The sequence below is a fragment of the Hordeum vulgare genome, chromosome 4H (genome assembly GCF_904849725.1).
Source record: "Hordeum vulgare subsp. vulgare chromosome 4H, MorexV3_pseudomolecules_assembly, whole genome shotgun sequence".
In the NCBI taxonomy this organism is placed as follows: Eukaryota; Viridiplantae; Streptophyta; class Magnoliopsida; order Poales; family Poaceae; genus Hordeum; species Hordeum vulgare.
This window is the reverse complement of record NC_058521.1, coordinates 169,807,180-169,951,358: the sequence shown is the minus strand read 5'-3', so window position 1 is coordinate 169,951,358 and position 144,179 is coordinate 169,807,180. Positions and strand designations below refer to the sequence as shown.

Below are 144,179 nucleotides of genomic sequence, written 5' to 3'. Positions count from 1 at the left end.
ATTGGGGCCTAGCCCAACCACAGGTGCCCGTGCCCGAGCCGCCAGTCGAGTACCAGACGCCCGTTTATCAGTGGGAGCGAGAGCAGCTCACACAGCAGTGGCATCCTCAGTCCACTCTGGAGTACCCCGGAGCTGGTTATTTCCCTCCTTGGGAGTAGATCAAGTTAGGCCAAAAGCCTAAGCTTGGGGGAGTACGTGTTCTCACCGACTTTACATTCTTGCCTATGCTTTCACTTTGTTAGCCGGTGTTCACACTTTGCCAATGTATCATCCATGCTAGTTTATTTTCTTTTTCTCGTTTTCTTTTCGTGTGTCTCTCTAGTTTGAGAAAACCCAAAAAGATTTTACTTTTCTTCTTTTGCTTGTTGGGAGCTTTCCCGTGTATATAGTTTTCTTTTTCTTTGGGTCAAGGTAGAAGATATTGGTTACAATGTTTAGTGGCTCTTGCATGCATACCTGTTTAGCTTTCATAGAGCCATATTACTTTGTCTTCTCCTTTGTGTTTGCATGCAGATTCCAGCTTTAGTCCAATACACGAGCAATCTTATTATTGTTCACATCGTTCAGTCGTGCAAGTGAAAGGCAATAATGACGATATATGATGAAGTGACTGAGCTTGGAAAAGCTGGTATGAACTCGATCTTTTTTTTGTAAATATGACTAGCTCATCATGCCTGATTCAGCTTTGTTGTGAGAGAAACATGTTTGCAATGACAACTTAGAGATCATAGTTGCTTATGCCATGCTTATTTAACTAGGAGCTTATAATGGTTTGTCTTGGATGCCCACATGAATGTTGAGATGACTATGATGTAGTATGATAGGATGGTATCCTCGTTTGAATATTTCAAGTGGCTTGACTTAGCTCATGTTTACGCATGTAGTTGAAACAAAATCAACATAGCCTCTATGATGTTCATGTTCATGGTGATTTATGTCCTACTCATGCTTGCACCCAATGTTAGTTAATGTCAATGCATTTTGATGACTGTTGTCGCTCTCTAATTGGTCGCTTCCCAGTCTTTTGCTAGCCTTCACTTGTACTAAGTGGGAATACTGTTCGTGCATCCACTTCCATAAACCCAAAGTTGTGCCATATGTGTCCACCATACCTACGTATGTGCGGTATCTACCTGTCATTCCAAGTAAATTTGCATGTGCCACTCTCTAAACCTTCAAGAAACAATCTGTTTTGCATGCCCGAACCGCTCATGTCGTGACAGGGGGCTATTGGTATCTTCCATGCTAGGCGTGTTATCCTCGATATGTGTTTATTCACTATCATTCATGAGAAAGGGGCCGGTAATTGGAATTCCCAGTTCCATGCTCAAATCGAAAAGATAATTGCAAACAAAACTCCCACAGGATTGAATGTTGGTATGGACGGTACCCGAGGATTCGGCTAGCCATGGAGTGTGATTGATTGGTGGTGGGGGAGTCAAAAATTTACTTTTCTGTTTGGGAACTGCCTATAGCATGTGTAGTGTGGAAGATGTTGAGAACTCTTAGTCATTGCGTTGACAATGAAAGCATGCCACCCAAAATTATTATCTCTGTTTTCAAAGCTTGAGCTCTGGCACCTGTGCAAATCAAGGCTTCCCTCTGCGAAGGGCTTGTCTATTTATGTTCCTGTTGAGTCATCCTCCTCTTACAAAAGCACCAATTAGAGAGCACCTCTGTCATTTTTATGCTTTGCTTTTAACTGTGTTGAGTGTGACTATGACTGGATCTTCATTGCCTTGAATTACAATGTTTAGTCAGCCCTTGATCTTTGAAGGTTGTCGGGACCCCGATCCTAAGCCATAGGAATCCAGCCTGTAACACATCGCATCCCTTTGCGGTCTCACGCATGGTTAACTCCACGGCTGCAGCCTTACCTTAGCCGGGACCGTTTGCGTCTTTTGACTCACGTATGCGATAGTGTCGCTAGCAATCCAATGTCAAAGAACCCGGATCGACATGTCTAGTCATAAACCAAAGTGGCAGTACCGCACAAAGACAATCATACATGACCCAACAAAGCAGGTGTCGGTCATCAGCGAATGTAGATGAGTCGTAGCAAGCTACAAGGACTCCATTACATCGCGTGCATTTCCCCACAGGGGACAGACACAGCAACTAAGAAGGACACATGCCGGTCAACCAATGTGTCCGGAGCAGTAGCGAACTACCAAGGCTCGTTGGATCACAAAGGGGCATTTCCTTGTAAGGAGTGCTACTAAAGTTCACGACTAGGTAATCGAACCCCATACATATCAAGTACGACACACGTACGCATGGCATACCGATATGTATAGATATATCGATGGCATCACAACATAACCATAAACATACAAGCTTTATTTAAGAGGCTCGGAAGAGCCACACACATAATATTACACATTAAGGGTCTCACGACCCATAATAGCAGTCATTCAGTTACAAGCCAGCGGAAGAGTTATAAACTGTCTGAGTACACACAGGGCAACTAGAAGGCACATGGCCTGACTATACTACAGATCCAACGTAGGGCCAGATCGTAGCTGGGACACCAACAACTCGTCGTCGTCGATGTCTACGAAGAACCCTCCATTAGGGTCATTAGCAACCTCTGCAACATTTATTAAGCAAACATGAGTACGAAGGTACTCAGCAAGACTTTAGGACAACTAACTACTCATGCAAGGTATCAAAAGGTATTGTGGGGTTTCATGCGGAAAGCTAGCATTTGACTCGTGGCTAGACACTTGCATTTTTAAATAATTTTGACAAATTGATTTCTCGCACACGAGTCCACTAACACCACAACAATACACTATCGTGGAATCATTCCGTCTCCCTACGGAAATGCCGTCCACGACACTCACGCTTATCTTGGCAATTTTATGAGTAGCCATTGAAGTTATCTATGAACAACATATGTCTCCAAGTAGTCCATATCCGCGGACGCGGCTATTAGAATAGATCGTAACCCTGCAGGGGTGTACTTCGTCACACACGCTGTCGCCACTTGTCACCATGTGCACGTCATGCACCACGGCAACTTCAAGCGGAAGCCCAGCGAGGGAGTCGGCCACGACCGTTAACCACACTAGTGCCTAGTCCAGGTTTATCGCCTATCTGAGAGTAACCCGTACGGAAGTCCGGCCGAGGTTTCCGCCACGGCCTCAAACGATGTGCGCAGGGTTCCCAAGCCCACCATCCGGGTGCCACTTGGTACACCGTGCCACTGCCTACCGCATCACGGGCCACCTCTCAGGTCAGCACCATGCACGGCCTCCAGCATTACTATAAACACCAGAAACTACTTGCAACTCCTGGACCGAGTACTACACGATTAATAGGCCGAGCGGGGTCATATTTCAGGGCCCAGCATGTGGTAGTATCTAGTCTTGGATTACATACACAAAACTCAGTTCCTATGGACGGTTCCAATGAAACAACCCGCCATGTACTCCTACACAGCCTTTCACTGGTACCTTTACCAAATAAGTTCAACACACAACCTTTGCTCACCGAACACATTCCCACAATTCTGTTCATCTCCCAGATGACAGACCATACACAACTCTAAGCATAGCATGCATAGCAGGATAAGGCACATCATAGATCAGGCAACTACCAGGTATGCTAGGTTGCAAGGTTCGGCTATTTACTGTGACAAGGTTAGGTCATGCAAAGGAAGTGGGTTCAACTAACGTGGCAAAAGCAGTGGAAGCATTTGATCCTAATGCAATAATTAAGAGCAGGAGCAAGAACATGGGAATTATCAGGATGATCAAAGGGGTTGCTTGCCTTGTTGCTTAGAGGAGGAACGATATCCGTCAGACGGATATTAGGTGGAATCCGGGGGTGCGGAGCCTACCGAAATGAATGGCAACATTCAATAACAATCATATGCACTCAAAATGATGCATGAGCATGGCATGAGAATGCAAGGTGATAAGTTATTATTTTCAACATGTATTAGGTTTAGAGTTGATTTGAATCACATTCGAATATCAATTCAAACGGGGTATTCGGATACCGTTTTAATTGATTCGACCTGATGCTCAGATCAACTTGATGTTAGCATGCATGAAGTGTCATGTTGTGGTACTGATTTGTAATTAGGACAGTGTGTGATCATGGCATTCATAAGACAGGTGATCCCGACGGCATGCAGCTGGTGTGGCAGTACGATGAGGAGAACGACCGCCTGTACATGAACTATCCAGAAGACTGAGGCGTGGTCATGATCGTGGGCAAGCATGCAGGGTAGCATAGCATTTCTCATGTTTTGTAGTCCTTAGCGTAACTACCTTGTTTGAATGCGTGATGTAAACTCTGATATTATGTATGAGATGGCAGTTGAATCCCTAATTGCCATTCTATTATTATGTATGTGCTATGTTACCGTTCTCGCGAAACGCTTAGACGCTTCTTTCCAATTCGAGGCCTCATTCCCTAAATCGGAAAGGACCGCATCTTAGTCGTTACACAAGGTGTCTAGTGATATCATCGCTAATCCTCCGGTGATGGTGCCCGGTACATATCCTGGTGATTACTTGGGGATGATGTAATTTTTCAACGGCTGAGGTAACAAAAGAACAATATAAATACGTGCACGGGAAGCCTCTCGTCCCCCTGATCATCCTCCTCTAACAACAATGATGCATAAATTGCATGAGTGGTACATGAAAACTTGCAGGGAGTCTGGGAGAGACACTATGTATGTGACAGTTAAACCAGAGCACAAATTCGTTGGACTTCCCGTTATGCCTATTGAATTTGTGGAGTTATTTCAGTTATACAATCAACTGGCCCTTGACAGACAACTCATGACTTCCTACTGTCTGTAAGTATTACTTCTATAATTAAGTCTCTAGCTCAGCTCATTCATTGCATGTATATATAATTATCCTCGCTATATTATGCAGATTGAAGATCGTGGAATTCAAAAAAGCAGGAATCTTCGACGTTGGGTTCATTAGCCCAGATGCCGTAAATGAATGGACGGTACAACACTCAACCAAAGAGACCGAGGAGAACTTGCTAAAGTCATTACTTCTACATCAAAACAAAAAGGAAATACTCCTTCCTTACAACTTCAAGTGAGTGTTAATGTCTTCTCTTTATACTCTGTTTCGCTTACTCGAGGTTAAGTAATGTAAATAATGAGTTATATATGCGTGCATAGTTTTCACTTTATCCTGCTATCGATTAAGCTTGACGCGGCATTAGTAACTGTCTTAGACTCGAGACATAAAAATCCCGAGGATTATGCGGACATGACTGGAATGCTCAAGAAGTAAGTTTAGTCAATACCGGGACCATATTGGCATGCAACTTTCGTTAATTTCCTGATATCAAGTAATCATTTTGTTTACGTGGCAGGGTTTGGAAGAAGTTCACCAAAAAGGCTCCCGGTCTAAACAAAGAGTTGCGATTTACGCACCCCAACGTAAGTAGTACTAGCTAGTTCCGCGCATCTCTAATTGATTCAAATTTTCATCAATATATCATTATCATGTTTGCTTATCAATTTGACTGAACTCTATTCTCGTAAAGTGCATGTACCAGAAAGAATGAACTGTTTTATGTGCATACTACGTATGTGAGTTCATTCGCCTCTCGACCTCTGAGCGGGGCTTCTCCGAGAAACAATTTCAAGTACGTAAATAATATTCACAATTTTATTTTATATATTACCATCAATTGTGTTGAGTTTTATTCATATATATGCATGTATTGACCCCCTTTTTAAATTAGATCTGGCAGATGCGGGATGAACTCCTACCACATGATCACATACGAGCAATTCAAGAGGAATTGGCGGGATTCTTTCTTGACCACGTCATACCTAAAGACGAAGAATACCATGTGGATTTGTGATTGGATCTTAGGTAGATGATGTTAAGGGATTGTAAAAGATGTTATATTGTATATATGTAGTAGCGTCGGATAGATATACGAAAACTTGTTGTTCGACCAAGCACGGAGAAAGAGATGTCACTTCTCTCTATAAGCATAGTAGCTAGCATCCACCAAGCACGGAGAAAGAGAGGACACTTCTCTTTATTAGCTAGCTAACACAATATGAAACCCCTAAATTAACCCTCCAAAACCCCCCAATTCCCCCTTAAAAAAAATAAAACCCCAGCTCCTACCAGATGCTGACGCGTGGATGCCTTTTGGTCGCGGTTGGTGTTACCAACCGGGACTAAAGGCCCTCCTGCCTGGGCTCTCCGTAGAGGCCACGTGGAGACTCTGCTATCCCGGTTGGTAAGCGAATCGGGACTAAAGGTTTTGGGTTTTAGTCCCGACTCTTTAGTTTCGGTTCCAGAACCGGGGCTAATGAGTCTCGGAAACCGGAACAAATCGACAATTTTCTACTAGTGGAGGGCGGCACCGACGAGGCCGAGCAGGCGAGGCGGGGGCAGGCCGATCGGACGAGTGGCGGCTGGGCGAGACGGGGGCGAGCGGCGAGCGGCGGACTTATATTTAGATTTCCACCAAGAGTTAGAATCACATACTCGCTCCGTCCCAAAATAACTGTCTCAAGCTTAGTACACCTTTGTACTAGAGCTAGTACAAAGTTAAGGCACTTATTTTGGGACGGAGGGAGTACAACATAAATATTGCTAACCATGTGGAAGAAACATCAGATAAACCTTTTTAGTGTAGATGAAAGATACTAAACGATCAACAATCATGTACGGCATGTCACTTTTGCTAGTAACAGAAGTCACATCGCTGTTCTGTAAACCACCAATTGACCTATGGTGAATTCCTACAGTTTTACATCAACGTTCTCGAAGACAAACACCGGAGGAAAGTAGTAAACCTGAGCGACAACGACGTCAGACACCTTGGTCTTGTTTTTCTCTTGTCGAGGAAAGTCGGCAGAGATCCGATCGAGGCCCTCATAAATCAGGTTGGATCCCATCGATGTCTGCTCTGCCATGATCTCTCTCCGTCTAGCAGTTGCTTCAAGCTTAGCTGTCTCACAACAAAGACCTGCAGCGAAGACCACCATGATGGCGAACTTCAGCTGCCGTGCCGCACAGACCAAGAGGCTCGCTAGGCCACTTTTGGTTGGAGCAATCTGCTTCGCCCTTCCTCCACTCCAGCGGCAAGATGTCCGCCTCCGCCTTGTCGTCCTGGCCGAAAAACCGTAGGTTCAGTCGATGCCCGCCATCGCTGCCAAGACCCCCACCGATCCGTCGACGGAGGAGAGGCAACGGCAGGGCCGTGTTGTTCCGGCGGGACCTTGGATCGAGGGGCGTCAAGGGGTGGCGGGTATCGTCGTGGACGGCGTTGGCGGTGGCGCGTGCAAGGAGGGCGGAGAGGATTGAGGGCCGGGTGGCCGGATGGACGACGTGCGAGGAGGGAGAAGGTCTTGTCCTCTTTTTTTGACAAATTCAAATGATGCGGACACTGACTAAATTGGAAATAATAGGACATGACAAAGCTCTTGAAGATTGCGGAGCTGAAGAAAACATGATCTAGACACGTTAAAAGATGTAGGTAGGAAAAGATAATTACTAAATCATATCAGATCATATAAACATTTAGTTTCCACCAATATTTATAAAGATAAAAAATTCTACAAATTATATTGTGCATAATACGGGTTAAAAAATAGTGAAATTAAACAACTGTGAACAAACATGAATAATGAACAGCCTCATTTAACCAAACAGCTCATAGGTCGTTAATTCAGTGTAGCAACAATACTTATTAAAGAATTTGTGCATTAGGTGAAGCTTTGCTTTGTATTTTGGTCTGTTCTCTAGCTTGCTCTATATATTCAACAAAAGGAGGTCTGATTTTCCTGCTGAGCTCGTCCCTGTTGTTGCTGCTTGTCGTTGCTAGCCCAGCTATGCTACTCTGTTCCTGCACAATTTTTAGAATAATCCAATCGTTATCAGCCAACTGAAAGTTGTCAACGTAGAGTGGCAAAAGCAAACGGCGGCAGAGAGGTCATCTGAAGTCGGAGTTCTTTGGAGATGAAGATGGAGAGGAATCATCCCTCCAAGACTCCAACAACAAGGTTTCCACTGAGTGAGCTGACCACCGTGAGGTGCCCGAAGAGGTTCCCCTCGGTTGTGCCCCCCTCGAGCAGTGTTGGCGCCTGTTTCTTCTACCCAAAGTTCTGCCAACGCTGCGAGTGAAGCTGCCGAGACGTCGTAAGGCTCGTTCGACGACCATCCTTTGCCGACACAATTTCAGCGGTTCATGGTCATGTGGGTTAGGATGCCTCAGCTGCATACATCACTGTAAGAATTTTTCCAATCGAATCAGCCATATTCACCTCGAACAAATTATCTAAGAAATAATAACATGAAACTATGAGTGCTGAGCACCGGCTGCATCTCTAATGGTAATCCCCTCTTAGCACCAGCAGGTTGAGCAACTGGACGCAAGCGTGTGTCAGGGTTTCCTAGTTAATTTGGTGATCTACTCAATTTCAAAAGGGGATTTGACTTACGGGAGTAGTTGGGTGACCTTCAAGCATACAGTACAGTACCTTGTTCGTGCTTGGTGCTGAAGGAGGAGGCCGACACAAGCTTCGGGAGGCTGTCGGCAGCAGGAGCTCGAGGAGGCCAGAAGCCCCAAGTGAGGGCGAATTAAATGCATACCTCCCCGAGGGAAGAGGCAAGAGGTGGTTTGCGGCAGCACTGGAGGCACACTCCGAGTGGGACATCAAGGGGCGTGGCACATCTAGCGCGGGAGTAGGAGGGATGTGTTTCCCACGACCAGATCTCACCGGATTCGAGCACGAATGAGTTGTGCTGTGATACATTCATTTTGCATCAATGCTTTTATGTTGATATTTATCGCTTTATGGACTGTTATTACAGTTCACGGTACAATACTTATGCCTTTTCTCTCTTATTTTACAAGGTTTACATGAAGAGAGAGAATGCCGGCAGCTGGAATTTTGGCCTGAAAAAGGAGCAAGTTTGAGATACCTATTCTGCGCAACTTCAAAAGCCGTGAAAATCAACGAGGAATTATTTTGGAATTTATAAAAAATAATGGGCGGAAGAAGTACCAGAGGGGAGCCACCAGGAGGCCACAAGCCTACTAGGCGCGACCAACCCCCGTGATCGCGCCTAGGGGGCTTGTGGGTTCCCTGTTGGCCTTCTGGCTCCCATCTTTTGCTATAAGTAGGGTTTCGTTCCATAAAAAATCAAGGGGAGACTTTCGGGAGGAATCGCCGCCGCCACGAGGCGGAACTTGAGCAGAACCAATCTAGAGCTCCGGCACGGCCGTCCTGCCGGGGAAACTTCCCTCCCGGAGGGGAAATCGTCGCCATCGTCATCACCAACACTCCTCTCATCGGAGGGGATTCATCACCATCAACATCTTCATCAGCACCATCTCATCTCCAAACCCTAGTTCATCTCTTGTAACCAATCTCCGTCTCGCGACTCCGATTGGTACTTGTAAGGTTGCTAGTAGTGTTAATTACTCTTTGTAGTTGATGCTAGTTGGATTACTCGGTGGAAGATTATATGTTCAGATCCTTGATGCTATTCAATACCACTCTAGTCATGAATATAATTATGCTTTGTGAGTAGTCACTTTTGTTCCTGAGGACATGGGATAAGTCATGCTATAAGTAGTAATGTGAAGTTGGTATTCGTTCGTTATTTTGGTGCGTTGTATGTTGTTTTTCCTCTAGTAGTGTTATGTGAACGTCAACAACATAACACTTCACCATTATTTGGGCCTAGAGGAAGGCATTGGGAAGTAATAAGTAGATGATGGGTTGCTAGAGTGACACAATCTTAAACCCTAGTTTATGTGTTGCTTCGTAAGGGGCTGATTTGGATCCACTAGTTTAATGCTATGGTTAGACTTAGTCTTAATTCTTCTTTCGTAGTTGTGGATGCTTGCGAGAGGGGTTAATCATAAGCGAGGTGTTTGTCCAAGTAAGGGCAGCACCCAAGCACCGGTTCACCCACATATCAAACTATCAAAGTAGCGACCGTGAATCATATAAACATGATAAAAACTAGCTTGACAGAAATTCCCATGTGTCCTCGGGAGCGCTTTACCTCCTATAAGAGTTTGTCCAGGCTTGTCCCTTGCTACAAAAGGGATTGGACCACTTTGCTGCACCTTTGTTACTATTGTTACTTGCTACTTGCTACGAATCATCTTACCACACAACTATCTGTTACCGATAATTTCATTGCTTGCAGACAATACCTTGCTGAAAACCACTTGTCAGATCCTTCTGCTCCTCATTGGTTCGACAGTCTTAGTTATCGAAAGGACTACAATAGATCCCCTACACTTGTGGGTCATCAAGACTCTTTTGTGGCGCCGTTGCCGGGGAGTGAAGCGCGTTTGGTAAGGAAACATTTATATAGTGTGCTGAAATTTATTGTTACTTGTCACTATGGAAACTAATCCTTTGAGGAGCTTGTTCGGGGTATCTTCATCTCGAACGGAAGCACAAGGAGTTGCTCCTCAACCTGCTGCACCTACTGAAAAATATTTGTTATGAAATTCCTTCGGGTATGCTAGAGAACCCGTTGGCTAATCCTTTTACAGGAGATGGAACATCACATCCCGACTTGCATCTAATCTATGTAGATGAAGTTTGTGGTTTATTTAAGCTTGTAGGTTTGCCCGAGGATGAGGTCAAGAAGAAGGTCTTTTCCTTATCTTTGGGGGATAAAGCATTGACATGGTATAGGCTATGTGATGATACTGGATCATGGAACTACAACCGATTGAAATTGGAATTTCATCAAAAGTTTTATCCTATGCATTTGGTACATCGTGATCGGAATTATATCTATATTTTTTGGCCTCGTGACAGAGAAAGTATCGCTCAAGCTTGGGGGAGTCTTAAGTCAATGTTATATTCATGCCCCAACCATGAGCTCTCGAGTGAAATTATTATTCAGAACTTTTATGCTCGGCTTTCTCATGATAATCGCACCATGCTTGACACTTCTTGTATCGGTTCTTTTATGAAGAGAGATATTGACTTCAGATGGAATTTATTGGAAAGAATTAAACGCAACTCTGAAGATTGGGAGTTTGATGAAGGTAAGGATTCAGGTATGAATCTTAAGTTCGATTGCGTTAAATCCTTTGTTGAAACAAATACTTTTTGTGATTTTAGCGCTAAATATGGACTTGACTCTGAGATAGTAGCTTCATTGTGTGAATCATTTCCTGCTCATATTGATCTCCCTAAAGAGAAGTGGTTTAAATATCATCCTTCCTTAGAAGTCAATGTAGTTAAACCCAATCCAGTTGAAGAGAAAGTCATTGCTTATAATGATCCCATTGTTCCTAGTGCTTACATTGAGAAACCACCTTTCCCTGTTAGAATAAGGATCATTCTAAAGCTTCAACTTTGATACGTAGGGGCTACATTAGAACACCTACACCCCCTGAGAAAATTAGAGTTGAACCTAGCATTGCTATTATCAAAGATCTCCTGTCCGACAATGTTGATGGACATGACATTCACTTATGTGAAGATGCTGCTAGAATTGCTAAACCTCATGCTAGAGACAAACATAGGCCTGTTGTTGGCACGCCTGTTGTTTCTGTTAAGATAGGAGATCATTGTTATCATGGTTTATGTGACGTGGGTGCTAGTGTTAGTGCAATACCTCAATCTTTATATGACGAAATTAAAGGCGAGATTGCACGTGTCGAGATGGAACCTATTGATGTCACTATTCAGCTTGCCAATAGAGATACTATCCGCCCTTTGGGAATTGTTAGAGATGTTGAAGTCTTGTGTGGTAAAACTAAGTATCCTGTTGATTTTCTCGTTCTTTCTACCACACAAGATAGCTTTTGTCCCATCATATTTGGCAGACCTTTCCTCAATACTGTCAATGCTCATATTGTCTGTGAGAAGCAAACTGTCACTGTTGGCTTTGAAGGTGTGTCACATGAGTTCAATTTCTCCAAGTTTGGTAGACAACCTCATGAAAAAGAGTTGTCTAGTAAGGATGAAATTATTGCTCTAGCTTCTATTGTTGTGCTTCCTACTGATCCTTTAGAGCAATGCTTGCTTGAGCATGAAAATATATATAGATAGAGTTATCTTTGAACAACATCCTATCCTTAAGAATAATTTGCCTGTTGAACTGCTTGGAGATCCAACCCCACCAAAGGGTGATCCTGTGTTCGAGCTTAAACAGTTACCTGATACTCTAAAGTATGCTTATCTTGTTGAAAAAGAGATATATCCTGTTATTATTAGTTCTAGCCTCTCAGAGCATGAAGAAAAGAAATTATGGAAAAATCTGAGGAAGCATAGTGCTGCTATTGGATATACTCTTGATAAGCTTAAGGGCATTAGTCCCACTCTATGCCAGCACAAAATTAAAACTGATCCTGATTCCAAACCAGTTGCCGATCATCAACGAAGATTAAATCCTAAGATGAAAGAGGTAGTAAGAAAAGAAATACTAAAGCTCCTGGAAGGAGGTATTATCTATCTTGTTGCTCATAGTGATTGGGTAAGTCCGGTGCATTGCGTCCCTAAGAAGGGAGGTATTACTGTTGTCCCTAATGATAAGGATGAATTGATCCCATAGAGAATTATTACTAGCTACAGGATGGTGATTGATTTCACGAAATTGAATAAGGCCACTAGGAAATATCATTACCTTTGCGTTTTATTGACCAAATGCTAGAAAGATAGTCTAAACACACACTTCTGCTTTCTAGATGGTTATTCTGGTTTCTCCCAAATACCTGTTGCACAATCTGATCAGGAGAAAACCACTTTCACCTGCCCTTTCGGTACCTTTGCTTACAGACGTATGCCTTTTGGCTTATGTAATGCACCTGCTACCTTTCAAAGATGTGTGATGGCTATATTCTCTGACTTTTGTGAAAAGATTGTTGAGGTTTTCATGGATGACTTCTCCATTTACGTGTCTTCTTTTTATGATTTCCTTAGCAACCTTGATCGAGTTTTGCAGAGATGTAAAGATACCAACCTTGTCTTGAATTGGGATAAGTGCCACTTTATGATTAATGAAGGCATCGTCTTAGGAGATAAAATTTCTGAAAGAGGTACTGAAGTCGATAAGGCTAAGGTTGATGCGATCGAGAAAATTCCATCCCTACAGATATCAAAGGTATAAGAAGTTTCCTTTGTCATGCTGGTTTCTATAGAAGGTTCATTAAGGACTTTTCTAAGATTTCTAGGCCTCTTACCAATCTCTTGCAAAAGGATATTCCTTTTGTTTTTGACGATGATTGTGAGGAAGCCTTCGAAATACTTAAAAAGGCCTTGATAATTGCACCTATTGTTCAACCACGTGATTGGAACTTACCTTTTGAAATTATGTGTGATGCTAGTGATTATGCTGTGGGTGCTGTCCTAGGACAAAGAGTTGATAAGAAGTTGAATGTTATTCATTATGCTAGTAAAACTCTAGACAGTGCGCAAAGAAACTATGCTACTTCGGAAAAGGAATTTTTAGCAGTCGTGTTTGCATGTGAAAAGTTGAGATCTTACATTGTAGATTGCAATGTTACTATTCACACTGATCATGCTGCTATTAAGTACCTCAAGGAAAAGAAAGGTGCTAAACCTAGACTTATTAGATGGGTTCTCCTGCTACAAGAATTTGATTTGCATGTTGTTGAAGGAAGGGTGCTGAGAACCCCGTAGCAGATAACTTGTCTAGGTTGGAGAATGTTCTTGATGACCCACGACCTATTGATGATAGCTTTCCTGATGAGCAATTGAATGCCATCAATGCTTCATGTAGTACACCGTGGTATGCTGATTATGCAAATTATATCGTTGCCAAATATATACCACCTAGTTTCACATACTAGCAAAAGAAGAAATTCTTCTTTGATTTGAGACATTACTTTTGGGATGATGCTCACCTTTATAAAGAATGAGTAGATGGTGTTATTAGACATTGTGTACCTGAGCATGAACAGGGACAGATCCTACAGAAGTGTCACTCCGAGGCTTACGGAGGACACCATGCGGGAGATAGAACTGCACACAAGGTATTGCAATCAGGTTTGTATTGGCCCACTCTCTTCAAGGATGCTCGTAAGTTTGTCTTGTCTTGTGACGAATGTCAAAGAATAGGTAATATCAGTAAACGTCAGTAAATGCCTATGAATTATTCACTTGTCATTGAACCATTTTATGTTTGGAGTTTTATTTATATGGGACCTTTTCCAAAATCCAACGGGTATACTCATATCCTAGTTGCTGTTGATTACGTTACTAAGTGGGTAGAAGCTATCCCAACTAGTAGTGCTGATCACAACACCTCTATCAGGATGCTTAAAGAAGTTATTTTCCCTAGATTTTGAGTCCCTGGATATCTAATGACTGATGGTGGTTCACATTTTATTCATGGTGCTTTCCGTAAAACGCTTGCTAAGTATGATGTCAACCATAGAGTTTCATCTCCCTATAATCCTCAGTCCAGTGGTCAAGTAGAGCTAAGTAATAGAGAGATTAAACTAATTCTGCAAAAGACTGTCAATAGGTCTAGAAAGAATTGGTCTAAGAAGCTTGATGATGCACTGTGGGCTTATAGAATTGCTTATAAGAATCTCATGGGCATGTCTCCGTACAAAATGGTTTACGGTAAAGCATGTCATTGACCTCTTGAGCTAGAGCATAAGGCTTATTGGGAAATCAAAGAGCTCAACTTTGATTTCAAACTTGCTGGTGAGAAGAGGTTATTTGATATTAGCTCACTTGATGAATGGAGAGCATAGGCATATGAAAATGCCAAGTTGTTCAAAGAAAAGGTTAAGAGGTGGCATGATAAAAGGATACAAAAATGTGAGTTCAATGTAGGTGATTATGTCTTGTTATATAATTCTCGTTTAAGATTTTTTGCAGGCAAGCTTCTCTCTAAATGGGAAGGTCCTTACATTGTTGAGGAAGTATATCGTTTCAGTGCCATCAAGATCAAAAACACGGAAGGTAATTTCTCGAGAGTGGTAAATGGGCAAAGAATCAAGCATTATATCTCAGGTACTCCCATAAATGTTAAGAGCAATATTAGCAATACCATAACTCCGGAGGAGTACATAAGGGATATTTATCAGCCTGTTTCAGACTCCGAAAACGAAGAGGTATGTGATTCGGTAAGTAAAGCGACTCCAAAAAAATTCCAGTAGGAACTTTTCTCTGTTTTCGAATTTTTGGAAAAATAGAAAAATTTAAAGTAGTCCGGAAAGCGCACGAGGAGGCGACAAGCCTGCTAGGCGCGGCCTATCCCCCTGGCCACGCCTAGGGGGCTTGTGGGCACCTCTTGTGCCTCCCGGACTCCGTTTTCTGGCGGAGTAGTCCTTCTGGTCGGGAAAAATTCATTATATATTCTCCCAAAAGGTCTGACCCTCGTATCACACAAATATCTTCTGTTTTCGTTTTGAGCCTGTTTCTGCCGCAGGTTTAGGGCAAGGATGTCGCCTCTGGAATATGTCGGGGAGAACGATGTCACTCAAGTCTATGAAGAAGTAAATGTTGATCTGAAAAGAATGGAGGTCATGGAGGCCAAGGAAAGGCTGCTTGAAGAAACTAAGGGCAAAATTAAGGAGGAGAATCCGGCGTTGGACGAAGGGCAATCTGTGTTCAACAAGGAAGGAGCTGAGGAAGAGGATTTTCTTCAACCATATCTGCACCTTTTACCTCCATCCTTGATCGAACTCTTGAGGTTATGTGAAATAACTCGTGTTCGTAATACTTATCTCACCCGTGAAGTTGTTTTGCTCGAGAAACATATTACAGAACTCCAAGGTATAAATCAAAGATTGATGGCCCTCTTGGAATCAAAAGACAGGACAACTCCACCACCATACCTTCGAAGGAAGACAACTAAGCATGGGTATGGGCAATCCCCTTGGCTTGTGCCAAGCTTGGAGGAGTTGCCCCGGTATCGTATCACCATCACATCTTTTGCCTTTACCTTTTTTTTAGTTCGTCCCTTTTTGGTTTTATCTTTCTCTAGTAGAATAAAGTTCTTAGTGTTCTAGGCTTGAGTTTTGCTTTGTGTCACCCCCAATGTATTTGAGCTCGTGAGTCATATAATAAAGAGTGTTTTAGTTAAGGGCCTTGCTTCATGCCATGATCTACAGAAAAGAATGATAAAAGAACAAAAGCATGAAAGATCATGTAATGATCTTATGGGAAGTGATGGCTTCACATATAAAAAGAATGTTGATTGAAACTTGTTGTGGGTGGACAAACGTAGACCTTGGTCATTGTTGCAATTAATAGTAAGTACTAAAGAAGGAGAGGTTCAAATATAAATATATCATCTTTGACACCATCTATGATTGTCAACACTCATTAAACTATTACATGCTTAGAAGTAGATGTTGGACAAGGAAGACAACATAATGAATTATGTTTGCTCGGTTCCGAACAATGTTATATGACTAGAGATCCCTTAGCATGTGACGCTTGCTTCCACCTCATATCAGCCAAAACTTCCGCACTAAGTAGAGATACTACTTGTGCATCCATAAACCTTTAACCCAGTTTTGCCATGAGAGTCCACCATACCTACCTATGGATGGAAGAAGATCCCTTAAGTAAGTTGTCATCGGTGCAAGCAATAAAAAATTCTCCCTAAATATGTATGATCTATTAGTTTGTGGAAAGTAAGCTTTGTACGAACCTGTGATGAGGAAGACATAAAAGCGACAGAATGCATAATAAAGTTCTTTATCACAGGAAGCAATATAAAGTGACGTTCCTTCACACTAAGAGGTCATACATCCAAACCCCAAAAGCGCATGACAACCTCTTCTTCCCTCTACGAAGGGCCTATCTTGTACCTTTACTTTTTGTCCTTAAAAGTGTCATGGTGATTGACACCAATTCCTTATTTCGCCTTTATCTTGGCTAACGTCATGTGCTAGGGAAAGATCTATATTCATATGTCAACTTGGAAGTAAGTATTCATGAATTATTATTGTTGACATTACCCTTGAGGTAAATAGTAGGGAGGCGAAACTATAAGCCCCTATCTTTCTCTGTGTCCGACTGAAACTCTGATCTCATGAGTACCACGTGAGTTGTAGCAATTGTAGAAGACGAAAGGATGATTGAGTATGTGGTTTTGCTTTACAAGCTCTTACTTGACTCTTTCCGACGTTATGATAAATTGCAATTGCTTCAATGACTAAAGGCTATTGGTTGTTAATTCTCAATAAGGTTCTTGATCCATACTTTACTTTGTGAAGGAATTATCACTTTAGCATAAGAGATTATATGATGATATTGTTGTTGAAATTATGATCTTGTTTTGTCGACACCTCTATCTCTAAACATGTGGGCATATTTATTGATCTCGGTTTCCGCTTGAGGACAAGCGAAGTCTAAGCTTGGGGGAGTTGATACATCCATTTTGCATCATGCTTTTATGTTGATATTTATCGCTTTATGGGCTGTTATTACACTTCACGGTACAATACTTATGCCTTTTCTCTCTTATTTTACAAGGTTTACATGAAGAGGGTGAATGCCGACAGCTGGAATTCTGGCCGGAAAAAGGAGCAAGTTTGAGATACCTATTCTGCACAACTCCAAAAGCAATGAAAATCAACGAGGGATTATTTTGGAATTTATAAAAAATACTGGGCGGAAGAAGTACGAGAGGGGAGCCACTAGGAGGCCACAAGCCTGCTAGGCGCGGCCTACCCCCTCGCCGCGCCTAGTGGGCTTGTGGGCTCTCCGTTGGCCCTCTGGCTCCCATCTTTTGCTATAAGGAGGGTTTAGTTCCAGAAAAAAAATCAAGGGGAGGCTTTCGGGAGGAATCGCCGCCGCCACGAGGCGGAACTTGAGCAGAACCAATCTAGAGCTCTGGCGGGGCCGTCCTACTTGGGAAACTTCCCTCCCGGAGGGGAAAATCGTTGCCATCGTCATCACCAACACTCCTCTCATCGACGGGGACTCATCACCATCAGCATCTTCATCAGCACCATCTCATCTCCAAACCCTAGTGCATCTCTTGTAACTAATCTCCATCTCGCGACTCCGATTGGTACTTGTAAGGTTGCTAGTAGTGTTAATTACTCTTTGTAGTTGATGCTAGTTGGATTACTCGGTGCAAGATTATATGTTCAGATCCTTGATGCTATTCAATACCTCTCTTGTCATGAATATAATTATTCTTTGTGAGTTGTCACTTTTGTTCCTGAGGACATGGAATAAGTCATGCTATAAGTAGTCATGTGAAGTTGGTATTCGTTCGATATTTTGATGCCTTGTATGTTGTTTTTCCTCTAGTGGTGTTATGTGAACGTCGACTACAGAACACTTCACCATTATTTGGGCCTAGAGGAAGGCATTGGGAAGTAATAAGTAGATGATGGGTTGCTAGAGTGACAATAGCTTAAACCCTAGTTTATGCGTTGCTTCGTAAGGGGCTGATTTGGATCCACCAGTTTAATGCTATGGTTAGACTTAGTCTTAATTCTTCTTTCATAGTTGCGGATGCTTGCGAGAGGGGTTGATCATAAGTGGAATGTTTGTCCAAGTAAGGGAAGCACCCAAGCACCGGTTCACCCACATATCAAACTATCAAAGTAGCGAACGCGAATCATATAAACATGATGAAAACTAGCTTGACAGAAATTCCCATGTGTCCTCAGGAGCGCTTTACCTCCTATAAGAGTTTGTCCAGGCTTGTCCCTTGCTACAAAAGGGATTGGTCCACTTTGCTGCACCTTTGTTACTATTGTTACTTGCTACTTGCTATGAATCATCTTACCACACAACTATCTGTTACCGATAATTTCAGTGCTTGCAGAGAATACCTTGCTGAAAACCACTTGTTAGATCCTTCTACTCCTCGTCGGATTAGACACTCTTACTTATCGAAAGGACTATGATAGATCCCCTATACTTGTGGGCCATCATGGTGGCGGGTGTGGACATCTTGGCGTCCTGAAGAGAGGGAGTTATGAGGAAGAGAAAAGAAAAAGGGAGAGAAAGATACGCTGCTCATCTGCTCGTCCGGCGAGGGTCTGGTCACCGGCGGCACCACGAGATTGAGGAGGTCCGGCCGACGCGGTCGGGAGCACGAGGGAGCTTAAGGGGGACCTCAGGGAACTAGCGGCAAGCGCGGTTTTGGCTGGCTCGGTCCGAGATGCGTTTCGCACGGCCCCATCTAGGTCTCGGCGGGCCGTGGACTCGCCCTGAAACAACAACGCGAAACATTTTTTAACTTATTTACTGGACTACGGGTTCAATTATCGAAAAGCATAAGTAATTTTTTGCAAAATCAACGCGACGATGAGCGGGAAGAAGTGATAGCCGCTTTATTATTTGGTAAAGATTGATAACGTCATTAGACGCTCCAGATTTATAGTTGAATCTGTCCTCTTTTCTTTTTTAGTGGTAGTAGATAACTGAGTCTCATCAAGTGACATTATATATATATATATATATATATATATATATATATATATATATAAACTCTATTCATCACCCAGGGTGCAGAATAGGTTATTCTTTACCCGAGGTAATCTTACGAGCTTTTCATAAATAAATTACATTTACAATACAAATTGTTACATTCGTATTGACCCACTACATAAAATTTGGCATAAAAAAATTAAAAATATAGGCTGTAAGACAAGAAAATATGCATTTTATGTATATTTTATACTATGTTTTTACGTTTGTAATTTTACGTAAGAAAAATAGTTTTTACGGTTATTATATATTTTCTTACGGTCTCTTTTTACGTACGGAATAAGAAAAAAAAATTACGTAACGTAAAATTACGATGCATTGATCTTAAAATAGAAGGGGTGAACAATAACTATTCCTCACCCAGGGTGACGAATAGCGCAATCCTATATATATATATATATATATATATATATATATATATATATATATATATATATATATATATATTGTTGGGGAACGTCGCATGGGAAACAAAAAATTTCCTACGCGCACGAAGACCTATCATGGTGATGTCCATCTACGAGAGGGGATGAGTTATCTACATACCCTTGTAGACCGTACAGCAGAAGCGTTAGTGAACGCGGTTGATGTAGTGGAACGTCCTCACGTCCCTCGATCCGCCCCGCAAACAGTCCTGCGATCAGTCCCACGATCTAGTGCCGAACGGACGGCACCTCCGCGTTCAGCACACGTACAGCTCGACGATGATCTCGACCTTCTTGATCCAGCAAGAGAGACGGAGAGGTAGAGGAGTTCTCCGGCAGCGTGACGGCGCTCCGGAGGTTGGTGATGATCTTGTCTCAGCAGGGCTCCGCCCGAGCTCCGCAGAAACGCGATCTAGAGGAAAAACCGTGGAGGTATGTGGTCGGGCTGCCGTGGAAAAGTCGTCTCAAATCAGCCCTAAAACCTCCGTATATATAGGTGGGAGAGGGGGAGCCTTGCCTTGGGGCTCAAGGAGCCCCAAGGGGGTCGGACGAGCCAAAGGGGGGGAAGGACTCCCCCCAAACCGAGTCCTACTTGGTTTGGTGGGTGGAGTCCCTCTTTCCTTTCCCACCTCCTCCTTTTTTTTCTTTTCTCTTTGATTTTTCTTCCAATGCGCATAGGGCCCTTTTGGGCTGTCCCACCAGCCCACTAAGGGCTGGTGTGCCACCCTCAAGGCCTATGGGCTTCCCCGGGGTGGGCTGCCCCCCCGGTGAACTCTCGGAACCCATTCGTCATTCCCGGTACATTCCCGGTAACTCCGAAAACCTTCCGGTAATCAAATGAGGTCATCCTATATATCAATCTTTGTTTCCGGACCATTCCGGAAACCCTCGTGACGTCCGTGATCTCATCCGGGACTCCGAACAACATTCGGTAACCAACCATATAACTCAAATACGCATAAAACAATGTCGAACCTTAAGTGTGCAGACCCTGCGGGTTCGAGAACTATGTAGACATGACCCGAGAGACTCCTCGGTCAATATCCAATAGCGGGACCTGGATGCCCATATTGGATCCTACATATTCTACGAAGATCTTATCGTTTGAACCTCAGTGCCAAGGATTCATATAATCCCGTATGTCATTCCCTTTGTCCTTCGGTATGTTACTTGCCCGAGATTCGATCGTCAGTATCCGCATACCTATTTCAATCTCGTTTACCGGCAAGTCTCTTTACTCGTTCCGTAATACAAGATCCCGTAAATTACACTACGTCACATTTCTTGCAAGGCTTGTGTGTGATGTTGTATTACCGAGTGGGCCCCGAGATACCTCTCCGTCACACGGAGTGACAAATCCCAGTCTTGATCCATACTAACTCAACGAACACCTTCGGAGATACCTGTAGAGCATCTTTATAGTCACCCAGTTACGTTGCGATGTTTGATATACATAAAGTATTCCTCCGGTGTTAGTGAGTTATATGATCGCATGGTCATAGGAACAAATACTTGACACGCAGAAAACAGTAGCAACAAAATGACACGATCAACATGCTACGTCTATTAGTTTGGGTCTGGTCCATCACGTGATTCTCCTAATGACGTGATCCAGTTATCAAGCAACAACACCTTGTTCATAATCAGAAGACACTGACTATCTTTGATCAACTGGCTAGCCAACTAGAGGCTTGCTAGGGACAGTGTTTTGTCTATGTATCCACACATGTAAATGAGTCTTCATTCAATACAATTATAGCATGGATAATAAACGATTATCTTGATACATGAATTATAATAATAACTATATTTATTATTTCCTCTAGGGCATAATTCCAACAGTCTCCCACTTGCACTAGAGTCAATAATCTAGCCCTCACATCATCATGCGAATTACATTGTAATAAATCTAACACCCATACAGTTCTGGTGTTGATCATGCTTTGGCCGTGGAAGAGGTTTAGTCAGCGGGTCTGCTATATTCAGATCCGTGTGCACTTTGCATATATTTACGTCCTCCCCTTCGACGTAGTCGCAGATGAGGTTGAAGCGTCGTTTGATGTGTTTGGACTTCTTGTGAAACCGTGGTTCCTTTGCTAAGGCAATGGCACCCGTGTTGTCACAGAACAAGGTTATTGGATTCAGTGCGCTTGGCACCACTCCAAGATCCGTCATGAACTGCTTCATCCAGACACCCTCTTTAGCCGCCTCCGAGGCAGCCATGTACTGTGCTTCACATGTAGAGTCTGCTACGACGCTTTGCTTGGAACTGCACCAGCTTACCGCACCCCCATTAAGAATAAATACGTATCCGGTTTGCGACTTAGAGTCGTCCGGATCTGTGTCAAAGCTTGCATCGATGCAACCTTTTCGGCGAGCTCTTCGTCACCTCCATACACGAGAAACATCTCCTTAGTCCTTTTCAGGTACTTCAGGATATTCTTGACCGCTGTCCAGTGATCCACTCCTTGATTACTCTGGAACCTACCTGCCATACTTATGGCCAGGCTAACGTCCGGTCTAGTGCACAACATTGCATACATGATAGAGCCTATGGCTGAAGCATAGGGGACGGAGCGCATATGCTCTCTATCCTCATCAGTTGCTGGGCACTGAGTCTTACTCAATCGCGTACCTTGTAAAACTGGCAAGAACCCTTTCTTGGACTATTCCATTTTTAACCTCTTCAAAACTTTATCAAGGTATGTGCTTTGTGAAAGTCCTATCGGGCGTTTTGATCTATCCCTATAGATCTTAATGCCTAGAATGTAAGCAGCTTCTCCTAGATCCTTCATAGAGAAACTTTTATTCAAGTAATCCTTTATGCTCTCCAAAAACTCCACGTTGTTTCCAATCAACAATATGTCATCCACATATAATATTAGAAACGCCACAGAGCTCCCACTCACTTTCTTGTAAATACAAGATTCTCCAACCACTTGTATAAACCCAAATGCTTCGATCACCTCATCAAAGCGTTTGTTCCAACTCCGAGATGCTTGCACCAGTCCATAAATGGATCGCTGGAGCTTGCACACCTTGTTAGCATTCTTAGGATCGACAAAACCTTCGGGTTGCATCATATACAATTCTTCCTTAAGGAAACCGTTAAGGAACGCCGTTTTGACATCCATCTGCCAGATTTCATAATCGAAAAATGCAGCTATTGCTAACATGATTCTAACGGACTTAAGCATCGCCACGGGTGAGAATGTCTCATCGTAGTCAACTCCTTGAACTTGTGAAAAAACCCTTTGCCACAAGTCGAGCTTTATAAATGGTCACATTGTCGTCAGCATCCGTCTTCCTCTTAAAGATCCATTTTTGTTCTGAATAGCCTTGCGGCCCTCAGGCAGTACCTCCAAAGTCCACACTTTGTTCTCATACATGGATCCTATCTCGGACTTCATGGCTTCTAGCCATTTGTTGGAATCTGGGCCCACCATTGCTTCTTCATAATTTGCAGGTTCATTGTTGTCCAACAACATGATTGATAAGATGGGATTACCGTACCACTCTGGAGCAGCACGTGGTCTCGTCGACCTGCGTGGTTCGACAGAAACTTGAACCGGAGTTTCATGATCGTCATCATTAACTTCCTCCTCAACCGGCGTCGCAATGACAGAGGTTTCCCCTTGCCCTGCGCTACCATCCAGAGGGATGATAGGTTCGACAACCTTGTCAAGTTCTATCTTCCTCCCACTCAATTCTCTCGAGAGAAACTCCTTCTCGAGAAAAGCTCTGTTTTTAGCAACAAACACTTTGCCCTCGGATTTGAGATAGAAGGTGTACCCAATTGTCTCTTTTGGGTAACCTATGAAGACGCACTTTTCCGCTTTGGGTTCCAACTTTTCAGGCTGAAGCTTTTTGACATAAGAATCACATCCGCAAACTTTAAGAAACGACAACTTTGGCCTTTTGCCATACCACAGTTTGTATGGTGTTGTCTCAACGGATTTTGATGGTGCCCTATTCAAAGTGAATGCAGCTGTTTCTAATGCATAACCCCAAAACGATAACGGAAAATCGATAAGAGACATCATAGATCGCACCATCTCTAATAAAGTACGATTACGACGTTCGGACACACCATTACGCTGTGGTGTTCCAGGCGGTGTCAACTGTGAAACAATTCCAACATTGTCTTAAGTGAGCACCAAACTCGAAACTCAGATATTCACCCCCACGATCAGACCGTAGGAACTTGATCTTCTTGTTACGATGGTTTTCAACTTCACTCTGAAATTGTTTGAACTTTTCAAATGTTTCAGACTTGTGCTTCATTAAGTAGACATAACCATATCTACTCAAATCGTCAGTGAAGGTGAGAAAATAACGATAACCGCCGCACGCCTCTACGCTCATCGGACCACACACATCGGTATATATGATTTCCAACAAGTCACTTGCACGCTCCATTGTTCCGGAGAACGGAGTTTTAGTCATCTTGCCCATGAGGCATGGTTCGCACGTGTCAAGTGAATAAAGTCCAGTGACTCCAAAAGTCTATCGACATGGAGTTTCTTCATGCGCTTTACACCAATATGACCTAAGCAGCAGTGCCACAAAAATATGGCGCTATCATTGTTAACTCTAACTCTTTTGGTCTCAATGTTATGTATGTGTGTATCGCTATCAAGATTCAATATGAACAATCCTCTCACATTGGGTGCACGACCATAAAAGATGTTACTCATAGAAATAGAACAAACATTATTCTCTGACTTAAAAGAGTAACCGTCTCGCAATAAACAAGATCCAGATATAATGTTCATGCTCAACGCAGGCACTAAATAACAATGATTCAAGTTCATAACTAATCCTGATGGTAACTGAAGTGAAACTGTGCCGACGGCAATTGCATCAACCTTGGAACCATTTCCTACGCGCATCGTCACTTCATCTTTCTCTAGCCTTCGTCTATTCCACAGTTCCTGTTTCGAGTTGCAAATATGAGCAACAGAACCGGTATCGAATACCCAGGCACTACTATGAGAGCCGGTTAAGTACACATCAATAACATGTATATCAAATATACCTAATTTTTCTTTGGCCGCCTTCTTATCTGCCAGATACTTGGGGCAATTGCGCTTCCAGTGACCCATACCCTTGCAATAGTAACATTCTGTTTCAGGCTTAGGTCCAGCTTTGGGTTTCTTCGTCAGATTGGCAACAGGCTTGCCGCTCTTCTTTGAATTACCCTTCTTGCCTTTGCCGTTTCTTTTGAAACTAGTGGTCTTATTCACCATCTGCACTTGATGCTCTTTACGGAGTTCAGACTCTGCGACTTTCAGCATCGCAAACAACTCGCCGGGTGACTTGTTCATCCCTTGCATGTTGTAGTTCAACACAAAGCCTTTATAGCTTGGCGGCAGTGATTGAAGGATTCTGTCAGTGATAGCTTCTTGCGGGAGTTCAATCCCGAGCTCAGCTAGACGGTTTGAGTACCCAGACATTTTGAGCACATGTTCACTGAGAGACTAGTTCTCCTCCATCTTGCAAGCATAGAATTTATCGGAGGTCTCATACCTCTCGATCCGGGCGTTCTTCTGAAAGATAAACTTCAACTCCTGGAACATCTCAAATACTCCATGACGCTCAAAGCAACGTTGAAGTCCCGGTTCTAAGCCATACAAGACTGCACATTGAACTACTGAGTAGTCCTCCTTATGTGCTAACCAAGCGTTCTTAACATCCTGATCAGCCATAGCGGGTGGTTCATCTCCTAGCGCAGCATTAAGGACACAATCCTTGTTCCCAGCTTGTAAGATTAGCTTAAGATTACGAGCCTAGTCTACAAAGTTGCTTCCATCATCTTTCAACTTAGCTTTCTCTAGGAACGTATTAAAATTCAGGGTGACTGTCGCGTGAGCCATGATCTACAACACAAATATATTCAAAGTGGACTTAGACTATGTTCAAGATAATTTTGAGTTTAACTTAATCAAATTATACGCTAAACTCCCACTCAAAAAGTACATCTCTCTAGTCATTTGAGTGGTTCATGATCCACTTACACTAGCTCAAGTCCGATCATCACGTGAGTTGAGTATAGTTTCAGTGGTAAGCATCCCTATGCTAATCATATCATCTATATGATTCATGATCGACCTTTCGGTCTCATGTGTTCCGAGGCCACGTCTGCACATGCTAGGCTCGTCAAGCTTAACCCGAGTGTTCCGCGTGCGCAACTGTTTTGCACCCGTTGTATGTGAACGTTGAGTCTATCACACCCGATCATCACGTGGTGTCTCGAAACGACGAACTGTAGCAACGGTGCACAGTCGGGGAGAACACAATTTCGTCTTGAAATTTTAGTGAGAGATCACCTCATAATGCTACCGTCGTTCTAAGCAAAATAAGGTGCATAAAAGGATTAACATCACATGCAATTCATAAGTGACATGATATGGCCATCATCACGTGCTCCTTGATCTCCATCACCAAAGCACCGGCACGATCTTCTTGTCACCAGCGCCACACCATGATCTCCATCAACGTGTCACCATCGGGGTTGTCGTGCTACTCATGCTATTACTACTAAAGCTACATCCTAGCAAAATAGTAAACGCATCTGCAAGCACAAACGTTAGTATAAAGACAACCCTATGGCTCCTGCCGGTTGCCGTACCATCGACGTGCAAGTCGATATTATCTATTACAACATGATCATCTCATACATCCAATATATCACATCACATCGTTGGCCATATCACTTCACAAGCATACCCTGCAAAAACAAGTTAGACGTCCTCTAATTTTGTTGTTGCATGTTTTACGTGGTGACCATGGGTATCTAGTAGGGTCGCATCTTACTTACGCAAACACCACAACGGAGATATATGAGTTGCTATTTAACCTCATCCAAGGACCTCCTCGGTCAAATCCGATTCAACTAAAGTTGGAGAAACTGACACCCGCCAGTCATCTTTGAGCAACGGAGTTACTTGTAGCGATGAAACCAGTCTCTCGTAAGCGTACGAGTAATGTCGGTCCGAGCCGGTTCGATCCAACAATACCGCGGAAACAAGAAAAGACTAAGGAGGGCAGCAAAACGCACATCACCGCCCACAAAAACTTTTGTGTTCTACTCGAGAAGACATCTACGCATGACCTAGCTCATGATGCCACTGTTGGGGAACGTCGCATGGGAAACAAAAATTTTCCTACGCGCACGAAGACCTATCATGGTGATGTCCATCTATGAGAGGGGATGAGTGATCTACATACCCTTGTAGACCGTACAGCAGAAGCGTTAGTGAACGCGGTTGATGTATTGGAACGTCCTCACGTCCCTCGATCCGCCCCGCTAACAGTCCTGCGATCAGTCCCACGATCTAGTGCCGAACGGACGGCACCTCCGCGTTCAGCACACGTACAGCTCGACGATGATCTCGGCCTTCTTGATCCAGCAAGAGAGACGGAGAGGTAGAAGAGTTCTCCGGCAGCGTGACGACGCTCCGGAGGTTGGTGATGATCTTTTCTCAGCAGGGCTCCGCCCGAGCTCCGCAGAAACGCGATCTAGAGGAAAAACCGTGGAGGTATGTGGTCGGGCTGCCGTGGAAAAGTTGTCTCAAATCAGCCCTAAAACCTCCGTATATATAGGTGGGAGAGGGGGCGCCTTGCCTTGGGGCTCAAGGAGCCCCAAGGGGGTCGGCCGAGCCAAAGGGGGGGAAGGACTCCCCCCAAACCGAGTCCTACTTGGTTTGGTGGGTGGAGTCCCTCTTTCCTTTCCCACCTCCTCCTTTTTTTTCTCTTTGATTTTTCTTCCAATGAGCATAGGGCCCTTTTGGGCTGTCCCACCAGCCCACTAAGGGCTGGTCTGCCACCCTCAAGGCCTATGGGCTTCCCCGGGGTGGGTTGCACCCCCTAGTGAACTCCCGGAACCCATTCGTCATTCCCGGTACATTCCCGGTAACTCCGAAAACCTTCCAGTAATCAAATGAGGTCATCCTATATATCAATCTTTGTTCCGTACCATTCCGTAAACCCTCGTGACGTCCGTGATCTCATCCGGGACTCCGAACAACATTCGGTAACCAACCATATAACTCAAATACGCATAAAACAACGTCGAACCTTAAGTGTGCAGACCCTGCGGGTTCGAGAACTATGTAGACATGACCCGAGAGACTCCTCGGTCAATATCCAATAGAGGGACCTGGATGCCCATATTGGATCCTACATATTCTACGAAGATCTTATCGTTTGAACCTCAGTGCCAAGGATTCAGATAATCCCGTATGTCATTCCCTTTGTCCTTCGGTATGTTACTTGCACGAGATACGATCGTCAGTATCCGCATACCTATTTCAATCTCGTTTACCGGCAAGTCTCTTGACTCGTTCTGTAATACAAGATCCCGTAACTTACACTAAGTCACATTGCTTGCAAGGCTTGTGTGTGATGTTGTATTACCGAGTGGGCCCCGAGATACCTCTCCGTCACATGGAGTGACAAATCCCAGTCTTGATCCATACTAACTCAACGAACACCTTCGGAGATACCTGTAGAGCATCTTTATAGTCACCCAGTTACGTTGCGACATTTGATACACACAAAGTATTCCTCCGGTGTTAGTGAGTTATATGATCTCATGGTCATAGGAACAAATACTTGACACGCAGAAAACAGTAGCAACAAAATGACACGATCAACATGATACGTCTATTAGTTTGGGTCTGGTCCATCACGTGATTCTCCTAATGACGTGATCCAGTTATCAAGCAACAACACCTTGTTCATAATCAGAAGACACTGACTATCTTTGATCAACTGGCTAGCCAACTAGAGGCTTGCTAGGGACAGTGTTTTGTCTATGTATCCACACATGTAAATGAGTCTTCATTCAATACAATTATAGCATGGATAATAAACGATTATCTTGATACATGAATTATAATAATAACTATATTTATTATTTCCTCTAGGGCATAATTCCAACAGTCTCCCACTTGCACTAGAGTCAATAATCTAGCCCTCACATCATCATGCGAATTACATTGTAATAAATCTAACACCCATACAGTTCTGGTGTTGATCATGCTTTGGCCGTGGAAGAGGTTTAGTCAGCGGGTCTGCTATATTCAGATCCGTGTGCACTTTGCATATATTTACGTCCTCCCCTTCGACGTAGTCGCAGATGAGGTTGAAGCGTCGTTTGATGTGTTTGGACTTCTTGTGAAACCGTGGTTCCTTTGCTAAGGCAATGGCACCCGTGTTGTCACAGAACAAGGTTATTGGATTCAGTGCGCTTGGCACCACTCCAAGATCCGTCATGAACTGCTTCATCCAGACACCCTCTTTAGCCGCCTCCGAGGCAGCCATGTACTGTGCTTCACATGTAGAGTCTGCTACGACGCTTTGCTTGGAACTGCACCAGCTTACCGCACCCCCATTAAGAATAAATACGTATCCGGTTTGCGACTTAGAGTCGTCCGGATCTGTGTCAAAGCTTGCATCGATGCAACCTTTTCGGCGAGCTCTTCGTCACCTCCATACACGAGAAACATCTCCTTAGTCCTTTTCAGGTACTTCAGGATATTCTTGACCGCTGTCCAGTGATCCACTCCTTGATTACTCTGGAACCTACCTGCCATACTTATGGCCAGGCTAACGTCCGGTCTAGTGCACAACATTGCATACATGATAGAGCCTATGGCTGAAGCATAGGGGACGGAGCGCATATGCTCTCTATCCTCATCAGTTGCTGGGCACTGAGTCTTACTCAATCGCGTACCTTGTAAAACTGGCAAGAACCCTTTCTTGGACTATTCCATTTTTAACCTCTTCAAAACTTTATCAAGGTATGTGCTTTGTGAAAGTCCTATCGGGCGTTTTGATCTATCCCTATAGATCTTAATGCCTAGAATGTAAGCAGCTTCTCCTAGATCCTTCATAGAGAAACTTTTATTCAAGTAATCCTTTATGCTCTCCAAAAACTCCACGTTGTTTCCAATCAACAATATGTCATCCACATATAATATTAGAAACGCCACAGAGCTCCCACTCACTTTCTTGTAAATACAAGATTCTCCAACCACTTGTATAAACCCAAATGCTTCGATCACCTCATCAAAGCGTTTGTTCCAACTCCGAGATGCTTGCACCAGTCCATAAATGGATCGCTGGAGCTTGCACACCTTGTTAGCATTCTTAGGATCGACAAAACCTTCGGGTTGCATCATATACAATTCTTCCTTAAGGAAACCGTTAAGGAACGCCGTTTTGACATCCATCTGCCAGATTTCATAATCGAAAAATGCAGCTATTGCTAACATGATTCTAACGGACTTAAGCATCGCCACGGGTGAGAATGTCTCATCGTAGTCAACTCCTTGAACTTGTGAAAAAACCCTTTGCCACAAGTCGAGCTTTATAAATGGTCACATTGTCGTCAGCATCCGTCTTCCTCTTAAAGATCCATTTTTGTTCTGAATAGCCTTGCGGCCCTCAGGCAGTACCTCCAAAGTCCACACTTTGTTCTCATACATGGATCCTATCTCGGACTTCATGGCTTCTAGCCATTTGTTGGGACAGTGTTTTGTCTATGTATCCACACATGTAAATGAGTCTTCATTCAATACAATTATAGCATGGATAATAAACGATTATCTTGATACATGAATTATAATAATAACTATATTTATTATTGCCTCTAGGTCATAATTCCAACATATATATATATATATATATGTATGTATATATATAAAGAAATATCTACTTTGTAGCGTGCACACCATGTTATCCTGTGCGGCACCTCACCTAGGCGTCGGATCTATTTAGTACGGACATGATCTTTCGGCTTAATAAGCGTTATTTTTGTCCATCCTCACTACAACATGACTGTACAGTGGGCTACAGCATTATCTACTTCTTTCAGGCTAGGCTATAAAGCTCACACACATGCAAGTTTCCAAGCGTTGCTATAGTCTTTTTTGGAGGTAATAGCACCACAAGTCCTAAAACTTGTGTAGGATGTGATGATTTGGTCCTAGAACTTGCAAAGTGATCCTATCCAGTCCCAGAACATGCAGCTGCAGGTGCTGCCCGCAATGTCAATACCTATGGGTAGAAGGAAGAGGTGGAATTCGACAACAACGGCCCGCCATCATGGCCACGAGCCGGTGTTCCGCACGTCAAGAGTTATGTGGAGGGTAAAAAACATTGGAGGGGGTATTAGAAAGAATCGTTATACTGCAGGTTAATTATGCATAAATGCAGGGGTTCTTTGCAAATACACATGAGTGGAATTATACGTCTCCAATGTATATATTTTTCCAAACTCTTTTGCCCGTGTTTTGGACTATAATTTCCACGATTTGAATGGAACTAACCTGGACTGACGCTGTTTTCTGCAGAATTGCCTTGGTGTTATTTTTGCGGAGAAATAAAAGTTATCGGACTGACGTGAAAATTTACGGAGAATATTTTTGGAATTAATAAAAACTATTGGCGAAATAATCAACTCGAGAGGGGCCACCACCTAGCCACAAGCAAAAATGCAGGGCGCGCCCCCTATCTTGTGTGGACCCTGTGGCTCCTCCGACCTCGTTTCGACTGCTATATATTCCTATTCGGGGAGGAAAAAATAAAGAAGCAGAGTTCATCGCGTTTTACGATACGGAGCCGCCACCACCTCATGTTCTTCCTCGGGAGGCCAGATCTGGAGTCTAATTTGGGCTCCGGAGAGGGGAAATCGATGTTGTCGCCATCACCAACCATCCTTCATCACCAATTTCATGACGCTCTCCGCTATTCATGAGTAATTCCATCGTAGGCTTGCTGGAGGGTGCTGGGTTGGATGAGATTCACCATGTAATCGAGTTGATTTTGTTAGCGTTTGATTCCTAATATCCACTATGTTCTTAGATTGATGTTGCTATGACTTTGCTATGCTTAATGCTTGTCACTAGGGCGTGAGTGCCATGATTTCAGATCTGGACCTATTATGTTTTCATGAATATACATGTGTTCTTGATTCTATCTTTCAAGTTGTAGACACCTATTACGAGTTATGATCCACATCCCCCAGGGTGACAAGAACTGGGATTCTTTCCGGTGATTACCGTAGTTTGAGGAGTTTATGTATTCACTAAGTGCTAATGTATTGGTTGGGTTCTCTATTAAAAGGAGGCCTTAATATGCCTTAGTTTTCATTTGGACCCCGCTGCCACAGGAGGGTAGGACAAAAGATGTCATGCAAGTTATTTTCCATAAGCATGTATGACTATATACGAAATACATGCCTACATTACATTGATGAATCACAGCTAGTTCGGTATCACCCTATGTTATGAATGTTGCATGATGAATGCCATCCGACATAATTATCCATCACTGATCCATTGCCAACGAGCTTTCCATATATTGATCTTTGCTAAGTTACTTTTCCGTTGCTATTGTTACAAGAACGACAAAACTACTACTGTTACGTTTGCCACCGTTACTATTACTTCCATACTACTTTGTTACTAAATACTTTGCTGCACATATTAAGTCTTTCAGATATGGTTGAATTGACAACTCAACGGCTGATACTCGAGAGTACTCTTTGGCTCCCCTTGAGTCGAATCAATAAATTTGGGTTGAATACTCTACCCTAAAAAACTGTTGCGATCCCCTATACTTGTGGGTTATCAAGACCTTTTTCTGGCGCCGTTACCGGGGAGCATTGCTCTATTCTCTGAGTCACTTGGAATTTACAAATGTGAGAGTACTGCCAGCAGCAGCAAAATTTCGGCCTGTACATAATGAGATGATAATCAACTTCTCGCGCACAACACATATAGATGAGATAGAAGATAAAGAAGATATTCCAAAGCATGGTTTTAATTTTTCAAGCATGGAGGTACTCTCTAAAAGAGTAGGTATTGGCACTTATCTCTGAGGTATGACAACAGTATATTTTTCATATATACTATGCCATATTATTTTTCCGGTCATGTATAATACGCCATCTAAATTGATGTTCTAACAGATATTATTGGAGTTGCGACACACATTGGACAAGTTGAAGAAACTAAAACATACCTTGGGCTCTCTAGAATCCCTGATATTGTACTTCTAACCGAGTACGCAAAAAAAGAATATGTCATGCTTGCAACTGAGGTGCTCTGTTATGTCTTCACAATTATCTTGCTTTTTGCTCACAGAGATCAAGTAGTCAAAGTTAGATTATGGGGTGACAAAGCTGATCTCGTTGATGTCGAGTAAGTAGGCAATATCATTATAATTACATCTACAACAGTCATGAAATTTGGTAGTATGTCTTCTTTCAGACTCAGTATTCCTTTTTTATCTCCCTCCTTGGTTTTACATATAAAAAATGGTTATTTGAACCACTATACAGGATATTCTCTATCGTGAAATAGTGCAACTCAAGTTTTCATAAATTTAACTATTCCCGAGTATATAGATGTGCAAAACAGGTAAGCAAAATTCCTACACATATTACCCTTTCTATAAGAATACTCCCTACCGTGGTTCATATTTTTCTGTCACCAAATAGCATTTGTTCCAACGAAAAAATTATCAGAGAAGTACATGTTAAGGAGAGCCATCTAAAAGGGACACCGGAAGATCAAATGCGCTACAATAGAAAAACTTTAGAAGAGTTGAATGGCATTCTATTAACTCATCATATCAGGTTTGTAATCAAGTACTAATAGTTAATTACTTTTTTCGCACTCACAACATGCATATATTTACATTTTACTCTACATGGAAGGATATTTACCGTGGAAGCAGTAATTAATGATGTTAATACAAGATATGGTTGGTACTACATATCATGATGCGAAAATAATTGCAAGAAGCTACTTGAAAAGAGAACTGATCACTACTATTGCAACAAATGTGATAGGAGAGCGGAACCCAAACCGCAGTAAAGAGTTGAATAGATCACCATCTTAACAATTTTAATCTGAATATTTTTTATATTTATTCCTTCCATATTTTGCTGGTATAAGATTAAGCTTGAAATCAATGATCCAACAACATTTGCATCTTGCATTCTTTTTGAGAAACAAGCCCAACAGTTAATTCATGAGTCTGCAGAAAACATGGTTGCATCAATTTGTAATCAAAGTGACGAGCTTCCAAAACCAATCCAAGACATTTGTGGTCAGACAATAATTTTTCAGTTTAGACTGACAGACATCAATTTCAGCTGTTGTAGACCAGACTATAACGTCTCAAGACTATTCTTTCTTGACACCAATAATTCATCTATGAAGTCGGACACCAATGAAAGGGTATGATATTTACTAACCATTCTGTTATATTTCACAAAGTTAATATTCGTGTAAAGTTTTGTTGCAACAAGATGAACAGTAACATCATTCCAAATTATTTGGAGAATACACTACCTTATGTGTCACCTATTTCAAAATATACTACAATTTAGAAACAATATAACTGAATTGATCTTCTCTTGCTTTTGTATGGTAAGCCAGAGAATTTTTCAAAAGGTGTTGTTATTGAACATGATCCAGAAGAAACGATTCCATCGGCAGACAAAAATGATAAAAACAATGATGAAAGATGCAAAAAAGAAAAGCAACAGTAGCAGAAAGCTGAACCGCTGTGAAGATTCAGAAGATCATAGAAGAATTATGGCACTTCATACTCAAAAGGATGAGGTATTCAAAAGATATATGGATTTCCTCTTTCAAAAAACATATTTGAAGATAAGCAAATTGGATTAACTCCCTTATTATATGTAGGGTAACTTGAAGGAATTTCCAAAAGGCATCGTCATTAAAAAGGAACCAGATGAAGATATTGAAGATGATATCCACAAACACAGTGATATCGAAGAAAAAGAAGAAGAAGAAGAAGAATAAAAATACATAGTGATACGAAGGAGTAGAAGAATAAAGAGACAAGTTGTTCTAGAGGATGATGAAGACTCAGAAGAGCAATTCAACACCCAATACTTTGGAACATACATTCCTCAAATATGTGAAAACCCTTCCTTCCATAGTTCAAAAATAATTTATAAATATTCATTTTCCTATTCTGTTCAGAATAACAATTTGTGAAGGAAGTGCTATTTCTATTTATTTGATTACCCTTATATTTTTTGGGTACTCTTTCCTATCCAAATCATTGCCTCATGAAAACTTTCGGAACCATTTTCCTAGTAAATCTTTCTCAGCAAATTTCCAAAGTTTGTGTTCAGCTAACACCTTTGTGAAGGAAGTACTAGATAGGAATATCCTAATGAGTTGAATTTTTTTCCACATCTTCTATGTGCCCAAAACATAGCTCTCCACAAAATTTTAGCCTCATCTAACGATCCATGTGAGCTCATCATCCAATCTTTGTTTCTGGTAATATTTTTATTTTATGAAGCAACTACATTTTATATTGCTTTATAGTTGATGAAAATTTACCACAAGATGAAACTAACCATATAACCTCACTCCACAAAATTTTAGCTCATTTAATTGAGCCAGTTTCCCTCAATATTTTTCCTAATATTCTGTTCAGTAGAGAGCATTGTGAAGGAAGTACAATTTTTGTTTATCCAAATTTTATGAAAAAATTTCAGTGCCTTAATGTGCCCAAATTATCATCCTCCTCCAAATTTGAGCTCAATCCAATCATCTATGCCATGAATGTGGTCACTTATTAAAAATAATTACCATATTACATGATAGTTCATTTCTGAGAACACTTTAAAAAATAATTACCATATTACAAATTTATTATTTTTCCTCCTAACTTGGTCACATATAATGACACAATGCGAAGGTTTTCCAAATTGTTGATTTGTTTTTGGAATTTTCATGCCCGTTTCAAAATGCGGTCAAAACGATGGGCATGACCGTTCATAGCTAGTGGTTGAATACGATAAAAATTTTGGTGTTTCTCTGATTCAATAGATACCTATCTACCTAGAAATTATTTCTGAAAAACATCGTGAGCAAACTATGAGGGAGCTGCAGTTCAAATTTGACCCGCTTCCTGCTGAATAGACGAAAATTTGTGTAAATGACCAAAAATAGCTAGAAAGGTCGGAAATGCATACAATTAGGTGTGGTCTAAGTTGACTGAAAATTTCAGTGATGCCCTTTTGCACAATATTTTTTATAACTGGTTCACAAAATCTACTTATTTTTAGCACTTAGAAATGGATGCCGTTTTGCACAATATTTTTTATAGCTGGTTCACAAAATCTACTTATTTTTAGCACTTAGAAACTAGTATTTTAAATTGTAGATGTTTCCAACCAATGATAACTCTTCCCATGGATTACCCCACTATATCCAATCTGAGCCATCCATACTCGATGGAGGGCTCGGTGGAGGTCATCGTGATTTCTATTGTTGATCTCACATTAGTTCAAACGGTCCAAATTTGAATTTAAAAATAAAGTCAAACGATAATAGTTTTCTAATGACAAAATAAAATTTTTTGAGTGTGCCGGATATTACCTAGGAGAATTGTTCTTGAGGAACTATTAATTTTAAGGGGTTCTATTATGCTAAAATAAAATAAAACTAAAGCTATTAAATAGTGAAATAAAAATAGAAACAAATAAGAAAAAGGAGGAAAGAAACCCCCTTGGCCCAAACTGGGCCGGCCTCAGCCAGCCCACCTAACTGAGGGGTATTTAACCCCTCATCTAACCCTAAATCCACCCACAGCTTCGCTCCGAGTCCACCCCACGCCGCCACCCCATCCACGAGGGGAAAGCCCCCTCGTCCCCTGTCCCCATCGCCCTCTCCCCTCGCTCACCTCACCCCGCCACCGCGACCTCCTCCAGCTCCCTCCACTTCGCCTCTCCTCCTGATTCGCACACCTTCCCTATGCAATTGGGGTATGGCCATGGCGGGGATCCTGGCGTGGGCGGCCGACGTGGTCGGCGGCGCCGCCGACAGTGACGACGAGGCCGCCACCAAGCGCGAGCGCGCTGCGGCCATGACTCCGGACACGAACATTCCAGATCCACACATGCAAGGTTCGCCTCCCCCTCTCTCGATTTAATCTCCTCCCCTTGCATGCTTTAATCCATATCATGATCCTGGGCGGCGGCGGCCATGACCCTCCCACCCAGATCCGCCAGCGCCGTCGTCAAGGGTTCCCTCCCTCGACCTGGGCCTCGACGGAGGTCTCAAAATCGCACGCTCGCGCGCCGGGGTGGGACTTCTCGACCGACGACGCAATCGTCCGTACATGAGGAGACGGATGCCTGCTTCGTGCCAACCCACTCTTCCTCAGGTCCGCCACGGTCGCAAGAGAACTCGCGCTGTCGTCATATTTGTTGCTATCTATATGTCGCGGTAGTGACAGCGCCATCCCTGGAACACGTTTGGCTGGCTGCTTTTCCTGCTTCCCCGGTGGACTGTGTGATATGTGTTGTTAGGCCCCTGTCATGATATGTGTTGTTAGGCCCCTTTCATGATAACTAGAAGCACACCTCATATCTTTAGTGTCCGTTTGCATGTTGTCAATTCACTGGTTCCATTATTCTATTTGTCGAGTACTCTTAAAGATGGATTTCTAATTCCTCTTTATTGTAGGTTTGCCAATATCATTTATATATCCCTTCTTGTATTTCATGGTATGTGCACCTCCTCCTACAGGATTATTGCATCGACAACTTTCTGCACATAGTATTAGATTCATACTGTAACGAGGAAATTGGATGTATGGCTGTGTTATAGTATGTCCCTTTATCAATTGTACTATGTGTTAAAGTTTCGAGCATCAATGACATGAATATGATAGCTTCTGGTTAAAATCTACACAGGCAGCAATAAAAGTTTCGTCATTACCACCCGTATCTTATAATATATATGCAGGATCTAGTTTCTCTCTAAACTTGTTTAGGCATTGCATTTTTTTCATAATTAGTATTCATTAAATAAGTTTTGAAGTTTACTTACTTAGTTACTCCGTTATTTGATATATTTTCATGTCGTTAGCTAATTACCTATCTCTAGTCCGAAGTGTGTAGTTTGGTATGACAACAATTGCGTTTCCAACATTATTTTTCAGTGCACTTGTGCTGAAACTGATTATATGAAATAATAGCATGTTTTTTTTCATAACCATAGACAAATTTGGGTGCATTGAGTTTCCTCCATAGGGACGTGCATAGCTAAGAAGATTCTCACATGCTTTATCTGTCTCTACTGTATGCAGTTTACGAGGAAACAGCTGGGCTAACGGTCAATGATCCCGTGTTGAGAACAAAAAAGGTGAAATGCAACCTGATTTAACATGCTATATGCTACAACCGATGCTATACGTGTAAAGCTAGGTAATTTATGTGATAGCATGCTATACGTGTAAAGCTAGGTAATTTATGTGATAGCATGCTATATGTGTAAAGCTAGGTAGGCTTTATAGTAGGATTCTATCATTTTCATCAATTGTGTGGTCGGATACACCTCCTAGTTTTTTTGCATATTTCTTGAGCAAATGATGTAAGTGTGATTTAAATTAATAAATCAAACCGTGATGGCCTTCGTCTAAAATGAAAATCTTAACTAGGTAATTGTACATGCGTTGTAGCAGGGGCATATATATTTTTGTGGTTCAACACCGAGCATGGCGAATATATACCGCACACCCATCATATTTTAGATTTGGTAAGCTTGAATTTCATTTGAGTATTGATTGAGGAGGGCAAGTAATTAATATTTTGATTTAGTTGAGGTTATGGTTAGAATTGGTTTGATTAGGATATGGACATGAGAAGGCAAAAAAGATTTCATTTAGTTGAGATTTTGAGAAAAATTGATATGATTTGATTGAGTTAATGTAGAACATGGTTTTGAAAATAAATAAAAGAATTGCTTTCCTTTATAGTATTCCAAGTTATTGTATTTATGTGGGTGATTACTTTATGCGGCATCGGTTGAGACTACAAAAAAAAGTCAATAGAAAACCAAAGAGATCTGTGTGGAGGAAAAAACTGAGGGGTGAGGTGAGACGAACCTACCAACTCACACAGAACTAATTGTATACGTTTAATGCTATATGCTACAAAAGATAAGGACGATGTTAACATGCCTCTTCTAATTTTAGATAAAAGTCCTCTGCTAGGTAATTTGTCCATTTGAAGTCTACATTGAGCCTGCGTGCGTGCTTCTAGAAGCAAGCAAGAGAGGCAACGTGACTTTGTTTGCATGACCTGCCCTCGTCCATCCATGCTTAGCTTAGCTTAGCTTAAAAGAAGCAAGCATAGAGATAGATATCTGTTTTAGATAAAAGTCCTAGGCCTAGTAATACATTAAAGATGGAACTTCTGTGGTCTATTTTAGATAAAAGGGGACATATAATTTTCTCTATATAATGGCATGGTGCTGATTTAGCGCTGATATGACCTTACAACAGTATTGCATTGTAGTGTTTTTTGCATGGTTTCGTATTACTACTTTCATGTTGCCTTCACATTTGAGTCTATTACTTGTTTTTGTTTTTATCCTTGATTAGTATCAATTGTTGTATTGTAGACATAAAATTTTGTTGGTTCCTCTTTTACAGAAGTTGAAGTGTGAAGTGTGAACCCAAGTGTGAAGCTGTGAAGTCTTACTCAGTTTAGAGTAGCATATTGTAGCACATCTGTCTTGTAAAGATTGTAATAGATTTATTTAGTCGTATATTTGATCAACTTTATGTGTTCTTAGTTCTATTTGAAATTTATTATTGAATTGAAAGTGGTCAAAATGACAATATATTAGTATTAAATTTAGGTTGATTCTAAGTTTGTGTTGTCACCTGTATTAGATCATATATATTTGTGCCTTCATATTGCTACAGATCAAAATGTAAAAATGTTGAGGCCCAAAATTTGACAAAATTTTGAGATCAGCATGACATGTTGAACCACTACAAAAATAAAATGGCCAAAAAAGAAAATCAATAGAAAGTAAAATGCCACAAACCAAAATTCGACAAAAATAAAATTAAAAGTGGCTATAAATAGGCTAAGGCCCAAAAATAAGCCCAATAAGAAAAAGCCCAAAAATATAAAATCAGCCCATGTGATTAATTGAAATGGGTTGGGCTGATTTCAACCATGACGTTTTGATTTTGTCATAATTTTGCCACGTAGGACTACCACGTAGGACTGGGTTTGATTGCCAACGACGATTTAGGATCGTCGTAAAGGTTACAACAATCCAGGAATCGTCGTAGAAGTTACGACGATTTTGATCAAAACATCGCTGTTGTTCATTTGTGACGCTCCATTTTTGACGCTTGGTTTTTCGTCGTAAGATCGTCGTAAATTAAAAACCGTGACGATGTATCGATGAAAAAATAGCGTCGTGTATTAGCATATTCCTTGTAGTGAATCCATATGAGACAATATGGCAACTAGCTAGAGTTAAAATAACAAACACAACCAATTTTTTGTGGCAACTGGGATTTGGTAAGCACTGACAAGCTTTACGAGACAACATGACAACTGCGTGACCCACAAGTTGCTTCCCAATTAGGGAATTGTAAATATGCATGTGTTGCGGCCCTCGCGTATTGTGTTGTGTACTCTATATGTGTAATAATCATTTATAGTGACAAAAGCAGAATCAGACGCAGGGAGCACAACAAAGACACCAAACATTTAGAGAGCTATCATACTTTAGGCCCTTCTAATTTAGAGATGAACTTCTAAAACAAAAATCGAACATGAGTGGGATACATACCTATGAAAAAGTCGGAGGCATTGGAGTACTGGATGGATGATCTTCTATCTCCGGCCAAGTCTACACTTCTTTCTCTCGCGAAATCGGCGGATTCGTGAGTTTCACCGACAAACTCGATGACCACATTAGTTAAATCGATAATTGTGCTGATGAAGATTTTGGTCTAGGTGGTCTACTTCTTATAGCAGCTAACAAAAGATGAAAACTTATTCTGTGCTGGTCGTATTGTAAGCAATGTCTGCAGAGGAAGTGTCCATGTCATTCAAGCCAAGCTCCTCATTCAGCTCCCAACTCCTCTCATAGTCTTCAACTACCATTCATAGTGATAAATACATCGAATAAGCCATAATTGCAGTTAGTTATGTGCATTCTTTACTAATATACGAGCATTTATAGAGGGAGTAATTAGTATGACTCCAAAGAACTACAGTCACAAGCTTCATGGTTAATTGAAAAACTTCTACAAATCATTCATACTTATTAAAATGACAATGCATGAATGTCCCTTCATTGGTTCGAATAATACATGACGTTGCGTACAGTTCATTGATTAGGCTAACTTACATGATGATGCGTACAATTCATTGATTAGGCTAACTTACTGAGTAGCTGGATGTCATCTTCTATCAAATCTGTGGCTGGAGCGACAAACGAAGCCACTAACGCATCATCAATAATTAAGGTCCAAGGCTCTTATAAAGTCAGGAGCTGAAATTATACATTGTGTAAATGTTATTGAAATAGGTATAGAATATTAACTCACAATTAATTAGCCCAATCACGCCCATCCACTGAAAATAATCAGCAATTTTCTAACCAGACCTCCAATCAAGTTTAGCATGGACCAAGGTTAGGACAAAACAAAACAAAACAAGCAGGACGGACCCAATACATCATGAATAGGGAAGTTATCAAAAAAAATTCACTTCATGCTATAAAGAAAGAAACTCAAGACACTCAAGAACTGAGATGCTATGGTAGGAAAAGCATAGCCATAATCTTCTTCAGATTGGAGGTGAAGCAGTCCCTGCTAAAATAGATAGAACATTCCAGCTAAAAGAAACTCGTACCTTTGATAATCTTTGCTGAAAATCATCCCATTTCTTTTTCTTCCATTCATTTGTGCTATCACCCAATTGGAATCCATGAACCCGCTCCAGAGCTGCAGCCCCAAAATAGAACTTAGCATTTGAGTTTGAGAAGAATAACGATTACATGTATTCAGGTGTATTTCATATCGATATAAGTTGCATAAGCTATGTTGGACAAACAATTTTCCACATCATTGAAAAAAGTACTTCCGGTACAGAGCAGTTAGATGCATAAGCACCATGGTTTCCCCTGCTTGCGAGAGGTGATTTTGCAACCTATGAGCCGCAGTCATAAACGGACTGTATGCATGATACGTCCATTTTGCATCATGCTTTCATGTTGATATTTATTGCTTTTTGGGCTCTTATATTACTTGTGGTACCATATTTATGTATTTCTCTCTTATTTTGCAAGGTTTATTTGAAGAGGGAGAATTCAGGCAGCTGGAATTCTGGACTAGAAAAGGAGCAAATCATAGTCCACTATTCTGCACATCTCCAAATGCCCTGAAAAGTTATGTGGATTTTTTTGGGATTATATAAAAATTATTGGGCGAAAGAAGTATCGGAGGGGGCTGCTAGGGCGCCACAAGCCCTGACACCGCCACCCCCCTAGTGGCGGAGTGGGGGCTTGTGGGCTCCCTGACGGCCCACTAGCCCTCCTCTTTTGCTATATGAAGGGTTTTGGTCTGGAAAAAAAATCATTCGAGAGCTTTTTCGTGGTTTCGCCGCCGCCACGAGGCGGAACTTGAGCAGATCCAATCTAGAGCTCCGGCAGGACGATCCTGCCGGGGAAACTTCCCTCCCGGAGGGGGAAATCGTCGCCATCGTCATCACCAACAATCCTCTCGTCGGAGGGGAGGCATCTTCATCAACATCTTCATCAGCACCATCTCCTCTGCAATCCCTAGTTCATCTCTTGTAACCAATCTTCGTCTCGCAACTCCGATTGGTACTTGTAAGGTTGCTAGTAGTGTTGATTACTCTTTGTAGTTGATGCTAGTTGGATTACTTGGTGGAAGAGTTTATGTTCATATCCTTGGTGCTATTCGTTACACCTCTGATCATGATTATGATTATGTTTTGTGAGTAGTTACTTTTGTTCCTGAGGACTTAGGATAAGTCATGCTGTTAATAGTAATGTGAATTTGATATTCGTTCGGTATTTTGAAATGTTGTATGTTGTTTTTCCTCTAGTGGTGTTATGTGAACGTCGACTACATAACACTTCACCATATTTGGGCCTAGAGGAAGGCATTGGGGTGTAGTAAATACATGATGGGTTGCTAGAGTGACAGAAGCTTAAACCCCAGTCTATGCGTTGCTTCGTGAGGGGCTGATTTGGATCCACTAGTTTAATGCTATGGTTAGACATTGTCTTAATTCTTCTTTTGTAGTTGCGGATGCTTGCGAGAGAGATTAATCATAAGTGGGATTCTTGTCCAAGTAAGGGCAGTACCGAAACGTCGGTCCACCCACATATCAAACTATCAAAGTAACGAACGCGAATCATATGAACATGATGGAACTAGCATGACAGAAATTCCGGTGTGTCCTCGGGAGCGTTTTTCCTCCTTTAACACTTTGTTCAGGCTTGTCCCTTGCTGCAAAAGGGATTGGGCCACTTGCTGCACCATTGCTACTACTTGTTACTTGTTACTTTTCACTTGCTACGTTTCACCTCACTATACCATCACTTGTTACCGCTACTTTCAGTGCTTGCAGTTATTACCTTGCTGAAATCCGTTTATCACAGCCTTCTGCTCCTCGTTGGGTTCGACACTCTTACTTATCGAAAGGACTGCGATTGATCCCCTATACTTGTGGGTCGTCAATGCACCGCCTTGGAAAAACACCACCATGCCCAAGCCCAGATGCGACAGTGTGAAGAGATCGTCCTGCGCCCCCGCCTTACCTGCTCTGCCGTCGAAGAAGGTGAAGGCCAAGTCATCGGGTGTTGTCTCTGTGGCGACTGCTGGAATGGTGGTGCATCCTCCTCCTCTCCATTTGGCCCCGCCACCACCCATGGAGGAGGATCCGATATAACTCGTCAGAACCCGCACGAGACGAATCGAGACCTGTGGAGACGATGCCCTTCTTGAGGTCCACAACGAAGATCTCCTCGTCAACGCCCATCTTTTGTAACCAGATCGAAGCCCCGAGGGATTCCACAGGTAAAACGAGGGAGAGGGGGATGCCATACGTACCTTGGGCGAGATGTTGAGCTGGTAGACGAAGCCGACCTTGTTGGCGATCTCCTTCCCGACGTCGGTGGCGAGGTGGCATGCCGCTGTGTGGGACGAGGACGCGTCCCCTGAAGCCAGTCATCCCCCCCCCCCCCCGGATCTCCTCCAACCCGTGGCTCCGGCGGCTGGAAAGAGGATAAGATCAAACAAAGGATCTTGAATGGAAATTTTACAAATGCAGGGGCTTTCTTGCAAATATGAAACGTTTTTTCATATATCCACTGAATCAGGGATTGCGGGTTGAATCCTCAAAAATGGAGGGACTTTTTTTGATAAAACGCCACGACGGACGACAGAAGCCATCGGTGCTTTATTATTAGGGAAAGATTTCTCTAGATGACACTGTTTTTAGAAGTATTAAGTTCAATTATTTTTACTATAAACCTTCATTAGGTGCGAAGAAGACACACAAGTCATCATTGATAAGCACTAGCCATGGCCACCAAGTCGAATAATCATGTGCATGTGCAACAAAAGGGGGATAAAAACGACCAAAGGTAAAATAGATAATGTTGACCAAGGTCAAGCTATTTTAATCTCATATTTTAAATAAAGGGTTATGATAGTGCCTTGCAGGTTTAACATCTTGAGTTTATATTTTACCTCTTTCTAATAAGAGTACTTACCACATGCAGGGGTATCATCTTGGGAAAAAAGACAAATTACCTGACGAAAGCAAGGTAATAAATTTAGTACAACACTTCTATCCTATTCTCAATATTCCATGCATCCTTGAAAATATTAACCTGGCTATCCAAATCAAAATTTATCATATTTTCAGCAAATCGGAGTGGAGGGCAACAACCGGTATGTTATGACACAGTTTATTGCCTCTAGCACATCTAGAGTCTAACTAAGAAAGGAAAATAGATTATATTATAATGAAAATAATATATTAAAAATTTAACACATACAAGCTAGGACAAAGCAAAGCCAATCTCCAAACAAAAAAAAATAGCAAGCGTCCAAAGTTATTAAGCATGATGGGTAAACAGTGTGATATTCATGTCCAAGAAGACAACCTACACCATCAGAATGAAAGGTACTGCCTTGCATTCTGTATTCTTAGTTATTAATCAAAAATAAAGTAGATCAATACATGAACCCATACAAATAACTGATCATGAAATAAAAATATTACAGGCTATTCACATGCGTATATACATCCACCGACGGTGTAGCTTGCCAAAAGAGTAATCAGGTAATCACATATTTATGATCTCTTCAAATTATTTTAAGTGTGCTATGCAGATCAAGTTTAACTCCTTTTAATTTCAGGGAATACCCAATGATCATGTTGCAATAAACAAAGAGCAAGAAAGGTGCCCACTTTAATGATATCATCATGGATGTTAGTCCGTGCTTGGTATAGTGGACTAACAACTACAAAATATATTTGTTTCAGGATTTCACTGCGTCAAGATAAACAAAAACCAAGGAAGTGGAAACAAATAGTGCACGGAAACGAGAGCAACAAGCGTGCAATGTTGGTTAATAGAAAACAAAATTGTGACACTGAGTTTGCTTCAGGTACAACGGTTCATGAACACGTTGTAGAAGCATCAAATTTTGCAACAACATCTGCAGATACAGATTTGGTTACAAGAAAAGAAATAAGCAAGTTGAATCGAGCAAATAGGAAGAACTTGCAAGTGATGAAAAAAAGAGGAAAATCTCAGAGCTCTCAAAGTGAAGTTTCAAATTTCAGAAAACCAACATGCTTATGTCCATTCTGCAATGCTATAATGTGGCATCAAGAGAGAAACAAGCATAACACAAACAAATCAAAACCAACATTTGGACTTTGTTGCAAGGAAGGCAAAGTCAGATTGCCACCACGGAAAAAACCTCCAGCATACCTTCAGCAGCTACTAACATCTAATGAAAAGGGAGAATCGTCAAATTACAAAGACAATATCAGGAATTATAATTCAATGTTTCCATTTACTTCAATGGGTGGCCAGGTCGACTACGAGATAAACAAGAAAGGGGGTGCCCCCTATGTTTTTTGGTTGAATGGACAGAATTATCATCAAATTGGCACGTTGCTACCTAAATATAGTGGAGATAAAGCTCACAGGCCAAAGTTTGCTCAGTTGTACATTTATGACACAGAAAATGAGGTTAGAAACAGAATGCAGGCTTCAACCTCAAAGGAAAGGAAAACAAATCTAGATGAAGGCATAGTATCTGGGTTATTGGAGATGCTAGATGAGCACAATGAGTTGGTGAAATCATTCCATATGGCAAGGGATAGATACCAAGCGCCTGATCTCGAAAATGTTAGGTTGAGATTAATTGGTGCAAGATCCAATGATGGAAGACAATACAACCTACCAACCGCATCTGAAATAGCTGCCCTTATTGTTGGAGAACAGAGAGGAGTAAATGTTGAACGTGATATAATAGTAGAAAATAAGGACAAACAACTTCAGCGAATATCAGAATTACATCCCAGCTTTATGTCTATGCAATACCCGTTGTTATTCCCATATGGAGAAGACGTATTGAGACCAGAAATAGAATTAGAAAATATAAAGGGTGGCGAAGGAAAGAGAAAGCATGTTACCATGATGGAGTATTATGCATATCGCATCGAGCAGCGCCTGCACCAGTTAGTAGTCTTGCAAACGAGTGGCAAGCTGTTACTTCAGTTCGTTGTAGACGCAGCAACATGCATTGAGCAATGGAGGCTTAATTGGTATAGGATGCATCAAGGGACGCTTAGAATGGAACTATATAGCGGTCTGCAAGACGCAATTGATAATGGTGATACCAGAACTGATCAAGTAGGTAAAAGAATCATACTGCCTTCATTATATAATGGAAGTACTAGGAATAAACAATAGTACTACCAGGATGCTATGGCGATATGTCGGTGGGCTGGATATCCAGATCTGTTCATCACTTTCACATGCAACCCGAAGTGGCCAGAAATACACACTATGTTGGACTTCATACCAGGAAAAAAACCTGAATATCGTCCAGACATTGTCAATAGAGTGTTCCTTATAAAGCTGAATGAACTAATAGAAGACATATACAAAAAGAAGCGGTTTGGAGAAACAATAGCGAGTAAGTCCACCCAGTTTCAGCCAATTCCTACCTATCATCAGAACTAAGTTAATTATGTACACTATCTTCATATCTTGCCTCATTGTTTCTATATTTGAGCACATTACAAATTACTATGCAAACTTAGAACATGACAAACTGAAATATAATGTTGTTGCTTTTTTTAAATTATAATGCTTTTTTGCAGTTGTCTACACCATCGAGTTCGAGAAAAGAGGTCCACCTCATGCACATATACTACTATTTTTGGATCCATGTGACAGAGATCCTAGCCCCCAAAATATTAACCGGATCATAGCAGCAGAGGTGCCAAATAAGGATTTTGATCTTCAAGGTTACATGGCAGTTGAAAATTTCATGATGCATGGACCATGTGGACAAGCAAACTACAAGTCACCATGGATGATCAACGGGAAGTGCTCAAAACATTTCCCTAAGATGCTCTGTGAGGAAACAAGCATTGATGAAGAAGGATTGCCAATATAGAGAAGAAGAAATGATGACAGGACAGTAGAAAAAAATGAAGTACAGATAGTAGGTATGTTGTTCCATACAACAGAGACCTGATAGTCAACTACCAGGCCCACATAAACGTGGAGTGGTGTAATAAATCAAGATCCATAAAGTATTTGTTCAAGTACATCCACAAAGGAGAGGATAGAGCAACTATAGTTTTGGGTACTGGAAATAACTATGACGAGATACAAATGTACCTTGATGCAAGATACCTATCTGCAGGTGAAGCATCTTGGCGTATATTTGGATTTGAACTTCAGCATCGGCAACCTTCTGTACAGAGAATGCAATTCCACCTTCAAGATGAACAAATGGTCGTGTTCCCGGACTTAACTGATATTGAAAAAATTGTACATAGACCTGGCATAGAAGAAACAATTTTCACTGAATGGATTGTCAATTAAACCCTGCGCTGTTTTAGGATATTTTCAGTCCTGTGGAATAAACCCACGATCGTGTGAGCTTGTTCACCGCGTGGGGCGCAAGTTTTGTTTTCCTAGAGTTTAGGATCACCACCGAACCCGTCGTGGGATGGCGCGGCATCAGGGGTTGATGGCAATTTTGTAGGATCGCGGGAGAGAGTCGTTGGGATGGCAGCGGCCGTAGCTCGATCGTGGTCCGAGTCCGCAGCTAGCGCTCGGGGAGTTCGTTAGAAGCCCCGTGTATTCGCAGTACAAATAAGGTAACAGAAATAGAAAAGTAGTAAGTTGTTCGCTGCAAAACCTCTCTCTCTCTCTCTCTCGAGCTCGTTCTTGCGCATTGTGAGTGTTCTTGCGAGGATCAGGAACGAGCTGACAATTGGCATCAGATCCTTTGGCGATCCGGGAGGCCATGTCGAATGGATTGCAGCGCACGCCATCGATCCCTCCCAACGGAGGGGAAGGGAACGACGCACCAGCAGCGGCGCAAGGGGCACCGACACCGGCGCCTGCTACCCCGACGCATCCACGGGCGCGGAGCCGTGGACGTAGCATCGTCAGGAGGGGCGGCAATGAGGTGGTCGTCGACGAGCGCGTCGTGCAGGAGTGCACGAACTACGGCAGCACGATCGTCTACCCCACGCTCACCACCACGAACTACGTCGAATGGTCCCTGATAATGCGGATCAATCTGCGCGCCCAAGGCCTCTGGGAGGCCATGTCAGGCATGGGTGTACCCGGTGATCGCGAGGACATGGCAGCGCTTTCGGTGCTGCTATGGGCCGTCCCGCCGGAGATGATCCCTGTCCTCGCCGTCAAGGAAACCGCACAGGAGGCGTGGGAGGCCGTCAGGCTCATGCGCATGGGGGTGAGCCGCGTCCACGAGGCGACCGCACAACGCCTCCGCAGGGAGTTCGAGCAGATCACTTTCAAGGAAGGCGAAACCCTCGACGCGTTCGGACTGCGGATCACCGCCCTCGTCAACAACCTGCGCTCGCTCGGGGATACCATCGACGAGGTAAAGGTAGTCCAGAAGATCCTCAGGGAGGTGCCCAGCCAGTACGTTCAGATCGCATGCTCCATCGAGACACTGCTCCGGCGCCTACGATCGTCTGTCGAGCGGTGCTCCGGCGCCGCGCCGGACAGCGCCGGCGGGCAACTTCTGCTCATAGAGCAGGAGTGGCTGGCGCGTGGGAAATAGCGCGAGCAAGGACAGGGCTTAGGCGCGAACGGAGGAAAAGCCAAGCAGAAGGGCAAGCCGCAGGGATGGGGCCGCGACAACGATCGACGTGACTCCGGCGGCAAACGCGACATGTCGCAGGTAAAGTGTTACAACTGCAACAAATTCGCCGGGCACATCTCCAGGGACTGCCCGGAACCACGGCGCGAACGAAAGGGCCAGCAAGCGAACCTGGCCAAGGTGGAGGAAGACGAGCCGACCCTGCAACTTGCTAGGGCCTGCAGGTTCCACGAAGACGACGACCGGCCCGCGCTCCTCATGTCTGTGGCAACCCCTGACGGCGAGGGGAAGACACTGCAGGCGGGAGGTGCCGAGGCCACGCCCATGGCGACCAGCGCTCACAACAGCACCGTGGAGCTGGTCGAGGAACGCGTCTTCCTCACCAAGGAAGGCCAACCCGACGACATCTGGTTCCTGGATACAGGCCAAGAGAAAGATTAGGCTGCAGAAGATTGAACGCAGATGGGCGAAGGAATGGAAGGAGTACATGTTTGTGACTCCAAAATATGCGAAGAAATTCGCTTTGAAGCCTCCTGGCAGAAGGGCTCCACTTGAGGATCATCAAGAAGCACATCCCTCTAGTCTTATGACAATTGATGACTACCCAGATGAAAAAGAAAGGCATCTGGCCAAGCTCAAGAAGCAAGCAGAAGCTGCTGTGAAGAAATTCAATGAATCCTCAGCTGCTGCCTCCGGTGCTTCTCATTCCTCAGCAACAGAAACTTCAGGCTCAGAGATTCCTCAAAAGCAGTCTGCGCCAACAAAGCCAAAGGCTTCAAAGCCTCAAGAGAAGTCTGCACAGGCTTCTGTCACAAAACCCTCAGCTCCAAAACCCTCGTTTCCAAAACCGTCAACACCAAAACCATCAGCGCCAAAACCCTCAGCACCCATCTCATCTACACCAAAATCCTCAGCTCCACCTCCAAAGCCAGTACAGAAGAATGTCGTGAAGCCTACGACAACCAGCTCCACCTCCTCACTCCCAGCTGCAACAAGCTCGGAGACAAAGTCTTCAACACCACTTGTGAAGACTTTGGCAACTACTGAACGTGCACCTCTGCCCAGCCCCAGCAAAATCATCACAGTCCCGTCTGCATCAGAGGGAAGTGATGAGTATGATGATGAAACCCTGCAAGCCATCATCAGAAACAAGCAAGAACGGGTAGCACAAGCATCAGGCAGTGCTATTCCTCTGGCCATGGACCCCAAGGTCCTCCTCGACTTCATCAATGTATGGTATGAGGACCCAAACACACTCATTGATGATTTGAAACTTCCTCCTTGTATCAGCCACATGGTGGCCACCTTCATAAACAAAGCCAAGTGGAAGGAACAGAAGGCCAAGCAGGCAAAGATTGCAAAGGCCAAAAAGGAGAAATTCCTCAGGCAAAATCTCCTCAAGCTGACTCCTGAAGCACTGGTGTTAACCCAGGCACAGCTGCAAGTCTTGACTGACAAGTGTGACAAATTGTCAGAACGCAAAAGTATCAAGCGCAATTTCATCAAGCTAGCCACTAGTGTTGTTGATGACTACAACAAACGACACCCACCACCAGCACCAACTCCTCAGCCCCTGGTTGAGCAGCCAGAAGATGTATCTCCTGATGAGGAGGAAATTCCTCAAGCTGAGGAACAACACCAAGAGCGTCGTGCTGATGAGCCGGCCATTGAAGAAATCATCACCGAGACCGCTACTGATGAAATTGCAACTCCTGATGCAACTGCTCCTCATCCAGCTGCTTCATCAAAGCAGGCTGATGACTCTGTTCCAGCTGGTTCCTCACTACCAGCTGAAGAATCTGCAGAAAGAACACCTTCACCAAAAGCTTCAAAGGTGAAGAAGATAATCCCGTCTGCATCAGACGGAAGAAGACAAGAGCTGCTGAGAAGGAAGCAAAGAAGAGAAAAGCTTCTTCAGCAGAAGAAAAGATAGAGGCAAAGCGCCTCAAGGAAACTGAAGAATCTGCCCCTCTGGACCCGGTGCCTCTAAATGTTGCACCTTCATATGAAATGGTCGTCATTGGTGACCCAACTACAAGGGCAGATGAGGAAATGAAGGATGCTGCCTCTGAGGAGCATACTGTTGAGGAAATCCAGATTGATGACAGTCCTCAACCTCATCTTCCTCAGATAGAGAGTACTCAAGCTTCAGCTGCAGCAGCTGATGAATCTGCTTCTGCAACAAAGCCAGCTGAAGAAAAACAAGCTGAGGAAAATGCACAAACTGAGCAGACTCCTCATTCTGAACAGGCTGACCAAACTCCTCAAGCTGAGAAAGAAGCAGAAATTCCTCAGCCTGACGCTCAGCCAGAGCAAGAAATACCAGCTGATGAAATTCCTCAACCTGAGGAAACTGCTGAAGAAAATGTTCCCGCCCCTGACAATGACTTCACTGTGCTCAACCCAGAGACTGCCATGGTTGTTTCCCCTCCCATTCCTCAGTACAATATCAAGCCAGTTCAGCGCCAGCCCTTCTCCAAGCGTCCAAAGTTTCAGAAAGAAAATTTCTTTGAGGAACCCATATGACAAGCCTCAAATGAGGCATCTGAAGTTTTGGACAAGGACTCAGATGAACTACTATGCTTCTGTGCTCTGTGTTCGCAACAAGATATTACAGCACAGGCACATTCCTCATGATGAGCTTGAAGAAATTCCCTGCATGGAACCAGTCCTCAGTGTACTCCACGATGCAGGTTTGCTCCCTATGTGCTCAGATATATCAGACTGGAATAGTGAACTTATTCTTCAGTTCTATGCAACTCTGCACATCTCGGGCAACGCTGATGACATCAACACTTGGGTGTTCGACTGGATGACCCAAAACACTCACTACAAGGCTCCAGCGTCTGAACTCCTCAGAGAACTGCCCGTACCAATTCTTTCAGACGGGGCAGTGAAGTTTTATGATGAGCGTGAGCTACCAAACGGAATGATGGAAGTCCTCATGAAGCCTTTGGCTGCAGGCAAACCCTCAAGAACCACATTCCTCGTCCATGATCTCAAGTACACACCACGGTCTGTCTACCGCATTCTCTGCAGTGTGCTCGCGCCAATCAAAGGCCATGACGATGAAGAAGATGTCGTCGGCTTCATGAAGAATATCCTCTTCAACATCATTCACGGTATTCCTATGAATATCCAAGATTTCTTCTTGAGGACTTTGGCTGACAATGCAATGTGCCCCTATGATCACAAAATCTATGCACCATGGATCATGAGATTCCTCAGGACAAGGACAGGCATCAACTTCCACGCAGATTTCCAGAACCATGTTGGTTATATGCCTCCTATCCGTGTCAACAAGAAGACTTTCGAGCCCATTGAGGGAAAAGGAAAGTCTGTGATTGACGAAGGCAGCAGGCCGCTTGATGGCCAGTTTAAAGAACCAGATGTTTATTCTTCATGGGACGATACTGAGACTCGTCCACCCAGCCCTGTTCCTCCTCGCGTGTTAAACACCAGAGAGCTTCTCCTCAGTCTTCATCAGAAGGTGGATCACAACCACAAATGGGTCAAACGCTAGTTTGGTGCCATTTTGAAAACCCTAACTGAAACCCAAAACTCTGTGAAGATTAATCATCACTATCTGCATGAGGTTTTTGATCGCACCTCGGCTACACTTGCACATCTGAAGACCCAGACTGAGCTTGAAGAAATGAACTTTGACCAGGACTTTGACTGGTCATGGCCTCCCAAGAAGAAGTTCAAGCCCATTCCCGTGCCAGATCTTGAAGACAGCTCCTTCTCCTTATTCCGCACCGCTGAGTCTGATGAGGAACAACTCGACACCGCAACCGGCCCAAGGAAGAAGACTACACCCAAGAAGCGTCAAGGATCTTCATCAACCGCCAAGAAATGAAGTCTTCACGGGCGTTAGTCCTCAGTTTGTCCCTTTTTGTCACTTGATGACAAAGGGGGAGAAACTTGAGAGTTAGTCTTCAAACGGGATTTATGTTTGGGGCATATGAACTATATTTAAGTTACAAACTCTTGGCTCTTCTGAAGTTTTTATGTAATGAGTTGTAACTTAAGCCCGATGGTACTCTGACGCTTTTGAACGTTTTTCTTCGCATGCTTATTCCTCAAGTTTTAATGCATGCATGCTGGAATTTGTCAGATACCATTTGCCATCATGCATCTTCATTTTCTTCATATGATATGCTATATGTATGCATGATTTACAAGATTCAGGGGGAGATCTCCATGATATAAATCATCAACGTGCATCTGCTATAAAAGCAGAATCCTCAAGGTATGCACATCTTTAGGGGGAGTCTCTGTGAATCTTGTCTTCAAATTCCTCAATTGAGTATTTACACTCCACTTTTTTATTCCCTGTTGAAGACTTAACCTAATTGTCATCAACCACCAAAAAGGGGGATATTGTAAGTGCATCTAGTGCCCCTTAGTGATTTTGGTGGTTTGAAGACTTATAGGTTAAGTATCTAATGTGTTTATAAGTGTACACAGGATCTATAAGTCATTGAGGAGTTTGAGATATTTGAAGAATATCGATCCCTAAAAGTATATGTCTTCAGTTGAAGAAATTGGTCTGAAGCTGAAGAAATGAATCACGAGGAATCTGCGATGAAATTGATATTCCTCATGAAGATATTGATATTGAGAAGACCCGTGGTTCCTGAAGAAATTGAAGCGTGAAGATTTTCGTTTTCTGTTTTACTTTCTTCGCATTTGATGAATAGGAACACCGTATTGTTAAAGGGGGTCAAAGTAACACTATGGAATGAATTTCCTCATGATGCTCAACCCAAGCCAAATCCTACCAAAAGCCTCAAGTGAGGAATATGAGTGACATGAGGACTCTCACAGTTGAGGGTCCCGACCGTTTCGATAACCACGCCAAGTCACTAGTCTTATCCACTCCAACGGTCATATTATTTAAGGGCATTAGTGTCAAATCATGTCGAGATGCTCCCAGGCTATAAATAGCCGCCCCTCACAACCACTAGCTGGTTGGCTGCTCCGTTAGAAACTTACACTTGTCATAAGAGCAACCCAAATTTCTCAGAGCCTTCGAGAGTAAATCATCCGTGAGGAAATACACCACCCACCGAAACCACAAACCAAACCTAGTGATTGAGCATCACTGAAGAAGTTGTTCCGGTGTGGGACTGAGGCCTTTTACCTTTGAGGACTGTGCATCCTCCAGATGGTTAGGTTTCATGGTCTAGAGCAATCCAGCAGTCAATTGTGGATCGCCAGGTGACCGAGTTTGTGAGGGTTTGGAAGTCTGCCCTGAAGACTTACCACAAGTGTTGGGCGAGGACTGTGTGTCCTTAGCTCAAGGAGAATACGGTAGGGACTGTGTGTCCCGGGACTGGGTGTCCTTTGGTTTCAATACCAAGCCGCTCCAAACCAGATGTACAACTGTCACAGCAGTTGGAACTGGGTCATCAACAACAGTCTTCACCCAGAATCGGGTTCTAATTCCTCAAGTCTTTACTTTCTCTGTATTATGTGTTGATGACTTTCACTGTGACTGTTTGAAGAATTTGTTGAAGACTTTCTCTGAATTTCCTCAACCCCAAATTCTTCACTTAAGTTAATCATCATATGTATTCTGCGTGCCTGCTTACTGTGCAATCTGTTTTCACAACCTTCACTCTGTAATACTGCTGTTGTGAACGTTTGCACGTCTGATCCTTAACTGTTTCCGCTGTAAGTTAGTCATCAGTGAGGAATTTCCTCAAAAGGTATTTCCTAAGTGATGAAATTCTAAAAATCTCCTATTCACCCCCCTCTAGTCGATATAACGCACTTTCAATTGGTATCAGAGCAAGGTACTCCCTTGTTCTGTATGATTTTGGTTTAACCACCTGGAGTTTTAGTTATGTCGACTGCAGACATGTTTAAGGTGACTGCAGCATGTCCTACCTACGAAGGAAAGAACTTTCCCTTCTGGAAGAACAAAATGCAAATGCATTTACAAGCTATTGATAATGATCTATGGTATATTGTGGAAAATGGAGTCCCCATCATCTCTGCCAGTGTCACTGCAGCTGATGTGAAGAAATTCAAGCAACGCGATTCTCAAGTGAAGAACATCATCTGTGGTCATCTGAGCCCTGGCCAGTTTGGAAGAGTAAGTGCCTTGGGCTCTGCAACACTGATCTAGGAGAGACTGTGCAAGGTAAATGAAGGAGTATCAACCCAACGTGACTCTCGTGTTGATATTCTTCGCAATCTCTTCAATCGCTTCAAGAGAGATGACAATGAAAGCTGCCAAGACACCTTTGATCGCCTCACTGACATATCAAATGAACTGCAAGCACTGGGAGCTCGAGACATCACTGATCACGAAGTTGTGAAGAAACTACTGAGATCTTTGGATTCTTCATTTGACACTCTAGTTCTGATGATTCAAGAAAGACCGGACTACAAGATGCTAGATCCAGCTGATATCCTCGAAAGGCTAAATACTCATGAATTCCAGCTAGAAGAAAAGAGAGATCTATATGGACAAAGCTATTCCAGACCACGTGCACTGAAGGCAAGAGCAATTTCCTCATCTGAAGAAGAAGACACAGATGACAACAATTGTGACCCTGAAGAATTTGGTCAGGAGCTTGCAATGCTTGTGAGGAAATTCCAGAGATTTACACGACGAGGCCAGTTTGGTAAATCATCAAGAAGAGACATGAGGAAATCAGAATCTGCATCTGAGGACTACAAGAAACGGACCTGTCACAAGTGCAAGAAATCAGGTCATTACATTGCTGATTGTCCCCGCTGGAGAAAGGAATCAAAGAATAAGAAATACAAGGATGTCAGTTCTGATGACTCAAAGAAGAAGAAGAAGAAATCTTCAAAATCCTCATCTTCAAAGTCCTCCTCACACAAGAAGACTAGCTTCAGAAAGGCTCGGGCACTTATTGGCAAGGAAATGGATTCCGAGGCAGAATCAGAGGAATGTGATGAAGAACAAGGCTCTGGAGAAGAATCAGAATCCGGACAGGCTAGTCTTGCACTAGCAACCAATTTTGCCAGCAAGTCAATCTTCAATCTTGAAGAAAATGAATGCACCATCCATACTGATGACTATGCTGATGACTTCGCTCCAACCTATTGCTTCATGGCAAAAGGTTCAAAGGTATCAAATAATGCCTCCTCCTCTGATTCAAGTGACTCTGAACATGATGATTACAAAAAACCCAGTTACAATAAACTTGCCATCATTGCCACTAAACAACAAACTGCTCTGGAAAAGCTTCAAAAACTGCTAGACAAAAGTGATGATCTGTTGAATGATGAAATGAATCTTAATCAAATCTTCGCTGATGACATGAAAAATCTTCAGTCTAGATTTGATAATCTTCAGGATCGTCATGATACACTCCTCACTGATCATGAGAAGCTTTCCTACGAATTCCTTCAAAGAAATCTTGATCTTGAGAAGCTGAGGATGTCTCATGATGATCTTCGTATGGAAAATGATTCATTACTAGCTCAACAGATTAGCGCTAGTCAAGTTGAATTTATTCCTCCATATCTTAAATGCATTGAACGTGAAACTGCTAATTCCTCACCAGAAACATCAAATGCTACAAATTCTTCAACTGCACCTGCTGTGTATATTTCCTCACTTGAGGAAAACACAAATGTTACTGATGAAAATGCAGGGTTGAAGGAATTGTACGTGACAGGCATGTACAAAAGCCTCAAAGGACACCAAACCCTTTGTGATGTGCTCAAAAAGCAGATCTTGAACAGGAACCCGAGGAAAGAAGGAATTGCCTTTGAGAGGAAATTGAATGCTGATGGATCTTATTGGAAACCTGAGCAGTATCCCAAAACCTCATGGGTTGCTGCTACTGGGCCTCCTTTTGATCCATCTAATCTAACTGGCTTCTCATGTGAATTATCCTATTCCTCGGATGAGTCATTTGATTCCAACTATAAACTGTTCAAAAATCAATCTGGTGAAGTATTTGCTCGATATGTTGGAACTAACTGCAGGAATGGCCCTCCTCTGAGGAAAATCTGGGTTCCCAAAAGTTATCTTGAAAATCTTCAAGTGAATGTCCTCATGACATCACCTCTGAAGAATCTGAACCCCAGATCAAATTCCTCAGGAGGACCAAAGTCTTCAAGAGGATCAAAATCCTCAACTGGTCAAAACTATGCTCGTACCCGTGCTTATGCGTCTAACATGCAGGGAGACTACAAGGAATATGATTATGAGCGCTACTCCTCAAATCATTATGTTCATAAATCCCCAAACCAGTTCTCTGCATACTCATATGAGTACTTTAACCCCCCTACTGTTAAGAGAAGTGCATTGGCTTCAATGCCACCTTTCTCATATGGTGCTTGCAGGATGATGAACGCTTTGCCATCCCTTCAAATGTGGGTGGTGAAGAAATCAAACTAATCACTTCTGCAGGTCAGGTCTCCAGATGAAAATCATCATCTGAAGAATTTGCTGGAGACCTGAGAAACGCTTGATAGGACGCAAGCTAATGATTGATGAAATAGAAATATTTCACACGTCCTTACATTTCTGTTATGATGAAATCACTGAACTGATGAAATTAGTATCATATTCTTCAAATCTGAAGCATATGAGATGGTAAGCTGTACTAATTCATCTGCAGGATGACAAACCCAAAAATACTGAGTGGGTTCTCGATAGTGGCTTCACATATCACATGACTAGTGATAAAAGCCTACTGATGAATATGCCACTAACTCCATCACCTCTGAAGCAAATCACATATGATGACAAAGGTAAAAGCAAGGTATTGGGACTTGGCAAAGTAGCTATTTCCAAGGATAGGCATATGGACAAAGTGATGCTTGTTGAATCCCTAGGTTTTAATCTCATGTCAGTCTCGATGCTTTGTGATCTTGATATGATTGTTATCTTTGGTAGATATAGATGTGTAGTCATCATGGAATCTGACAGATCCAAAGTCTTCGAAGGTGTAAGAAGAGGGGATTTCTACATTGTTGATTTCTCTACAGGTCCTCAACCAGCCACTTGCTTACTAGCAAAAACCTCAGAAGGATGGCTGTGGCACCGAAGACCAGGTCATGCAGGCATGAGCAATTTGCACACGCTTGCAAAGAAGAAGCATGTCATCGGCATCGAATCAGTCAAATTCCTCAAGGACCATCTCTGTGGTACTTGTGAATCTGGGAAAATGACCAGATACAAGCATCCTTCTAAAACCATCATGACTACTACACGTCCATTCGAATTGCTTCATATGGATTTATTTGGACCTACTCACTATGCCACACTAACCAATGCAGCATCTCTATATGGCTTTGTCATAGTTGATGATTATTCCAGATACACTTGGGTGCATATTATAGTGTATAAAACTGAAGTGCAGGAAATCTTCAAACGGTTTTCTTCAAGGGCCTCAACGAACTTCGGCATCAAGATCAAACATAACAGGAGTGATAATGGAACCGAGTTCAAAAATACTGGTCTTGATGAACTTGGTATTACTCACGAATTGTCTGCTCCTTATACTCCTCAGCAGAATGGTGTCGTCGAAAGAAAGAACAGGACTCTGGTTGATATGGAAAGAACTATGCTTGAAGAATATCAGACTCCTCGTCGCTTCTGGCCTGAAGCAATCAACACTGCATGTCATATCATCAACAGGGTATATCTTCACAAATTCCTCAAGAAAACCTCATATGAACTCCTCACTGACAAGAAACCCAATGTAAGTTATTTCAAAGTCTTCGGTTCAAAATGCTGGATTAGAGATCCTCATCATAGCTCAAAATTTGCACCTAAGGCACATGAAGGTTTTATGCTCGGTTATGGAAAGGACTCGCACACCTACAGAGTCTTCAACAACTATCACAACAAAGTTGTTGAAACTGTAGATGTGCGGTTCGATGAAACTAATTGCTCGCAAAGAGAGCAATTGCCTTCTGATCCAGATAAGCTGTCTCCTGAGGAAGCAATAAAGCTTAAGCCTACTGAAGACATTGTCCCCACTAAGGAAATTGGTGAAGAAACGATCCCCATCGCTGATAAAAACCAAGAAGATGCTCCTGAGGAAATTGCAACAACACCACTTCCTCAGCCCAGACAAAATCCTCAACCAGCTCATCCGAGGATTGCAAATGAAGTAGAACTTGACAAAATCCTCAACGACATCAACGCGCCAGGTCCTCACACTCGCTCAAAAGCTTCACACTTAGTTAACTTTTGTGGGCATTTTTCCTTTGTATCCATCACAGAACCCTCAAAAGTAGCTGAGGCTTTTCTGGAACCGGAGTGGATCCAAGCCATGCAAGACGAACTTCTTCAATTCAAGCTGAATGACGTATGGGAGCTCGTCAAACGACCAGATCCTCGCAAGCATAACATCATCGGCACCAAGTGGATTTTCCGAAACAAGCAAGATGAGGACGGTCAAGTGGTGAGGAACAAGGCACGACTTGTAGCCCAAGGCTACACCCAGGTTGAAGGAATAGATTTCGATGAAACTTTTGCACATGTTGCTAGACTTGAAGCTATTCGAATTCTACTTGCTTATGCTAATCATCATAACATCACCTTATATCAAATGGATGTGAAAAGTGCATTCCTCAATGGTAAGCTTGAGGAAGAAGTATATGTTGCTCAGCCCCCAGGTTTTGAGGATCCAAAGAATCTAGACAAAGTCTTCAGACTCAAAAAGGCTCTGTATGGCCTCAAGCACGCCCCTCGGGCATGGTATGATACATTGAAGGAATTCCTCATGAAGAAAGGCTTCAAACCTGGTTCACTCGATCCAACTCTTTTCACAAAATCTTATGATAATGAGCTATTTGTATGTCAAATATATGTTGATGATATCATATTTGGCTGTACTGACAAAAGATACAGTGATGAATTTGCCTACATGATGAGTGAAGAATATCATATGTCCATGATGGGGGAGCTGAAATTCTTCTTAGGTCTTCAAATTCATCAACAAAGCAATGGAATCTTCATATCACAGGAGAAATACCTCAAGGATGTTCTGAGGAAATTCGACATGCACGAATGCAAAGGTGCCAAGACTCCGATGCCTACCAACGACCACCTCGGCACTGATGAAAATGGTAAAGACTTCGATCAACAGGTATATCGTTCTATGATTGGCTCCTTATTGTATCTATGTGCATCTAGGCCAGATATAATGCTTAGTGTTTGCATGTGTGCACGTTTTCAAGCAAAACCAAAGGAATCACACCATAAGGCTGTGAAACATATTCTTCGATACTTAGCTCACACGCCAACACTAGGATTATGGTATCCCAAGGGCTCCAATCTTAATCTGGTAGGGTATTCTGATTTAGACTATGTTGGTGACCGTGTGGATCGCAAGTCAACGTCTGGCACATGCCATTTCCTCGGAAGATCACTAGTTTGCTGGTCCTCAAAGAAGCAGAACTGCGTATCACTCTCCACTGCCGAAGCTGAGTACATTGCTGCTAGTTCTTGCTGTGGTCAATTACTATGGATGAAGCAAACCCTCAAGGACTACGGCATCAACATGAAGAATGTGCCTCTCTACTGTGACAATGAGAGTGCTATCAAGATTGCATATAACCCAGTACAACACTCGAAGACCAAGCACATCCAGATTCGTCATCATTTTCTTCGGGACCATGTCCTCAAGGGCAATATCCTCATCGACCATGTGAAGACTGATGATCAACTGGCTGATATCTTCACTAAGCCCTTGGATGAGAAAAGGTTTTGCAAGTTGCAGTGTGAGCTAAATATCTTAGAGTCTTCAAATGTTTTGTAAAAACATGCACACATCCTAACACTTATGCAAAGTTGATGACTTAGATGTGCAACACATGATGAAACGATTTTCTTCAACTAATGAAGAAAGTCACTCTGAATGTGAAGAAATTAACGAACAAATTGATTCTCACGGCCCTACGACAATTGTACGCGGCGTCTGTAATCAACATTCTTATATGGTGGGTAACGCCACCGCCCAATGTGAAATTCCTCAAGTTGATTTTCTTCAAATGATCAATTACCTCACAATGCATTTTTCTTCAAAATAGTTATTCTTCATTGTGATGATCTATTACAAATCTTCAAAAACACTTGATGACTTTCATTTGCCTAGGTAGACTGTGATTTCTAGTCCTCAACAGCATTCACTTATTGCTATCTCTTCGAGTTGATGTTTCTGCTAAGTGAATGTGATCGGACCCTATTTTCCCTCTATGTTATACTTATCCAGTCTATTCAATTCCTCATATGCGTTCTACTTGAAACTTTGTTCAAAATCCTCACTGCATCCTTGTCAGCTGATGATTTTGTAACGAAAATCCTCAAATCTTCAAAAATTGTTTTCTTCAAAGGAACAGTAACTGAACCCCCACTTCCCACGATCGGATAACCACGATCTCCACTATCTCCACCGCATCGTACGGGAGCGACACGTGTCATGAGGAGACGTAGAGGCAAGGGCTATTTGGTCCGAAACTTTCGCGCCAAACAGTAACTTTCGGGCTATAAATATGTCCTTATCCCCCTCAGTATCATCTTCTTCGCCTCATCGCTCTCCTGCCACAGCACACTCCACCGAACCTTAGCGCCACCGCTAGTAGTCTTGTCGCCGGTAAGGAAGAGCTTCACTGCCTCGACCTTTTCGTCGCCAGGATCACGCCGGAGTCGGAACATCTACGTCCGCCGCCGCCGTAGACGTCCTCTGCTACCAAGTTAGGGTGCATTGGACACTCGACCGAAGAGCCTCTCCAACACTACTTTCTGTGTTCTTCGTTCACACCTTCCAGGGTAAATATATCCCATTTCTATAGCAGATTAGATCTGAAATTTTACCCCTTCTATGAGAAATCTGTTTTTCCTCAAGATACGATGTGCACATGATTCCTCAAACACTACCTATCACCGCAATCACTGATGAACTAGCTAAGCATCTAAGATTTTCACGAGATTCCTCAATTGTGCAAATTTTTGGATCTGTACAACTCTGGAACCCAAGAACAGTATACTTAGGCAAATTCCTCAACCACTGGTTATATTCCTCAAACTGTCAAACTTTTTCATTTTCTTCAAATCTGAGAACGCATATGACCTCTCCAAATTCCTCGCAACTATACTCTGTTCACAGGCACACACATGTCAGCTGATGAATCTCTCGGTTCTCATCACATTAACTCATTTGCAGCGTTTCTGGAAGAAACTCTTCAAGGCTCATCAGAATCCTCAAGAGTTCAAAATCATCAGCAAATTCCTCATCTGAAGAAAATGGAGGAAGAAAGGAAACAGAAGGGAGGAAAGAAACTGGAGCAGAACACAGCTGCTGATATTCCTGAAGACGTATACGTGGACTATTGTACGCCTGAAGAAGAACCTTAGACAATGGCCAAGAGAAAGATTAGGCTGCAGAGGATTGAATGCAGATGGGCGAAGGAATGGAAGGAGTATAGGTTTGTGACTCCTAAATATGCGAAGAAATTCGCTTTGAAGCCTCCTGGCAGAAGGGATCCACTTGAGGATCATCAAGAAGCACATCCCTCTAGTCTTATGACAATTGATGACTACCCAGATGAAAAAGAAAGGCATCTGGCCAAGCTCAAGAAGCAAGCAGAAGCTGCTGTGAAGAAATTCAATGAATCCTCGGCTGCTGCCTCCGGTGCTGCTCATTCCTCAGCAGCAGAAACTTCAGGCTCAGAGATTCCTCAAAAGCAGTCTGCGCCAACAAAGCCAAAGGCTTCAAAGCCTCAAGAGAAGTCTGCACAGGCTTCTGTCACAAAACCCTCAGCTCCCAAACCCTCGGTTCCAAAACCGTCAACACCAAAACCATCAGCGCCAAAACCCTCGGCACCCATCTCATCTAAACCAAAATCCTCAGGTCCGCCTCCAAAGCCAGTATAGAAGAATGTTGTGAAGCCTACGACAACCAGCTCCAGCTCCTCACTCCCAGCTGCAACAAGCTCGGAGACAAAGTCTTCAACACCACTTGTGAAGACTTTGGCAACTAGCTGAACGTGCACCTCTGCCCAGCCCCAGCAAAATCATCACAGTCCCGTCTGCATCAGAGGGAAGTGATGAGTATGATGATGAAACCGTGCAAGCCATCATCAGAAACAAGCAAGAACGGGTAGCACAAGCATCAGGCAGTGCTATTCCTCTGGCCATGGACCCCAAGGTCCTCCTCGACTTCATCAATGTATGGTATGAGGACCCAAACACACCCATTGATGATTTGAAACTTCCTCCTGGCATCAGCCACATGGTGGCCACCTTCATAAATGAAGCCAAGTGGAAGGAACAGAAGGCCAAGCAGGCAAAGATTGCAAAGGCCAACAAGGAGAAATTCCTCAGGCAAAATCTCCTCAAGCTGACTCCTGAAGCACTGGTGTCAACCCAGGCACAGCTGCAAGTCTTGACTGACAAGTGTGACAAATTGTCAGACCGCAAAAGCATCAAGCGCAATTTCATCAAGCTAGCCACTAGTGCTGTTGATGACTACAACAAACGACACCCACCACCAGCACCAACTCCTCAGCCCCTGGTTGAGCAGCCAGAAGATGTATCTCCTGATGAGGAGGAAATTCCTCAAGCTGAGGAACAACACCAAGAGCGTCGTGCTGATGAGCCGACCATTGAAGAAATCATCACCGAGACCGCTACTGATGAAATTGCAACTCCTGATGCAACTGCTCCTCATCCAGCTGCTTCATCAAAGCAGGCTGATGACTCTGTTCCAGCTGGTTCCTCACTACCAGCTGAAGAATCTGCAGAAAGAACACCTTCACGAAAAGCTTCAAAGGTGAAGAAGATAATCCCGTCTGCATCAGACACGAAGAAGACAAGAGCTGCTGAGAAGGAAGCAAAGAAGAGAAAAGCTTCTTCAGCAGAAGAAAAGATAGAGGCAAAGCGCCTCAAGGAAACCTTCATATGAAATGGTCGTCATTGGTGACCCAACTACAAGGGCAGATGAGGAAATGAAGGATGCTGCCTCTGAGGAGCATACTGATGAGGAAATCCAGATTGATGACAGTCCTCAACCTCATCTTCCTCAGACAGAGACTACTCAAGCTTCAGCTGCAGCAGCTGATGAATCTGCTTCTGCAACAAAGCCAGCTGAAGAAAAACAAGCTGAGGAAAATGCACAAACTGAGCAGACTCCTCATTCTGAACAGGCTGACCAAACTCCTCAAGCTGAGAAAGAAGCAGAAATTCCTCAGCCTGACGCTCAGCCAGAGCAAGAAATACCAGCTGATGAAATTCCTCAACCTGAGGAAACTGCTGAAGAAAATGTTCCCGCCCCTGACAATGACTTCACTGTGCTCAACCCAGAGACTGCCATGGTTGTTTCCCCTCCCATTCCTCAGCACAATATCAAGCCAGTTCAGCGCCAGCCCTTCTCCAAGCGTCCAAAGTTTCAGAAAGAAAATTTCTTTGAGGAACGCATGTATTTCATCGAAGAAAACCCATATGACAAGCCTCAAATGAGGCATCTGAAGTTTTGGACAAGGACTCAGATGAACTAGTATGCTTCTGTGCTCTGTGTTCGCAACAAGATATTACAGCACAGGCACATTCCTCATGATGAGCTTGAAAAAATTCCCTGCATGGAACCAGTCCTCAGTGTACTCCACGATGCAGGTTTGCTCCCTATGTGCTCAGATATATCAGACTGGAATAGTGAACTTATTCTCCAGTTCTATGCAACTCTGCACATCTCGGGAAACGCTGATGACATCAACACTTGGGTGTTCGACTGGATGACCCAAAACACTCACTACAACGCTCCAGCGTCTGAACTCCTCAGAGAACTGCCCTTACCAATTCCTTCAGACGGGGCCGTGAAGCTTTATGGTGAGCGTGAGCTGCCAAACGAAATTATGGAAGTCCTCATGAAGCCTTTGTCTGCAGGCAAACCCTCAAGAACCACATTCCTCGTCCATGAGCTCAAGTAGACACCCCGGTCTGTCTACCGCATTCTCTGTAGTGTGCTCGCGCCAATCAAAGGCCATGACGATGAAGAAGATGTCGTCGGCTTCATGAAGAATATCCTCTTCAACATCATTCACGGTATTCCTATGAATATCCATGATTTCTTCTTGAGGACTTTGGCTGACAATGCAATGTGCCCCTATGATCAAAAAATCTATGCACCATGGATCATGAGATTCCTCAGGACAAGGACAGGCATCAACTTCCACGCAGATTTCCAGAACCATGTTGGTTATATGCCTCCTATCCGTGTCAACAAGAAGACTTTCGAGCCCATTGAGGGAAAAGGAAAGTCTGTGATTGACGAAGGCAGCAGGCCGCTTGATGGCCAGTTTAAAAAACCAGACGCTTATTCTTAATGGGACGATACTGAGACTCGTCCACCCAGCCATGTTCCTCCTCGCGTGCTAAACACCAGAGAGCTTCTCCTCAGTCTTCATCAGAAGGTGGATCACAACCACAAATGGGTCAAACGCCAGTTTGGTGCCATTTTGAAAACCCTCACTGAAACCCAGAACTCTGTGAAGATTAATCATCACTATCTGCATGAGGTTTTTGATCGCACCTGGGCTACACTTGCACATCTGAAGACCCAGACTGAGCTTGAAGAAATGAACTTTGAGCAGGACTTTGACTGGTCGTGGCCTCCCAAGAAGAAGTTCAGGCCCATTCCCGTGCCAGATCTTGAAGACATCTCCTTCTCCTCATTCCGCACTGCTGAGTCTGATGAGGAACAACTCGACACCGCAACCGGCCCAAGGAAGAAGACTAAACCCAAGAAGCGTCAAGGATCTTCATCAACTGCCAAGAAATGAAGTCTTCACGGGCGTTAGTCCTCAGTTTGTCCCTTTTTGTCACTTGATGACAAAGGGGGAGAAACTTGAGAGTTAGTCTTCAAACGGGATTTATTTTTGGGACATATGAACTATATTTAAGTTACAAACTCTTGGCTCTTCTGAAGTTTTTATGTAATGAGTTGTAACTTAAGCCCGATGGTACTCTGACGCTTTTGAACGTTTTTCTTCGCATGCTTATTCCTCAAATTTTAATGCACGCATGCTGGAATTCGTCAGATACCATTTGCCATCATGCATCTTCATTTTCTTCATATGATATGCTATATGTATGCATGATTTACAAGATTCAGGGGGAGATCTCCATGATATAAATCATCAACATGCATCTGCTATAAAAGCAGAATCCTCAAGGTATGCACATCTTCAGGGGGAGTCTCTGTGAATCTTGTCTTCAAATTCCTCAATTGAGTATTTACACTCCACTTTTTTATTCCCTGTTGAAGACTTAACCTAATTGTCATCAACCACCAAAAAGGGGGAGATTGTAAGTGCATCTAGTGCCCCTTACTGATTTTGGTGGTTTGAAGACTTATAGGTTAAGTATCTAATGTGTTTATAAGTGTACACAGGATCTATAAGTCATTGAGGAGTTTGAGATATTTGAAGAATATCGACCCGTAAAAATATATGTCTTCAGTTGAAGAAATTGGTCTGAAGCTGAAGAAATGAATCACGAGGAATCTGCGATGAAATTGATATTCCTCATGAAGATATTGATATTGAGAAGACCCGTGGTTCCTGAAGAAATTGAAGCGTGAAGATTTTCGTTTTCTGTTTTACTTTCTTCGCATTTGATGAATAGGAACACCGTACTGTTAAAGGAGGTCAAAGTAACACTATGGAATGAATTTCCTCATGATGCTCAACCCAAGCCAAATCCTACCAAAAGCCTCAAGTGAGGAATATGAGTGACATGAGGACTCTCACAGTTGAGGGTCCCGACCGTTTCGATAACCACGCCAAGTCACTAGTCTTATCCACTCCAACGGTCATATTATTTAAGGGCATTAGTGTCAAATCAAGTCGGGATGCTCCCAGGCTATAAATAGCCGCCCCCCACAACCACTAGCTGGTTGGCTGCTCCGTTAGAAACTGACACTTGTCATAAGAGCAACCCAAATTCCTCAGAGCCTTCAAGAGTAAATCATCAGTGAGGAAATACACCACCCACCGAAACCACAAACCAAACCTAGTGATTGAGCATCACTGAAGAAGTTGTTCCTGTGTGGGACTGAGGCCTTTTACCTTTGAGGACTGTGCATCCTCCAGACGGTTAGGCGTCATGGTCTAGAGCAATCCAGCTGTCAATTGTGGATCGCCGGGTGACCGAGTTTGTGAGGGTTTGGAAGTCTGCCCTGAAGACTTACCACGAGTGTTGGGCGAGGACTGTGTGTCCTTAGCTCAAGGAGAATACGGTAGGGACTGTGTGTCCCGGGACTGGGTGTCCTTTGGTTTCAATACCAAGCCCCTCCAAACCATATGTACAACTGTCACAGCAGTTGGAACTGGGTCATCAACAACAGTCTTCACCAAGAATCGGGTTCTAATTCCTCAACTCTTTACTTTCTCTGTATTATGTGTTGACGACTTTCACTGTGACTGTTTGAAGAATTTGTTGAAGACTTTCTCTGAATTTCCTCAACCCCAAATTCTTCACTTAAGTTAATCATCATCTGTATTCTGCGTGCCTGCTTACTGTGCAATCTGTTTTCACAACCTTCACTCTGTAATACTGCTGTTGTGAACGTTTGCACGTCTGATCCTTAACTGTTTCCGTTGTAAGTTAGTCATCAGTGAGGAATTTCCTCAAAAGGTATTTCCTCAGTGATGAAATTCTAAAAATCTCCTATTCACCCCCCTCTAGTCGATATAACGCAATTTCAAACGATTATGTTCTCGTGTCAAAACGGAGAGCACCGCGCGCTCACCAACGCCTACTACATCCCTTGTCTGCGCAGCAACATCGTCAGCCTCGGGAAGCTCGACGAGAGCGGTTGCAACGTCTTCATCCACGACGGCCTCTTCCACCTCCGGGATAGCCTCAACCGTCTACTGGCGCGAGTGCCGCGGGCGCGGAACCGGCTGTACGTGGTCACCCTCGAGATCGCACAGCCGGTGTGTCTCGCCGCACGCCACGAGGAGAACGCATGGAGGTGGCATGCCAGGTATGGCCATCTCAACTTCGACGCACTCCGCCGTCTAGCTAGTCGTGACATGGTGCGTGGCCTTCCAACGATCGAACACGTCGAGCAGCTGTGCGAAAGTTGCCTAGCAGGAAAGCAACGTCGAGCCCCCTTCTCGCAAGCCGCCAAGCACCGCGCCGAGGGCATCCTCGACCTCGTGCACGGGGACCTCTGCGGGCCGATCACGCCGGCGACCCCCGCCGGAAAGAGCTACTTCCTACTACTCGTCGACGACAAGAGCCGCTACATGTGTCTCACACTGCTACGGACGAAGGACGAAGCGGCAAACGCAGTCAAGCAGTTCAAGGCACACCCGGAGGTTGAGACGGGCGGCAAACTTCGCCTCCTCCGCACGGATCACGGAGGCGAGTGCAACTCCATAATCTTTGCCTCCTACTGCGCTGATGAGGGAGTGGGGCGCCAGCTGACTACGCCGTACTCCCCACAGCAAAACGGAGTGGTGGAGCGACGGAACCAGACCATCGTCACAACGGCGCGGAGCATCATGAAGGCGAGGGGCATGTCCGCGAGGTTCTGGGGCAAGGCGGTGAGCACGGCGGTGTTCCTGCTGAACCGCTCGCCTACGAAGAGCGTCGACGGCAAGACACCGTATGAGGTATGGCATGGACACAAACCAAACGTGAGCTATCTTCGTGTCTTTGGCTGTGTCGCGCATGTCAAGACGGTGAAACCACACCCGGCCAAGCTGGACGACCGGAGCACACCCATGGTGCTCTTCGGGTACGAACCCGGCTCGGCCGCATACCGGGTGTATGATCCATCACGGCAGCGCGTCCATGTCACCAGAGATGTGGTGTTCGACGAACATGCGAGCTGGAACTGGACGGAGCAGGGAGCAGTGACCACCACGCCCCCCTTCACCGTCGACTTCTACACGCATACGATGACGCGCACGCTGGCACGCGCGGCAAGCCCCGCTGAGACAGGCAGCGCATGCCAAAGCCCCACTGCACCACCGGAGCAAGCTCAAGACCCTGGACCGGCGGCTCCATCTCCTTCACCGCCGCCGGCTGCGTCACCTCCCCCACCTGAACCTCGGGCGGTGTCGCCAGAAGAAGCACCGACGCGTACGCAGCTCCAACACCCCATGACGACGCGGTCACGCAACGGCATCGTGCAGCCGAAGTCCTTCGAGGACTACATGAGGACGAGCTCGACCCCGACGCAGTTGAGGAGGAAGAACTCCACCTCGGGGTCATGGGTGAGCCACTCACGTTCTCCGAAGCCGAGCACGATGCAAACTCGACATGCGCCATGGACGAGGAGATGGCGTCGATCATCGACAACGAAACCTGGCACTTCACCGATGTACCTGCAGGGTTTCAGCCCATCGGACTCAAATGGGTCTACAAGCTCAAGCGGGACGGAAACGGAGATGTCCAGAAGCATAAGGGCAGGCTCGTCACGAAGGGATATGTCCATAGGCAGGGAGTGGACTTTGAGGAGGCGTTTGCCCCAGTGGCACGCCTCGAATTTGTCCGCTTACTGCTCGCTCTGGCAGCTCAAGAAGGGTGGCCCGTCCACCACATGGACGTCAAGAGCGCCTTCCTCAACGGAGATCTTCAGGAGGAAGTGTACGTAGCGCAGCCTCCCGGTTTCATCATCGCTGGAAAGGAGGGCAAGGTGTTGCGCCTCGACAAGGCACTCTACGGCCTACGACAGGCACCACGTGTGTGGTACTCCAAGCTAGACAGCTGCCTGGTTGAGCTGGGGTTCAGAAGAAGTGACTCCGAGCACGCCATCTACGGGCGCGGCGCCGGGACAGCGAGGCTCCTCGTCGGCGTCTACGTCGACGATCTCGTCATCACGGGCAACGACAAGCTGGAGATCACACGATTCAAAGAGGAGATGAAGAAGCTCTTTCGCATGAGCGATTTGGGGCTGCTCAGCTTCTATCTCGACATCGAGGTGAAGCAGGAGAAGAACTCCATCACGCTGAGCCAGGCCGCCTACACCACGAAGATCCTCTACAAGAGTGGCATGGTGGGGTGTAGACCCTGCCCAATGCCCATGCAGCCTCGGCCCAAGCTCAGCAAGGGGAGCACTGCGCCGGCGACCGATGCAACGGAGTACCGCAGCATCGTCGGGAGTCTGCGGTACTTAGTGCACACACGCCCCGACATAGCCTACTCAGTGGGCTATGTCAGCCGTTTCATGGAGTCCCCCACCACGGAGCACCTGGCAGCCGTCAAGCAAATCCTCCGGTACGTTTCCGGAACACTCCACTTCGGTTGCCGGTACAGGCACGGAGACAAACGCGCGACGCTGAACGGGTATAGCGATAACGATCACGCGGGTGACATAGACACCCGCAAGAGCACCACCAGCGTCTTGTTCTTTTTGGGGCCGAACCTCATCAGTTGGCAATCCCTGAAACAGAAGGTGGTTGCGCTCTCCTCGTGCGAGGCAGAGTACATCGCCGCAACGATGGCGGCGTGCCAGGGCATCTGGCTGGCTCGGCTTCTCGGAGAACTACAGAACAAGAAGGCCGAGAGGATCAAGCTGAAGGTGGACAACAAGTCCGCGATCTCCCTCTGCAAAACCCCGTTTTTCATGACCGAAGCAAGCACATCGAGTTCATCAGGGAGTGCGTGGAAGACGGACGCGTGGAGGTCGAGTTCATCGGCACTGACGAACAACTTGCGGACCTACTGACAAAGGCACTAGGGCGTGTCAAGCTTCAGGAGCTGCGAGCTGTAATCGGCGTCGCTGGGATCAAGTAAATAGCACAGGGGTTAGGGAGTGATTGTCAGTTAAACCCTGCGTTGTTTGAGGATAGTTTCAGTCGAGTGGAATAAACCCACGATCGTGTGAGCTTGTTCACCACGTGGGGCGCAAGTTTTGTTTTCCTAGAGTTTAGGATCACCACTGAACCGGTCGTGGTATGGCGCGGCATCAGGGGTTCATGGCGATTTTGTAGAATCACGGGAGAGAGTCGTTGGGATGGCAGCGGCCGTAGCTCGATCGTGCTCCGAGTCCGTAGCTAGCGCTCGGGGAGTTAGTTAGAAGCCCCGTGTATTCGCAGTACAAATAAGGTAACAGAAATAGAAAAGCAGTAAGTTGTTCGCTGCAAAATCTCTCTCTCTCGAGCTCGTTCTTGCGTACTGTGAGTGTTTTTGCGAGGATCAGGAACGAGCTGACATGGATCACCGCTAATCAATTGTATGAGGAGGCCCATGATTTGACATATGCGGAATTCCCAACTAAGTGGACGTGGCACGCAAAGAAGAAGAAATGGAAACCAAGGAAAGGTGGGAAACGATCTATAGGGAGGATCTACTATGCCCATCCAGCAAGTGGTCAGAAATATTACCTAAGAATACTTATGAATACTGTCAAAGGTTGTAAATCATATGAGGACATCAGAAAAGTAAATGGTATTGTATATCCCACTTATAAATCAGCCTGTTATGCCCTTGGATTACTCAATGATGACAAAGAGTGGGATGATTGTATTAAGGAGGCATCGCATTAGGCTTCGGCACAAGAAATGCGCCAACTTTACTACACAGTACTCATTTTTTGCGAAGTCACAGATCTAGGGAAATTATGGGAATCTACTTGGGAATTAATCTCGGACGACATACAACGACGTCAGAGGAAAATCCTGAACTTTGATGAACTTTAGCTTCAACCTGAACAAATAAAAAATCTCACACTTATAGAGATATAGATGTTGCTAAGGAGAGGTGGAAAGTCATTAAAAGATTATGAAGGAATTCCATTACCAGATAGCAACTCCCTACAAGGTCTACAAAACAGGTTGGTAAGTGAAGAGCTTAACTATGACACGGATTCTCTTCAAGTAGAGAAAGTGATATTACTTGGAGAGTTGAATCCAGAACACAGACAAGTTGTTGATGCAATACTACAATCTGTAAATAGCAAACTTGGCACATTAATATTTGTTAATGGATATGGTGGGACAGGAAAAACATTTCTTTGGAAGGCAATCACAACATCACTATGATGTGAAGGAAAGATAGTTTTAGTGGTAGCATCCAGTGCAATAGCAGCGCTTCTTATACCCGGGGGAAGAACTGCACATTCAAGATTTCAGATCCCATTCAACATCACTAATGAGTCCACATGCGACATCAAGCAAGGGGCGTATCTTGCAGACCTGCTAAAGAAAACATCCTTAATTATATGGGACGAAGCACCTATGGCAAACAAACATTACTTCGAAGCATTGGACAAGAGCTTCAGAGACATCCTAAGGTTCACAAATGAAAAAAGTGCAGATAAACCATTTGGAGGGATTTTTTTTCGAAAAGGAGGCATCGCCCCGGCCTCTGGATCGAGTGATGCATGCAACCCTTTATTAAGTACTGAAATAATCCAAATTAAGTACAGAGTATAATGGAAAAGCGTGAACAGAAATTACAAGGCGATCAACGCCCAAACCGATGATATAGGCGTAGTTGACTAACTCCCTATTCTATCAGCATGTCGCCATCCATATCGGCTGAAGATAGCCTGAGCTACCATCTCCCATCGGGCGCACCCAGTAACCAAAGGCTCCCTGGTTTCCACAGGAGTGAGTAAGGACCACATGCGGATCAAGGCGGTAGCCCTGAAGGTGACCTGCAAAAAATTAATACAATGTTGTCTGTTAAAAACTAGGTCATTTCTGCAGTTCCATATAGCCCACAAACGTGCAGATGTTCCAATTCGAATTAGTTTGGCGAAAGAAACATTAACCCCATCCAGCCACGTCCCAAATAACATGTTAATGCTAGTAGGCGGGGTAATGTTGAAAGCAATATGGATTGAGCGCCATAAGATTTTAGCCATAGGGCAGTCCAGAAAGAGGTGCTTAATTGTTTCATACGTCTGACAGAACCTACACCTTTGATTTCCCTTCCAATTTCGCTTGGCCAAGTTATCCTTAGTTAAAACAACTCCTTTATGAACAAACCACAAAAAGATTTTTTACATAAGGGGAACTTTAACGTTCCAAATATGCGTAGATTTTGGAATAAGTGAATTATCAATAATATGGTCATACATTGATTTCACTGAGAATGTACCATTGGAGGTCAGTCTCCAAGTAATACGATCAGGATCATCAGAAAGACTAACATCCATTAGCCTTCTGACTAGATGTAGCCATCTACCCCATCTATTGCCAACTAAGGATCTGTGAAACTGAATGTTGAGAGGAGTCTCACGTAACACTGCCGCAACAGACGTCTGTCTGCGCTGGGCAATATTGTACAACTGGGGATATTGAATAGCTAGTGGCACGTCCCCTAGCCAATTATCCTCCCAGAATCTAGTAGATTCACCATTTCCTATAGTGAATTTAGTCCTGTTAAAAAAAGCCGTTTTTGTCCTCATTAGACCCTTCCAAAAAGGTGAATCTCCACGTCTCACAGTGACCTGAGCTAAGGTTTTTTGCTGAAAATACTTGTTCTTCAGAATTTGTATCCACATACCTTCTGATTCCACAGAGATTCTGAAAAGCCACTTGCGGAGCAGACACCTGTTCTTAACCTCTAAATTTTCAATCCCCAAACCTCCCTGATCCTTTGGCCTACAAATAATATCCCATCTAGCCAGCCTATATTTGGTCTTGATCTCATCACTGTGCCAGAAAAATCGGGATCGGTAAAAATCCAACCTTTTTCGCACCCCCACTGGTACTTCAAAAAAGGATAGAAGAAACATTGGCATGCTTGTCAACACTGAGTTGACTAAAACCAATCGTCCTCCATAGGATAGTAGCTTGCCCTTCCAGCAGCTCAATTTTTTCTCAAACCAATCCTCGATGCACTTCCAGTCCTTAATAGTTAACTTTCGGTGGTGAATAGGGATCCCTAAGTACGTAAACAGTAACGTACCACCCTCACAACCAAAGAGTTGATTATAGGTGAGTTGTTCTGCTTTTGCGTCCCCAAAACAGAAGAATTCACTTTTATAGAAGTTAATCTTCAGCCGAGATAGCTGTTCGAATAAGCATAAAATTAGCTTCATATTTCTGGCTTTTTTGAGATCGTGTTGCATGAAAAGGATTGTGTCATCTGCATATTGTAGGATGGAGACACCCCCATCTACTAGGTGTGGCACTAGGCCCCCTACTAACCCTTTGTCATTAGCCCTCCTGATCATTAACGCCAACATATCTGCTACGATGTTAAATAGAATAGGTGACATAGGGTCTCCTTGCCTAAGTCCCTTGAGTGTCTGAAAGAAATGACCTACATCATCATTAACTTTAATACCGACACTACCCTTTTGTATAAAACAATCGATATGTTTTCGCCAAATCTCGCCAAACCCCTTCATACGTAGAGTTTGTTGCAAGAAAGACCATTTGACTTTATCATAAGCCTTTTCGAAGTCTACCTTAAAAAGGACTCCGTTAAGCTTCTTGGAGTGCAATTCGTGCAGGGTTTCATGTAGAACGACCACCCCTTCAAGTATATTCCGACCAGGCATGAACGCCGTCTGCGAAGATTGAACCACAGAATGTGCCATCTTAGTTAGCCTATCCGTTCCCACCTTTGTGAAAATTTTGAAGCTAACATTGAGCAGACATATGGGACGAAATTGTTCAATACGCGAAGCACCCTCTTTCTTTGGTAGCAACGTAATCGTACCAAAATTAAGATGAAAGAGTTGTAAGTGCCCGGAGAACAAATCGTGAAACATAGACATAAGATCTTTCTTAATGATATGCCAACATTTCTTATAGAACTCAGCTGGGAACCCATCTGGCCTTGGCGCTTTACCATTTTTCATACCCTGAATCGCTTGTAACACCTCTTTCTCTAGGAATGGAGCGGAAAGACTCTCGTTGTCGGCTTGCCCGATCTGAGGAATATCCGCGATCTGATGCTCGTCCATAGACACAAAACTATGAGTCGGAGCACCAAACAACCATTTATAATAATTTGAGATGTACAATTTTAGATTCTCATGACCTACTATTATACCCTCATCTTGCTCTAGTTGTATTATCCTCTTTTTCCGATGCTTGCCATTCGCAATCAAGTGGAAACTTTTTGTGTTGTCATCCCCCTGGACAATAGCCCTAACTTTAGCTCTAACAGCCCATTTCATTTCCTCTTCTCGAAGAAGGATTCGAACTCTTTGTTCAGCGTCATTCTGTAACGACCTCGCATGTTCATCCAGCATGCGAGTCTCTGCCTGACGATCCATAGTGTCTATAAATCTGAGCAGTCTATCTTGCTCATCTTTATAAACCCCAGAGACATTCTTAGCCCAACCTCTCAAGAATTGTCTAAGATGGCGGATTTTATTTTGCCAGATATCAACACTAAACTTCCCCCCGCATCCTTGTTCCATTCCCTTGCAATCATGTCCACAAACCCCTCATGTGTGAACCAACTTGATTCAAAAGAGAAAGCATCTTTTTTCCCCTTGTGGGTGGCCTGGCCAGAATCTAGTAGGAGTGGGGTATGGTCAGATATAGCCCTTTGAAGTGCACAAACCGTGACTAGCGGGGTCAACACTAGTAAGTACCCTGTCCAATTTTTCGAACGTTTGATTATGTAGAGAATTGGCCCAAGTATATTTCCTACCTGAGAGATCAATCTCCTGTAGGTTTAGGCTCTCTATAATTGTGTTGAACATAAAAGGCCATCTGCCATCAAAGTTATTATTGTTCTTCTCATCAGCTCTCCTGATGATATTGAAATCACCACCTACCACAAGTGATAAAGTGTCATCGCAAATTCGAACTAAATCAGCTAGAAAGGCTGGCTTTTGCTCTGTTTGTGCGGCCCCATAAACCGCAACCAGAGCCCATTGGAACCCATCTTCCTTGGTTCTAATTCGAAATTTGACCGGAAACTCCCCTAGCACCACTTCTCGAACTTGAAGTGTATGACAACGGACACCAAGTAAGATCCCTCCGGACCTTCCTCTTGGAGGGAGACAATGCCAATCAAATTCAACACCTCCCGAAAAAGAGTTTAGGAATTGCGATGTGAAATTATCCCGTCCCGTCTCCATCAATGCGATGAAATCTAGACTATACTGTAATGTTGTTTCTGCAAGGAACCGAATTTTAGCCAAGTCTCTCAGACCTCTACTGTTCCAGAACATTCCTTTCATATTTCATCATAGAATTTTTTAGCAGTCTTGAATCTCGCACTCCTACGTATTGCAGATACTGAATAAACCCTCCTTTTATAAGTTCGTTTTGGCTTTTCAGTAGCATACTCCTGGTCCATATAACCAGTCGTATCTTTGCCATCATCATTAAGTGTAACATTGGTTTGCTGGTTATGATGCATAACCTCTTGTGGCTCCTCACTATCCTCAGGCGAGACTAAATTTTCACAAAGTAAATTTAGACCTCCCATATTAGATATTGCCTCATCATTCATTGGTTTAATTGCATCTAGGTTGCGAATAATATCCAAAGACCTATCAACTTCTAAGTCCAATAAGTCGTTAATAGATTTGGAAACCTCTTTGCTCGTACTACCCAAGTTGACCCCCACAGAGGTAGCATTATTTATTATGTCTTGCGGAGAAAAATGAAGAATGGAATGCTCAGTATTAATAGACATACCTGTCGTATTCTGAACCTCTTTCATTTTGGCCGCCCGCATAGCCCGCCCAATCTGCAAGTCATCCGCATCGGGCTGAGACTGCACCCGTTGACTAGTCCGTCTCTCTGGACCCATCGGATTTGGAACTCCTCCAAATGCTATGACTTCATCAATGGAGATTGCAACTCGCTGCGGTGTAGAAACTGTCGGAGAAGCATCTTCCTATCCCACCATAGGCCGAACCGGTACAGGCAGAGCTCCGTCCATAGCCGTGCTCGCATCGCCCATTTTAATAGGACCTGTAGCGGCACCCAGCTCGACTCCACTGCCTTCCGGCCTACCAATGGCCGGGCATGCTTGTGCACCGCCATGCACCAGACGTGCAACAGCAACAGTCAAAATGGCAGCAGCATCGGCTGCGTTAGCTACAGGAGCAGCCTTACTCGACGCAGCTAGCTCCTGTGGGTCTCCTCCCATGCATGCGCCACCTCCCAACTGAGGTGCCACTAGCGTCGTGCCCGAAGCTGTAGCCGGTGCAACGGCTGGCATCGGTGCACCAGCACCTATCGGAGAGTGCATAGTGGGATGGTTCTCCATCACAGGAGCATCCCAAACCCCAGCAAATCGGCAAACTGGTTCAGCCTCCATATCCGAAATAATAGACCCAGCTTGGTTACAAACCAACTTTGCTTCTGCCAAAAATGTCTCCAAGGAAACTGGTTGCAACCTATTCGTAGACTGCAGAATACCTATGTTGCTTCGAAGCTTCTTACCCATGAACCTCGGCAGTTTCGCCCGCGAGTAAGTATCCTTGCGCGTCGACCGACAAAATTTTGCCGGCGCACAAGCAGGCTCAAAAGAACCAAACCGCAAGTCAAGATCAGAAGCAGAGGCCAAGTGTTTAGTACCAGTGCCTGAGTGTTGCATAGACTGAGCAGGTTGTGATTGCGTAGTCTTCTGAGAAGAAAACTTAGGCCCTGAATCAAAAGAAGTATCTGTATTATCCTTGGCACCATCCGTATCATCTCCATCAGTCATATTGGTATCCTTATCCTTGTCCGGTACATCAAAAGGAGTAGGGCTCTCAATTTCCAACTTGAGAGTGTATCTCATCCCCTCATAAGTCCAAATGACCTCATCTGGAATAATTTGAATATCTAGCACACTCACCAGCATCCTCGCGGCGCCTTTGGCTCTAGTGAACACCATATCCACCTCCTCCGTTTTACCAATAAGCGAGCCCAAACTCCATACAACTCTAAAGTCATTCATAGCCCTGGAAGGAGCTCCTGCAAAGTGTACCCAAATCTGAGGTAGCGGAACACCCTTGGGCTCCTCACACTTCCACGCATCAAACTCAAGTACACAGCTTGTGCTAGCCACTCTGCACATACCGAACTTAAGCAAACGAGCCAAATCCTCCTTAGTAGGAAAGGCGACCTTAAAGACATTATCTGAAATCAGAACCGGTTCCCACCGGAAAGTTGATGATACAAGCTCCTTGAGCTGTTGCACCACCTGCTCCACAGTCAAGATTTCCCGAGTCACCGTCACCGTGCCCGTGAAACCAGCATCTGGTGTATGCAGTGTCGTTGTCGCCGCCGGCGACTCGAAGAACATTAATTCTTGACTCAAAACACCATAGATGTTCACCACCGGCATAATCCCAATCATAAGAGGGCACTTAGCTGTACCATGCGTTGGCTTAAGACAACACACACAGAGCTCCTGCCTCACTACATCGATAACACACCATCTTCTCTTTCTTAAGAGCCCACTTGGAGGGTCTATCTCCTCCATCTCCTTTTGCTGCCACCAAACTCGGTTCAGCTAGTGCAGGGTCGGCTGCCTCAGTCACTGGCTCTGGCCCATCCGCACTAACAGGCTCAGCAATCTCTATCGCCGTCTCTTGAGCAGGCATAGGAGGCCTTGGCTTCCTACCTCCCCCTCTGCCCGCCAAATTCTGTCGGAATCCACCTCTCTTGTGATGAGACGGTCCCGACGTCCCCGGCACAAATTTGCCTGGTGGTGCAGAAAAACCCTGGTTGGTAACCCCATTGCTCATTGCCGCATGACCACACCCAGTACCATATGATGATGACCCGCGGTGACCGTCTCCATATGTGGTATTGCCGTCATTGCCCCAGCGTCCTCGTTGCTGAGCCATATGGTCTCCCGGCTCTCCTACCTGACCGTCTGCCCCGGGCGGTCTCCCTGCCTGCGCAATGCCATGAGGAAGACATGTGACCTGCCCAGCAGCAGCATGTTTGGCGGTAGTGGAGCGTTCCCCCTATCCAGGCTGTCGGGGTTGCGTGGCCGGTGGCTGCTTGGAAGCACTCCTGCCCGCCATGTTCCTTCCACCAGAAGGAGGAGGCGGCACCCGAGCAGCTCGCCATGTTCCCAACGCCGGGAATCCTCTATTCTGTCGCCGAAGAACCCTAGTGCCACGCAACCATGGGGTGGCGTCTAGGGTGGGATGAACCGCGCTGTGATCTATTCTTCCCACGCCAATCGATGGCACGGTACAATCAGCTGTCGAAGGGGCTAAGTCCTGGGCCCTATACCCAGGACTGGCGCAATCTGAGCTAGACTTGTCGGCAACAGGCCTAATCTCTTGGGCCACATACCCATTAGTGACCAGGTCGTTGGAATCCAACGTTAAACCCGTAGCAACCGAAGCCGATTTCAAAAAGGAGTCCCTTTGGAATCGCGCCTCTGCATGTGGTAATTTCGGCTCAGGATCAGGCGCTAACTCCGTGATTCTCGCACCTACCATCTTCTTCTTCTTCCTGCCTTTGACTACACACCAGGCCGCCGACGGGAAGAAATCTGGCAAGACGATCGGTGGTAGTTTTCCTTTTGGCAAGGGACCGATCCACGGACGGACCCTCTGCTTCGTCATGGCTTTCCTCGGGATTCTAGCTTGTGCTTTAACACCTTGCGAAGTGGTAGCCAGATCCAAACGAAAAGCATTAGCTTTAGCCCTTGTTATGTCTATCGCTTCGTATTTGATCTCCTCTGCCTCATCATCCGAATCCTGATCTGCGAGTACCCAAAAACGCCCTCCAAACCGAGGGGAATTAGAAAGAAGGTCAGAACTTACCTTGCTCGTGTGAAGATCCCCTTGGTTAGCCTCACAGAGCTCTCCAAGATAAGCTGAAACCCATCAATCTCCATGGTTTGCCCGCTCTTCAGATTTTCCCCATCCTGCAAGTATCGACTTGCCAAAATGTCATTATCTTCATCTCGAATGGTAATCCAGCGAGATACCCGATGAAGTTTGATGAAACCGAATCGCTGCACTCGATCCTGTGAGAAGGTGTCTTCGAACGACATCGCCCACTTCCGATGAGATGCCCCGCAGTTCCCTTTGCCATCGCTGTCGATCAGAGGGAATGTGCGGATCGCCCCGCCGCCCCGCTCTCCGTTCACCCCTCTGATCGCCTCTCCGATGGCCTCAGGGAGCGCCCCTCCGGTCCCCACAGAGAACGCCCCTCCGGTCGCCTCAGGGAGCGGCCCTCCGATTGCCTCAGATGTCATCGCCGGTGATGTGACATTAGTGATGGGAGGTGACTTCAGACAAATCCTGCCGGTAATACCTAAAGGGCGAAGGTCTCACATTGTCGATGCATCCTTAAAACGTTCCTACTTATGGAACCACTTTCAGGAATTCAAACTCACACAGAACATGCATGTTTCTGCACTAACAGATACTCCAGAAGAACAAAAGAAGACCGCAGATTTTGCGGACTGGATTCTAAATATTGGTGATGGATTAGTTGGAAATAAGAAGAAGAGGATTGGGTACATATACTGAAGGACTTGCTACTCCAGAATGGAGAGAACCAATTAGAAACAATCATCAATAGCACCTATCCAAACCTTTGGACAAACTACATGAACCGAAAAATACTTAGAAGAGAGAGCCATCTTATGTCCAAGAAATGAGATGGTCGATCAGGTAAATTCTTACATCATGGGTAGATTAGAAGGTGAAGAGGTAACCTATCAAACCTCGGATGCAGTATGCAAAGCAATGTCAAATTTAGAAGATGGAGATCATTTGTACCCCACAGAATTCTTAAATAGCTTCAAGTGCCTTGGAATACCAGACCACGAAATACGACTGAAAGTTGGACTGCCAATTATGCTGCTGATGAATATCAACCAAAGCGACGGCTTATGCAATGGTATGAGACTAACAATAACACAACTAGGCAAATGGTTCATAGAAGCTCAGATAATAACAGGCACAAACATTGGAAACAAGGTATATATTCCAAGGATTATTATGTCACCAAGTGACACAAAATGGCCATTTGTGTTGAAAAGGAGGCAATACCCAATATCAGTTTGTTTTGCAATGACGATAAATAAGAGTCAAGGGCAGTCGCTAAAAGATGTGGGACTATATTTACCAAAGAAAGTGTTCACACATGGCCAAATTTATGTAGCGGTATCAAGAGTCACAAGCAGAGATGTGTAATGCCCCAAGAGTGTATCTTTCCCTTTTTGGAACCTTCTCCATGTGGGTCCAACTTGTCATTGAGATGAGAGCTATCATATGCACATGATTTCATGTGATGTCACCTTGTTTATTCTTCCTTTGCATGCATGCATTCCATATCATTCCATGTGTTATGTTTGATGCCTTGTGATCTTATGTGTTGGTGTGTTCCATGATGATGTGGTGATGTGATGTGTTAGCTTGTGTGGAGTGTGCATGTGATAGTAGGAAGCCATGTTGGTTTGCACTAGGGTTTAGAAAACTCCCCCCTCTCCAATTCATCTCAAGGTCAAGTTTCACTTGATCCTTTCCTGTTTTAAAAATGTCCTTGATATAGCATATTTTGTGGTGGAGATGAACATGTGTTTTTGCTGTTTTGAAACTTTGTAGTGAGGGTGCAAATATTCACAAAACAGCCCAACATATTCTGTTTTGTAAATATTTACTTGCTCCTAAAATCCTTCTTCTATTTTTATTAAATAGGGCACAATTTCTTATGTCCAGCGGTACCTTTGTTTTAATTTTAGCTTTATATGTTTAGCCTGTGCATTTGTTTCTTTTCCTGGTCTTGGTTTATTTAATAAACCTCAGAGATTTATTCTTTCCTCTTATATGACGCACTGGTGGGCTCCCTCCCCCCTGGGTGGCCCACTCCCTCTCTGTCTAACGCGCGGCAGCCCGGGCGGGCGACCCTCCTTTCTCCTCCTGACGCCGTCTACCCCCGTGCCTACTTTCCGTCTTGCTTCAGAGAGAGAGAGAGAGAGAGAGCCGCCGTGAGGGCTACAGACGTCGAGGCCCCCATAAATCAATGGCATCCGTGCCCCCCCTTTCCCTAGGGTTCCGTGTCCTCTCCTTGCGCCGCCGCCACCTCTCTCCATCACCCTCCATCTCTCCTTCCCCCTCAGGTAAGGGCTCTGTAGTTAGTTTGCAGAGCGAGAGAGAAGTGCACCGCGACGTCCTCCGCGCCTCCGTCATCTCCGGCGCCGCCCACCATGTACGGGACCTCGAAGGGGATACCCGCGCTCCATTACCGTCCTCGGTGAGGCTGGGGAGCGACCTCACCGACGGGCAGGAGATCGTCTATGGCGTGCACGCGTCGGTCTTTGTCCTCTTCTTCGGTCTGCAGCACGCCATCTTCTTCAGTACAACTACTTTGTCTCCAAGCGCTCCTCTTCCCGATCGGCGCCCCTTCTTATTCCCTAGGTGAGCTAGCTACTCTCTCCCTTCCCCCTCGAGTAGATCGGCTGAGGGTTCGTCGGTGTGCCTCTGTCCCGAGAGGAGCTCGATAGGTGCAGTGCATGTGATGTTGTGCGTTTTGTGTGTTGTACCTGGTAGTTGGCTCTGCTCGTCGTGGCTCAATGAGTTGGCACCCCTCGCAACGCAATAGGTTGCTAGCGTAGAAGATCCCGCAGCGTAGCAGTAGTAGCAAGGGCAAGCTCCGGCGAAGTCTCTATCGCAAGCATCTCTGTGATATACAGAGTAGAGCACCTTGTGCTCGTGGTAGATCACATAGTAGTACCCCTCTGTTCTGTCAAGCCTCGTAGTGTAGCCCAACGATTTGTGAGTTGGGGTAGTTACAGAGAGGTTGTGGGTTCGAGCCCAGCCTTGCCCCCTTTTTAATCCTTGTTTTTCGACACAGTGGCGTTTGCAGCAGCAGAGCAGTTTAACCTGCTTAGATACCCTTCTCTGTCGAACCAGAGCACCTCAGCCCAGTGGTGTAGTTGTAGTGTTGTGATACAGGGGGTCTGGGGTTCGACTCCTCCCTTGTCCTTTATTTTATTGTTGTATTTACTTCCTATTTTTGCTTGCTTGCTGCATACTTGCATGAGGTAGGCTTGGTACCATGTGGTATTATTTCAGCTATCAACAGCATGTTGTGTCTTTTATTTTTGCTACCATGTGAAGATATTATATGTGTAGGTTTGTAGTGTAGTGTGGTGTAGGCTTGTGGCATATTTATGATGTATGTGATAGCTCTTATATATTGTGTGTGTATGAGAGTTAGTTGCCATGCATGTGTGTTTTTGTTAGGCTCGTGCTTTATGTGGGTGTGCTTTTGGTGATGATCTTGTGCAAGTGTGTGTATGTGTGTGGATGGGTTTTCCCGCTCCCCACATACCTTGTGTGTGTGTGTGTGCATGTGTGTGTGTCACACACATGCCCAAGTTATGTTGGCATAATCTCATGAGCATGTTTTTATGTGTAGGGGTGTAGAAGATATGGTGCCATCTAGTGTGTGTGTCCTCAATAGCATGTGTAGGTGTTTTTATGATGTTGTGCTTGACACATGTGAGTGTGTGGTGGTGTGCCAAGGCACATGAGCAAGAGGTCTACCCCTCATATGCAACATTGGTGTTGTGGACATGTGCAAGAGCTTGACCAAGTGTTGTTCTAGTGAATAGCACATGTGATGATGCACTATTCACTATATGTGATTCTATATAGGTTTCTTTTCTAGTTTGTGCCCAATTGTTCTATGCAAGTGCCCATGTTTTATATATGTTTTTGGGGTAGAATCATCCCAGGAATCCATTGATGAAGTCAGTTTTGCCTTTGGAACACTTTCTGGAGAAGACATATTTTCAGATTTGTTCTTTGTTTGGAGCTTGGTACCATGAGATGTGGTGAGCCCAAGAGGTTGATTCCTTGTTGTGGCATCAGAGGGTGACCCCTCTAAGGCATGTTGGTTTTGTTTCATGCTTAGTAGCTCATATGTGCAAGTGGTGCTTAGTCAAAGTAGGCATGTGGCTGAAATTCCAGTTTAGTGAAAATCTGTGATTTTCACCAAGTCTGAGAATCTTCTTATAGTTTCTTCTCCTGTTGTTGTGCTTGTAGAGGTCCATGTGTTGTGAATCAGCCTTTGCTATCAACTGGGAAGTTGTAGCTTTTGTGTTTGTCTAGCTCCCTATATCTTTTCATTCCATTTGGAGTCCTGTAGATATTGTTTTCGGTGCTGTCAAAATGCTTCAGAGCATAAACAGCTAGTGAGAATCTGGAATTTTCACTAAGTCCCTGAAAACTGATATTTTTGGCCAAGTTAGCAGCTGTGTAACTTTCTGTGTGAAACTCCTTTGCATTATATTTTTGCTTGTGCTTGTAGTACTATTGGATAGCTTCTACCACATATCTTATTTGTCATGTTTGGGTGGTTGTAGGTGCTTTGCATGTAGCTCTCAAAAGGCTATGATGCTGTTTATGGCAGATTGTGTAGTTTTGGTGTTTTGATGCTTGTGAGTGCATAGATGATGGTGTGGTGATATTCCTTGCACCACCCCTTCCATGTTGATTTGTTTTATGTCTTGGCAACCTGGAAACACCAGAGTTATGCCATTGGAGTGTGTTGAGATGTATTTGACACGTAGCACTTCATTTCTTGTTTGGTTGTTTCCCGTTGATCCGTAGCTCCATTTGTAATGTTCTTTATATGCTTTTGCATCGTTTTCACGTGAAGCATCTGATCATGTGATTATCATGCATGTCAACATAGGTTAGAGTGCAGTTCTGTCCAGGAACTTGTATTTACATCTCATGCTTGTGCAAGTGAGTAGAATAGAGATGCATGTTCATTTTCATCTCATGCATCATGTGCTTGTTGCATCTTGAGGTGTTGTTGTTCATTGGATGGTATTTTGATGTTGGGTAGCACCGGGATCGGAGAATGAGTACGTGGATTTGGGAGAGTACGTGCAGGACGAACAAGAGCAGTTCCAAGCTGAGCACATCACAGGCAAGATGATATGACCTTAATTCCATCTCTAGACTTGTTATGCTAGATTACGTTTCCTTTGTCATATTATCGCTGCCTACCACTGTAATAATTGCTTCCTGATATTGCCATGAAACCCAAACACTTAACCCGTCCTAGCAAATCTTGAATGGCTAAGTAGGCTTTGCTAAGCTTCTAATGTTAGCGTTGCTAGTTGCAGGTGCTTTATCTCATGTGTTAACATGAGTTTGATATCATTATGTTAAATCTGTTATTTAATTAATGCACCTATACACTTGGTAAATAACGGAAGGCCTAGCCTTTTGCCGGGTGTTTTGTTCCGTTATTGCCGCCATAGTTACTGGCTACCGGTGTTTGTTTCCATAATGATCGCTCCTAACACGTTCGGGGTTGTTATGGGGACCCCCTTGATAAATCGTGTAGTGTGAAGACTTGTCCGGCAGGACCCAACATTGGTGTTAATTTGCTAATCACTTAATAATAATCTGCATAGGGAATAGCTACCCCGAGGAATTTAATCAACAACCCGGGCCAGTGCTCCTCATGAGTGTTGGTCCAACCCAGAGCAGCTTATTACGCTCCCCGGGGCAACTCGGTCTTTTGGCGTGGTAACCATCGCTCATCCGGCGTGTCCTGAGACTGAGATACGCGGCTCTTATCAGGGTCGTCGACACGTCGGGAGGTCCTGCTAGTCTTGTCTTACCTTAGAGATATATCTTGCGTATAGGAATCCCGGTGAAGCTTTCGTTCTCCCCAGAATTGAGTTTTTCCTCTAAGGAATCCGACGAGATCACGAGATTCGTGATAGAGGATTACTTTGCGGCCCATGTACGTTTGTGATGGACTAGTTGGAGCACCCCTGCAGGGTTTAATCTTTTGGAAAGCCGTGCCCACGGTTATGTGGCAACTTGGTATACTTGTTAACATCCGGTTATAGATAACTTAAACATAACTCTAATAAAATTGCCAACTATGTGCGTAACCGTGACTGTCCCCTTCGAAGACCTCTCTTCGATCGGGAACACGGTGGGGTTATGATTGACGTAAGTAGGTGTTCAGGATCACTTAGTGATCATCTATCATCGATCGCTAGTATAGACCACCTTCAATACATGTTCTAGGTAAGTTAGCCACCATATATGCTTAGGATGCTACAACCTAAATACTCCACCTTCCTCATCTAATAACTTGACTAGTTCTGGCACCGAGGTCATAGATTGCTGAGCCCCGTGGCTCACAGATTCCTTCACAACACCAACAGGTTCAGGTACCCCCGAAACAGCTGATCCCGACGGCACGCAGCTGGCGTGGCAGTACGATGAGGAGAACGACCGCCTGTACGTGAACTATCCAGAAGACTGAGGCGTGGTCATGATCGTGGGCAAGCATGCAGGGTAGCATAGTCATTTCTCATGTTTTGTAGTCTGTAGCGGCACTACCTTGTTTGGATGCGTGATGTAACTCTGATATATTTATGAGATGGCAGTTGAATCCCTTAATGTCATTCTTCTATTATTATGTATGTGCTATGTTACCGTGCTTGCGAAACGCTTAGATGCGCTTCTTTCCTATTCGGGGCCTCATTCCCGAAATCGGAAAGGACCGCATCTTAGTCGTTACAAGTTGGTAATCAAAGCCTTACGACCATAGGAGCCTTTGTGTGATCACACTTGGCCGAGTCGAGTCTAGTAAAATGTTTTGAGTCTTAGTTATATCGGAGAGTAGGATTATTTTTTCCCCTCTTCGATGCTCTGGTGAGGTTCCAGACTTAGGAAATCTTAATTCTACTCCTCTTCTCGCTCAAATGTTTTTTAGGATCACGCGGGTATTTGTGAAATCTTTATGATTTCGATGTGACGGAGTTCTGTCTTGGTGCCTCCTGTCTGACTTAATTTCTTCTAGGGAGTTGAGCTCCAGGGGATTCTTGCGCACATCGCCATCATTCAGATTTATGAGTATCTAAGAACGAAGGATGTTCGTTATTGCTTCAATACTAGTAGTGGCAAGATAACCCCGATGTCCCCAGTACTGGTGCAGATTGTTCGGGAGTACTGCCATACTTTGTATCGTTGTGATCACGATGGTCTGTTGTAGATGAAGGTCCAAGATTCTGGTTGTGTGTTGACGGATGTGATACAGGTGACGGGTTAGTATACGAGTTGTGCGATATTACTCCTTGTATCCGTGTACCATATTACATGACCAGATATTTCGGGAATTCATAGGTGGGATATCAAGTAGTAACTTATAGGACAATCTTCCTACAGATGCATGATGTGAGGTTGGGATTCGATGTTCAGTGGGTATGTTTGTTCACGGTCATTTTACAGCGGTTCTCGTTGTGTCTTAAAGAGTCCTTGTAGCTCGCTACGACTCGGGGATACTTCGTAAGTCGTGTGCACTACCTTGCACAGGATGGCTACTGTAAATTCGAGCCCGTGCGATCTTATCCACGAAGATATCGGATGAAATCTCAATCATATGTTTGTTCCGAGCAGTTCTAGCTCATACTTGTTTGCAGTGGTCTTAATCAGAATTTTGTCGACCGCCACTTTGAGGAAGCATTCTTACTATTTTGTTCGAGTGCAATTGCTTTATTCATGTTCGAATATTCCTGTCATTTTGATTCGGCTATATCTTCAATTTATTTTGTGGGCTAATGTGTTGTCCGTCTTCAGAATGGCTCCACCAACTCGTCAGAACCCAGGGTGTGAGGATGTGCCGCCACCACCACCTCCTTCGGAGAATCCTCTTCTGCCGCCACCTCCTCCTGCAGAGGCTTGGCAAGTGGTGCTGGCTGTTACAAAAGCAAATACTCACATGCTGCTACAGTTGTTGCAAGAGAGGGCTAATCAGCAGCAAGGCAATTTCCAACATGGTGGCAATCAGTTTGCTAATCTGAGTCAGTTCCTGTCGAATCAACCGAAGACTTTCACTTCCTGTGACCAGCCGTTTGATGCTGAGGATTGGATCCGCGACATGAACAAGCATTTTGAGTGCAGCAATGTTCGTCCTGAGGATTTCGTCAAATTTGCAACATTCCAGCTGAAGGGGCAAGCATCTATCTCGTGGCAACAATTGAAGGATTTCAGGGGCGCTAGAGTGATCACTTGGGATGAGTTCTGTCGTGACTTCAGATCCCACTACATCCCGTCCAGCTTCATGGAGGAAATGCGTGAGAAGTTCAGGCACTTGAAGCAGGGTGGTAACTCCGTGTACAAGTACAACGTCGAGTTCCACGAGCTAGCCCGATACGCCTTGCAGGATATCCCTGATCAGAAGAGCAAGATTTATCAGTTCAGAGGTGGCTTGAAAGAAGATTTGCAGTTAGCTCTTGCTTTGCACGATCCTAAGGAGATCGACAAGTTCTACAACTTAGCTCTCAGGGCAGAGGCAGCCTTGCTCAGGGTGGAGAATTCTAAGAAGCGCTTCAGAGATTCCAGCTCTTCCTCTACTCAGGTGGTTCAGAAGCAACAGAAGTTTTGGGTGTCTCCTCCTCCTCCTCGACACTCACAGCAGCTCAAGCATTCCCGTGGCCGTGGTTCTTCCCACCCACCAACCCAGACTTTCAACAGAGATTCCAACATAAGAAGCAAGGGCCTCCTCAGACTCAGTACCGTCAGCCAGCAGAGGTTACTTGTCACAAGTGTGGGCAGAAAGGTCACTATGCCAACAAGTGTACTTCTCATCTCCGTCTGTTGCCTCCTCCTCCAAGCAAACCTCCAAGTAATGCTGTTGTCAAGTTCAACCCCAGGTCAGCTCGAGTCAACATGGTGAATGCAGCTGAGGCAGAAAACTCGTCAAATGTGATCATGGGTAACCTCCTCGTTAATGATATTCCTGCTAAAGTGTTATTTGATTCTGGTGCATCGCATTGCTTCATCTCCAAGCCTTTCATTGCTAAGCATGATATTCCTGCAATTCATTTGGATAGTCCCTTACGTGTGGTTTCTCCGGGCATGCGCATGAGTTCTCGCATGTTGGTCCCGGATGCTTCTGTCAAGATAGGCAATTATTCTTTTCAGGCGTCTCCTATTGTCTTGGGCAATTCCGACATTGACTTGATCCTTGGTATGGACTGGCTGGCCATGAACAAGGCATCGATTGATTGTGAAGCTAAAGAAGTGAAGCTTACCCGCTCTTCGGAGGTGGCTGGCCATGAACAAGGCATCGATTGATTGTGAAGCTAAAGAAGTGAAGCTTACCCGCTCTTCGGAGGACGTGAGTATATTCACGGCGTGCGATGATACAATCTGTCTGTTATCTTTGAATGAAAAGGGTGAGATTAATCCTATTTCGCAAGTCCCAGTGGTCTGCGAATATGAAGATGTGTTTCCAGAAGAGTTGCCAGGCATGCCTCCACACCGAGAAGTTGCATTTGTCATTGAGCTTGAACCAGGTACTGAGCCTGTGTGCAAACGGCCGTACAAATTGGGTCCAGAAGAGTTGAAGGAACTTCAGAGGCAACTCGATGAGCAGGAGCGTTGGGTCTGATCAGACCGAGCTCGTCTCCATGGGGCTGTGGAGTTCTATTTGTCAAGAATAAGGATGGCACAGACCGGTTGTGTGTCGATAACCGTCCATTGAACAAGAAGACAATCAGGAACAAATATCCACTTCCGAACATAACTGAGTTGTTCGAACAGTTGAAAGGGGCTAAGAACTTCTCCAAGCTCGATCTCAGAATGGGCTATCATCAAATTCGCATTCGCGAAGAAGATATTCTCAAGACTGCCTTCAGGACTAGTTTTGGCTCGTATGAGTATACGGTCATGTCTTTTGGTCAGGCAAATGCTCCTCCGACATTTTGTCGGGTGATGAACTACATATTCTCTCCGTTCAAGAATGACTTCGTCTTGCTCTATCTCGACGACATTCTGGTCTTTTCTGAAACTTAGGAAGAACATGAAGAACATCTCAGATTGGTGTTTGATAAGATCAGGGAGTACAAATTCTATGCCAAGTTTTCCAAGTCTGAGTTCTGGATGAAAGAAGTCGTCTATCTTGGGCACATTATCTCTGCCGAGGGCATCAAAGTTGATCTGTCGAAGGTGCAGGCCATTGTTGAATGGGAGCATCTGCAGAATGTGAAGCAGCTTTGAAGCATTCTCGGGCTCGCAAGCTATTGCAGAAGGTTCGTCTCCAAGATTGCGAAGCCGCCCTCAAGTCTTCTTCAGAAAGGTGTGAAGTATGCTTGGTCTCCAGAGTATCTGTTGGACTTCGACACACTCAAAGAGAAGCTCACCTCTACTCCAATCTTGGTTCCTCCGGATGATTCCAAGCCTTACCAGGTGTTCTGCGATGCTTCTCTCCAGGGTCTTGGTGCAGTTCTGATGCAAGAGAAGAAGGTGGTTTCTTATACCTCCAGGTAGTTGAAGCGAGCGGAGAAGAATTATCCTGTGAATGATCTTGAGCTAGCAGTTGTGGTACTCGCTCTGATGACTTGGAGACACCTCTTGTTGGAACGAAAGGTTGAAGTGTTCACCGATCACAAGAGTCTCAAGTACATCTTCACTCAACCTAACGTGAATCTCCGGCAAACTCTTTGGGTGGAAATGCTCCAAGATTTTAATCCGAGTGTTGAGTACACGCCAGGCAAAGCTAATGTCGTGGCAGATGCCTTGAGCAGGAAGGCGTACTGCAACAGTCTCATTCTGAAACCTCTCCAGCCTGACCTTTGTGAGTCTTTTAGGAAGTTCAACCTTCAGTTAGTACCTCAGGGATTTCTTGCAAACCTTCAGATCTCTCCTACCTTGGAAGATCAGGTCCAAGCAGCACAGCTTCTTGATGCAATGGTGAATAAAGTCAAGATTGGCGTGGCAAAGAGTCTTCCCAAATATAAGTGCTTCAGTGTTGATGCCAGAGACACGTTGTTCTTTGAGGATCGTCTTGTTGTTCCGAAAGGTGATCTCAGAAAGGTAATCATGGAAGAAGCTCATAACTCTTTGCTCTCTATACATCATGGAAGCTCCAAGATGTATCAGGACTTGAAACAGACCTTCTTGTGGACTCACATGAAGCGTGAGATTGCTCAGTTCGTAAATGAATGTGATGTATGTCGAAGGGTGAAAGCAGAGCATCAATGTCCAGCAGGTCTTTTGCATCCTTTGCCCATTTCTGGGTGGAAGTTCGATCATATTGAGATGGATTACGTCACCGGGTTTCCGAAGTCCAAGAAGGGTAATAATGTCATCTTCGTCGTCATCGACAAGTTGAGTAAAGTGGCTCATTTTCTTCCAGTCAAGGAATCCATTTAGGCAGCTCAGCTTCCAGAGTTGTACACTTCCAGGATTGTGTCTTTGCACGGCGTGCCTATGATGATTTCTTCGGATCGCGGAAGTATCTTGACTTCCAAGTTCTGGGACTCTTTTCAGTATGCGATGGGCACGAAGATACGCTTCAGCACAGCTTTTCATCCTCAGACTAGTGGTCAAGTGGAGCGAGTCAATCAAGTTCTTGAGGATATGCTGAGAGCCTGTGTTATCTCTTTTGGCATGAAGCGGGAGGATTGCTTGCCTTTTGCTGAGTTCTCGTATAACAACAGTTATCAAGCTAGTTCTGGCAAGGATCCGTTTGAAATTCTCTATGGTAGGAAGTGTCGTACCCCGCTCAACTGGTCCGAGACCGGCGAGTGTCAGATCCTTGGGAATGACCTGATAGAAGAAGCTAAGGAGATGTGTTGGGTCATTCGCGATAACCTCAGAGCAGCTCAGTCCCCTCAGAAGAGCTATTATGATAGCAAGCATCGCGACATGTCTTATGAGCTTGATGACTTCGTCTATCTCAAGGTGTCGCCTATGAAGGATACGCATCATGTTAGCATCAAAGGCAAGCTTGCGCCTCGTTTCGTTGGTCCGTTCAGAGTTGTTGGCAAGAGAGGCGACCTTGCGTACCAGCTCAAGATCCCGTCAAACTTTGCAAATGTGCATGATGTGTTCCATGTCTCACAGCTCTGGAGGTGCTTCAAGACCCCCGAGCGCACTGTTCATCTTCAAGACATCGACTTTCAGCCTGACCTATCTTATCGTCAGCATCCAGTTGAGCTTCTCGAGGTGACTGAGCGCAAAACCCACAACAAGACTGTCAAATTTCTCGAAGTGCAGTGGTCACACCATTCCAATAAAGAGCCTACTTGGTAACGTGAGGATCACCTCCGTTCTGAATTTCCGGAGTTCTTTCAGGCGTAGATCTCGGGGCAAGATCTTTTTGTAGTGTGGGAGAGTTTGTAATGCCCCAAGAGTGTATCTTTCAGTTTTTGGAACCTTCTCCATGTGGGTCCAACTTGTCATTGATATGAGAGCTATCCTATGCACATGATTTCATGTGATGTCACCTTGTTTATTCTTCCTTTGCATGCATGCATTCCATATCATTCCATGTGTTATGTTTGATGCCTTGTGATCTTATGTGATAGGCCATAATTTCTTATGTCTAGGGGTACCTTTGTTTCATTTTTAGCTTTATATGTTTATCCTGTGCATTTGTTTCTTTTCCTGGTCTTGGTTTATTTAACCCCAGAGATTTATTCTTTCCTCTTATATAGCGCACTGGTGGGCTCCCTCCCCCTGCATGGCCCATTCCCTCTCTATCTAACGCACGGCAGCCCACGCGCGCGACCCTCCTTTCTCCTCCTAACGTCGTCTACCCCCGTGCATGTTCTCCGTCTTGTTTCAGAGAGAGAGAGCGAGCCGCCGTGAGGGATACAGACGTCAAGGCCCCCATAAATCATTGGCGTCCGTGCCCCACCCTTCCCTAGGGTTCCGCGTCCTCTCCTTGCGCCGCCGCCACCTCTCTCCATCTCCCTCCATCTCTCCTTCCCCCTCAGGTAAGGGCTTTGTATTTAGGTTGCAGAGCAAGAGAGAAGTGCACCGCGACGTCCTCCGCGCCTCCGTCGTCTCCGGCACCGGCCACCATGTCCGGGACCTCGAAGGGGATGCCCGCGCTCCATTCCCGTCCTCGGTGAGGCCGGGAAGCGACCTCACCGACGGGAAGGAGATCGTCTACGACGTGCACCCGTCGGTCTTCGTCCTCTTCTTCGGTCTGCAGCAGGCCATCTTCTTCAGTACAACTACTTCGTCTCCAGGCGCTCCTCTTCCCGATCGGCGCCCCTCTTCCCGATCGGCGCCCCTTATTCTTCCCTAGGTGAGCTAGCTACTCTCTCCCATCCCCCTCGAGTAGATCGACTGAGGGTTCATCGGTGTGCCTCTATCCCAAGAGGAGCTCGAAAGGTGCAGTGCATGTGATGCTGTGCGTTTTGTGTGTTGTCCCTGGTTGTTGGCTCTACTTGTCGTGGCTGAGTGAGTTGCACTCCTCGCAGCGGACTAGGTTGCTAGCGTAGACGATCCCGTGGCGTAGCAGCAGTAGTAAGGGAAAGCTCCAGCGAAGTCTCTGTCGCAGGCATCCCTGTGTTGTGCAGAGCAGAGCACCTGGTGCTCGTGCTAGATCACATAGTAGTACCCCTCTGTTTTGTCAAGCCTCGTAGTGTAGCCCAGCGGTTTGTGAGTTGGGGTAGTTGCAGAGAGGTTGTGGGTTCGAGCCCAGCCTTGCCCCCTTTTTAATCCTTGTTTTTCGGCACAGTGGCGTTTGCAGCAGCAGAGCAGTTTAACCTGCTTAGATACCCTTCTGTGTCGAACCAGAGCACCTCAGCCCAGTGGTGTAGTTGTAGTGTTGTGATACAGGGGGTCTGGGGTTCGACTCGTCCCCTGTCCTTTATTTTTTTTGTTGTATTTACTTCCTGTTTTTTCTTGCTTGCTGCATACTTGCATGAGGTAGGCTTGGTACCATGTGGTATTATTTAAGCTATCAACAACATGTTGTGTCTTTTATTTTTGCTACCATGTGAAGACATTATATGTGTAGGTTTGTAGTGTTGTGTGGTGTAGGCTTGTGGCATATTTATGATGTATGTGCTAGCTCTTATATATTGTGTGTGTATGATAGTTAGTTGCCATGCATGTGTGTTTTGCTTAGGCTAGTGCTTTATGTGGGTGTGCTTTTGGTGATGATCTTGTGCAAGTGTGTGTATGTGTGTGGATGGGTTTTCCCCCTCCCCACATACCTTGTGTGCGTGTGTGTGTGCATGTGTGTGTGTCACACACATGCCCAAGTTATGTTGGCCTTGATAAGCTCATGAGCATGTTTATATGTGTAGGGGTGTAGAAGATATGGTGCCATCTAGTGTGTGTGTCCTCAATAGCATGTGTAGGTGTTTTTATGATGTTGTGCTTGACACATGTGAGTGTGTGGTGGTGTGCCAAGGCACATGAGCAAGAGGTCTACCCCTCATGTGCAACATTGGTGTTGTGGACATGTGCAAGAGCTTGACCAAGTGTTGTTCTAGTGAATAGCACATGTGATGATGCACTATTCACTATATGTGATTCTATGTAGGTTTTCTCTTGTAGTTTGTGCCCAATTGTTCTATGCAAGTGCCCATGTTTTATATATGTTTTTGGGGTAGAATCATCCCAGGAATCCATTGGTGAAGTCAGTTTTGCCTTTAGAACAATTTCTGGAGATAACATATTTTTAGATTTGTTCTATGTTTGGAGCTTGGTACCATGAGATGTGTTGAGCCCAAGAGGTTGATTCCTAGTTGTGGCATTAGAGGGTGACCCCCTCTAAGGCATGTTGGTTTTGTTTCATGCTTAGTAGGTCATATGTGCAAGTGGTGCTCAGTCAAAGTAGGCATGTGGCTGAAATTCCAGTTTAGTGAAAATCTGTGATTTTCACTAAGTCTGAGAATCTTCTTATATTTTCTTCTCCTGTTGTTGTGCTTTTAGAGGTCCATGTGTTGTGAATCAGCCTTTGCTATCAACTGGGAAGTTGTAGCTTTTGTGTTTTTCTAGCTCCCTATAAATTTTCATTCCATTTGGCGTCCTGTAGATATTGTTTTGGGTGCCGTCAAAATGCTTCAGAGCATAAACAGCTAGTGAGAATTTGGAGTGTGTTGAGATGTATTTGACACGTAGCACTTCATTTCTTGTTTCGTTGTTTCCCGTTGATCCGTAGCTCCATTTGTAATGTTCTTTATATGATTTTGCATCGTTTTCACGTGACGCGTCTCATCATGTCATTCTCATGCATGTCAAGATAGCTTAGAGTGCAGTTCTGTCCAGGAACTTCTATTTATATCTCATGCTTGTGCAAGTGAGTAGAATAGAGATACATGGTCATTTTCATCTCATGCATCATGTGCTTGTTGCATCTTGAGGTGTTGTTGTTCATTGGATGCTATTTTTATGTTGGGTAGCACTGGGATGGGAGAACGAGTACGTGGATTCGGGAGAGTACGTGGATTCGGGAGAGTACGTGCAGGACGAACAAGAGCAGTTCCAAGCTGAGGACATCAAATGCAAGATGATATGACCTTGATTTCATCTCTAGACTTGTTATGCTAGATTATGTTTCCTTTTGAAAGGATCGATATGGTTGACTAGAGGGGGGGTGAATAGGCAACGACCACTTTTTAATTAATCTTAGCAAGTTAGGGTAAAGTACATACGGGTTCACAAATATGACAACAATGGGGAGAACCGTAATGAAGCTAGCAACGATAGCTACTAAGATAACTAAGGGAAAGACAACAACATAAACATACACAAAGTAAAGGTTAGAGATAACCACAAGTGGAACCAATGAAGACGAGGATGTGTTACCGAAGTTCCTTCCCTTTGACAGGAAGTACGTCTCTGTTGGAGGGGTGTGGAGGCACAATGCTCCCCAATAAGCCACTAAGGCCACCGTATTCTCCTCACGCCCTCGCACGATGCAAGGTACCGTGATTCCACTATAGGTGCCCTTGAAGGCGGCAACCGAACCTTTACAAACAAGGTTGGGGCAAACTGCACACAAAGCTTGGAGGCTCCCAACAAGACCACGAAGCTTCACCACAATGGAATGTGGCTTCGAGGTGACCTCAACCATCTAGGATGCTCAAACACCCAAGAGTAACAAGATCCGCAAGGGATTGGTGGGGGAATCAACTTTTCTCTTGGTGGAAGTGTGGATCTAGGCCTTCTCAACCAATCCCTAAACAATCAACAAGTTTTATTGGCTAGGGAGAGAGATCGGGCACTTTTGAGCTTAGGGAGCAACAATGGAGCTTGGGAGGGTAAGAGATAAGGTTCCACAGATAGAAGAACCCTTTATATAGTGGGGGGGAATATCCAACAGTTTTCCCACTCACAGCCCGTGCCTAGCGGTACTACCGCTGGATCTAGCGGTACTACCACTCGCACTCCAGCGGTACAACCGCTGGCTGCAGCGGTACTACCGTTGGGCCCGTGGTAGTGCTTATGCACTACCACCGCCAAGAAAGTCTTCGCAAAAAGGTCCGTCCACGTACAACCGCTAGGCAGGCGGTACAAAGCTCCTGGAGCGGTACTACCGCTGACCAGGGGCGGTACTACCGCCACCTAGCGGTACTATCGCTCGCTGCAGCGGTACTAACGCTAGCACTCCAGCGGTACTACCGCTAGGGCCAGCGGTACTACCGCTGGGGGACCCTTTGCGAAGAAGAAGGAAACACTACGGCGGGAGCCACTCCAAAGTTGCCGGCAAGGGGGAAAATATGTGAAGTGTGCGCGTGCAAGATTGATTCCACCCAAACCTTTCCACAACGGTTCCCCTCTTAATAGTACGGCTTTCCTATGACTCAAACAAAGAGAATCGTAGAGAACACCGTACTTCTGTTCCACGAAAGAGGGGGCGAGTCGTCTTGTGCCGTTGACGTGTGTTATCTGAAATCTTAATACACACGGTTAGTCCTTTGCAGTATTGTCATCAATCATCAAAATTACTTAGGCATAAACTATGCCCCAACAATCTCCCCCTTTTTGGTGGATTGATGACAATACCGGATTTGCACACAGAATAATATGAGAACAAAAAGATAGTGATATATGAAAATAAAGAGCATATGACTCACAGCATATGATGGAAATAAATCTCACATAAGTTCATGTCTCACGAAAGATAGCAAAATAGAAGCAAACCAAGTTCGAAGCAAAACAGGAAAGATAAGCAAAGCTAAGCAAAGTTCAACTCTCAGAGCAAATCAAGCTCCTAGACTCTCTCCCCCTTTGGCACAAGACACCAAAAACGGGCACACCTAACGCCACAGGTGGTTACTCCTCATCCTCAGCATCGCTAGACTCGTCCGTACCCTCCGGATCGTCCTGCTCCTCTTCATTGTCCTCTTCCTCCTCAGCGCCAGACCACTGGTAACCTTGAGCCCGCATCCAAGCAGCCTCTGGAGTGATGTCGTCCTCTGATCCGCTGGAGATGTCCACATCAAGTGTCCTCAGGACACGCTTGTGCCTCTGGCGGTTCTCCTTCTGAGCCACGTGCGTCTGATGCTGGTCCTTAGCCCACATACAAAAGAGAGTCTTCATCTTATCCTTCAGCTTCATGGCCCAAGATGGCATGGCAGAAGAGCGGGACTGAGAGGCGGTCCCTCTGTCAGCAGCAGTCTCTGTGTCAATGTCCATGTGCTGAGATGAAGCTGATGGGTTGGCCCATTTGTCCTTGACGTGAAGCTTGACAGGATCGTGCACAATGTAGTCAGCCTGAATGTATAACTCCTCATGCGGATAGGTGTCTTGCCACTTCTGACGGATATAAGCAAACAAGTAGGGGCCATAGATGGGAACCTTGCGCATCATGATGCAGTTCCAGAGCTCAGTGAACATCACATCAGAAATATCAAGAGGGGCAGACTCCTTAGTCATAGCCTCCTCACAGAGCAGTAGCATCTCAGCCAGAGAGCCATGTACCTCGTCGAAGTTGCCAATGCGAGGAAAGAGGGTGTTGCGGAAGATCGGATGCATGATGTCCATATGCCTGGGGAGCTCACCCTTCTTCACGTAGAGTAGCTGCAATCAGTCCTTGGCGGAGGCCCTATCAGTGGGAGCTGCAGCATGAGGACGCGATCCAAGTGGAGTGTGAGCTCCCTGGAAATCAACCTTGAGGAATGCCATGAATTCACGCCAGGAACCGGTCATCTTCTGAGTCCCAGTCATCCACACCATGGAGCGCTCGTCATCAGGAGAGAAGTGAACCGTGACATAGAACTGGGCAACAACATTGGGGTCAAAGTCTGCCTTGAAAGAGATGATCTCCTTGATGCCCAATTTGTCAATCAGAGAGAGAGCATCACCAAAGTAGTCCATGTTCCGCTGAAGGTGAGCCAGGTCAATCCACTGAACGGGGACAAAGTTCTTCTTGAAATGGTTGATGATATCACGGTAGATCCTGCAGTGATCCCTTGTCCACACATGCTCGACATTCTTGATCACAGCCCGCTCTTGGAGATAGTGGTTTTGGGTGCGGAACCGCAGAAAATCCTTAGGGGGCATGGTGCGAACGTTGAGCCCCTTGTCCTTGTGAGCGGTCTTCTTGAAGGCCTGCTTTTTGGGTTGCAGACCTGAAGTGGCGGAGCCCTCTAGAGCCTCTGGGTTACAATAATGCTTTGACTGCGTGTCCCGTGGGGGTTCGAGCGGCGAGCACCACCTGTGACACAAAACACACACCAAAAAAGAGCGACAAAAGGAGTCAAGGCAATGAACAAGAGAAGGCAGAAAAGTAAACACACATTGCCAAGCACATGAAAAGAATACACAGAGAATCCTCCTAGCGGTAGTACCGCTACCCCTGGCGGTAGTACCGCTGGGGTCCTAGCGGTAGTACCACTACCCCTCGTAGTAGTACAGCCGGGGTCCTGGCGGTAGTACCGCTACCCCTGGCGGTAGTACCGCCGGGGTCCTAGCGGTAGTACCGCTACCCTGGCGGTAGTACCGCTGGGGTTTGATTTTTCAGATCTGAAATATGAATAGAACACATAGAGATGGCTACATGGATTTGACGAGGGCCATGGGCTGTGTATGAACACTAAGAACTCCACCATAGCCCTAATCACATGTGGATCACAAGTACCATCTAAATAGGAACATGCCTAGTCAAGAGAGAGCAAGTTTTAGATCTAATCCAAACATAGTCCAAGTGCTTGATCTAAAACATGTAAATCCTAGGGCATGGCAAAATAAAAGCACAGATTCATAGGACCTACACTCCCCTTGAACATCTCCTTCATGCCATCCAAGAACAAGGCATAATATCAAAGACATGGATCCAAACCACCAATGCTCCTAACCCTAGAACAAGAACAACAATCAAGAGAAGAAGGAGAGGAGCTTTATCGGGATCCATGGCACTTGGTGGAGGAAGGAGAAGTGGAGCAAACCCTCCAACTCAACAGAGAGAAGGGGCTCCACGAATAGAGATCGAAATCGGGGGAGTTCGAGGTTGGGGAGGGAGGAGCCGCGAGGAAGAAGAAAGAGGCAGAAAAAACGGGCTCCCCCTCCTTTATATAGCCCAAGCGGTACGGGCTAGCGGTAGTAACGATGTGGTCCTAGCGGTAGTACCTCTGGTTGCAGCGGTAGTACCGCTGGGGTCCTGGCGGTAGTACCGCTCCCCCTGGCGGTAGTACCACTCCCCCTGAGACAGCCCTAAAAATGTCCTAGTTAGGTCGTGGTAGATTGGGATCCTAGCGGTAGTACCGCTATCCCTGGCGGTAGTACCGCTGGGGTCCTGGCGGTAGTACCGCTACCCCTGGCGGTAGTACCGCTGGGGTCCTGGCGGTAGTACCGCTGCAAATGTCACCACGGGGCCTAGGATAAGAGAAGATCGTGGGCAAATGACAAGTAAGTGAAAAAGAAGATAGCACCAGCAAGATATACTGACTTGTCATTTTATATCCTTCCTTCTATATGAGAGAAAGGTGGGGGAGGCGGTGGCCGAGGCCACCTATGTTTGAGACAAAGGTATGACACCGCGAAGAATTATCCTTGGGTTCATGACCAATGCTCGTCTTTGAAGCACAAGTGCCATTTGACAATGGCTAAAGTGAAAGACTAGATAGATTTATGCATAATGGGGGGAGGAGAAGTTCATTGAGAGAACAACACTCCCCCTATGTCCATGCCTACATCTAGAGCAAGATAGAATGCATAGTGAGGTGCAACATGCCTAGCTTCAATCCACATTACTTGAATCAATGATATTTAGCTCATGCCTTAACTCCCGGAACCTTGCTTCATCTAGGGGCTTAGTGAAAATATCTGCAAGTTGCTCTTCAGTGTGGATGAAGTGAACCTCAATATCACCTAGCTTTATATGTTCACGGATGAAGTGATGACGAATATCAATATGCTTGGTTTTGCTATGTTGCACTGGGTTGAGGGAAATCTTGATAGCACTTTGATTGTCACATAGAAGAGGCACTTTGTCACAAGTGACACCGTAATCCTTTAAAGTTTGCCTCATCCATAGCAATTGTGCACAACAACTTGCAGCTGCCACATACTCAGCTTCGGTGGATGATAGAGAGACGCAATTCTGCTTCTTTGAAAACCAACTTACCAGTGAGCGACCAAGGAATTGGCATCCTCTAGAAGTTGACTTCCTCTCCACACAATCTCCTGCCCAATCTGAGTCAGAATAGCCAACTATATTGAAGTTTGCTCCTTTGGGATACCAAAGGCCAAAGTTTGGGGTATGAGCCAAATATCGAAAGATTCCCTTAACAGCCATATAATGACTTTCTTTTGGTGCGGATTGAAACCGTGCACATATCCCTACACTCAACATAATATCTGGTCTAGATGCACAAAGGGAAAGGAGGGATCCAATCATGGAGCGATATACCTTTTGATCCACTGCTTTACCATTGGGATCACTGTCAAGCTTGCATCTTGTTGGCATGGGGAACTTGATCGGTTTGACATCTTGAAGCTCGAACCATTTGAGCATGTCTTGAGTGTACTTGGCTTGTTTGATGAAGGTCCCTTCTAGGCCTTGTTTAATCTCGAACCCGAGGAAGAACTTCAACTCTCCCATCATGGACATCTCAAATTTCTCAGTCATTAGTGCAGCAAATTCTTCATTGAAGGAAATGTTAGGAGAGCCAAAGATAATATCATCCACATACAGTTGGCATATGAACAAATCCCCTTTAACCCTCTTAGTAAAAAGAGTGGGATCTATCTTCCCAATTTCAAACCCACGATCTTGTAACAACTCAGTAAGATACTCATACCACGCACGTGGGGCTAGTTTAAGGCCATAGAGTGCCTTATTAAGTTTGTACACATGATTGGGCAGCTTGGGATGTTCGAATCCCGGGGGTTGTTTGACATAGACCAACTCATTTAACGGACCATTAAGAAAGGCACTTTTCACATCCATTTGTTGTAATTTAAAGTTATGATGAGAAGCAAATGCAAGCAACATGCGAATAGATTCTAGACGAGCAACAGGGGCAAAGGTTTCACCGTAGTTGATACCCTCGACTTGGGAGTAGCCTTGAGCCACCAATCCTGCCTTGTTTCGAATCACAATCCCATTGGCATCTTGGTTGTTCTTGAATATCCATTTGGTCCCGATGACATTATGTTCCTCCGTTGGCCTTGACACTAAATCCCACACTTGGTTGCGCTTGAAGTTGTTAAGTTCTTCATGCATGGCCATAAGTCAATCCTCATCATCGAGCGCTTCCTGTACCTATTGAGGTTCAAAATACGAAACAAACGCGTGATGCTCACAATAATTTCAAGTCTGTTGACGGGTGGATACTCCCCTTTTTAAACTGTCAAGTACATTCTTCATAAGATGTGACTTGACTCTCAGCTTGTTCGTAATCTTGGCTGCTCGACGCTCCAAGAGTTCTTCATTGGATAGCGGGGGAGCATCGACTTGTTTACTTTGCTTGCCCTTGCGTCTTGAGCCTCCCTTGGCACCGGCTATTGGTGCTGCAGAAGGGAATTGTGAGACAGTATCCTGATCATCTTGACTTTCGACTTGAGCAGGTTCACTAGTTTGATCTTGTATTTGTGGTTGCTCTTGATCTTGATCTTGTGCTTCTACTTGGTCTGGATCTCGTGGTTGCACTTGATCTTGATCATGAGCCGATTCGGAGTCTTGGGTGAGTGCTTGAATATCATGAGACACATCATCGTTGTTGGGCAATTTATCTTGACCTTGAGCTTGTTCATTTTGTTGAGAGTCTTCTCTTTGTTCATCGGAAGCGTGTGGGGCTTGTGGAGGTGATGGCTCCACTTGAGTAGAGCATTGTCCTTCTCCTTCGGCCACAAGGGGTTCCTCAATGGGGAGTATTTGACCAATCCCCATTCTTCTTATGGCTTGGGGAGGAATTTCATCACCTATATCACAAAGACCACTTTGCTCCACTTGGGAGCCATTATTTTCATCAAACTCCACGTTACACGTCTCCTCAATGAGTCCAGTGGACTTGTTGAGGACACGGTAAGCATGAGAGTTTGTAGCATAACCAACAAAGATGCCCTCATGTGCTCTAGAATCAAATTTAGCTAAACGTGCACCTTTCTTGAGGATGAAACACTTCCAACCGAATACCCGGAAGTACTTGAGATTGGGTTTGTTTCCAGTTAGAATCTCATAAGGAGTCTTGTTCAAGCCTTTGAGGATATAGAGCCGATTGGACGCATGACATGCTGTCTTGATGGCCTCTGCCCAAAAGTTATATGGAGATTTGAATTCCGCCATCATTGTTCTTGCAGCGTCTATCAAGGTCCGGTTCTTCCTTTCTGCCACGCCGTTTTGTTGAGGGGTATATGGTGCTGAATATTGATGTTTTATTCCCTCGTCACCTAGAAACTCATCCAAGGTGTAGTTCTTGAACTCGGTGCCGTTGTCACTTCTAATCATCAAGATCTTTGCTTCATGTTGACGTTGAGCTTCATTAGCAAAGTTGATGACAGTTTGTTCAGTTTCACTCTTCCTTTTGAAGAAATATACCCAGGTGTATCTTGAGTAGTCGTCAACAATCACCAAGCAGTACTTTCTGCCTCCAAGACTATCAAATGATGGAGGGCCAAACAGATCCATATGGAGGAGCTCCAATGGCCTCTTAGTGTAGATGAGAGTCGTTGGACGATGAGCAGTTTCATGAATCTTTCCTTCAATGCACGCACTGCAAACACGATCTTTAGCAAAACTCACATTTGTTAGTCCACGGATATGGTCCCCTGTTAGAAGGCTTTGCAAAGATCTCATATTGACATGAGCTAAACGGCGACGCCAAAGCCAGCCCACATCAACTTTAGCCATTAAACACGTCGTGGTCTTAGTGGGTCGCTTTGAGAAGTTCACCACATAAAGACCATTTTCGACATATCCAACATAGGCTACTTTAAGAGTCTTGCTCCACAGGAGGACCACAGTATCAAGATTAAAGAATGTGGAAAAACCCATAATTGCAAGTTGACGAACCTAAAGTAAATTGTAGGCAAGTGACTCAACAAGCATGACCATCTCAATAGATAAATCTTGAGAGACGACCACCTTACCAAATCCCAATACCTTTGACGAGGATGCATTGGCGAATTGGACATGGGTGGGCATAGATGGAGAAGGATGCACATCCACCACTAAGTCCTTGCTTCCGGTCATATGATTTGTTGCTCCACTATCGAGCAACCATGACACCCCACCGGAAGAAAACTCCTGCAATAGATCAAGGCTTGGCTTTAGGTACCCATTTTTTAATGGGTCCTTTCATGTTTGAGACAAGGGTCTTGGGAGCCCAGATAGCCCATTCAATGTACTCATCGTAGGAACCAACAAATCTGGCATAAACATGCCCATCACTAGCACGACATAAGACATAAGAAGAATTGAGTTTGTCGGTTGTGTTAGTAGGAATGGTGTTGCCCTTCTTGTGGTTTCCATAGTCCATCTTATTCCTGTTCACCTTCTGAGTCCTCTCACCCTCTTTGACAAAGATGTCCATGAGGGTAGGAGATCGTTTGTTCCTGTTTCTCCTTTTACCTTTTGACTTGGAGGTAAGTCCAAGTCCGTCCTTCCCTACAACACCTTTTTGAGTGCTCAAGAGATCGTTCAGGCTCTTCTCACCTTGTATGCATGCCACAAGGCCCTTCTCAAGTTTCTCCTTTAACTTGGCATTTTCCTCCACAAGATGTACATGCTCACAACAGGGATTAGTTGCACAAGCATTATCAATTAACAGAAAGGGAGGACAAGTAGAGATCTCCTTGGTAAGCTTTGCTTGGAGTTGATCATGAGACTCTTTCAGAGAGAAATGAACACCTTTCAAGACCTTGTGGGCCTTGTCAAGTGTGTCAAACTCCACTTTGTGTCAAACCCCAAGAGCATGCTTTTCAGACTTAAGCATACGAGTAAGAATGACCTCATGATCAAGTTTCTTTTGCATTTTAGCGCAGTCATCGTTATATGACTCCTCAAGAGCAAAACGAAGAGTGCGCTCCTTTTCTAGAGCAATAGATAATTTAGCAATTTCATCTGCATAGTCACGACTGTGTCCCTGAAGCTCAGAGATGGTCTCCTCATGAGACTCAATGAGGTCAGTGGCCTCACCCAGTTGTTCCAAGAGAGCAACAAAGTGCTTCTTGGATTCTCCCTTAATAGTGCACAGAAACTTGTCAAGATCATGCTCATTAAGTTCCCAAACATCACTATCATCAACACAATTTAACAATGAAGGAGCAGTAGGGATGTTGGTCTTAATGATGGGAGTTACTTGATTGATCCCTTTTGCCATGCGGCACTTGGTGATGTGGTTCTCGTTGGGGGCGTTGAAGAGAGACACCTTCTGGGGAGAGGTAGTGGCAATAGCAACAGTTGCCGTTGCCACTGCATCATCATCATCATCATCATTGGAAGGGTACTCTTCAAGGGCCACCATCCCTTTTGGGTGGGGTTTCTTCACAAAGTTGTTCTTGTTTAGAAATGATTTGGTTTTGTCTTTGCGAATAAGCTTTCCCCCGTTGTCTTCCCTTCTCTCATAGGGACATTCGGCCACGAAGTGGCTCACGTTACCACAGTTATAACATGTCCTCACTCGTTGCTTGGGTTTGAAACCACTCGAGTTGTTCTTGGTGAAAGTGGGTCTTGAGTTCCTCTTGTTGCCCCAGACTTGCCTTGACGCAAGAGCCATGTGCTCATGATAGGCATACTTTGTGTCTTCAGGGCAGCTCTCCTCTTCCTCATCCTCTTCTTCTTCTTCAAACATTGATTTGCTTTTAGTGCAAGGTTGGGTGAAGTTGTCTTTGAGAGAACACGAGCAAGTGCATTATCGGTTGTTTCGTTCATGATTGACATTGCAATGAATTCATCCAACACCTCACTGGAAGACAAGGAGTGGAAATCTGGCCGCTGACGAATGACAGATGACATGGCTTTGTTGAAAGGCATGATGGCTTTGAGAAACTTGCACTTGACCCATGTATCATCCACATCCTTGCTCCCATGATCCTTGAGTGCCACAGCAATAGCAGTCACCCTCCGATAGAGATCACGAGGGTCCTCGTCTTCCTTCATCACAAACTCATCGGCCTTATCAAGGATCACTTCATAATTGGATCGTTGAATGCTTGAGCTTGCCTTGTACAACACCATAATATGCTCCCAACAATCTTTGGCCAAAGTGAAGGGACGCAAGTGAGGAATATCTTCAGGTGGCACTTCAGACCGGAGAATAAACAAGGCGGAGTGATTGTATTGATTGTCTGCATCTTCTCTTGGAGTGAGGTTTCTTGGATCATGGGGATAATATCCTTGCTCGATGATTCTCCACAAGTTGGTTGAGCTGCGATTCAAATCAGACTTAATAGAAAATACCCAGTTAGCAAAGTCACCTTTCACAAGCTTAGGAGGAGGACCAACAGGATTAAGACGCGGTGCGGGAACGGATCCTCCATAGACCATGGGGGGTGGAACTGAGGCATATGTTCCAGTCCCATCCTTTTCGTGAGATGAGGAAGGTCGCATACCTTTAGCCGCTTCCTTAGAGGAATTGGCCTCCGAATCGGTGTTGGTGGGTTTAACCACTAACGCCGGTTCGGGTGGACTTTTAAATCCCTCAATTAACTCTTTAAGCATGGTCTTGACTTCGTTCGTCAAGGACGTCTTGAGGGCGGCCATAGCCGTATTCAAATCGTCCCTTGTGACCAAAGTCAAGTCCATGGCCTCGGGTTGCCCATGGTTAATTCCCTCTTCGCCTTCCATACTCTTCGGGTGGTGAAACCCTTAATAAAGAGACGTGGCTCTGATACCAATTGAAAGAATCGATATGGTTGACTAGAGGGGGGTGAATAGGCAACAACCACTTTTTAATTATTCTTAGCAAGTTAGGGTAAACTACATACGCGTTCACAAATATGACAACAATGGGGTGAACCGTAATGAAGCTAGCAACGATAGCTACTAAGACAAGTAAGGGAAAGACAACAACATAAGCATACACGAAGTAAAGGTTAGAGATAACCACAAGTGGAACCAATGAAGACGAGGATGTGTTACCGAAGTTCCTTCCCTTTGACAGGAAGTACGTCTCCGTTGGAGCGGTGTGGAGGCACAATGCTCCCCAATAACCCACTAAGGCCACTGTATTCCCCTCACGCCCTCGCACGATGCAAGGTACCGTGATTCCACTATAGGTGCCCTTGAAGGCGCCGACCGAACCTTTACAAACAAGGTTGGGGCAAACTCCACACAAAGCTTGGAGGCTCCCAACAAGACCACGAAGCTTCACCACAATGGAATGTGGCTTCGAGGTGACCTCAACAGTCTAGGATGCTCAAACACCCAAGAGTAACAAGATCCGCAAGGGATTGGTGGGGGAATCAACTTTTCTCTTGGTGGAAGTGTGGATCTAGGCCTTCTCAACCAATTCCTAAAGAATCAACAAGTTTGATTGGCTAGGGAGAGAGATCGGGCACTTTTGAGCTTAGGGAGCAAAAATGGAGCTTGGGAGGGTAAGAGATAGGGTTCCACGGCTAGAAGAACCCTTTATATAGTGGGGGGAATCCAACCGTTTTCAGCCCGTGCCTAGCGGTACTACTGTTGGCTGCTGCGGTACTACCGCTGGGCCCCTGGTAGTGCATAAGCACTACCACCGCCAAGAAAGTCTTCGCAAAAAGGTCCGTCCACGTACAACTGCTAGGCAGGCGGTACAAAGCTCCTGGAGCGTGTACTACCGCTGACCAGGGGCGGTACTACCGCTGGCTACAGCGGTACTACCGCTAGCACTCCAGCGGTACTACTGCTAGGGCCAGCAGTACTACCGCTAGGCCCAGCGGTACTACCTCTGGGGGACCCTTTGCGAATAAGAAGGAAACACTACGGCGGGAGCCGCTCCAAAGTTGCCGGCAAGGGGGAAAATATGTGAAGTGTGCGCGTGCAAGATTGATTCTACCCAAACCTTTCCACTACGGTTCCCCTCTTAATAGTATGGCTTTCCTATGACTCAAATAAAGAGAATCGTAGAGAACACCGTGCTTCTGTTCCACGAAAGAGGGGGCGAGTCGTCTTGTGCCGTTGACGTGTGTTATCTGAAATCTTAATACACACGGTTAGTCCTTTGCAGTACTGTCATCAATCACCAAAATTACTTAGGCATAAACTATGCCCCAACACCTTTGTCATAAGCTTGTTGCCTACCACTGAAATATTTGCGTCCTGATATTGCCATGAAACCCAAACACTTAACCCGTCCTAGCAAATCTTGAATGGGTAAGTAGGCTTTGCTAAGCTTATAATGTTACTGTTGCTAGTTGCAGGTGCTTTATCTCCTGTGTTAACATGAGTTTGATATCATTATGTTAAATCTGTTATTTAATTAATGCACCTATACACTTGGTAAATAACGGAAGGCCTAGCCTTTTGCCAGGTGTTTTGTTCCGTTATTGCCGCCATAGTTACCGGCTACCGGTGTTTGTTTCCATAATGATCGCTCCTAACACGTTCGGGGTTGTTATGGGGACCCCCTTGATAAATCGTGTAGTGTTAAGACTTGTCCGGAAGGACCCAACATTAGTGTTAATTTGCTAATCACTTAATAATAATCTGCATAGGGAATAGCTACCCCAAGGAATTTAATCAACAACCCGGGCAAGTGCTCCTCATGACTGTTGGTCCAACCCAGAGCAGCTTATTACGCTCCCGGGGCAACTCGGTGTTTTGGCGTGGTAACCATCGCTCATCCGGCGTGTCCTGAGACTGAGATACGCGGCTCTTATCAGGGTCGTCGACACGTCGGGAGGTCTGCTAGTCTTGTCTTACCTTAGCGATATATCTTGCGTATAGGAATCCCGGTGAAGCTTTGGTTCTCCCCAGAGTTGAGATTTTCCTCTAAGGAATCCGACGAGATCACGAGATTCATGATAGAGGATTACTTCGCGGCCCGTGTACGTTTGTGATGGACTAGTTGGAGCACCCCTGCAGGGTTTAATCTTTCGGAAAGCCGTGCCAGCAGTTATGTGGCAACTTGGTATACTTGTTAACATCCGGTTATAGATTACTTAAACATAACTCTAATAAAATTGCCAACTGTGTGCGTAACCGTGGTTGTCCACTTCGAAGACCTCTCTTCGATCGGGAACACGGTGGGGTTATGATTGACGTAAGTAGGTGTTCAGGATCACTTAGTGATCATCTATCATCGATCGCTAGTATAGACCACCTTCAATACATGTTCTATGTAAGTTAGCCACCATATATGCTTAGGATGCTGCAACCTAAATACTCCACCTTCCTCACCTAATAACTTGACTAGTTCTGGCGCCGAGGTCATAGATTGCTTAGCCCCCGTGGCTCACAGATTCCTTCACAACACCAACAGGTTCAGGTACCCCCGAGACAGGTGATCCCGACGGCACGCAGCTGACGTGGCAGTACGATGAGGAGAACGACCGCCTGTACGTGAACTATCCAGAAGACTGAGGCGTGGTCGTGATCGTGGGCAAGCATGCAGGGTAGCATAGTCATTTCTCATGTTTTGTAGTCCATAGCGGAACTACCTTGTTTAGATGCGTGATGTAACTCTGATATATTTATGAGATGGCAGCTGAATCCCTTAATGTCATTCTTCTATTATTATGTGTGTGCTATGTTACCGTGCTTGCGAAACGCTTAGATGTGCTTCTTTCCAATTCGGGGCCTCGTTCCCCAAATCGGAAAGGACCGCATCTTAGTCGTTACAAGATGGACTTAAAATTCTAATTTCAGATGAAGAATCTAAGGAAAATAATTTGGCAAAAAATATTGTGTACAAGGAGATCCTTTAGTCAAGAGACCTTAGAATATTTCTAATTTCCTCTATGAAAGTTCTTACAGAGGAATTTTTAACGGTTTTCCGATGAATCATTTTCTGCAGACACACATGGCAATATTAAAGATGACATAGCCGACCAAGCACGGCCTAGATTTAATTATTAATTTCCTAATATGCTAAGACCAATTCTATCAATGGAAATCCATGTGGTGTCATTAATAATGTAGCGGTTGGATATTCTTCCTGTTCCCACGTTATATATGCCCAAATGGGTGACGAATGTACTCTACTCTACATGTATGATACTGACAATATGCTACAGGTTTGATACTACTAATTCATACAATTTAGTTCCGCTATTCTAAATATAGAACACTTCAAAAAGAATCACATGTTTTTCCAAGATATCATGGAAAATGATGAAATGTTTACCACTAACAAGCGTTTCGCTAATTACACTATATTCGCTGAATCACACAAAAGGGGAAATATGACACAGTCGGGACAAGGAAAAACGGGGACCTACAGCTTCAGCTTCAAAGGATGTTGCGGCTGTGGAGGATGAGGATGATATTGTCAGGCTTGAGAGAGTGCCTCCCCTGTTTCTGTGTGCCGGTTTCGCTATGGTGAGTAGATGGAGGATCCTACGGCCGAGATTCGGAGATACCGCTTCGAGCGGGAGAAGACGTGGCGCGTTGATCCAGCATCCGACGGCCACCCGCTGCGCCCGCGTCGCTGTTCACTTTCCGACAGCCACTTCATTTATTTCAGCTGTTTTAAGCTCCTTTTACTTTCCTTCGGCTGGCCTTTATAAGCCACCCTCTCCAGGCCTAAAAGGCATGTAAATTGATGTATGGGTAGAACCCTAAGCCGCCGGCAGCGCGCTACTCGTGTTATTCCCCTTTACCAAGCAATAGATCATCCCTCTGATCATAGTTTCTTGTGTGAATTCCACCTTAAATTGCTTGGTTCAGTTAGTCAGGTGCTCTGTTCCTGACAATTGGTATCAGAGGTAGCCGATTTTTGGCAGGGAGAGAGAGTAGAAGGTGTGGTCTGCATCAGATCTGGAGGAGAGGAAGGTGCAGAAGTGCTGGATCAGGCCCAAGGTAACCTCTGATCGTTCCCACCACCCACCCTGTTCTTAGGAAGATGACAGGACAAGTGGATTCAGTACTTACAGGGGATCTGCAGTTAGCTTCTTTGGAATTAGATATGAAAACCTTACAGAACAGTAGAGAGGAAGATAGAAAGGAATTTCATGAATTTCGTGCCATGGTTAACAAGAATTTTGTTACTATGCAAAACAAATTTGACAAGATCCTGGATAACTTTAGAAAGCTTCTGTTACATCATGGTTCTGAAGAGGGTCAAGGGGATCATTCAGAGCATGGTAGTGTGCCGAAGAAGGTGGAAGAAGTACAATCTCTTGGGGTTCCTCCTGGTAGACCCAAACAGTTGCAGAGTTTTACTCCCCCCTCAGTACATGGCTTGGAAAAGGAGGCAGTAGTGGTAGTTGGTTCTTGTGTGCTAAGAGATAATGCACGAAAGGAACTGAATTTAGATGGTACTATCAAACCTCCTTACAGGCATCCTAATTTTGCTAGCAACAAAATAGATAATAATCATGGTAATGGACAGCAGTAGCAGTTGCCTATGCAGCAGGCAGAAATGGGTACAATAGAAGAATGGCCTGATGGACAGAGGCACAGACAGTTTGCTCCTACTGACAGTAGAAGGCCTATCCTTACAGTTAAACCTGCAAAGCTGAACATTGTAGAATTTGAAGGTGCAGATCCTGAAGCATGGATACAAAATCTTGATCAATACTTTTCTGCTGCTAGAACACCTATTGAGCATAGGACTGAATTGGCAGTGTCTTATTTAAAGGGCCTTGCAGTGCAATGGTGGAGAGGGACTGGATTTGCTCCTAGTAATGTGCCTTGGCATAAGTTTTGTTCTTATTTATCTAAGAGGTTTGTTGTGGATTCATCTTGTGACATAGTGAGCTCTTTTCATGTTGTGCATCAAACTGCAGCTTTATCTGGATATGTAGAGCAGTTTGAGCTATTAACGAATGTGATGAGGAGGGAAAATCCTGGAATACCTGATAGATATTATGTTACTAGCTTTGTAGCTAGCTTAAGTCCTTACATCAAGAACCATGTGGAGTGTTTTAAGCCCAAAGACATGCTGACTGCTATTTGGTATGCTAGAAGAATGGAAAAGGCCCAACCTCAAGTGCAAGTGGTACAAACTAAAACCTATGTTCCTCAACCAAGGAGGCAAGTCCTGTTTGAGCAAACCAAGAGTGAAAGTAGTGCTGGTGTTCAGAACGGAAATGTAATAATTCAGCAAGCCAAGCAGAATCAAGTTTGTTACAAATGTAGAGAGCCTTGGGTACCAGGTCATAGACAGGTTTGTAAAATGAACCAGAAAGCACAAGTGCAAGCCTTACAAGCACAAGAAGAAGAAGAAGGGCCTAAAACTATATTTGTTACTGATTTTGCTGATCCTGAATTAGAGAATGCAGAGCAAGTGCGAGTTGAGACAATTCTACAGGTTTCTATGCATGCAGCTATGGGCATTGGGGCTATGAAGAATACTTTTATTCTGACAGTTAAAGTGGGTGATTGCTTGGCAACAGCATTGGTGCATAGTGGTAGCACTTCCACATTTGTTTCTCCTGAGATGGCATCTAAAATGTTAGTGAAACCAAGGGCTACTCCTAGAGTCAAGGTAGATATAGCTAGTGGTGAAATGCTATGGAGTGAGTTTATGGTGCAAGATTGTGCTTATGAGATCCAGGGACAGAAATTCACGGATAGTTTCACAGTGCTACAATTAAAAGGCTATGATATTATATTGGGAGTAGATTGGTTGAAAAAGTACAGTCATGTGCACATGGATTTTGTGAAGATGGAAATGAGAATATCTTCTGGAAATGGTGAGGGTATCACCTTCTCTGATGAGACAGTGCCTAGGGCACAACCTGGAGAAACAAATCATTTAAATAAGAAAGAAATGAAACAGGTTGTTTGTGGTTATGTCCTGTTCACAGCCTCTGCTATGGAGGTTTGCAGTCCAGAAAAGGATCTACCTGTGGAATTGCAGTCCTTGCTAGATAAATATGAGCAATTGTTTCAGGAACCCATTGAATTTCCTCCTACTAGACCATGTGATCATAGGATTCCACTGATAGAAGGAGCTAAGGTGGTAAATCAAAGGCCTTACAGGATGCCCCACCACCAAAAAGAGATTTTAGAGAGAATTATCAAGGAACTTCTCAAGTCAGGAGTGATAAGGCCTAGCACAAGTCCTTTTTCTTCCCCTGTTTTACTGGTTAAAAAGAAGGATGGTTCATGGAGGCTGTGCACAGATTACAGAAAGTTAATCGCCATCACGGTAAAAAACAAGTATCCCATTCCAGTCATTGATGACTTATTGGACCAGTTAAAGGGAGCTAAATTCTTTTCCAAGATTGATCTCAAAAATGGCTACCATCAGATCAGAATGGTTGAGGAGGATATACATAAGACTGCATTTGTAACACACATGGGCTTATTTGAATATCTGGTTATGTCCTTTGGGTTAACAAATGGGCATCCTAGTTTTCAGGCACTGATGAACTTTCTGTTTGGAATGCTAAAATTTGTGGTTACATTTGATGGGGTTATAGTCCCAGGCTAAGGTCATAGTTCTGCCCTATAGGTCCTACCCAAGGACTAACCTTCAAGGAAGGCAAAGCCCTTAGATAGTTCCGACTGAACCAAGGGCGCCCCCATCATCCAGTCGGCGATGATCCACTCGGAGCATATCTAACGTACCGACTGGAATTCACTCTGTACATCGTAACCTCCCAGGAGGGCAACGGTCATACGTGTTCATACACCATTATTAGCATTTAAAGCTTACGTTACTTGTAACGTAAGCATTTACTCGCCACTATTACACCCCTGTCTATCGGGCCATTATGAAGGGCAGCGCACTCTATATAAGCCGCCCTTCACCACTGGTACGGGGGGGGCACTTGCTGTAATCCCACAATTCACTCGACACAAAGCTCCCAAGAGCACTGAGACGTAGGGCTTTTACCTCCACCGCAGAGGGGCCTGAACTCATACATCCTCGCCGTAGCTAAGGTTCTGCCCATATACTTTCGTACCCCATACTTCTACTTTCAGACTTATACCCACGACAGTTGGCGCCCACTGTGGGGCAGGCTTCTAAGCGACTTCCGGCGAGTTTGCGATTTCATCTTTTCGTCATGTCATCTGGCGGAGATCTGTGCATGGGTCATGAGATCCTCTTCGGTGCACTCTCCTTCATTGCCGACGATTCGGCATGGCTTCGGGATGCGCCCCCCGACGCCGAGGCGCTTCCGAGTCGTGGGGCTACGCATTTCCGTGTCAGTTCCTGCGGCGTTCTTCTTCTCCAGCCATCAACCCCGGTGTCGATCTTCGCCCCGTCACGTGCCGCAACAAGCGATCCCGTCGTCCGCGGCTCCAGCGTTGGGTGCGACACGCCATAGCACGACAAAACATGTCCTCCCAAGTGGCGGTGCTCGAATCGGTTGTGGTCCCGCCGTCATCCCAGTGCTTGGAGTCACTTCTGACTGAACTACCTTCCGAGTATCAGGGTCACGGGCCTGCAGCCGAAGTACTCATGGCCGATTCCCACGAAAGTCCCCTCGGGACTGGTCGGAACGAGCGTGAGTTCGGAGAATCATCCGGCGCTCGTCGTCAGCACCATCGTTCTTCCAGTCGACGCACTCACCAGAGCAACGTCGAGGTGTTCCGTACACCCGTCCTCAACTTGGTTGCAGCCGCCAGGATAGCTGATTCTCTCCAGCCGACTGATTCGGAGGCTGGTAGAGGAATCGAGCACATCCGTGCCTTGTTACACACGGCGCAGCAGCAAAACTCGATGGTCTCCCGGTCGCACAACAGGATCCACAACAGTTCCGTTCAAGCGAACACGCATCGGTCGGTTTTCAGCCCCGACTCTCACCAGCGACGCAGAGGGGGCAGCCGTTCCAGGGGCCCAAGTCGGAATCCGCTTTCCATTCGGTCCCACCCTGAAGATCGTCTCCGTTCGCGTACTCCTCCGCGGAGTGGGCCTTACGGACCCCGGCATTACGATGATCGTCGTTCGGGCGGTGGCGCACATGATCCAAGGCCTGATGCAAGAGGGTACATCACTCACAAGAAGGTCGATAGAAGTTGAGCCCACCTTGATGGTCACGATAGATACCGTTCGAGTGGAAGCAGGACCGTTGTTTCTGGCCCCGAGTGCTTTAGTCGGGCCATCCGCTCAGCTGACACCCCTCCCAACTTCCGATTGGCGACGGGAATCATCAAATTCACACGAGAGTCCAAACCAGAAACTTGGTTGGACGACTACAGAGTGGCGGTCCAGATCGGTGGCGGAGATGACCATATCGCCATGAAACATCTCCCACTAATGCTCGACGGTTCGGCGCGAGCTTGGCTAAACCAGTTAGCTCCGTCAAGCATCTACAGTTGGGCAGATCTAGCCCGAGTCTTCATCAGGACCTTCGAGGGAATGTGCAAACGCCCTGCTGGTCTTGTAGAGCTTCAGCACTGTGTCCAGAAGCAAAACGAGCCCTTGCGCAATTTCATTCAGCGCTAGACGACTCTCTACCACACGGTGGAGAATGTCACAGAGCACCAAGCAGTCTGCGCCTTCAAGGCAGGCGTTCGGTACAGAGATCTGTACCTGAAGTTTGGTCGGGCATGCGACATCTCCATGAGCAAGATGATGGAGATAGCCGCGCGCTATGCAAATGGCGAAGAGGAGGACCGCATACGTCGCGGCAAGCATAAGTCAGTCGCCGACGGAGATGGGAGCAACACCCGGAAGCAGAAACAGAAAGCTCAATCCACTCCGCAAGCAGAGGCGGCAGCCGTTACAAATGCTAAGTTCAAAGGCAATGGGAAAGCACAGTACACCCCCAAGAAGAGACAGTGAGGAAATACCATCCTAGATCAACCGTGTCCAATCCACACGAAGACGGATGAAGAAGGCAATGTCATATTGCCGAAGCATACCACTCGGCAGTGTCGCCTCCTGATCCAAGGATTCGGTGAAGGACAGCGAGTGAGAAAGAAGCCGAGCAAGATGAAGAGGACAAGGAGGATCCGTTCCCCCAAGTCCATGCAACGTTAATGATTTTTGCTGATGTGGAAAGCAAAAGTCGACTGAAGCTGGTCAACAGGGAGGTAAACATGGCAACCCCATCCACTCCCACGTTCCTCAAGTGGTCACAGACTGCAATCACCTTTGATCAGTCAGACCACCCAGCACACGTACCCACCCCAGGGAGGCAAGCTCTGGTCGTCGACCCGATGGTGGAAGGAGTTAGGCTGCGCAAAGTCCTCATGGACGGCGGCAGTGGCTTGAATATCATGTACGCCGATACTCTCAAGGGAATGGGCATTCCGATGTCCAGACTTAGCGAGAGCAGTATGCAGTTCCATGGAGTCGTCCCACGAAGAAAGGCCAAATAACTCGGCCAGATTGCGTTGGATGTCGTTTTCGGCTCTGACAAGAACTTCCGCAAAGAGAAGTTGAAATTCGAGGTGGTAGACTTCCAGAGTGCATACCATGCGATTCTGGGCCGTCCGGCATATGCGTGTTTCATGGCCCGTCCATGTTACGTCTATTTGAAGCTGAAGATGCCCGGTCCCAAAGGTGTGATTACGGTCACAGGGAATCGGCAGCAGGCCAAGGAGTGTCTGCAGCAGGGGTCGAGAATTGCCGATCATCAGATGGCTGTACTCGAGTTGGATGAATACGAGAAGACCGCCGACCCCGCTGACCTGATGCGTTCAAAGAAGCCAGCTTCCGAGTCCGCATTTCAGTCGGCGGGAGACACGAAGAAAGTAAGCATCCACCCGACGGATGACACCGCCGCCCCAACAAACATCTCCACCACCCTTGATCCAAAATAGGAAGCCGAGCTCATCCAATTCCTCCATGAGAACTGGGACATTTTTGCATGGAAGCCTGCTGACATGCCAGGTGTACCCAGCGAGTTGGCTGAGCACCGACTGCATGTGGATCCTGCCGCTCGGCCCGTCCGAGAACACCTGCGTCGGTCCGCCGGGCACAAGAGGAAAGCAATCGGAGAGGAGGTGGCTAAACTTTTGGCAGCCAACTTCATTCGCGAGGTACACCACTCCGAGTGGCTCGCTAATGTTGTCATGGTGCCCAAGAAGGACAAGTCTCTCCGTATGTGCATTGATTTCAAGCATCTCAATAAGGTCTTTCCGAAAGATCACTTCCCGCTCCCCCGCATTGATCAAATCATTGATTCGACTGCGGGTTGCGAGCGCTTATCCTTCCTTGATGCCTATTCGGGCTATCATCAGATCCGTCTGTATGGTCCAGATGAATTAAAAACAGTCTTCATAACCCCATTCGGGTGCTTCTGTTACATCACTATGCCATTCGGTTTGAAGAATGCAGGAGCAACTTTTATGCGCATGATCCAAAAATGCCTCCTAGACCAGATCGGTCGAAATGTGGAGGCATATATGGATGATATTGTCGTCAAGTCACGCAGAGGTTCCGACCTGCTGACTGACTTGGCAGAAACATTCGCCAACCTATCTAGGTACGATATCAAACTCAACCCAGCCAAGTGTTCATTCGGCGTTCCCAGCGGGAAGTTACTCAGTTTCTTCGTTTCCGAATGAGGGATCGATGTCAACCCCGAAAAGATCGGGACCATTGTTCGAATGGAGCGGCCGGTAAGAGTACATGATGTTCAAAAGCTCACAGGTTGCCTAGCGGCTTTGAGCAGGTTTATCGCTCGACTCGGCGAGAAGGCGTTACCTCTGTACCGACTCATGAAGAAGTCAGATACCTTCGAGTGAACCTACGAAGCCCAAATCGCATTCGACGACCTCAAAGCCCTGCTTTCCACCCAGCCGGTTCTTACTGCCCCGCTCAGTAAAGAACCCCTTCTTCTATACATCGCGGCTACAAATCAAGTCGTCAGCACCGTTCTGACAGTCGAACGCGAAGAAGAAGGCAAAGCGTACAAGGTTCAGCGGCCAGTATATTATGTTTCCGAAGTCCTAACTCCTTCCAAGGAGAGGTATCCCCATTATCAGAAGCTTATTTATGGGATCTCCATGACTGCAAAGAAGGTGGCTCATTATTTCCAAGACCACTCGGTATCTGTCATATCTGATGCTCCGTTGTCGGAAATTCTCCACAATCGGGACGCATCAGGCCGAGTGGCAAAGTTGGCAATGGAGATGCTATACTGCGACATCAAGTTCGAAGCCAAGAAAGCTATAAAGTCTCAAGCTCTTGCTGATTTCATAGCGGAATGGGTAGAACAACAGCAACCGACTCACATCTACTCGGCTCATTGGACCATGTTCTTTGATGGGTCCAAGATGTTGAATGGCTCCGGCGCCGGCGTAGTGCTCATATCCCCGAAAGGTGATAAACTCAAGTATGTGTTGCAGATCCATTTTGATTCCTCCAACAACGAAGCAGAGTACGAAGCTCTTCTTTACGGGTTGCGCATGGCCATCACACTCGGCGTCCGTCGCCTGATGGTCTATGGCGACTCAGATCTAGTGGTTAATCAAGTAATGAAGGAGTGGGATGTAAGGAACCCCACCATGGCTGCATACTGCAACGCAATAAGGAAGCTCGAGAAGAAGTTCAAAGGTCTGGAACTTCACCATGTTCCCCGACTGAAAAACCAAGCAGCGGATGAATTGGCAAAACTTGGATCCAGACGGAGACCGGTCCCGAGTGATGTCTGCCTCGAGCACCTACACCTCCCCTCGGTAAAAGAAGATCCTTTTACAGAGGAACCTGTACAACCGAAGAGCTTAACAGATCAGACTGAAGTCGAGGTTCCCGCCGTGCTTGACTTGATCATGGAGAAACTAGTTGTCATTCCCGAATGGACTGTGCCATTCATCGCGTACATCATGAGGCAAGAGTTACCGGAAGACGAAGTCCAAGCTAGGCAGATCGTTCGCAGGTCGAAGTCCTTCACCGTCATTGATGACCAGTTATACAGAGAAAGTGTTTCAGGCGTTCTTCAGCGTTGTATCTCCCGTGAGGAGGGACGGTTAATTTTGGAAGAAATTCACTCGGGAACCTCCGGCCATCATGCCTCCTCAAGGGCAATCGTCGCCAAAGCATTCAGAGCTGGTTTCTTCTGGTTGCAGGCGAATGAAATGGCAAAAGATATAGTCGACCGTTGCGAAGGTTGTCAGTTCTATTCAAACAAGTCCCACAAGCCAACGTCTGCGCTGAAGACAATTCCTCTTGCTTGTCCATTCGCCGTGTGGGGATTAGATACAGTCGGACCATTCAGAATAGGCCAAGGAGGATTCACCCATCTGTTGGTAGCAGTCGACAAATTTACCAACTGGATTGAAGCCAAGCCTATCAAGAAGCTTGATGCCCTTACGGCCATCAAATTTATCAGACATCATTGCCAGATACGGGGTTCCACACAGCATAATCACCGACAATGGCACAAACTTTGACTCGGACAGGTTCAAAGGTTTTTGTGCAGGCCAGGGTATCCGAGTGGATTTTGCATCCGTTGCGCACCCCCAAACAAACGGGCAAGCGGAGCGGGCGAATGGACTTATTCTTCAAGGGTTGAAGCCTTGACTCCTGCGGGAAGTTGGACATGCCGCTGGCGCATGGGTCACCGAGCTGCCTTCGGTGCTGTGGGGCCTCCGAACAACTCTGAATAGATCGACAGGGCGATCCCCATTTTTCCTCGTTTATGGAGCAGAGGAAGTCCTTCCGAGTGACTTGCTTCACAACTCTCCACGAGTCGAACTCTTCTCCGAAGCCGAAGCAGAGCAAGCCAGGCAAGACGGAGTGGACCTTTTAGAAGAGGAGCGCGAGATGGCACTGATCCGTTGAACAATTTATCAACAAGATCTGCGACGATTTCATGCGCGGCACGTCAGGAGCCGCACGTTCCAAGCAGGCGACCTGGTGCTCCGAGTGGATCAACAGAGACCAGACAAGTCGGCTCTCGCCTGGGAAGGACCGTTCATCATTTCTAAGGTGCTGAACAATGGAGCATATCGACTCTACAACCTCGACAGGGAAACGGACGAGCCGCAAGCATGGAATGGAGATCTACTGAAGCGCTTCTACACATAACCGCCGACGGAGACAATGTAAAGAACAAGTATCATCGAAGTAATACAAAGCAGATTGATTTCTTGCCGATTCAAAATTCTTCCGCGTTTGCACACTCCGGTCTAAAAAACAAACTCCGAGTGTGCGCCAAAAGTCACACTCGGAGACTTAGCTGCGACCCAGAGTCGCCTAAGTAAACAACTCGCTCCGAGTGTGCACGAAAAGTCACACTCGGAGACTTAGCTGCGACCCAGAGTCGCCTAAGTAAAAACTCGCTCCGAGTGTGCACTAGAAGTCACACTCGGGGACTTAGCTGCGACCCAGAGTCGCCTAAGTACAAACTCGCTCCGAGTGTGCACTAAAAGTCACACTCGGGGACTTAGCTGCGACCCAGAGTCGCCTAAGTAAAAACTCGCTCCGGGTGTGCTCCAAAAGTCACACTCGGGGACTTAGCTGCGACCGAGAGTCGCCTAAGTAAAAACTCGCTCCGAGTATGCACTAAAAGTCACACTCAGGGACTTAGCTGCGACCCAGAGTCGCCTAAGTAAACAAACTCGCTTCTAGTGTGCACAAAAAGTCACACTCGGGGACTTAGCTGCGACCCAGAGTCGCCTAAGTAAAAACTCGCTCCGAGTGTGCACTAAAAGTCACACTCGGAGACTTAGTTGCGACCCAGAGTCGCCTAAGTAAACGACTCGCTTTGAGTGTGCACGAAAAGTCACACTTGGAGACTTAGCTGCGACCCAGAGTCGCCTAAGTAAAAACTCGCTCCGGGTGTGCACTAAAAGTCACACTCGGGGACTTACCTACGACCCAGAGTCGCCTAAGTAAAAACTCGCTCCGAGTGTGCACTAAAAGTCACACTCGGGGACTTAGCTGCGACCCAGAGTCGCCTAAGTAAAAACTCGCCCTGAGTGTCCACTAAAAGTCACACTCGGGGACTTAGCTGCGATCCAGAGTCGTCTAAGTAAAAACTCGCTCCGAGTGTGCACTAAAAGTCACACTCGGGGACTTAGCTGTGACCCAGAGTCGCATAAGTAAAAACTCGCTCCGAGTGTGCACTAAAAGTCACACTCGGGGACTTAGGTGCAACCCAGAGTTGCCTAAGTAAAAACTCGCTCCGAGTGTGCACTAAAAGTCACACTCGAGGACTTAGCTGCGACCCAGAATCGCCGAAGTAAAAACTCGCTCCGAGTGTGCACCAAAAGTCACACTCGGGGACTTAGCTGCGACTCAGAGTCGCCTAAGTAAAAACTCGCTCCGAGTGTGCACCAAAAGTCACACTCGGGGACTTAGCTGCGACCCAGAGTCGCCTAAGTAAAAACTCGCTCCGAGTGTGCACCAAAAGTCACACTCGGAGACTTAGCTATGACTCGGAGTCGCCTAAGTAAACAAATTGCTCTTAGTGTGCATTTCAAGTCACACTCGGAGACTTAGATGCGAACCAGAGTCGCCTAAGTAAAAAGCTTCCTCCAAGTGGGCACTCGAGATACACTCGGAGGCTTAGCAGACCCTCATTGAGGCTCATGTGGATATGAAGACAACTGACAATTACATGCTCCACATGTTTGCCATTGGCTTCACCAAGAGACGCCCAAACTAAAACCACGAGCCAAAATCGTGTCAAAAAAAACTCAGCGAAAGAAGAGCAAAAGATCCAGTTCGAATTCAAATCGGTGTGAATCAAGTTTATCCACACCTAGCCACGAATGTACCGGCCAACAGCAGTGGCCAAAGTTTAATACAGACTCCACTCGGCATACCGAGGTAAATGTGCGTTCAATATAAAGTTTATCAAGCGTCGCCGGAACTGGCAGGCTCCACAAAGGTGTCGAGGTCGATTCCATCTGCTATCCGAGTGGCTGTGTCGAGGAAGGTCTCCATGAAATCTTCAAATCGAAGCTTCTTGTTGTTGGCGACCTGCAACGTCTTCAGCTTGTCTTCACGGGCTTCCTTGCAGTGCACTCGGACCAGAGACATCGCCACGTCCGCACCACACCGAGCGGCAGATTTCTTCCATGCCTGCACTCTGCTTGGAACGTCCTCCAGTCAAGTCATCAACCCCTCTATCTCGTTCCGGGAGTCATCTTCAGGCCACAGCTCCTTGTCGATTCGGCCGACAACTCCTCTTAGGCGACCAATGAAAGGACCCACCCTGTTAAGGCGAGAATTCACTCGGAACATGTCCTGGTTAGCTTCATCGCCGAGTGGAACATTAGGAACAAGCGACCGCTCAATTTCGGCTGTTTCGGCCTCAATGTCCCGACAGAAATCTGCAAAGAAAAGACAAACAGAAAATAAGCGCGGAGTGAACTCCAAAGTCAAAAAGCACTCGGCAAGAACTTACCACCAAGCAGTGCGACCATCTTCTTCGCACAGTCGCCGACGTAGTTCTCCTGCGCTCTGCACCGTGTGTTTATTACCTTCAGCTGGCCCATCCATTTGGATCTCTCCCTCTTCATTTTTTCTACTTCGGCTAGCAGTGCCTTGTTAGCCTCCCGAGATTCCTCCAAAGATTTTTCTCGTTCAGCGAGAGCCTTCTTCGTGCCAGCCAGGTCATTTGCAGCTACCTCCAATTCGGCAGCAAGTTGAGTCTTCTCAGCCTTCAGAGCATTATAGGCCGATCCCATTTCACAAGTCTTCTGTCAAAGAGACACAAAATGAGGATCAGCCACATTCAACAAGGAAAAAGTCTCGACAGATATGACAAAACAATCAAAGCTCAAAATTCTTCAGACCCCTGCCGATGTAAGCAATCGACAGCGGTCTCGGGGACTACACCTAGTGGGTTCACTGAGAGTGACCCCACTGGTATGAAGCTCGAACAGGTCGGCCCTATTGAGCTCCATAGCAAACGAACAACACTATGAGATTACTATTACTCGACCCGAGTAACACTACTCTCGGGGACTACACCCAGTGGGTGCACTCGACGTGCCCCCACTGGTACCATTCGGGCAGATCAGCTCTGATCTGTACAGATTATGGAAAATACATATAAAGACAACTCCGGCGCAACCACTCGGCAGAAGTCTCGGGGACTACACCCACTGGGTTCACTCGGAGTGAACCCACTGCAAAATCATCCTATTGTATCCGAGTATCTCGTTGAAACTCCCAGTGGGCACCAAGAGGAATGTAAACACTTACTAGCGCACTTACTCGGATATCATCCCGAAGCTCCAAGCTCTTCTTGTAAAGGGACGCGATGGAGTCATATGCTCCCTTGGCGTCGCCCATGATCAGCTCCACTTGCATCATGGCGTCCTTGGCGGCCCCTACCTGATCTTCCGGGAGGCGTCGGGCATCATATTGGACAGCCGACGGACCCGGCGTGACAGAAGGCTCCCTAGGCATCCCGAGCTCTGCTCCAGTCGGTTCCGCCGTGAGGACTACTGTCTGAGTCGGCGGCACGTTCATGGTAGGATTGGCAGCAGGTTGGATAACCCAGGAACAGGCGCCAAAGCTGGTTGCGACCTCCTTTGGTCGTCGTCGTCCAAATGGATCACCTCCGAAGGAAGCCCGACTGAACAAAATAAAAACACAGAAAAAGGTCAAGATCAAAGACAGCACTCGCGAAACAGTAATACAACTCTCGGAGTCGTGACAACGTACCTTGCTGGGACGTGGCGGCATTATCAGTGTCCATGGGATCATCATCCTGACGCGGCAGAGAGGTGGTGGAGGTAGCAACTCTGTTGAGTGAATTCCACTCGACGGGTAAACATGAATTCCCAAAAAGAAGAGTCCAATCGGATACTGAAGGAAGATGGAAGAGCAAAGATACTTACGCTGAGGCGACCGGAACAGTGATCCTCATCCGGGGAAAGGCTTTCCGAGGTTTAGACCCGCTAGGTTTAGCCACCTTGGACGGCTGGTTCACGGGCTCGGCAGAAGCACCCCTGGTTCTCTTCACACTCCGAGCACTCGGAGCCACAGGAGGAGCCGGCGGAGCACTCGGGGCCGCGGGAGGAGCCGGCGGAGCAGCGGGGTCATGACGGCGCTTGGTTCGGTGTTCTCGTGGTGAGGGTGACAAGCTCTGCTCTCCACTCTCCTCCTCCTCTTCTGTCTCCTCCTCCGTCTCCCCACTGTCAGAGACGTACTCGGCGCTATCTGCGCTGCCCTCCATGCTGCCTTCCTCTTCCTCGACTAGATTCCCATTGGAGACCGCAGAATGCCAGTTCATCCACTCCTACACAAAACACAGTCGGCAACGTCAGTCAGTGAGACAAGAAAAGCAATAAAACTGAGAAGGTTAAAAGCACTCGACAACATGTACTCACCTCATTCGGAGGAGGATTTTCGGCACGGAAGGCCTTCACCCGCCGAGCTCCCACGGGGTTATCACATGTGCGTGTGATGCTGCGGACCCACGCACTCACAGTCTCCTCGCTCACGTCCTCAGGATGAGACCGAGTGGTATCCGAAGGCCCCGTGTAATGCCACATAGCGTGGTCTCGGGCCTGCAGCGGCTGGATGCGCCGACCCAGAAAAGTATCCAGCAGGTCCATGCGGGTGACTCCCCTCCAGACGACGGCTATCAGCGCGTCGGCCAAAGGCTGGATCTGGGTTCTTTCTCCCTTAGAGAGCGCTAGCTTCCTGGGAGGGCCCGGACGGTCTAAACTGAAAGGTGGCAAACCACTCGAAGCATTCGGGCAAGCAATGTCCTGGCAATAGAACCAGGACGATTGCCAGTTCCTAACGGACTCGGATAGCTGAAGGGAGGGATAGCTACTCTTCGTTTTCTTTTGAAACCCTAAACCCCCGCAGAGCTGGAGGATGTGTGTCTTATCATCAGACTGGCTAAGCTTCTTAACAGTCTGAGATCTAGCGGAGAAAATGTATTTGAAGAGCCCCCAGTGGGGGGGACATCCTATGAAGCACTCACAGAGGGTGATGAATGCGGAAAGATGAGCCATCGCATTCGGAGGAAAATGATGGAGATGCGCCCCGAAGTAATTCATGATACCTCGGAAGAAAGGATGGGGAGGCAAGGACAAACCTCTGGCCACGTGGCTGAGCAGCAGAACGCGCTCCCCCTCCTTCGGCGCCGCCTCCGTCTCGCCTTCCGGCAGCCTCCAGGACTTGTTGACGACCATGTCGTGCTCCACCAGCTCCAGCACGTCGTTCTCCGTCACCGAGGAGGGGAGGAAATCCCCCTGGATCCAGCCCGCCGGCAACGCCCGCTGCCGCCGCTAAGTGGAGGCCGCCCCCTTCTTCTTCTTCTTCGCCTCGAGCTTGCTGGTCTGTCCCTTCTTCATGGCGAGGGCGACGGGTCCGTAGAGGAGGAGTGGAAGGAGGTGGCTAGAGGTGCGCAAGGAGTTGTGGGAGAGGGTGAGATTAACGGGAGGAGGATGAGCAGCGCAACAGGAAAGTCCGCCGGGGAAGCTTTAATAGGCCTCCGACTGAGTCACCTACAGGTGGGCTCGGGATCTTATCCCCCCAACCGGCCGCTGCAAGATTAGTGGAGAAGATAACAGTGCGGTAATTGAGGAGGCAAAACCTACTCGATGGCGATGTCGTCATCCCCACTGAGCGCGCGGCAACCAAAATTTGAGGATCCCGGAAAATCCGGCGCTGTCCGTATGACCGGTCACGTCGAAAGATTCCGCAAGAGCAGTCGGTCCCTCACGGTTCGTTTCGCTTTCATATTCACTCGGATCACCAGCTGAAAAGATAAAATGGATCGAGGCAAATAACGCTAAAGTCACCTCAATACCAGTCGCCTCCAAACTCCGGACATCACTTTATCGTTCCACCCCCGATCCATTCGGGGACTAATGATGGGGTTATAGTCCCAGTGTAGGGTTATAGGTCTGCCCTATAGGTCCTACCCAAGGACTACCCTTCAAGGAAGACAAAGCCCTTAGATAGTTCCGACTGAACCAAGGGCGTCCCCATCATCCAGTCGGCGACGATCCACTCGGAGCATATCTAACGTACCGACTGGAATTCACTCTGTACATCGTAACCTCCCAGGAGGGCAACGGTCATACGTTTTCATACACCATTATTAGCATTTAAAGCTTACGTTACTTTTAAAGTAAGCATTTACTCGCCACTATTCCACCCCTGTCCACCGGGCCATTATGAAGGGCAGCGCACTCTATATAAGCCGCCCTTCACCACTGGTACGGGGGTGGGCACTTGCTGTAATCCCACAATTCACTCGACACAAAGCTCCCAAGAGCACTGAGACGTAGGGCTTTTACCTCCACCGCAAAGGGGCCTGAACTCATACATCCTCGCCGTAGCTAAGGCTCTGCCCATATACTTTCGTATCCCATACTTCTACTGTCAGACTTATACCCACGACAACATTCTTTGATGATATCCTAGTGTTCAGCAAATCCTTGGAGGAACATAAGGATCACTTGACACAAGTGTTTGATATCTTGCAGAAGAACAAGCTGTATGCTAGATGGGAAAAGTGTTCTTTTGGTCAGACTGAGGTTGAATATTTGGGCCATGTCATTAGTCAGGAAGGAGTAGCAACTGACCCATCAAAGATTAAAGCAATCAAAGATTGGCCAACTCCTAAAAACATTACTGAACTGAGAAGCTTTTTGGGCTTAAGTGGTTACTACAGGAGGTTCATTAAAGATTATGGAATTATTTGTACACCACTGTTTGATTGTCTGAAGAAAGATGCATTCCATTGGAGTGAGGCACAAGACAAAGCAATGGATATAGTGAAAGACAAGTTAACTCACTCCCCTGTTTTGATCCTGCCTGATTTCTCCAAACCTTTTGTGCTGGAAGCTAATGCATGTGGGTATGGTTTAGGAGCTGTGCTGATGCAGGAGGGAAGGCCTATTTCTTACTTGTGCAAGTCAATTGGACCTAGAGCTGCTGCTATGTCAACTTATGACAAGAAAGCCATGGCAATCATTCAAGCTATTAAGAAATGGAAACACTACTTCCTAGCCACTGCTCTCATTATCAGGACTGATCAGGAAAGTCTAAAATACATCCAAGAGCAGAAGTTAACTGAAGGTATCCAGCATAAGTTGTTGCTTAAGTTGTTGGGTTACAATTTCACTATTGAGTACAAGAAAGGAAAAGAGAATAAGGTAGCTGATGCATTATCTAGATTGAAGTACTGGACTTCCATGCTGGTGGCCAGTAATGTTACTCCTACTTGGGTCTTGGAAGTGGTTAAGAGCTAGAATCAGGATGAAAAGATAAAAAGAATGGATCACTCAGTGTGAAGTGGATAGAGGTACTAATGGGTCATATTCTTATAACAATGGTATACTAAGATTCAAGGGCAAGGTGATAGTGGGACAAGCTACTGAGCTCAGGCAAGAGCTATTGAAAACATTTCATAATTCTAAGCTAGGAGGTCACTCTGGTGAGAGAGCTACTTACCAAAGAATTAAATTGGTGTTTCACTGGCCTGGTTTGAAACAAGATGTGATTACTTTTGTCAAGTCTTGTCCAGTGTGTCAGATCAACAAGGCTGAGCATTGTCCATATCCTGGTTTGTTGGAACCATTACTTGTCCCTGATTTTGCTTGGCCTCATGTAAGCATGGATTTTGTGGAGGGGTTGCCAGTTTCTGAGAACAAGGACCTAATACTAGTGGTGGTGGACAGGTTTACAAAGTATTCCCATTTTATTGGCATGAAGCATCCCATTACTGTGGAATCTATAGCTAGAGCATTTTCTGAGACAGTTTTCAAACTGCATGGTATGCCAATAGTTATTGTAACTGACAGAGACAGAATTCTCACCAACAACTTATGGCAGCAGTTGTTTAAGTCCCTGAAGATCAAGCTACACATGAGTACTAGCTATCACCCTCAATCTGATGGACAGATTGAGAGAGTCAACCAGTGTCTGGAGAACTGTTTGAGGTGTATGTGTTTCCAGCAGCCCAAGAAGTGGCATAGCTGGCTAGCTTTGGCTGAGTGGTGGTATAACACTAGCTTTCACACTGCACTGAACATGACTCCATTTCAAGCATTGTATGGGTTTCCTCCACCTATGGTAGCTAAATCTGTTCTTCCTGATTCTATCTCTGTGGATGCTTCTGATTTATTACAGGACACAGAGCTAGCACTAGAGGTGATAAAACAAAATTTGATCAAGGCACAGGAGAGAATGAAATGGTTTGCAGACAAGAAGAGGAAAGAGAGGGAATTTGATGTAGGGGACATGGTGTATCTAAAGTTGCAACCCTACAGGCATACTTCTCTCAGTTTGCACACGCATTTGAAGCTGCATTCAAAGTTCTATGGGCCATTTAGAGTTCTGCAGAAGGTGGGACAACATGCCTACAAACTACTTCTGCGTGAAGAGTGCAAACTGCACCATACATTTCATGTCAGTCAGCTCAAAAAGCATATTGGACCTAAGGTGGTGCCCTCCAAAGATCTTCCTTAATTGGGGTCTGATGGTATAATCCTTATGAAACCTGAAGCTATTCTGGACAGGAAGCTAGTGCCAAGAGTTCAGGGAGATATAAGTGTGCCTGTGGTGCGCTGGTTGATCAAATGGGTCAATATCCCAGTGGAACAGGCTACGTGGGAAGATTCGGTCTTCATCCAAAAAGTTTTTCCTTCTTTTGCAGCTTGAGGGCAAGCTGCCGCTCAACGAGGGGGTATTGTCAGGCTCGAGAGAGTGCCTCCCCTGTTTCCGTGTGCCGGTTTCGCTACGGTGAGTAGATGGAGGATCCAACGACCGAGATTCGAAGATACCGCTTCGAGCGGGAGAAGACGTGGCATGTTGATCCAGCATCCGACGGCCACCCGCTGCGCCCGCGTCGCTGTTCACTTTCCAACAGCCACTTCATTTATTTCAGCTGTTTTAAGCTCCTTTTACTTTTCTTCGGCTGGCCTTTATAAGCCACCCTCTCCAGCCCTAAGAGGCATCTAAATTGATGTATGGGTAGAACCCTAGGCCGCCGCCGGTGCGCTACTCGTTATATTCCCCTTTCCCAAGCAATAGATCATCCCTCCGATCATAGTTTCTTGTCTAAATTCCACCTTAAATTGCTTGGTTCAGTTAGTCAGGTGCTTTGTTCCTGACAGATATGCAGAGCTGCCTCGACATGCGCGCTTGGGGAAGAAAACAGCGTCAACATACTTATGCGTCTTCGTTGTGCGCCGCAAAAGCCGTCGACTCGCTCACCATCAGGATGTCGGAGCAGTCGTCCTCGGGCTCCTCCCTCCGTTCATGGCCCTTCTTTGGGATGAACGGACGAAGCTCCTTCCTCAGGTTGACCAGAATCACCTGCTCAGCAAACATTCAGTAATGCTCAACAAAAATTCCCACGTCAGAGACGGCCGGGCCGGGGGAAGATAATGAGAATGAGAAACTTTACGACGGCCTGGAGCGCGGCGAGGAGCGGCTTGCCCGCCGCCGTGGACGCGAACGGCAGCAGCTGCTTGTGCAGGAAGACGTCCACTAGCATCCTGCTCCAGATCGTCTCGCGGAACAGCTGGCCCACCGCGAGGCCCAGCTGATATCCGTCGGTGCAACGGCCGGCGTCGAAGACCTCGAGCTCGCCGGCGTCCATGCGGCGATCGAGCGTGAGAGCTCCTTGAGCAGCAGACCGATGACCATCGATGGCTAACCTATGGCAAAACAAGATGCGGGGCTGACTACAGGTAGCAGCAATTTTGTGGTGAGCTGAGAGAAAAAGCAAACAACAAAGGGGATCGGGGAAGATGAACATTTCTCACCGTGAAATAATGAGCAGGGGAAAGAAGAGCGTAGAAGTCAACAAGACTACTGGTGGGACACATCAAACCAAGGGACTTTTCTAACGTGATAATATAAACCACGTGTGTACATAAAGTAGTACTCCCTCCGTCTCAAAATTTTTGTTTTAGCATTGTCTAAACATGAATGTATCGATACATTCATGTTTAGACAATGCTAAAACAAAAAATTTAAGACGGAGGGAGTACAAAACTAAAACACCCAATTTGTAAAAAAAACTTATGCACAAAAATTATCTATCATAACACTCATGAAGTTTTCTACTCTGAGCGAAAATAAAATACATCTAAAAAGAATTAATAGTCGCTTCTATATGGCATTGATTCTATCATACATTTTTTATGTGGGGTAATTCTATCGTAAATGTGTACAAAACCATACAATAAATGAATATACAACTAATTTTAGTTAATTTCAAATTTAAACATGCTTTCATCGTAATTACGACACCATATGATATAGAAATTTATTCCTTTTCTCGACAATTAGAGGATCATATAACATATTTTTAACACATCACGGATAGACTAAAATGTAATCGTATGGTCTTTTTACTTTGTGTAGTGGATTTGGGTCAAGTCAAACTTTGCTTTGACCTAATTTATACTAAAAATATGAACATCTACATACCAAAATGTATATTCTAAAACTATAGTTCACGATTAATCTAACAATACTAATTTGCTTTTCTATAAGTTTGTCAGCTGCAGTACTAATAACTACATGATATAAACATTGTGATCGATGAGAGATATAATGCATTACTATTGGAATGCATTCTAACATTTATTGCACTTTAATTCACTACTCAAAAAGTACAACGCACATTCAAAGCATCTAAATATTTCTCCATGTCGAGTCTAATAGCAATATACAACCTTCTTATTACTTTGACGTTTATAATTCATACAAACCTTCCACACAAATAATAATAAAAATTGCTAGCCCGTGCAGTCGCACGGGTTGACGACGAGTGCTCTATTAAAGAAAATTATGTTAAAACTACTTTATGTGACCACGGAGCTGGTGTTGGTGTTATGCCGTTCTCTTAATATCTTAGACTTGATTTGAATAAGTTGACACCTACTGAAATCTCTCTTCAAATGGCTAATAAATCAACTGATTTATCCATCGGTATTTTGTGAGGTGCGCGTTGTGGTTGCAAACGTTACTATCCTAACGGACTTTGTTATTCTTGATATTCTCGAAGACGACAGTTTGTCGATCCCCCTTGGTATACCCTTTCTGAATATTGCAGGGGATGTTATTGACCGCAACAAAGGCAATGTCACTTTTCATGTTAATGGCAATGAGCATACGGTACACTTTCCGAAGAAACAACCTCAAGTTCATAGTATCAACTCCATTGAAAAAATTCCAACGTATACTATTGGAGACTTTGAATTTCCTCTCCCTACTGTCCAAAAGATATATGATATACTTCTTGTTGGGGACATGCATATCCCGACTAAGGTAACCTAGTGTTATTCGAAAGTTCTGTGGTTCCATGTCATTCGAAAAAAGTTTGTCAATAAGACTTGATCAACCTTATTGATGGATTCTTTTTGACAGACATGAGATGGATGAATATAGAAAGCACAATCTTCTCTACCCAATTTTTATTTTTTGTTCCTTAGTTTAATTTTAGTAAAAATGCTATTATTTCTCTGTTTTCCATTTTATCCGTGCAATAGAAAGATGACCTGAAAATAAAGGTTCTGAGAACGCCTTGAAAATTTAGTATGATTTTTTCTAGAATATTTAAGAATTTTTGGCCGTGAAAACATATCAGGGGGGCCCGCATGGCGCGACCACCCCCCTGGGCACTCCCCCTGACTTGTGGGTCCCACGTGGGTCCCCTTCACTTATTCCAGTACCCATCCACTTTGTTTTCCTCCAGAAAAATCCCACCATTGCTCAAACTCGTGTTTTAGCTCATCTTGCTGCCATTTTCGATCTACTTGCTCAAAGCTCCATTTGCAAACTATTTTAGGGGATTGTTCATCGGTATGTAACTCCTCCAATGGTCGAATTAGTTTTTGTTCTAGTGCTTTATATGTTGCAATTTTTTGATGATGTGGTGACCTTGTTCTTGAGCTATCATGTCCAACTTGTAGGGTCCCAAGTAGTTTTGGATGCATGATATAGCTTCTAGGCACTTGTGGGACTAGTTGCTATAAGTTTTGATTGAGTTTTGTTCATTTTTATGTGGAGTCACTAAAAATTTCAGATTTATTTTTCAAAGAAACAAAAGATGAGGAGATTGTTGAGAGGATCTTCAATCCGGGGTTTTAAAGAAAATGAAAATGAGAAGCCTAGATACAATACTCCTCACACCACGGAAGTTCGACCATGTCACTACAGGAATCAACTTCTTTGCCGTGTGCCATCACAGACGGCAAACAGGGCTCCACCGACGGAAAAGGTCTTTGTCGTCTACCACCTGTCGGCAAAAATTCTGCGTCAGCCTACAACGGCATTGTAGCTTCTTTGCCGTCAGCCTCACCGAAGCGGACAACAAAGAGCTTTGCCGTCAGCTTTTCATAAGAGCAGTCGGGAAAGAGGTCGAGACGGCAGCCGACAAGCGTTGCCTCCGCAGTCAGGTGGGCCCCACCTATATATTTGTCGTCTGCCTCTGGAATCTTTGTCGTCCGCTAGCAGACGGCAAAGAAGGGACTCCAGTTTGACCTAACGTCCCCGCGGTCAGGTGGGCCCCACCTATATATTTGCCATCTGTTGTGCGAATCTTTGTCGTCTGCGGCTGACGGCAAAGATGTGACTGATGGCAAAGACATTCTATGCCATCAGCCAGTTCTTTGTCGTCTGCTTTGTGGCAGCTGACGGCAAATACACTCTTTGCCATCAACCAGTAGACGGCAAATATATGGCAGACAGCAAAAAACTGAATTCCAGTAGTGTGTGAATAGCCAAGTGAGGCATTCTTGAGGGCGACCGAAATTTATGAAGATTTCTGATATCTAGCAGAAAATGCAGGCATAACCGACTTCCTCAACGATAAGTGTGACCAGTATCTCCTACTTACTAATACTTTTGTGCAAACTTTTCACTTTTATCCTAGGAAGAATCCTCCCATGGTATAGTTTCATTTATATGTTGTGCCTAAGGAAATGTCACTTTACGATTTTTGCAATGTTTGCAATACCTTTTGAGGACAGCATCAGTGAACCACGTCCTAGAGACATGGAGGATTTTATTTCCGCAACCACTATAGGGGAAGAAAGAGGGGTGACAAAGGCAAGAGCGGCCAGCGCACATTTTCCTATTCTACGTTATTATTCAGTATTTGCAAGGAGATGTTTAGTTGGTCGCGGCAAGAGTGGAAGCCTCTGTGCTCCCCACCTCACTATTATGTGCCACGCTTGACTTGCTGATAGAACTTTTAGTTTGGGCGCTATATTGGCCCAACGGTTGAACTTAAACCGTTCGAAGCGCCCTATATTCGGAGGTAACTATGCATCTCATTTAGCTAAATACTTTGAGATACCTATTAGGCTTGATGAGGAAGAGGAAATGCTACTTCCTATAAGATATTTAGATTATCATAGGATGGCAACACATGATATTATTAAGAAAAATAATGATAAGAGGTTGCTTTATAACTTAGTATTTAGCAGGGTACTTGTGAGATTATTGCTTTGCGTGCTTCTTCTTTGTTCGATATCCATTCAGGCAGGTACACTATTATGCCCGAGGACATTTACAAATATTGGGGCATGTCGCAACCCTCAACACATGATCCTGCACCAGCCCTCGATCCGTATCAGGCTCCAGTTTTTCAGTGGGAGCCGCACGAGCTCGCAAACTAGTGGAACCCTCAGTATCCTCCGGAGTATCTAGGAGAGGGTTATTTCCAGCCATGGCCCTAGACCAACTTAGGCCAAAAGCGTAAGCTTGGGGGAGTATGTATTTCTCACAGACATTACATTCATGTTCACACACTCATTCCAGTTGTCGGTGTTCATACTTTTCATTGTATCATCCATGGTAGTTCATTTATTATTTTTGTTTCATTAACTTGTGTGTTTCATTAACTTTCAGAAAATCCAAACAAAAATTAGTTCTAGCTTTACCTTCTAGTTTGTTTAGTTGTAGTGTTAAAAGAAAACCAAAAAGATTTTTTGTTCTTCTTTTGCTTGCTGGGGGCTTTCCCGTGTAAATAGTTTTTCTTTACTCTTTGGGTTATAAGGAGAAGACCACAATGACATGCTGAATGGATCTCATATGCGTTATCATTTATCTATTAGAGAGCCCATATTCCCTTGTCGTCTCCTTTGAGTTATTGCTAGCAGATTCAGCTTAGTCGAATGCACGTGCACTCTTATTATTATTATTCACACCATTCGGTCGTGCAAGTGGAAGGCAATAATCACGATATATGATGAAGTGACGGAGATGGAGAAAAGCTGGTATGAACTCGACCTATTTTGTTTTTTTAAATATGATTAGCTCATCGTTTTGGGGTTCAGCTCGTTATGGATTGAACATGTTTGCAATGACAATTAGAGAATATAGTTACTTATGCCATGCTTAATTAGCTAGGAGTGAATAATGGTTTGGCTTGAGTGCTAACATGCATATTAAAATGGTTGTGATGTAGTATGATAGAATGGTATCGTCCTTGGAATGATTCGAGTGGCTTGACATGGCACATGTTCACGCATGTAGTTGAAACAAAACCAACATAGCCTCCACGATGTTTATGTTCATGGTGATTTATATCATACTCATGCTTGCATTCAATGTTGGTTAATCTCAAAGCACGTTTATGACTGTTGTCGCTCTCTAGTTGGTCGCTTCCCAGTCTCTTGCTAGCCTCCACTTGTACTAAGCGAGAATACTGCTTGTGCATCTATTTCCATAAACCCAAAGTTGTTTTATGTGAGTCCACCATACCTATCTATATGCGGTATTTACCTGCCGTCCCAAGTAAATTTGCATGTGCCATACTCTAAACCTTCAAATAAATATTATGTTTTGTATGCCCGAATCGCTCATGTAGTGACGAGGGGATGTCAGTATCTTTCATGCTAGGTGGGTTATTATCATGATATGTGTTGATTCACTATCATTCAGGAGAAAGTGGCTGGTATTCGGGATGCCGAGTTCCATGCTCAAAAGTCAAATCAAAGTATAATAAAACAAAACGTTCCCAGGATTGTTGTTTGTATGGACGGTACCTGTGGATTCGGCCCGCTGTGGAGTGTGATCGATTGGTGGAGGGGGAGTAAAAACTTTACTATTCTATTTGGAAACCGCCTATAATGTATCTACCATGGAAGATATTGGGATCTATTAGTTGTTATGTTGACAATGAAACATACCGTCCAAAAATTTGATTCATCCCTGTTTTAAAAGCTCGATCTCTGGCACCTCTGTAAATCAATGCTTCCCTCGCCGAAGGGCCTATCTATTTTACTTTATTGTTGAGTCATCCTCTTCTTATAAAAATGCACCAGTTAGAGAGCACCTCCGTCATTTGTATGCTTTGTTATCAATTGATATTGAGAATGAGTATGACTGGATCTCTTTTACCATGAATTACAATGCCTAGTCAGTCCTTGTTCTTCAGAGATGTTGTGCATTTATGTTTTGCGGTCTCAGAAAGGGCTAGCAAGATACTAGTATATCATATTATATTATGATTGTTTTGATAAAATTGTTGTCATCCGAGGATATTATTATCGCTCGCTAGTTGATTATGCCATTGATATAGTAAATATGAGACCTAAATATTATTGTGATTATGGTTAATCTATAATCTATGATGAAATCTCAACATCAGTTAGACATATTTACAACAACAAGATCAAATAGAGTTTGTAAAAGTTTTTTTATCACTTTCAGTTTATCAACTGAATTGCTTGAGGACAAGCAAAGGTTTAAGCTTGGGGGAGTTGATACATCTCCAATGTATCTACTTCTCCAAACTCTTTTGCCCTTGTTTTGGACTATAATTTGCATGATTTGAATGGAACTAACCCAGACTCACGTTGTTTTCAGCAGAATTGCCTTGGTGTTATTTTTGTGTAGAAATAAAAGTTCTAGGATTGACCTGAAAATTTACGAAGAATATTTTTGGAATTAATAAAGAATATTGGCGAAATAATCAAGTCGAGAGGGGCCACCACCTCGCCACAAGCCTACAGGGTGCGACCCCCCTAGGGCGCGCCCCCTGTGGCTCCTCCGACCTCGTTTCGACTTCTATATATTCCTATTCGAGGAGGGAAAAATAAAGAAGGAGAGTTCATCACATTTTATGATAAGAAGCCGCCGCCACCTCCCGTCCTTCCTCGGGGGGGGGGGTGGGGGCAGATCTGGATTCTGATTTGGGCTCTGAAGAGGGGAAATCGACGTTGTCGTCATCACCAACCATCCTTCATCACCAATTTCATGATGCTCTCTGATACGTCCATTTTGCATCATGCTTTCATGTTGATATTTATCGCTTTTTGGGCTGTTATTACACTTCACGGTACAATACTTATGCCTTTTCTCTCTTATTTTGCAAGGTTTACATGAAGAGGGAGAATGCCGGCAGCAGGAATTCTGGCCTGAAAAAGGAGCAAGTTTGAGATACCTATTCTGCGCAACTCCAAAAGCCGTGAAAATCAACGTGGATTTTTTTGGGGATTTATAAAAAATACTGGGCCGAAGAAGTGCCAGAGGGGCGCCAGCAGGTGGCCACAAGCCTGCTAGGCGCGGCCACCCCCCCCCCCCCCGCCGCGCCTAGGGGGCTTGTGAGCTCCATGCTGGCCCACTGGCCCCCCTCTTTTGCTACAAGAAGGGTTTCGGTCTCGAAAAAATCAAGTGGAGGCTTTTCGTAGGATTCGTCGCCGCCACGAGGCGGAACTTGAGCAGAACCAATCTAGAGCTCCGACAGGACGATCCTACCGGGGAAACTTCCCTCCCGGAGGGGGAAATCGTCGCCATTGTCATCACCAACACTCCTCTCATCGGAGGGGACTCGTCACCATCAACATCTTCATCAGAACCATCTCATCTCCAAACCCTAGTTCATCTCTTGTAACCAATCTCCGTCTGCGACTCCGATTGGTATTTGTAAGGTTGCTAGTAGTGTTAATTACTCTTTGAAGTTGATGCTAGTTGGATTACTTGGTGGAAGAGTTTATGTTCAGATCTTTGATGCTACTCATTACCTCACTGGTCATGAATATGATTATGCTTTGTGAGTAGTTACTTTTGTTCGTGGGGACATGGGATAAGTCATGCTATAAGTAGTCATGTGAATTTGTTATTAGTTCGATATTTTGATGTGTTGTATGTTTTTTCCTCTAGTGGTATTATGTGAACGTCGACTACATAACACTTCACAATTATTTGGGCCTAGAGGAAGGCACTGGGAAGTAGTAAGTAGATGATGGGTTGCTAGAGTGACAGAAGCTTAAACCCTAGTTTATGCGTTGCTTCGTAAGGGGCTGATTTGGATCCACTAGTTTAATGCTATGGTTAGACTTTGTCTTAATTCTTCTTTCGTAGTTCCAGATGCTTGCAGAGGGGTTAATCATAAGTGGGATGCTTGTCCAAGTAAGGGCAGTACCCAAGAACCGGTCCACCCACATATCAAACTATCAAAGTAACGAACGCGAATCATATGAACATGATGAAAACTAGCATGACAGAAATTCCCGTGTGTCCTCGGGAGCGTTTTACCTCCTATAAGAGTTTGTCCAGGCTTGTCCCTTGCTACAAAAGGGATTGGGCCACTTTGCTGCACCGTTGTTACTTTTGTTACTTGCTACGAATCTTCTTGTCACACAACTACTTGTTACCGATAATTTCAGTGCTTGCGGAGAATACCTTGCTGAAAACCACTTGTCAGATCTTTCTGCTCCGTGTTGGGTTCGACTCTCTTACTTATCGAAAGGACTAGATAGATCCACTATACTTGTGGGTCATCAAGACTCTTTTCTGGCGCCGTTGCCGGGGAGTGAAGCTCCTTTGGTAAGTGGAACTTGGTAAGGCAACATTCATATAGTGTGCTGAAATTTATTGTCACTTGTCACTATGGAAACTAATCCTTTGAGGGGCTTGTTCGGGGTATCTTCACCTCGAACGGAAGCACAAAGAGTTGCTCCTCAACCTGCTGCACCTACTGAAAATATATGCTTGGAATTTCCTTCGGGTATGCTTGAGAAACTGCTGGCTAACCCTTTTACAGGAGATGGAACATCACATCCAGACTTGCATCTAATCTGTGTAGATGAAGTTTGTGGTTTATTTAAGCTTGTAGGTTTGCCCGAGGATGAGGTCAAGAAGGAGGTCTTTCCCTTATCTTTGAGGGTTAAGGCGTTGACATGGTATAGGCTATGTGATGATACTGGATCATGGAACTGTGATACGTCTCAAACGTATCTATAATTTTTTATGGTTTCATGTTGTTATCTTGTCATCTTTGGATGTTTTGTTTACCTTTTATATCTTTTTTGGGACTAAATTATTAATTCAGTGCCAAGTGCCAGTTCCTGTTTTTTCTGTGTTTTTGGCTCTTTTCAGATCTGATTTTGGAATGGAGTCCAAACGGAATAAAATCCCCGAAATAAAATTTTCCAGAACGGAAGAAGATCAGGGGGCTTGAGCGCCAAGGCAGGAGAGCCACAGGGGGCCCACAAGCCATGTATCCGCCAGCAGGGGGCGGCGGCTACCAGGCTTGTGGCCTCCCTGGCGCCCCCTGACCTAGCTCCTTCGCCTATATATTCCCTAAAATACAGAAAAAATAGGGGAATCCACGAAAACACTTTTCCGCCGCCGCAAGCTTCCGTTTCCGCGAGATCTCATCTGGAGACCCTTCCCGGTGCCCTGCTGGAGGGGACTTTGGAGTTGGAGGGCTTCTATATCAACATCATTGCTCCTTCAATGACTCGTGAGTAGTTCACTTCAGACCTACGAGTCCGTAGTTAGTAGCTAGATGGCTTCTTCTCTCTCTTGGATCTTCAATACAAAGTTCTCCATGATCTTCATGGAGATCTATCCGATGTAATCCTCTTTGGCGGTGTGTTTGTCGAGATTCGATGAATTGTGGATTTGTGATCAGATTATCTATGATATATATTTGAGTCTTTGCTGATTTCTTATATGCGTGATTTGATATCCTTGTAAGTCTCTCCGAGTCTTGGGTTTTGTTTGGCCAACTAGATCTATGATTCTTGCAATGGGAGAAGTGCTTGGTTTTGGGTTCATACCGAGTGGTGACCTTTCCCAGTGACAGAAGGGGCAGCAAGGCACGCATCATGTTGTTGCCATCAAGGGTAACAAGATGGGCTTTTATCGTAGATATGAGATTGTCCATCTACATCATGTCATCTTGCTTAAGGCGTTACTCTGTTCTCATGAATTTAATACACTAGATGCATGCTGGATAGCGGTCGACGTGTGGAGTAATAGTAGTAGATGCAGAAAGTATTGGTCTACTTGTTTTGGACGTGATGCCTATAGATATAATCATTGCCATAGATAACGTCACGACTTTGCGTGGTTCTATCAATTGCTCGACAGTAATTCGTTTACCCACCGTCTACTTGCTTTCATGAGAGAAGCCACTAGTGAACACTACGGCCCCCGGGTCTATTCACACCTATCGTTTCCACTTTCGCTTTTACTTTGCTTTGTTTCTTTTTGCTTTCAGTTCTCACTTGCAAACAATCTATAAGGGATTGACAACCCCTTCATATCATTGGGTGCAAGCTCTTTGTGTTTGCGCAGGTACTTGTGATAATCCTTCACTAGATCGATACCTTGGTTCTCAAAACTGAGGGAAATACTTACCGCCGTTGTGCTACATCACCCTTTCCGCTTCGAGGGAACACCAACACAAGGCTCCAAGGCCACGGGGGAATCCTTTGCATATTTTCCAAGGAAGTCCCTAAAGGTGTTGCCGTAGCAGAAGGATTCCTGGTGCCGTTGCTGAGGAGTATCAAGACAAGAATAGTCTCCCGTCCGCACGCTTGTTTATGGCGCCGTTGGAAGGTCTTTTGTTGCAGTAGCAGAAGTATTTCTGGCGCCGTTGCCGGGGAAGGAGAGATCTATCCAAGTAGGTCTCACAAAATCATCTCTTGCATTTACTTTTTGGCCAGTTGCCTCTCGTTTTCCTCTCCCCCACTTCACATTAGCCGTTTTTAGTTGCCTTTTTCGTTTGCCTTTTCGTTCGCCCTTTTCTCTCGCTTGCTTTATGTTTGCTTGTGTGCTATGTGCCTTCAATATTATTGCATCTTCGCTTGCTGAAAATCTAGTGATATGGATCCTGATCCACTTTCTAATATCTTTAAGAGATCCAATTATGTTGATCCAATTGCTAGTGAGTTGAGTGCACTTGACTATCTTTATGGAGTTTTGCTTGAGATGCGTGAATCTGAAAATCGTGATGAATAAATTCATGAAGAGATTCACGAGGGCTCCTTGGACGAAAAGCATGATTGCAATGGTTTCACTATAAATTCTACTAGTGACAATCATGCTAAGAATATGCAAAACCCTAAGCTTGGGCATGCTAGTTTTGCTTTGTCCACTACTTGTTGCAATAATCATGATTGGGGTGATGATCTTTCTTATGATCTTGAAAACTTGTTCGAACCTCATGATGAATATGATATTTGCAATAACATTGAAAGTGGGTTTGGAGAAGTCATGACTATAGTTGATGATAATCCCACTATTTTTGAAGAGCGTCAACTTTGCATGCATGTGGATCATGAAAATAATATCATATGTGATAGTTACATTGTTGAATTTGAATATGATCCCACATGTACTTGTTATGAGAGAGGAAAATATTGTGGTAGAAACTTTCATGTTACCAAATTACCTCTCGTTATGTGAAGATTGCTATTGTCTCTTTCTTCTTCCTTGCTTATGGCAACTATTGGTTGTCTTGACAATCTGTTTTCCTATAAGATGCCTATGCATAGGAAGTATGTTAGACTTAGATGTGATTTTCACATGCTTTATGATGCTCACGTTGTGCTTCAATTCTTGTCTTTTGTGAGAGCATCATTGAATGCCTAGCTAAGGGCGTTAAACAATAGAGCTTGTTGGGAGGAAACCCAACAAATCTATCCTTTTTCTTTCTGTTTTGTGTTTTCCACACTTTCATAATTCTGTTATGATTGTGTTTTTTTGTGTTTGTGCCAAGTAAAACCGTTATGATTAGTCTTGGGGATGATCGTTTGGTCATGCTGGAAAAGACAGAAACTTTCTGCTCACGAAAAGAATTTTCATTTTTTTTGTAAGAGTTTTTGAGTTGATTCTTTTTTCTGCTGATTGCTACGCAAATTCTTCAGACCGTCATAATTTTTCAGAATTTTTGAAGTTCCAGAAGTATACGAAGTATACAGATTGCTACACACTGGTCTGCTGTTAACACATTCTGTTTTTGTTGAGTTGGTTGCTTATTTTGATGAAACTATGGATAGTATCAGGGGGTATTAGCCATGGAAGATTGAAAATACAGTAACTCAACATCAACATAAGTAGAATTTAAGTTTGTTATAGTATCTAAGGAAGTGGTGGTTTGCTTTCTTATACTAATGTTTTCCGAATTTCTATTTAAGTTTCGTGTTGTGAAGTTTTCAAGTTTTGGGTGAAGTTCTTATGGACAAGGAGATAAAGAGTGGCAAGAGCTCAAGCTTGGGGATGCCCAAGGCACCCCAAGATGATTCAAGGATGCCGTAAAAGCCTAAGCTTGGGGATGCCCCGGGAAGGCATCCCCTCTTTCGTCTTCAATCCATCGGTAATGTTACTTGGGGCTATATTTTTATTCACCACATGTTATGTGTTTTGCTTGGAGCGTCTTGTATCATAGGAGTCTTTTATTTTTGTTGTGTCACAATCATCCTTGCTGCACACCTAGAGAGAGAGAGAGACATGCACTCACCATGATTTTGTCGAGCTTCACTTATATACAATTCAGCTCACATGTGCTTCACTTGTATCTTTTGAGCTAGTTGATTTTGCTCTATGTTCTTCACTTATATCTTTTAGAGCACGGCGGTGCGTGGCTTGGTAGTTTATCTATGCTTTGAAAGTAGTGTCAAAAGGGGTAGTTATCCAAAGGGATATGAAAACTTCCACCTTCATGTGCATTGAATAGTTAGAGAAGTTTGATTCATCTCAATTAGTTTTGAGTTATGGTTGTGCTAACATTGAAGTTATGCTAGTAAGGTGTTGTAGATCTAGAAATACTTGTGTTGAAGTTAGTGATTCCCGTAGCATGCACGTATGGTGAACCGCTATGTGATGAAGTCTGAGCATGATTAGTCTATTGATTGTCATCCTTTGTGTGGCGGTCGGGATCGCGCGATGGTTTATACCTACCAACCCTTACCCTAGGAGTATGCGTTGAATGCTTTGTTTCTATTACTACTAAAACTTTTGCAACAAGTATATGAGTTCTTCATGACTAATGTTGAGTCCACGATTTAGATGCACTTTCACCTTCCACCATCACTATCTTCTTAGTGTCGTGCAACTTTCGCCGGTGCACAAAACCCACCTTTAGCCTCCCTCAAAACAGCCACCATACCTACCTACTATGGCTTTTTCAAAGTCATTCCGAGATAAATTGCCATGCAACTACCACCATGACATGTGCCACCACTTCTATATTGCCATTGCATGATCGTAAGATAGCTAGCATGATGTTTCCATTAATGTCTATGCCATGCTAGATCATTGTCACGGTACACTACCGAAGGCATTCCATATAGAGTCATCGTTGCTCTAAGTTTTGAGTTGTAAGTGTGATGATCTTCATTGATGGAGCATTGTCCCATGTGAGGAAATAAAAGAGGCCAAAGATGCCCACCAAAATAAAAAAAATAAAAAAGAGGCCAAATAGCCCACCAAAAAAATGAGAGAAAAAGAGAGAAGGGACAATGCTACTATCCTTCCACACTTGTGCTTATTAAGCACCATGATCTTCATGATTGAGAGTCTCTCGTTTTGTCACCACCATATAGCTAGTGGGAAATTTTCATTATACAACTTGGCTTGTATATTCCAATGATAGGCTTCCTCAAATTTGCCTTACGTCTTCGTGAGAAAGCAAGTTGGATGCAAACCCACTAGTTTTTTTAAGAGCTTTCACGTACTCTTAGCTCTTGTGCATCATTTCTATGGCAATCCCTACTCATTCACATTGATGTCTATTGATGAGCATCTCCACGGCTCATTGATATGCCTAGTTAATGTGATCATCTTCTCCTTGTTTGTCTTGCAACCTCCACCACACTCCACACCACTTATAGTGCTAAAACTATGGCTCACGCTCATGTATTGCGTGAGAGTTGAAAAGGTTTGAGAAAGTAAAGGTATGAAAACAATTACTTGGCCAATACCGGGGTTGTGCATGATTGAAATTCGTTGTGCAATGATGATAGAGCATAGCCAGACTAAATGCTTTTGTAGGGATAACTTTCTTTTGGCCTTGTTATTTTGAAAGTTCAAGATCAGGGGGCTTGAGGGCCAAGGCAGGAGAGCCACAGGGGGCCCACAAGCCCTGTAGCCGCCACCAGGGGGCGGTGGCTACGAGGCTTGTGGCCTCCCTGGCGCCCCCCTGACCTTGCTCCTTCGCCTATATATTCCCTAAAATACAGAAAAAATAGGGGAATCCACGAAAACACTTTTCCGCCGCCGCAAGATTCCGTTTCCGCGAGATCTCATCTAGAGACCCTTCCTGGTGCCCTGCCGGAGGGGACTTTGGAGTTGGAGGGCTTCTACATCAACATCATCGCCCCTCCAATGACTCGTGAGTAGTTCACTTCAGACCTACGGGTCCGTAGTTAGTAGCTAGATGGCTTCTTCTCTCTCTTGGATCTTAAATACAAAGTTCTCCATGATCTTCATGGAGATCTTTCCGATGTAATCCTGTTTGACGGTGTGTTTGTCGAGATCCGATGAATTGTGGATTTGTGATCAGATTATCTATGATATATATTTGAGTATTTGCTGATTTCTTATATGCATGATTTGATATCCTTGTAAGTCTCTCCAAGTCTTGGGTTTTGTTTGGCCAACTAGATCTATGATTCTTGCAATGGGAGAAGTGCTTGGTTTTGGTTTCATACCGTGTGGTGACCTTTCCCAGTGACAGAAGGGGCAGCAAGGCACGCATCGTGTTGTTGCCATCAAGGGTAACAAGATGGACTTTTATCGTAGATATGAGATTGTACATATACATCATGTCACTTAAGGCGTTACTCTGTTCTCATGAACTTAATACACTAGATGCATGCTGGATAGCGGTCGACGCGTGGAGTAATAGTAGTAGATGCAGAAAGTATCGGTCTACTTGTTTTGGACGTGATGCCTATAGATATAATCATTGCCATAGATAACGTGACGACTTTGCGCGGTTCTATCAATTGCTCGACAGTAATTCGTTTACCCACCATCTACTTGCTTTCATGAGCGAAGCCACTAGTGAACACTACGGCCCCCGGGTCTATTCACACCTATCGTTTCCACTTACGCTTTTAATTTGCTTTGTTTCTTTTTCCTTTCAGTTCTCACTTGGCAAACAATCTATAAGGGATTGACAAGCACTTCATAGCGTTGGGTGCAAGCTCTTTGTGTTTGTGCTGGTACTTGTGATAATCCTTCACTGGATCGATACCTTGGTTCTCAAAAATGAGAGAAATACTTACCGCCGCTGTGCTACATCACCCTTTCTGCTTCCAGGGAACACCAACGCAAGGCTCCAAGGCCACGGGGGAATCCTTTGCATATTTGCCAAGGAAATCCCTAAAGGCGTAGTCGTAGCAGAAGGATTCCTGGTGCTGTTGCTGAGGAGTATCAAGACAAGAATAGTCTCCCGCCAGCACGGTTGTTTCTCGCGCCGTTGGAAGGTCTTTTGTTGCAGTAGCAAACTGCAATCGGTTGAAATTGGAATTTCATCAAAAGTTTTATCCTATGTATCTAGTACATCGTGATCGGAATTATATTTATAACTTTTGGCCTCGTGACAGAGAAAGCATCGCTCAAGCTTGGGGGAGGCTCAAATCAATGTTATATTCATGCCCCAACCATGATCTCTCGAGAGAAATTATCATTCAGAACTTCTATGCTCGGCTTTCTCATGATGATCGCACCGTTGCTACTGCAACAAAATATCTTCCAGTGGCGCCAGAAACAAGAGTGTTGACGGGAGACTATTCTTGTCTTGATACTCCTGAGCAACGGCGCCAGGAATCCTTCTGCTACGGCTACGCCTTTAGGGACTTCC

General features: G+C 44.9%; 1 protein-coding gene across 2 annotated transcripts; it reads right to left on the bottom strand.

Annotated features, from left to right (window-relative positions):
* Positions 1 to 128,165: 128,165 nt before the first annotated feature.
* Positions 128,166 to 128,954, bottom strand: LOC123446290. Of its 2 annotated transcripts, XM_045122966.1 has the most exons (3): positions 128,884 to 128,954; positions 128,523 to 128,802; positions 128,166 to 128,431 (listed from the first exon to the last, which is right to left on the bottom strand). In XM_045122966.1, exons 2-3 carry the CDS (start codon positions 128,715 to 128,717, stop codon positions 128,285 to 128,287), a joined length of 342 nt encoding a protein of 113 aa, XP_044978901.1. In that variant the 5' UTR covers positions 128,718 to 128,802; positions 128,884 to 128,954; the 3' UTR covers positions 128,166 to 128,284. The 2 variants fall into 2 exon arrangements, with proteins under 2 accessions (XP_044978901.1, XP_044978899.1); XM_045122964.1 differs by lacking the exon at positions 128,884 to 128,954 and having other exon boundaries at positions 128,523 to 128,877.
* Positions 128,955 to 144,179: the final 15,225 nt, after the last annotated feature.

Excerpts from the sequence above, each read along its gene's own strand:
- LOC123446290 (XM_045122964.1), bottom strand. The coding sequence starts at position 128,876 with ATGTTCATCTTCCCCGATCCCCTTTGTTGTTTGCTTTTTCTCTCAGCT. Across the intron at positions 128,432-128,522 it reads TCGCCGCGCTCCAGGCCGTC|GTGATTCTGGTCAACCTGAG; the intron begins GTAAAGTTTCTC and ends TTTGCTGAGCAG.